This window comes from Phalacrocorax aristotelis, chromosome 4, assembly GCF_949628215.1.
Source record: "Phalacrocorax aristotelis chromosome 4, bGulAri2.1, whole genome shotgun sequence".
In the NCBI taxonomy this organism is placed as follows: domain Eukaryota; kingdom Metazoa; phylum Chordata; class Aves; order Suliformes; family Phalacrocoracidae; genus Phalacrocorax; species Phalacrocorax aristotelis.
The window spans coordinates 71128831-71242507 of NC_134279.1; the positions used below are offsets into that span (position 1 = coordinate 71128831).

At 39.8% G+C, this 113677-nt stretch overlaps 1 protein-coding gene and 1 long non-coding RNA gene across 5 annotated transcripts; one reads left to right on the forward strand and one right to left on the reverse strand.

The window, feature by feature from the left end:
• Nucleotides 1-34607: 34607 nt before the first annotated feature.
• On the reverse strand, nucleotides 34608-39568 carry LOC142056682 (uncharacterized). The gene is made up of 2 exons (XR_012660408.1): nucleotides 39129-39568; nucleotides 34608-35881 (listed from the first exon to the last, which is right to left on the reverse strand). It is a non-coding gene; the product is annotated as an uncharacterized LOC142056682 (long non-coding RNA).
• Nucleotides 39569-39850: 282 nt separating this feature from the next.
• Nucleotides 39851-112263, forward strand: KIAA0232 (KIAA0232 ortholog). Of its 4 annotated transcripts, none has more exons than XM_075091922.1 (10): nucleotides 39851-40111; nucleotides 60551-61054; nucleotides 76169-76306; nucleotides 89552-89618; nucleotides 90991-91072; nucleotides 92606-95903; nucleotides 106437-106518; nucleotides 108623-108720; nucleotides 109622-109766; nucleotides 110668-112263. In XM_075091922.1, the coding sequence occupies exons 2-10, from the start codon at nucleotides 60824-60826 to the stop codon at nucleotides 110706-110708; spliced, it is 4182 nt and encodes a 1393-aa protein (XP_074948023.1). In that variant the 5' UTR covers nucleotides 39851-40111; nucleotides 60551-60823; the 3' UTR covers nucleotides 110709-112263. The 4 variants fall into 4 exon arrangements, with proteins under 4 accessions (XP_074948023.1, XP_074948025.1, XP_074948024.1 ...); XM_075091923.1 differs by lacking the exon at nucleotides 39851-40111 and adding an exon at nucleotides 40611-40724; XM_075091924.1 differs by lacking the exon at nucleotides 110668-112263 and having other exon boundaries at nucleotides 109622-109990.
• Nucleotides 112264-113677: the final 1414 nt, after the last annotated feature.

Consider the following 113677-nt stretch of genomic DNA (forward strand, 5'->3'; position numbering starts at 1 on the left):
TAGGCTCCTTCCTGGTGAAAACAAAAACAAAAAACAAACAAAAAAACCCAAACAAACAACTCCCCCCAACCACCTCCCCAAAGACAACCACATTTTTTTTCAGCATGGAGAATTCTGTGCAATTTTATGTGCTGGTGAACCATCTCATCCAGCTCATATGGCTTTACTTCCTATAACATGATAAGACTTTTGTATCAATATAATATTACTATACCATTGGCAATGTAGGTAGGGTTGCACACTATAACCATTTTATTTAAAATAAATTTAAATACCCTCGAAATAGTAAGCCGTAATATTTTTGTGTGAAGCAAGATAATGACAGCAATTCTTGCTTTTTTACCTGAGAAACTGTGCAGAGAAGTGCAAGAGTTTGCTTTCAGTGGAGCAGGCAACAGACATCAGCTACAACCCTGCCGCTGAAGCAAGATTGAACCAAGTGCTGTTTTGGAGCATTTTGCAGATGAGCATCCCAGTGCAACTGCAAAAATGTCAGGTTTAGTTCCTTTAGCTTCAGAACAGCCCTGTTTGGTGCTGTTCCAATCTTATGCCAAGAGCCAAGTCATTCCCTGTCTTACTGCATGTACAAATGCGCTGTGCAGGTAAAGGCACTTGCCCCCCTCTTCGGCTGCACAACTTCCTTGCACAGTGCTCCAGCTCCGGCTGGGGGCCATGGGAGATGACGCTGCGCAGCAAATGTAGGAGGAAGAGCTCTGTAGCTGCAGAGCACTGCTTTAACTGCAGAAACATTCTCCTCTTCCTGCTGAAGCCTGGTACAATGAGCTAACTGGACAAGTCACATACCTGGAGCTGGACCACGAACTTAGTTCCACTACATTTCCCGAGTCTAAAGTTAAGCCGCGGTTTCAACCCATTCATAATCATGTATACGTATATATATGTTTAAATGTATTCATCTTTTTAAAGATGAGTTTTCATCTTTTGCAGCCTATTAGATTGTTTCAGCCTTTTTAAGCATTGCAGCTGTCCTTTCCTCTAGCTGCCTTTTGTTTCTTGGTTTGGTTGTATTGACTAACTGGACTAGGCATCACTTAAAACTTTATTCCTAATACCAAGGGTGCGGAGTCCCAATGCATTTTAATGGATGTGACTGCCATCTGCTTCGGGAAAGGCTCTGTTCTCCTCTGCCCCAGCACTGTTGGGTCACATCAAGCAATCGTGATCCAGGGGCTGGGCTTCCCTTGGTGAACACGGCTCTGTCCTGACCAGAGCTGTTGACCCAGTAAGGTCTTTAAAGCTCTAATCCCTGTTATTCCTCACGCTCTGATAGACTTCACAGAGTATCTGTGCATGCAAGAGATTTCTCGAGAAAGAAGCAGTATGCGTACGTGTGTCTGCCTGGGTGTGTGAGCATGCCTGTCCCCTGCTGAAATATACAGCAGGAGTTTGTCCCCGTTCCAGCGCTTCTACAGACTGAGCTCTTGCAATTGAGCATTTTGAGCAGGGGTCTGCCTTCTAGTCCCCAAATCCTTGTGGCACACAGTCATGCTGAACAGCACGCAGAGGGCTGCTGAGTTCCTGGATGGCTGGAGATGAATTCCATCATATATATTACACTTGCAGAAATAACGTTACTTGCTTTATTGGCAATGGTAATATTTCTCTGTGGCACCTGAGCAAGAAAACTACTCGTCATGAAAATTTGAAAAATCCTTCCCAATCCAGAGATCCCAAATTAGCCCTTTTTTCAGAGGCTACTCTGTATTACTTCAGTCATTTGAGATACCTTTACAGCGCTAATCCCATATGTCCCTGCCCAACGACTGCCTTGCAGCTCGTCACCTGCAAGGGCTGGCAGATTCCAGCATCACACCCCTCACTATTTTGTCAAGGCTATAAATGAGCAAAGACCTCTCCCTGTTGCAAAGGAAGTTGATTATAAATTACAGAGGTAAATCTCCTATCTCATGTATCTAGCTAGCTAGTGGTATAAATCATCCTCAGGAGAGGAAATTTAGGTGATACCTGTCACCAATTGAATGGTGTGTCATAATTTTTTTCAACGTATTTTTCCTTTTCCAAGTGTAGCATTAGTGCATAAAAGATTTCCTCTGTGTTGCCTTGTAATATCCATCTTCACTGGAATATTTTTTTTACCACTGTGTGGCACTAAATGCAGCCATTTTATTACCCACTGGGCCCAAAATTCCATGTATCGTTATTGAGACAGAATGTAAAGAATACGTGTTAAGAGTTTAAAAATTTCGGAAATGTTCGTAACATCATGGCAATTTTCTCTCTAAACAAACACTGTATGTCCCGTCGAGAGCATTCCACTGATGGCAGTGGAAGCAGCAGGAGCCGAGCGCCACACAGAGGCTCCCTTGCTTGGGCTTTTCATAGGGTTTAGCTGCAGCATCCCAGTTTCACCCTTGTGAAAGGTGTTTGCCTTTGTCTGTAAATTGCAAATCCCTTGTGCAATTTATTGTAGTACCCTTCTACACCCCACTAGGATTGCTTTAATACACATCCTTTAAAGAACATATTGGTGAAAAGCTCTTGTCTTGTCAGCCAAGAGATTCACCTTATCATTCCATTTTCTCTATCAGATTTTTAAACCACACTGTTCAGCAGTGAGAGCTGTATATCAGTGTGAGCAATACTGTAATTTAGCCCCTGTTTCACTCTTATTTCCTAAACTTCCTGCCCCTGGTGTCCAATAACCACACAATTTCACTCACTCTCTAATGCCATTTTGCCCATTTTCCTGATTTTGTGCAGGTTTTATCTTTGCTCGTAGGGCATTTGAAGACTTGGTTTATTTTGCTTATCTGCAGTTCTGCTCACAGCAGCATGAAGCTGCTTTATAACCGCTCCAGCTTTGGTACAGTCCATACCAAAATGGGTACCAACCAACTGTGATGAGCTCAAGCACCCTTGCATCCATGAAGGAGAACCTGAGCTATCTATCTCACTGCCAGCTCAACTGTGCTATGAAAAGAGTGGGATATTATGTTCCTTATTGTTGCGGCAGGCCCCAGTCCTGCAAACGCTTGTGTTTAACTCTCCTTCGGCCCCCTCGTCCCACCAGTACCTGTGGGGACACCCGGAGAGCCTAAGGACAGTGCCCAGGGGCACACAGATGCTGCATGTTGCATTGCTAACCAGAGGGAGCTGTGCAGGTTCAGAGCTGCAGAAAGAGGGGGAAGAAAAGAGGTTTGGGTTTTCTCCCCCCCCCCAGATCTTTCAAAAGCTGTAACTCAGTGATGAATATTCATTTCAATGTAGTACTGAAAGTTCAGTTGATGACACCTCAGAGAGAAAATGATCCAGGAATAAAAGAAATTAATCTATGGTTCCCACCTTATCATAGAACAAAAATGACTTTTCAGAATATATTATTTAACCTAAAAGCATTTCAGCAGAGTCACTTTAATGTCTCTCAATCCACCAATTTTCTTCCCCAGTATTACTACTTTTTGCTATGAACCCACCGTTTATGCAGAATAGACTGTGTATTTCCTTCCCTGGGTAAACTTCTGTCATCTGAGGTTCAAATTGCAGAGGTGCTAGACCTGGTTTTATACCTACCATTTGATCCCAGCTCTTACGCCTAAGTGTATTGCACAGAATGAGAAACTTTAAGAAACAGTATAAGGCAGATGTAAGAGAAAGGAAGAGAAGACAGGACAAGCAGCTCAGCAAATATGAGCTAACAGTTGCAGACAGGACATGTTTGACTTACATCAACAGAAAATAAGACATGGGAAAAGATGTTACTAGCAAATGGCAATATGGGAAATCATCATCTGTGATGAGTTTCAAGTTAGTCAAGGCTTAAAGGCAGAGGGCAGAAAGTCAGCCAAGCAGCAAACCAGCCAATATGTATTTTTGTTCTCTTATACAGAAAAAATATAAATTTGTATTAACAGTAGATACCTTCTATAGATGAAGTTACTGCAGTATTTATAGTTGTCATTTTGAAATTTGGTGGGGTACTGCCAAGACTTCAGTTATTTTAAAATGACATATTAAAATCTTATTTCTGAGTGTATATACAGGAGGAAATAGGTGTAATGTTACCTAACCCTGAAGTTGCTTGTGGTTTTACCTGGGAAGGTTCCTCATTATTTTACCTTCAAGTTCAGTGGGGCTTATGGAAAAAAATAATTCACCAGGTCAAACATAGTGTTTATCTCTCCAGTAAACCCAGTTTGGGGCTGGAAACTGGACATTTCTCTCCCAAGGGCCTCCGAGCATCCCACTCTAGCAACATCTTCAACACTTGACCTACAGTGCCAAGATCAAGCTCTTTACAAAACACATTTTAGCTGCTGGTTTCCTTATAAAAGGTCGGTAGAGGAGGAGGAGATGCTACCTATCTTTTATGTAACAGTCTGACAGTGAAATGCTGCTGTAGGAGCTGGGAAATTGTGTTCAAACCATTCCTCAGCTGAAACCCACACGTGCCAGCTGAGTGCACTAAATAGCAGGAGCCAGGGTGGCAGGAGCCCAGGTACCTGCCACCTGCTCCCTCCACCACATCAGAGGTCAGTGAGGCTGAGGAGGCCCGGAAAGGGTACATGAGAAGCAGCACACCTCTGTAGCCTGGTAGATGGAGTATATAGCAGTAGTGAGGTGTCTGTAGCCCAGATATTCTATAAGTGCAGATTTTGTATTTTAATACAAAATACAAAGTTGGTGTAACTGAAAAGATACTCTTTGCCAGGTGAGTTCCCAAGCCTTCGAATGGTAGAGCTGTGGTCACTCCTCTGGTCCTCTCTCTTGGACCATGTTCCCTGCAACAGGCTGAAAAGGTCTCAGCAGAGGAGGAGAAGGAGCATCTCCTCCTCACCTTCATCCTCTTCCCTGACAGAGTGTCTCCTCCTCCTCCTCCTGCCCTGTAAAATGGCAGGTCATGCTCAGCCCACCACCAGCAGAGTGGAAGTTCTGCTGGCACGTCTGCCCCTCCCTAACCACTCAGCAATGCTCAGCAAAGCTCTTAAATGAAGATAAAAGCTGGCTCCTGCTCAGACACCTGGAAGGAAGGATTGAGATCTCTATTTTGCTAAAGAGAGTTCATGGCTGCAGCCCAGGTGAGGTGTGGAGCTTGCCGGGTGTCCTCTGGGACATCACCTGCTGCCTGTGTGCATGCAGCTCTCCAACAGATGGCCTGACGCTTTGGGGTCCTTTTCTGAGATACCTTTGCCATGTGCTGGGAGCAGAGCTTTGGGGCTTAACACAGGTTTCTGCAGCCTGCTCAGATCCACCCACCTGGAAATTAGTCATTCCAGCAGCTAATTGACTATGCTTTTGTACAGCTTTTTCAGGCCATTTTCTTCCCCAGACTAATTCCTTTCTTTTTCCTTCCTAGTCAATAGGTTTTTTTTTTTACTTGTGTACCAACCTGGGCTACAGCTCCGTTCTAGAAGCTGCTCATTATCTGAAGGGAGAGTAAACTTCATTTTTTAAGGGCACAGCTCTGCTGCTCTCCAGCAGGTGATCAATAGGTGCATACACTGTATTATGCTGCAGGACTAGGCATCAGAATATTCTATAAATAGGTTTGATTTTGCCTAGTAAACCTTTCCATTACATCCAAATAAATGCACTGATCTTTTTTTATCTCGTGATTTTATAGCTTCCTATTTAGATGTAATTGCCAATAACATTTTCTTTTGTTTTCTGACAGGCAGAAGTAGGTCTCTAAAGTATTAGGGAGCTATTGACTGTTGCATTCAGAAAGAACAAAAGGTTCCTAGAAAGAAATGGGTAAGAAAGCTGAGCAGAGATGTGCTGTGAGAGCCAGGAACTTCCTCTCCAGGATGTAAGTACAAGCACAGAGAGACTGAACCAACCTGCAGGTCACTGCCACAGTTTTAGCCTTGCTACCTAAAAAGGTTTCAGTCTGATGAAGTCTTGAAATCCCAGCATTGTGGGTTTGCTTTGGAAGTATTTTAATGTTCAAGTATTTATTTTCCCTTAGTGCCTCTAAATCCTTGTTACAGTAATTATAGCTCCCTTTCTCCTGATTTCCAAACCCTACTCTGTAATTTAAGTCTGTGACGCTTTGGCCAAGCAGTTTCAGATTAAGATATTCTAGAAGCCACTGATATGTCACAAAAGTAAATTTTGTGCTTCTGAATTAACTTCCTCACCTGTGCTAACCTCAGCTAGTTCAGTCTCCCCATACCCTCCATGAGATTTCATATCTGTCAGTCTAAGTGAATAGGTTTAAAAGGCTGAACAGTAAAACCTGCAAAACAAGTAAAAGGCCAAAGACCCTGTGCCCTCTGCTGCTCTTTCTGCAGGTACTAGGAACGCTGTCTGAAATGAATATTCAATCTCCTATGACAAAAATAACCTCTTTTTCTCTAACACTGACTATCCAAATGAAACAGCTGAGAGAAAGAGAAAGCCCAGACCTGCAGCTGTAGGGGAGCTGGAGAGAGTTTAAAGTAATACATCTCAAGTAAATCAGGGATGGTGCTAGGTTTGTCCTCTGAGGGCTCCATAGTCAGAGGCAAAGGCATGTGCCTTGCCGCCTTGCCTGGGGCTAGGGCTGGGAGAAAGGGAAAGCCCAGAGCTGCTGTTTTAGGGTGCTGGAAAGCATCTTCCAGAGCTAACTTGGGGCTGCAGCTTGATTTCGCTACTGCAGAATACATGATCCGAACATGGAGCTGGGTGCCCAGCCACATGCCACCTTACTGAAAGCCACACACCTTAGGCTGGTATCATTCCCAGCCATCATCTCAGAGGCAGAAGAATTTTAGTCTGGTTTTGGCAGGGACAAGTGCAATCCCTGCAAACCCAGCTACTGCCCTACCAGCTTTGCGATAGGAAGACTCGGCCAGCTTTCTCACATCATGAGGCAGCAGGCGACCCTCGCTGACAGCCTGCCCTTGCTAACAGACTCTGCAGGCACATCATCTCATCTCTCTGAGCTGGAGGGGCAGGGAAGATAAAAAAGAGCAGCATAAAGCCAAGATAACACAGCAGGGTGAGCCAGACCTGTGGGAAAGGACACTTTCCCCCAGCTGATTTTGAGGTGTATCCTTGTTTTTCCCTGCTCTCCACATTTTCCTCCTCCTTTTCCTTCCTGGTTTCTTCCTGAATATGAAGGAGCCTTTCAGTGGAAAGCTGCTCTGTGGTTTATTTTGTAAATAACAAATAGAAGCATCTCCCTCTTGCTAAGTCCCCAAAAATCAAGCAAAAGGACTGTCCCTCTCTTGATCGAGGAGGCTGCTATTTTGGCTCACAGATCAGCCAGCACAACATAGTCCGTTCTAGCAAGTCTCACGCTGCTGCATGGCAGCTCTGTCTTTCAGCCCTCTTTGAGCTGAATATAAGCAATGTTTGCTTCCAATTTACTCAGGCTGTTCGCATTTACGTTATTAATGGACTGGTTTGCAGCAGGGTTCAGGTAAACCAACACTGTGCGTTGGCTTTGCAGTGCTCCCAGTTTTAGAGCAAGAGAAACAAAGAAATATTAACTTTCTTTCTGTGTGATTTTGTCTACAGAAGCATGAGCTAAAGATGTCTCTATGGGCAGCCTGTCCGCTGCAGAGCTCAGCACTAATGAAAGCAGAAGGACAAATGATTTTATTTTCCTGATACCTTTGATTAGGAAAGGATCGTTCTTCAGGAGACAGTTTAACAGCTTTAAATACCTGTTTAATAAATCTTTTGGGATAATGAGTGTGGTACTGCCATCCACCAAGCAAGTCCAGGGTCCCTTTGGGTCTTCTCCTGCAGCTCCAGTTTTGGATTAAGTTCTCATCCATAGGAGTGTTTCGTGCACTCAGAAAAGCTGGGGAAAAGCTTCTCAGAGAGGCCCTTCCGGGCTATCAGGAACACGGTTGCTGACAGCAGTGGGTAGGTAGTGATAACTGTGCTTCAGGAAATACTGAGTAGGGCTACTAACCCCTGAATGGGAAGGGGAGACAAGTATCACCCCCGCCATCCACCTCATAGACAAGGCCTTGAGAGTCTGGACAAGGTGACAGGAAGAGGAGATAGCTTTACATAGGTTTCTCCTATTGTAAAGCATAATTTTGGCCATTTTAATACTTTGTTTCTTAGCGATTAAAACATTCAATACATGTACCTGGAAATGTTTTCTGCAGGAGGAAAGGGTGCAGGCTGAGCGATCTCATGCAGAGCAGTACAAGACACGCTGGAAAGCTGTTGTCTTGTGAGAAGATGTCCAGAGCCTGCTCTGAACTGGCCCCATGCCTGGACTGAGACTCAGCAGTGCTGCACTCTGTCCTGTCCACAGACTTCTCTGAAACTTGAGGAGGTCATCTTTAAACCACAGGTTTTAGCAGTAGCTACTCACTTCTGGGCTCTGTAACTGGTGGTATGACCTCTGTCATTATTTTAAATCTACCTGTTCTTTGAAAGAATCATCTTCAAATAAATATAAATCAATTATTAGTATATTTATTGTCCTGTGGTACCTATTACTGTAATTTTTTTACAAGTATTTTTTAAAGACCTGGGCTTTATATGGCATTCTAAAAATAAACCAGAAAATTGGTTTTTGTACTGCCTGGGGAGGGCTAATGTGTCTAGATCTTTTGCAATAAATACCCACCTCCAGTTGAAACACTTATTTTGATCTCTGGAAATGTACATTGTACTGAAGCACAGCTAGACCAGACTATAAGAAGAAATGGAGAATATACAGACCTGGTAAGTGTCACAATTTATAACCACACAATCTCTTCAAATGGCAGCAAATGTTAGCTAAACTGGGAGACCTCCTCCCGTCAGGCTACAGGAACGCTGATATATGGTCATCAAACAAGATGTGGACTTTGGCAGAGACTTGTGGGGATTAAGATTCTTGCTTGGAAAATGCCCTCAAAGCAACTTGGAAAAAGCACTGGGTACCCAATTACAGTTGATAGCAAAGAGTACTAAGTTTCACAACTGGTCAACAATATGGGGTGATAGAAGATGACTCACGATAACACACAAAAGAGCCTTAGATGCTTTGTTATAGGATATCATTTGTTCTCTATTTACATAGTGCCTTTGTTTCAAAGTACAAGTGAAGGATGACAGCAACGAAACCGAAAGCAATACTTGACAATGGGAGTAAACAACCCATCAGCTCTGGATCTCAAGTGAGAACAATAGATCTGAGCTCACAGAGGAAAAGAAAAGATCAAGACAGTGAGAGAGGCAGCATAAAAGGAAGAAAATAGATTCCAATGGCTATATTTAGAGCTGAAATTGTGAATGATAAGGAAGTGCTTTTTTGCTGCATCACCTTGAGGTAAGATGCTGAGACCATGTCCACTTTTCTTTTAGACCATTTCTCATGTCCTCCTTTGTTGGTAATGGTGCCTCAGTCTACCATACCCCATTGCAATGGATGCTGCAAGTTTTACATCATCTACGGAGTAGGTCTACATTGCACCGATGTGCCTGACCTTCTGAGAAGTACTTGAAAAAACACTGCAGTACTTAGAAAAATCATTTTAGCTTTGTTTTTGTCCCTCAAATATCTGAATCGCCCATGCCCTGTGCCCCCCTCCTTCCACAAAGAGATTCTGCCTCACCCTTATCATCATCTACTGTCCACCAGGAGAACCCTTTTCCTCCATCAACACTCTCCTATGTGTTGTCTAGGGCTTATCTGCCTCCACGCCAGGAATGGTCTGAAGCTGGGCTGGGAATCACTGCAGCACCCAGGAAGACAGCAGATTATGTAGAAGGGGAAAAAAAAGGTCTCTTCTAGAGAGCATGGGGATGAGATGGAGCTGGGCAAGCATTAAACCAAGGCAGCAGTTATACTTTCTGTGCAGGAAGGATCAAACCCCTTTATTGCTGTGTAAATAATAATAAAAAAACCCAATTCGTTTTCATAGGCCATAGGCAAAGAAGTGCTATGCACCACCAGTAGCCAAAAGACAGAAGCAGGTGGCCTTGGTGTCATGCAGTCAGCTCTAGCCTGGCGTGCTGGACGGGAGTGGACTCGGTCTTCCCAGTCCACCCTGGAAAATCCCTAAAGCAAACACTTCAGGACATACAGAGTAGGACGGGCCCTGAGATAAGTGGGAGATTCTGCAAAAATAGGCAGTGTTAGCAGATACATCTCTGACTTCGGCCTTCTAAAAGCACAGGAATTAAAATTATAATTAATAGCTGTGCCAATAGATTTTGGTTCCACTTAACAAGACACCTCCAACAAAGTCTTGAGCCTTCGTTTTCTTTTCAGATTGGCTTCTGCAAGATCAAGGACTATCTGCTCCAACAGGCTGGTCACTGACCTACATAGAGCAGCAAAGCTCAATGCAATAAAAGGCAAACCTGAGCTTCCTTTTTAAAAATAATCTAAGTTTAGAAACAATTTAGATGCTGGTGTAGCTGTTTGACTCCAGAAGCTGCAGAGACTAAAGTCAGTGGTTTAATCTGTACCTGGTTCTTGGCAGACCTTGTGCTGCTGCTGATTTTGCATTTAAAAAAATCTCTATTTAAGGTGTTACTAGTTCTGAATGGCAGAAGCATACATGGAAGCACAAAGAAACTGTCTTTCTTAACATGTAACAGTCTCTAAACACTGTATTATGTATTAATTTAATGGGGTCTGCTCTAATTTATGCCTATTGCCCAGCCCAATATTCAAATTCAAAATAGGTTCAAATTCCTGACCTAGGCCTCCAGGAAGTATGGCAAGATAAGTAAAAAATGTTAATAATATCTCTCATTATATGTCTCTAGTTGCTTACATGTCTTTTAACAGTTTTCAGAGCTGGGATTTTTTGAACTGCTCAGTGCTGGTCTAACTCTAACATTCTTGCTTCCAGTGATTGAGGCGTTCATTTGAAATAGATCCCAATATGAATATATAATTTAGGATGCAGATATAGGTTTTTTCTACCCTTATGGAGTAATATTTTGTTTGTTAAATCACATTAACTTGGTCTTACGCCATCCTGAAAAATTTATCCCTGCAGCTCCTATATTCATCTTATTGTGTAGTTGATGTTTGATGACCCGAGCACATAGTCAATCTTATAATTTCCTAATTTGTACCAGGAGATTTTAAAAGTGCAAATTATGTCATATCTAAGCAAAAACCCCTTACATGTGAGAAATAACTGGCCGTCCATTTTGTGATCAAATGCATACAGCAAGATTAGTGATCATCTGTAGCTCAGCTGTTATTTTTACTGGGTTATCAAAGCCCTGGGGAGGATTTTGTAAAGCTATTTAGCCTGAAGGAAGGGATTAAAGAGGTTTCTCCCCATGAAACATCTGTTGCAAATGTACCTTCTAATATTTGGAGCAGAATGTTAAAATTCATCAGAAAGGGGAAGAGTCTCTTCCCTGTTCAGCAGCTGTACTCTCTGCTCAGCCATCCCATGGGCACCTTTGGATGCTGTGCCCCTCAACACCTTGATGGGATACTTGAACTTTTTCCTCACGCTCTCCTCTCTTTTGTCAATTAATGAGAAACTAGGACTTAAAGTGACTGTTATAGCCATCCATGATCTTCTTTTCTTGCCCAAATTCCCATTCTCTACATTCATGCTCTTGTGGTATATGTACTTGCACACACTTTTTGTTTTCCAAAGAGGTACCTGCTGGAATAGTGCATAATCATGCCTACTTTGAGCAACAGCTGATTGTTTTCCCAGATGGAGCCCATTATCTACAATCACCCTATTTGTGTGATTTTAAAAAAAATCTGTCTTGCTAAAAAAAAAAAAAAAAAGAATAGAATATTAAACAAACTTGGGTACTAGCAGTTCTGATACTGACATGGCCCAAGAGCTGTTTTCTGTACCTTTCTCCTCCTATCACAGGACTCTCTCAAGCCCACTTCTCCCAGCCCCAGGATAAAGCTTGTCCTCTAGGGGCAAGGATAACTTTTTTTTTCCAGGAGTAAATAGGACTAGGTTGTGCTATGCTTTTATTGCTTATAGTATTGCTTTCTATAATATGTGGGGGAAAAGGAGATACTCAGTAATAAGCAAGCACATTCACTACAGAGCAATATATACCGTGCAAACTTAAGTGCTAAAAGATGTTGGATAAAAACAAATTCTCAGTTTATTCTCCTGGTTCATGTGTAAGAGATTTTCAGAGAAATTGAGGAGACCAGACTTGTTCCTTATTCTTAGTGCATTTTTAAATATTGAGTTTAAGAAAACAGTCTGATTTCTTTTTTTCAAAGCACAAGGAGAAGTAATTTAATTCTTCCCCTCTATATAAGAGGTGGTAGAATTTTGTACTTACGCCTATAGATGCTGGGCTTAGTAAACTGCAGCTTCAGGACGCTGGGGCAATGGCTTACTGGTAGCATCACAATAGTATCTAATAAGAACCGTAAGTGACACTGATCACACCGCATTTCTGTCCTCACTTCAGCCACAGAGAAGTGGCAGACCCCTTAAAAACACATCATAATTTCTGTTGATGACGATAGCCCGTCAAACACAAGATGGGTAGCAGGCCTATGCTGGCTACTGAGTGCTTAGTAGGACTTACCAGTCCTTGTCACTCTGCGCTCCCAGCTCAGAGGAAGGGGACTGAAGTGTCTCCTGGGCCAAGTTCACCTGCTCCAGGTGAGCTTCTACCAGCAGACATGAGTGCAGAAGCAGCGGTGAGGCAATGATACTACGTATGCATCAAGAAATAACGAAGCAAGGATACTAAGGCGAAAAGCTGGATCCTCGAGGAGCTCCCAGGGGAGCCCAGGACTTACACCCTGTCGTCATCCCAGAATGGAGGAGGTTTCTTCTTGCAGAGCCACGTTGTGGTAACAGAAAGTAGAACAGAAATTTTTAAAAGACTGTTTCAGGCTGATATATAGAAGAGTTGGAGCTACAACTCTAGTGCTGAGTATGAGGTCGAGACCATAAATAAGAGGGCAGACAGTAAAACAACAGCAAATGCTTGCACCTACTGCCATAAATTGCAACTCAAAGATTAACTAGTATAGGTATAGCAGCCAAACTTTTCTACTACAGCATGGCCCTTAAAAAGTCCTTAAGTGCTTCACTTGGATGAGGCCATACCGGCAACCCTGGTGAATACGTCCTGATATCTGAGAGTGGATACAGTGCCCAAATGACCAGGACTTCTTCCCGAGGCAATAAGGACCAGACTTCTCCCATCACTGGGTTGCACAAGCCATGGTAATTTGGGAGTCCACCCTCAGTGCCTTTTCAGACCTTTTGGTTGAGAATAACAAAATAGTGAAACATGTGAGCTCTTGTCTACTAAACTGGAGTAAATCCAGAGTAATGTCACGGGGATCATAAAACAGCCTGTAAATAACCGCTGAAAACCTGGGCTACATTAAAAGTGGTGATATGCAATTAAAACAAGCTATCATTCCCCTCAGCCTCCATGCCCACAGCCAGGTGACATGCTACCCCCTCCATCGCGATGGCTGGGACACAGCAGTTGACTTGGCAACTGCTGCTGTAATAAAATATTTTCCCTCCGAAACAGAAAGTATTAAAAACATACTGACAAAATGCACCCTGCATTTTTCTCATGTAATAAATCTGCTTTTATATTTAAAGACCATACTTCTTCCTCTGGCAGGACATAACTGTGGAATATTTCTTTCCTCAGAAGACACTGTACCAGCCCGATTGCTGGAGGGCCTGTGAAGGGGAGATGAAGAAGCACAAAAGAGGAGCTTTGTTCAGGTTGCTGCTGGTGGAGGCACAGGAGATGTTCAAGAGACACCCACAGGCTCTGCTGAAGATAATGGAGGGAGGAAGACGTTATACGGCTTGCAGCCTCAGCTGGCTAATGCAGGACAGAGGCCTGACAAAGCCTCTGGGAAAAGGACTGTCACTCGGTCATACAAAAAATTTCCTGCATTCCCTGTAGTGCATGGGCTCCCACTCCAACACGCTTCTGAGCACGGCCCAAGGCAGGTGAGAGCATTTACTCATGCTAAAAGACCCCTGCAGAATCTGTACAGGCTCTTGTGACCTGTTCTTAATGCCATTTTGACTTAAACTATCCAGATAATATCTTCTGTTGAGGGGTGGGTGTATGAGAAAGAAGCTAAGACAATTTCTGGATACACCCTGCCTTTGGGTGCTGCTGCCTGACTTTAGAGGACGTGGAGCTGTTCCCTGAAAGGAGTAACCAGAAATAACTGCAGCCTTGCATGACATCTGCAGCCAAGTCTCAAACACAGATGACAAATATCTTGCCTTGAATATAATCTTGGCTATTCTATTTAATAAAGGCATCTATTAACTAATTATCGGCTGGTGATTATACAGCACTCCCAAGCACAGCAGAATCAGGATTCATGGCGTGAATGATAGCAGCCTCTTTTTATCTACTGAAAAGTACATTTTTTGCAAAATAACTCTGGGGAGGCATGCAGAGAAGCAAGCCTCTGAAAACACATTTAATTAGATAAGCTGAATCTGCAATGTAGAATTTGGAAACTGTCCAGGTTTGGAATGGAAAATTTAGTAATCTGGCTGGGTGATAGCAGACTCTGCTGATTTATGTGTGAATCAACTGCTGCTCTTCGGGGTTTCCTTTTCCCCTCTGGTCCAGTAACTCATTTGGCCACCTCTTCTCCTATCTAAAGCTTCTGGGGTTTTTCACATTGCCATCTCTCTGCCCTGAAACACACACATACACTCACTTTTTCAGGACCGATTTTGCAGAAGTAGAGAAACGGAGGTGCACAGTCTAGCGAGACCATGGCACTCAATGGGCCATGGGTGAGCATGACTTCCCAGGTCCCCATACCTATGGGGCTGCTGCCATATATTCTTAACCAAGAATCTCCCTCTTCAAGGGGAGGGAAGGGGTATATATATATATATATATATATATCTCCTGCTGTGGCCCTCACTGATATTTATGTCCCTGAAAGCAGGCTGTAGAAATAAAGAAATCAAAGGCACAGGACTACAACTTGCATAAGGGCTCAGAAGCTTCTTAAAGCAGCTCCAGGGCCAATCACAGTCATTGAGATATTCTGAATTCGCAGCACTGTGTGTGTTTCGAAGGGCACCCTGATGAAGAAACACAGATTATCCTTCATATTGGCAAAGTAATATCTGGGACAAGGTTGCACAATATTATAATCTAGAACTCAAGGTGTCCGTGGCCCTTGGCCAGATAACTGCACCGATACTCTTGACTCCTCACAGGTTAAGGTTAATTCACCATCATTTAACATTGTCTGAAAAGTGCTGGAAGTGTGTCGCATCCCCTGCATGCTCACGTCTGGGGGGCAGAGACAAAACCCAGGCTGGTCCATCGAGCTGAGGGCAGCAGGGAAGGGGCAGAGCACCCAGTGAGCAGAGTGATGGCTTCTGCTGCTGGAGGGAAGAGGGAGATGGGGAGCTGTGGAGGAATCTCTTCAGTGGAGGACAGAAAGTGTCTTTAATTCTCGAAGCTGCACAGCAGATTAAAAAGAGGCGTTGCTGCCTGGCATTTTCTCTCGCAAAGCAAGCTGCTAGCCAGCTGCTGTGGAAGGAAACTCATCAGTTTGCTTACAGTGTCACCTGGAGCTCTAAAATAATTTTTCTGTAGCTAGAAAATATTTGGGTTTAACTGACACTGGTAGTGCTGAGACCCCAGGGAAAAATATGATGAGGGAGGGGGAGACAGGGCTGAAAATGCAGGAGACGTGCTGTGTTTGCACAGCAGGCTGCCGGTCCCTGAGCAGCCTGTAATCACTCATGCCTGCCTCGCAGAGCAGGTACTCAATGTGTGCATACAAAATGTAGCTGAGTAACACGTCTGTGCTCCAGAGGACGCTTCAGCTTCATTGGCCTGTGAGCAAGAATTAAGGCATGTCTTACAAATAAATAATTTCTGAATGACAAAACATGTGAAGGCTGGTTTCAGAGGACTTTGTGTGCTGGGCTGGATTATTATGTGAGTGATAAGCTGCAGGCAGTGACTGAAGCATTTCCTGCAGCTCTCTCCTCCGTCGTGTGAGTTCCCTGGTACTCACTCACGTTTGCTTTCACAGCATAATCTGGTTTACCGCAAGGGGTGCTAATTTTTGTCTGTCCTCCCGCCTAAGTTTTGCAAAGCTGTGAAGGCAGACTATCTTTGAGACATCTGACACTCGAGTCCTTTTGATTTAAAAGTTTGAGTCTTCATTTTGAGAAAACAGTTGCGGTGTAGCTCCATTGCAGGAGGACTTTTTAAAAGCCTGATATCACATGTCTCTTCAGTTAATCATTCTTTCCAAAAAAGTTTATTTAATATGTCAGAGCTAAACAAAAGTGCAAGTAAGTCACAGACATGCAATATGAATTACCCATTTAATTCTAAAATCATTAAAGCCTTATGAAATTCCTTTGCTGGTACCTGGACCTATTAGCTGAGAAAGTTCTGCCCAAACCTAGTCTCTTCAAATCAGAACTGAACCCATTTTTTTGTGACAGAGCAGGGAAGGGAGCCTGTGCTTTATTATTTTTAATAACAGAACAAGAAGTAAAAGCGTTTTCTTTTTCCAAGATTCTCCAGTGAGCATTTTTCACAACCAATATCTTTTCTTCTTTCAAGGTAAATATATTGCTCTCTTGTTGGTTGAAATATGAAGCCAAGGAGTCTATATTAATATCATCATTTTAAACTGAAAAAAACCACCGGTACTCTAAGAAGCTAACAGGAATAGGTAGCTGACCAGCATCAAGGCTTCCACCATGGCTTGACTCTTTGCTGCGTGCCTGCTGTCCAGACAATTCTTTGAATACAAAGGCCGGAGTGAAGTGTTGCCTTTATGCTGTATACGTGCACTTCAGCTGAAGCAAATTTAGCCACAGACACATTCTGACTCTATTCCAACACACATATTACTATTTGTCTCACCAACACACACCAGCATCTTTTCTGCAGAACAGTCACTACTATTGCTTCCCCTGCATGCAATGTGCACATCCACACAACCCCAAAAAAAAAGAAACACCCCAAAGCAAGAAACTGATGAAGCAGTAAGCAAAACCAAATGGCATAAAAACAGGTGCTGTAAGAATACAGTGATACTGGAATAATTGAATTTACAGTTAACAACCCAGTTTTCCACGAGAGCAGGAGGCCATGCTGAACCAAATAACAACTTTTATTCTAACAAGTCTATTGTCACCTGAATTGTACATCAGAGGATCATCCTTGCCACAGATGCAACCCAGATTTAAAGGTCAGCCTACAACCATCATAGTGAAATTCAAGAGACACGGAATTCAGAGAAGTGAAGAACTTAGTTAATATCCAAAAATAATGCAAATTCTATCCTGATACCATGAAGAGAAGGACATTAAGAAGTTCAAAAGTTCTCTATTAAGAAGTACAAAGTTGCCTTAGTCTAAGCAGCCCAAAACTATTATGTGTTAATAGTAGTTGGATGGTTACTATGTGCTTCCACAACAGGATAAAATTATGTTGAAAAGTTTCCAACACTGTGTACTGACGTATTAGGATGTGGTGTAGAAGGAACGATTTATTTTAAAAAGCATGCAATGGAGAGGCAGAGCTGCAAGGCAAGGTGACAGTCAGCCCCCAACTGTGTGACACTTTCTTTGGGTATCCTACCATGATAGCCTTAAGCTTGCAGCCTTTCCTCCCAGCTTAAAGATGGACTGATGGACTGTCAGATTAGTCCTACCCCTGAGCAAATTTGCCTTTCCTTTTTACCTCCCATCTTTCACTGCTTTCTGCCTTTCTCCATCTGATTAGATGAATTATCAAAGCATATTTTTGTGCTGAGCAGAATACCCCATCCCAGTGCAGCATGGATGGGTTTTCAAAAGAACCTAATCTTGGTTTTGATTAGGCTTTTGATGAACAGGGAAGATGAAGCTTGCTAGTCCCTGCAGTGAGTCCACCAGGCACTCCTAGTGGTTAACCAACACGTTCATTGCTCTGAAAGGCCTCCAAAATTTTGCTTTTTAAACCCAGACTCCACTGCTCTCACCTCTCTGTCTGCAGTCCCTCGTCTGCACCCTTCTGTTGCCTCCTCGCCCTGTGCCTCTCCCCAGCATCTGTCAACACTACCTTGCCCCACATCTCTCCTGCTCCTGCCTGGATCTCCTGCAGTCAGGGCTGGAGCCAAGCCAAGCAGCCTTGGCAGAGTTTATTAGCTCAGGATCTGCCAGGAATAGGTCTTGACCCCTACCGGGGCCAGGGTACCTCACCACCAAGGTGTGTCTCTGCTGTCTGTGGCGATGCGGGCAATGAGGAGCCTCAATGTCTCCCAAAGCCAACAGGGACCCGCGGCACCGCTCCCTCCAGCCATGCCATGTCGCGTCAGGAGCCTCTGCACAAATTGCTGCGTCTACATATCACAGCGATCTGCCTGACAAAAATAGTACCTTCAGTCTTGAAGTAGGTATGAAGATGATGCTGCACCCAGATTAATGAGCACACTCACTCTCAGCAGGGGCAATTAGCCAGGGTAGGCTGGTGGGTTAATTCAGTTCCAGAGCTGGCTTGTTTTCTAGTTGTGACCTTGTTTGCCTCTAATTTGGGTATCTTTGCATGCTGTCACACTACATCTTGAGACCTGGCAGCATCTATGCCACTTCTGACATGCCACTTAGTCATTTAGTTCATAAAAGCCTTGCCACACTCAGCAGAGCTATACATAAATATGTTTTAAATATCTAGGCACCAGCACACTTCTCAGGTGGTTTCAGGAATCCAGCCCACACAGCCATTTAATGCCAACCTGAGCGTGTCTGATTGCTGCTTCATGCAAAACCTGGACTGACGCATTGTTTGATATATCTATCACAAAAGTTAATCAAATTGCAGCATAAATTACAAGAATCAATTAAAATACTAGTGATCACCATACTACTGGTTCCCATGAAGAGCGGACAGCTAGAACGCACACCTAGAAGACTGAAAATCCGCTGGAAAATATAAGTTCAGTGACAAGTGCTGAGAACTGCTTACATTTATTTGCAGAATAAAATCCTGTCTGTCTCCTTCATTTTCTCTTGAGGGAGGAAACTAACACTTAAAAGACATATATAAAGTCTTCAAGAAAACAGTTTAAATGAGGTGAATGTCTTCAGATTTACTTTCAGAATAAAATCCTTTACACTGGACTAATAGTCACAAGGCTCAAGGCAATGGCACCAAAAGTTTAGTAGGCCTTTACTGTAAAGACACAACCTTAGCCAAAAAAGAGTTAAAATTTTAACAAGTCAGGAGAAAATTGCTCACTGTACCTGCAGTTATCTGAATTACTGTATCATATCCGTATTTTAGTACTACCTAGTCATCGAGGTTGAAATATCTTGTTTTGCTATAATTCTCCAAGAAGCAATTGTATTCCTACAGACATTATGAAAAAAAATGGAATTTTCCTGATTAGAAGGAACAATGTAGCAGGACCAAAACCAAATGGTTTTATTCAGTGTCTTGGAGGGATAGACAGAACCACATTTCTGAAAAATTGCTTCTTTCATCTCTCAGAAAATTGAGTCTGTAATTATATTCTAGATCTTGGTAGAGACTTAGTTTTTATATCACTGTTATGCACTTGTTCTTATATGTATGTTAATGTGCCTCTTTTAAGTTTTCATAATTTTTATGTATAGATGATTCATTTTGAGCAGCAGTAAAGGAATCTTGAAATTGTTTCATCTTTTTTCCACACATTTTTGCAAATCCAGTCACAGCTTTGTGGAGACATGAGTTTGCAATGCAGTATTTTCAGTCTATATATTTAAAGAAGCAGTTCTGAGTTAATACAAAGTAACCTCAGAAAGCTGCAACAACCTCTGTACTGGAGAAGAACTGCAAGGAGATATTGAAAACAAGATGCTGTTACGAATAACTCCGTTAAATTGCAAATACAGATGTCATGGTTGTGCAGGGCGGGTTTTAGAGGAGGCTTTGGGAAGGCGGGGGGGAAGGCAGGCAGGGTGGGGAGGTGCGATTAGCCGGGGCCCTCGGCAGGGATGGGGTTATCGCTGGCAGGGACTCCTGCCAGGTCACGGGGCAGTGTTTCTCTGAAGCGGACAATCTGCAGGAGTTTAGGCATAATAAAACAGGACAAAGTGTGTTTTCGTAAACACGGAACCACGCAGGCTCACGCAGTGAAAACAGCTGCAAAAACTGTTGGTGTTTCGGAACCTGACTTTCTCAGCTTCAACTTTTAAGATACGTAGTTCTTCATAGAATATTTGCAGAGGAAAGAGTGACTATGAGTAGAAATTTAAGGTCTGAGAGGGAAAAAAAGAGTGTTTTCCAGGGAATATAGTGTTTGGGGTTTTGCTTTTGCAAATCTGGTAAAAACAGAGGGAATTGAGGGGAGAAAAAAAGGTAGTAAACTTTTTTATCAGACATATTTTTCCCACAGAATGATCAGTGAAGCAGAGACGCTCATTTCAATTTGTGCAAAACTCCAGTTTAGGGAAGTATGTGAATATCACAGGGGTAGTTTCAGAATTAAGTGTCTGGATCTCTCAGACCCAGATTCCGCAGAGAGAAACCAAAAGGAAAACCTTGGGCACTGCTGGCACTTCCAACATTACACTAATAACTGCGCCGCTTTACTCACCTTATACTTACTGCAGGGAGGCTATTTTTGTCTGCAGTTGTAACGCCACAGCATAGCGATAACTCACTATGAAAGTCTGTGGGGCTTCACTGTGCAGTTTCATCTGTGCTTGGGCTGATGGCTGAGCCTAAGCCCCACCAGGTGCCTTGGCAGAGCTCTGGGTAGCAATGTGGCACATCCAGTTTCAAAGCTCTGTTTCATACCATGTCAATGCCTTCTTTTTTGCTTATAAAAGGGTTTTCATTTTTAATGTCTTAATTCCTGCTCAAATTTTAGAGATTTGTCAACAGATAAAAATATTGCACATGGGCACCTTAATCCAGCTCTGCATCTACTACTCGATGTCTTAGATGTTACTCATATACTTTAGTACGGATCAGAAAGCTTGCGCCTGCAGATCCCTTGCAGGACCAGGACTGTACTTCACGAGTTAAGAACAGCTCTCCATGCTCAGCCATGTTTGGCTTTGGCATGTTGCATATGACAACTGTACTAGTAGGGGTCTGGATGTCTAATCAACCAGAAAGAGCAAGCAGCTATCTCTGGCGTCCTCCCTCGTCCGCCAGCAGAACACATTTTTCCAGAGCCACTGATATTCTTGCAGCACAGACCTGATTTATGACTAGTGCCTTCACGAGCTACTTCAATGCATGTGCTTAATTTGATAGTAATAGTTACAGTAGCACAAACTGATAACATTTACAGAGGATCTTTCTGTAAATTACTTGTATTTACAGAAATAAATTCCATTAGTATTTCCTATTTTCAAACATTCAAATCTGTGAATACGAATGCTCCTGCATTTGTATAAAAATATCTTCAAGATGCTTATACTAAAACATTATTGAAACATGTACAAATATATATAGGCATATGAGAGAAATACAGAATGAGAATTAAAGAAATACATTAAATATGCTCTATCAGAGAAATACATTAGATAAATACCTGTTTTTAAATTGCCTGTTCAGCCCACATAACAGTCCAACAACTACATTGCTCAGGCGGATGGTCCCCTCTGCTACTTTCAGCTGAAGTACACAAAATTGAACTTGGCAATTAGATGAACAAGTTGAGGTACTTTCTAATTTCCACATGTTCAAGTACATTAAGCAATTAGCAGCACCATTTTGTGGATTAGCTTTTGCAAGCCCTGCTGGGGGGGGCCTCACGTCCTTAGCCTTGCTGGGACTGCACGCTGATGAGCCAATACACAGGTTAAGCCTGCACAGCCCCATGCCATTTGTTGCAAAACATTTTGGACGTGGTCATAGGCTCTCTTCTATTAACTCCAAATATTTTTAACATCTGTAAGTTATTTGTTTCATAGAGGGCAATAAAGAAAGGTGAAAAGGGCTGTCCCTTTGACCCACACTCTATGTAGTGCTCTGCAGCAGCACGCAGTAGCCTCGGGTGGTTTTTATGCCCAGGATTAACAGGGATTGGGATGGTGCAGAAGCAGCATGCTGAATCAAGGGTCGGAAATCGCTTTGTGGGGCAATTTCTCTGGTAAGAATCAAAAACAACAATGATTTCCAAGTACACACAAACACCATAATGCCCTATATTCAGAATGTGTTTATTTAATGTCGATTTTTGTACAGTTAATGGTGCAGCTCAGAGCTTGTTTGGATGAGCTGACAACGCTGCGTTTCGTGGCACAAAAGTTGGGATGCAAGTGACAAAGCTGTCAGAAAATTTGGGAGAAGTGAATGCAAATAAGTTTGCTAAACTTTGACAGCAAACGAGAGAAAAAAGAGAACTTGTTTTCAATCAGAGACACTGTGTCATGCCCTTTCCCCCTTATTAAGGGAGGCAATGAAGCATTTCTCTTTACGCTGAACTTACTCCTGGTAGTTGTGGATACAATTAATTTCAGATACGTATCCTTTTTAAAAATCTTTATCTCCCAACCACGTATTGAACATCAATGAAAAGAAGATTCTCTTGGATCCATTCTCAGTCAGGTGGATTTCTACCTCTGAGTTTATTTTTTGCTTCATCTTCATTTTGGCCTTATGAAGGATTCAGTATGAAGGAAAGTGGAACATTTCCTTTCCTGCAAAGGCCTCTCCTTGTAAAAGCAGCATGCTTCATTTTTCCTCATCCTTGATTCTCCATCCCTTTGGTCCATTTCTTCTCCACAGTCTTCAAGCATCGTAAAAGCTGCAATTCTCTTTTCCATAGGTTTCTAATAATTATCTCTTACTTGTTTCTACAGTCTCTCTCCTATTCCCTTTAAGAAAATTGCCAACACTCTACTAACTGCATCATGAATAATAATGAAGTATTTTATTGCACACTTAGCTGTAAGCACACTCGTGAATTATCTAAGTTTGATGGAGAATGAAGTTTTACACTTTGTGCTTCAGATATATAGGTGCATTAAGAATATCAGCAGTATCTGTGACAAAGAGAAATGTCTCCAAGTTTTCTGTAATAAGTGAGAAAAATCCCATCTTGATTTGCTCTTCAGCAGTCTCAAGAATATGTCTATGGAATAAAAGTTTTTTTTCCTTTTAGCTGAAGGACAGAGCTGCAGAGTTCATCATGCCAGGCTAATGTATTTATGGTCTGAAGACCTCTCCTCACCCCCAGACTTCAGGCTTACAGTGGAATCTAAGGTATGTAATGATGATATGAACACGATATACTTTACTGTAACCTGTGCTTCAGGCAGCTGTTAATGCCAGTCTAGCTTTCTGCAGTCTGCAGCCAAAGGAAAGCTGTCTGCAGCATATGTATAACTTCAGTCCCCAGCATACTTACTGTGAAGTCAATGGCATGCTGAAGTAGATGCCACAGAACCAAAGAGCCATTTCTTCAAATTCAAGTCTCAGATGTTAATATATATTTGGGATCATTTCTCTGCCTAAGAAAGAAATTAATTTCCTCCCTTCTAAATTACTCTTGTGGTAGCGTCTAAAGTCTTGCCCAATGATCCAGAGGCACATTGTACTAAACTTTATGGAAATGCTGGGAAAGATGGTCCGGCTCCAAAGAGAAAAGTCAAAGGTAGCAAAAAGGTCAAAACACATAAAAGAGAAACCAAGAAGTACAGTGGGAAAGGAAACAGAGAGATTCACTGACCTTCCCACAACTGCTGAGCAGAGCAAGAACAGGAGGATCTGAGCTTGGTCTGTTGACTCCAAGTCTAATCTTCTATTACATACTGCTGCTTCTGACAATCTTGATCAGGAGAGAGATGCATTACTGTTTCAATATTGCCACAAATAAACTCTTTTTAAGTTTCTCTTGTTATGCAGACCCTTAAATTTTCAGCCCCAGTTTATGCAAGTTAGATGTTGCTTTGTTAACTGGGAGATTGTTATATTTTTCACCAAGTGTAAATACTTTCAGTGGCATGCAGGTCAATAATATCCTACTCCCTGCTTAGTTTATGAACATGCAACACTTATACACATGATGTATATCCAAAAATGTGCACAGTGAGTTTCTCTGCAGCCTCTCAGCTAGTGGTTCTGGTCCTGAACAGTCAGGGAAGGGAATTAATCAATCTTATTTCTTTTCCTTGGACACTTGCTCTCATTGATCTACAAAAAAAGAACACGAGTAATTTTTAGGTTCAGACCTTCAAAAAGCTAGGTAGTGTGGAAGGAACGCTTGGCTTTATTTACATGCAACACTTCTCCTAAGACATCCCCATAGGATGTTTACTTTTGTGCAGCAGTATGACATTGTCGATTCATATGTGCCTTTTTTCTTCTATAATCTTCACATTTTTTCTACTGACCTGCTGCTAGTAAGCAGTTCCAATTTTTTAATTATTAATCACAGAATCACTTATTAACATTAAATGATGTTTATCAGTACGTAAATGTACCTCAACTATGAAAATACCAATGAAGTATTATCAAAGGCTTCACTAACCTCATCATATATAGTTACAGCTTCTCTTTACACTCTTATTTACATGCATACATTACCGAAATCAATGGCAACATGTATTGATTGTACTGTGGATTACATTTTAATTATTACAGTTTGTAGAACAAAGACGTAATTAAGTTCATGCAATATACTTTAACTTCTTTGCAACATTTTCTAGGAAACCAGTTCTCTACAAAGTGACTGCGTTTTTAATCACACTACTAAAATATAAAACTGTGTTAATTATTCAGATGCTGTACCCCAAGCACATCTTCAGCATGGAAGTCTCAAGATCCTTTTGGACTGTGGGGGCATCAACCATGTTCATAAAGAGGTGGACCTCAGGTATGGGCCCAGCTACCACCTGTATCTGAATTTCTCATCTGCAGAGCCAGCTATCAGGTGCCAGACTGAATTCGCAAGTGCACAGTGACAGGCAAGCTTTGTGGACAAGGGAAGATAAGAAGTAGGTGCAAAATTTGCAGCAGATCAATGTGGACAGCACAGACATGCTATTTATCTTCCCAGAGCTCCTTGGAAAGGGCTCAAGACATCTTCAAGGGCATTTCCTATTACAAGAGAGAAAGTGAGCACCTCCATTGCTAAACTCCTTAGTCATCTATAAAGGATTAAGCATTAGGAGGAAACAAGAAGAGACAAAGTTCTGTAATTGATTTTTGGCAGAGAGGAGGACTCAGAAAGCCCCACAAATTTGGTAGTAGTAGGCAAAACTGATTTCTTGGATCTAGTGCTGCATGGAACTATGAAAAGGGTATAGACAGGAAAAGATGACAGCAAGACCACAGGGCAAAAACAGAGAGTAGGAGCTGCCTGCATGTTAAGAGACGGAGAGGGAAAGAAGGCAAAAAAGATATTAATGTCAATTTTCTTTCAATAAACCCTGCTTTCTGCTCAATTTTTATCCATTTTACCTTAGCCTTTGACATCAGTGAACAGTGACTGTTCTTTCTAGCAATAATAAATCTAATCCACAGCTTCTAGATCCCACTATTTAATGAGATTTGGAACTTTGTCGTTTGATTATTTGCACACTTCTACTGAAGTATTTGCCTGCGTGACATTCTAACCACTGCATCCATCATAAAATACACCTTAGAGTAAGTGTAACAGTGGGTTTTGCTTGCCTGAGTGTTTTTTAAATCGAAATGCAATTCCAAAAGAGGAGCTAAGCTGCATGTATAGAATTATGAGACTCCTTTAGCATCCTGCAAACATGTTTGGAGAGAGCAAAATTAAACTTTTAAGCATGCTGATTAAGGCATCAATTTGGCAAATACTTACTACCAGGCTTAACCCCTTGGAAACCAGGGGGACTATTCATGGTCAGAAAAGCTGTGCTTGTGAGTAAACATTTGCATCCCTCAGCCCTTGAAAACGATTGCAGACAATATTTTTCTTCTAGATGGACAGTGCTCACTTGTCGGCAGTCCACAACTATGAAATAACATATATTGTAATTGTAAAAATTATATAGGACTGCCCCTAATAACAGCCTGTAGTCAGTAATTGGCTCAGTGGTGAGACAAGAAGTGCTTAGTCATTTTGTGAGAGGCACGCAGGAAGTGCCGAGATGAACTGTCATAATTAGACACATATTATTGGTATTTATTAAAACACAACTAGTTACACTGGTTGTGCATATTCTGTAGGCAGACCTTTTGAAAAACTGAGTAATCTAGCCTTAGCCCCACAATATAGACCTTGTTTACAATAGAAAGCTGTGCTGACCTAACTGTATTGCTACAGTTAAAGCTGTACCTCTCCCATCTAGGGGGATTTGCATCAGAATAGCTTATTCTTCATTAGCAGATAGAAAACCAGTGGCAGTGTAAAACACCTTTGTACCAGTATAAGCGTGCATCCATTTAAATAGTACAATTAAATGGGTTGGAAAAATTCTCACAGCTCAGATAACATAGTTAAATTGGTATGTGATGTATGAAGGGACCAGACTCTCTATTATACAAAAAAATGTGAATTAGTGAATCTTACCCCATTTGCATGCGAGAAGGAGAAGAGAGAAGTGAAAACGTCCAGTGTTTAGGATAGAGCCTTTTATGCCTGAGCATCTTGTGACCTAACCAGCATCTGCAACTCAGTGAAATGCAATGTATTCATTTGGCGCCTGGCTGTAAAAGTACTTGAATCAGTCTGAACTGATTCTTTGAATAGGAACGAAGAGGGAATCACTGCAGCCGGAAGGAGAGAAGCTGCTCATTTAAGAAAACAGTAAAAGGTCACAGAGGGATAAATGTTTCTGCCAGCATTAATTTTACTATAATGCTCCGCTTCTCATCTTGAAAATTGAAGGGATTTTTTTCCCTTGCTCTTCCAGTCAGAGAAAGTAAGGCAATATGCATGTATATGAATAAGAAACCCACTGTATTATGATGGAAGCTGGTTTATACTCTTGAAATAAGGGTTTTTTTTTCCAGTGATCACTCTTAGCACCACAGCACTGGTGGACAGATGGCAGGACTAGGCAGCAGAGACTGGGCTTCTGCTTGGGACCCTGCCTCTGGCCTGCTGCAAAGCCTCTGGTATATCACCTACTCTCTCTGAGTCTCAGTTTCTTTCTTTACAAAATGGGAGAAGGTCAATTGGTAAAGCACTTTGAGAAATAACTATGACAAACAAGTGCTATACATTAGTTGGGTGGAACTGTTATGAGCTTGTATACCTTTTTCGTTTCTTGTGCAATAGCCACCGCTAAAGGCAGAAATTTCAGCTTTGATTGTTTATTGGATCATTTACTATTTTTGGATCCAAATCTGAATTCAGATTTCATGTGAAGTTCAAAACGCCAAATTCTTGAATGTGATTTTTCAGTTTGAGGTATTTTTTTAAAATCCATTCTACAGAAAATGCAAATTCTCATGCAGAATACTTCAGTAAAAAACATTTTGTTCCTATTTATTATCTCAGATATCCAAATGGAGACAATCGATCTGCTCAGCAACATTACCTCTTTTTGAAGATTCCCCTCATTATGTACTTATAGAGAAATTGCTACAAGTAATTCCACTACCAATTGCTACCAGTAATTCCATTAGGCTGAATCACTGAGTAATCTTGTTTCTGACACTATAATCAGATCTATCACATGAAGTAGTGAACTGAATGCATCATGCACTGGGTGGACGCTGAGAAGAATATATTGAAAGTTAGGTGATGAGAAAATAGTACACAGATGTGGGATCTAACAAACCGAGCCAGAAATTGGAGCCCATTATTCCTTGCTGTCCCTTACTATTAAATTTACTAAAATTAAACTGAAAAAAAACAAGAATGAAAGTTTTTATTTGCCTAACTACTTGACATGTAGCATATCTTCTATGTAAGGTCTTGAATACAGAAATAAAACTATTCACATGTGAGAAAATTTTCAGGATCGGAACCGATATTGTCAGATCCATATGTAAGTTCCAGGCAGCATGTCCTGTCACTGCAAGATGATATCTGATCTCAGTTTTACTGCTTTAGTTCTGTAAAGGATCAAATTTAAGTAGAGTTAAACTGGAGTAAAGGAAACAGAAGCTAGTCCCAGCTGTTTGTATACTAGGTGTGGGAGAATAGCTACCCTTGCTTAATTCAAATTGTCCCTATTTCTGTTTTACAGTTGTCTCTATTTTGTATATGCTAGCTAAATTTATGCAAATTAATTACACATTTTATATTTGAAATGTTTGTATTTGCTATTTTTGTTGATATAGAAAAGAAAATAATCTAAAGTTCACATTTCAATAATACTATTTGTCAAATTAGTTAATCTATTTCATAATAGATTACACCTTTATTTTTTTTATATTTCCTGTATTCTTGGCATACCCAAGAAATTCTCTTTATAAGGCACTGAATCTTTGAATTATTAATAATAACAAGTTATTTTCTGTAAGGTAGAAACTTCCTAGGTATGAAAATAATTTATCCCACAAGTCCTGGTAAATCATTCCAATATTTAAAGGTATAGCCCTGAGTGACTCAGGCCCCACTGGTTCTATCAATATCAGTTTTCCTGAGCTGTTTGCCAAGATGCATGTCATGAAATACATGAATAGCTTTTGTTTTATTAATTGTCTTTTGGATACCATCCCAGCATCTTCTGGCCATTCCAAATTATGATTGCTGTAGAGATGGGTTTGAGTTAATTCTCCAAATTCAATGACTTCTCAGTTCAAGGAAGGTCAGAGGCAGGCTCTTATGTACTCCCTTCTCTTACAAACTTCCTACCTGTGTCCCTTAGTCTTGTCTCATGCTGCTATCTGAAAATTCCATGCAAATTATGAATGCTTTTTTTAAAAGCTCTAATTTTGCCCAAACTTACATGAAAATTATATTGTGAACGTGTATATATGCATGATGAGAGCAGACTAGGATCTTAACAGCCTGGGTTGCTCCTGTTCAATTAGTTGTATATTGTCTATCTTTCTGGCCCTAACTCAGGAAACCACTTTAACCTGTGATTAAATCCTAGTGAAATCAAGGAGATATCAGCACACATTTAAGGCTTAGCCTATACTTCACTGTTTAAAAAAGCAGCTTAACAACATGCATTCCTGAAGGAATATTTACCATGGTAAATCAGTATTTCCCTGTGACTGGGACATAGTCCCCAGGCAATCCACCGAAAGAGATCTAAGTGATCATGAGATGCTGAAAAATTTATTAAACAACACTAAGGCACTTAAATATGCAAATTCTGTGAGGTCTGACATAAGAAGTTTGGTAGCTCCACCCTTTCCATACTCTGCAGGTGACTCGTGGCATTATCTCAGTGCTCCACAACCCACACTGCCTTATCATTCAGCCTCAAGAATTCAGTCAATCTCTTGAAACACACATGGAAATGATGTACGCTTATGCTGAGAAATGCAGAGACATACCATTCAGCACTCCTATCTGAAAAAACAGCATAATTTATAGACATGAACACATATTAGCATATATACGTACATTTGTGCCTTGCTGCTTTTGCTTTTATGGACCCGCGCAACAAACTTAGCAACACCAGTACTTTCTTTTTCCCAGGGGAGTAAGGGATTTATGTGCATAACCAGGTAAACATAGATTCATCCCTGTATAGTGTCTTCTTTGATATTTTGCTAAACTGTGCTTTCTAGAATTCCACAGCCGAAATGTCGGCATGCTAAAGGTGGGAAACTATTATTTATAATAATTATGTATATATGCTAGACCCTGTCCAAGTGTAGCAGAGCTCGTACGGTCCTTCCCCGGAGCCCCTCCAGGCATTGGGGTTTACAGGGTGTATTCCCTTCTGGAAAACTAAATGTACCCCGTATTTTTTACCTAATGCTTTATCTTCAGAGGTAGGTTTTCCAATACAATATAAATATAAATATAAATTATAAATATAAATATAAATATAAATAATATAAATATAAATATTCTGCTGTGACTTCTTGTGGGCTACCTTATATTGTAGTATACAAATGGCTTTTTCGATTACACAATGTTAAATGGAAAAGGGACCAAAAGTGAAAGAAGCAACCTTTATTCAACACGAAAGGAGTATTCATAGTTGTATGTGTTAAAACTTTCCCAAAGAGATAAATTATGCAGTTTATTTCTTTCATTGTCATTGCATTAATCTCTTACTGAGACATTTAGCCACTGCAAACTGATATTGTCTGCAAATATGATACATTACCGTGGGTGTTGTACAAGCCAAATACAGCCCACAGGACAATTCTTCTCCTACCATCATTGGCATCTTGTACAATCTTGGAGCAGAGATGAAAGGAAATGACTAATTCAGGAGGTGCATGAATCTCAGCAGAAGTTGCGCTTCCACATGAAGGAGTGGTTTGCCATCACTTGGCAAGCAAAGACTGTCCAGCAGCCGCTCCAGGGTTAAAAACTGGAGAATGCAGGTGTGTGAACCTCTGACAGACCTCCTCAGCTCCTTCTGAGAAGGGGTTGCTGCTGCAATAATATTGTCACAAAAGCCTGTCTGTAGAGAGTTCTGCCACTGTTGTGAGTGCAGAAACATGTTGGTACAACCTCTCTACTCAGCCCCAGGAAGGCTGAGAGCCTGGGGAGACCAGTGGGAAGACTGAGCTTCTACTCGACAGAGCAGCTCCATAGTGTCCACTCTGCCTATGACGATGTACTCCTGACGTGATAAATCACGTCAGCCTCCCTAGCTGCCATGTTTCCATTGCAATTATATCTATGTATCTATTTATTGTGATGTTTTGTCTTGTGGGTTTTAAATACGATGTATTAAAACACAGTGCAGTGTAATCCAAATGCAATGAGGCAAGTAACTGTAAAAGCCAAAATTAGGATACAGAGAACAATGTGTTTCAAATTAAGTGGGAACAAGATTACTTGTTAGCAGAAAATAATGAGTACCTTCAATGCCTTATGTGCACGCAAATGATAGGTGTGCCAAAGGAATATAATATCAGCTGACATTACAAAACTTACCACCATGGAAAATAAGAGAAGTGCTCTGGAGAACCTAATCATTACAGGATTAAAAGAAAATCCCCCCAAAATCAACATCACAAGTGAAGAAGTATGCTGACTGAACCCGCCACTGCATAAACTGAAAACCTGGCTGCCTCCACTGAGACATGCCTCAGGTGACCCCTGAAATGGGATGGTGAGCCAGAAAAAGGTGTGCATTGAAAATGTTCTCTGCATCTATAGGCAATAAAAATTTAACAAATCATGGAAATTTGGTATCATCTCATATAACTATAGTAAGCAGAATAGTTGTAGCAAACAATCACACGTTTAAATTTGAGACCAATCACAAAAAAATGTAAGCGCTTGTCACTGACTTGGGATGAGACTACTAACAGCGGTGAAATCAGGCAGTTATTAAATTTCAGCTGAGTTATTGCTAAAGTTTTCTTTGTAAAATAAACGGGGCAGTACTTTTAACATACATTGGAAGTACTTATTTCTACCACTAGCTTGTGTAACAGTTTTCAAAACTCCCTTATCACAAATAATGACAAGTAGTGACTGTCAAGAAAAGTCAGTTAATGAGTTTGCTGGAAAGAAACTGCAGCTGAATGCCTCACTTTCACTGCATGATACATTACCAGACAGTTGGTGGTAAATCTCTGAATAAAGGAACACGAAGACTAGTATCATATATATGGTTAACCTCATTCACAGAAGAAATACTGCACAGAAGCACAGAAAAAGTATCAAGTATCTTAAGGAGCTGAATCCAAACTATGGGAATTTACCCCCTCATTCAAAAGTTGGGTGACTGTAAGCAGGGAAGCTGCCTTCTTTACTTTTCCAAATATGTATGCCTTGAATATGAGAGAGCAAATAACACATTTCCATTATAAAAGCCTATCTCTGCTCATTGGTCTTCCTACCAGCTTTGTAATAGCTCCAGTCTGCATGGTGCCTAAAATCTGAGAGAGCTATTCAGGTCACCTATTATCCATGGAAGAGCTTAAAATTTACTGAAGTTTCCACGTCGGACTGCAAAATTTTCTACAAAGACCCCCACACATACTTAAAAGTATCCCAAACTGAACTCTTAAAGCTGTAATTGAGAAAGAAGTGCCTAAACTCATCCCCAAAGAGCCCATTCCCACACCTAGCATCCACAAATAGCACTGAGTTTAGCTCAAAATCCATTTAGTACTCCCAGCTGACATTAGCACTTTTATCCCGCCTGTGGAGAGAGCTCTTCCAGAAGACTCCTCTAACCAGCAGTCGAGAGAATAGTTTAGGATGAGGTCCACATATTTCCTCCTCTTAACTCTCAGTAACTCACTCATGAGATAGTATTTACATTTTGCATTACAGAGCAGGATAAACTGCATACCTATAAATGGAAATAGAGTTTGAATTCCAGGACTTTTAGACTTTTCATTTCAAAGCAGTATCTTCAGCAACAAGATATAGGGAGTTTGGGTCGGGTTTTATGTTCTTGGTTCTGCCTTTCCTTTCTGAACAACAGCCTAGTTGCAACAAGAGGGATGGAAAGTGGCCTGTATCCTAGGGCATTCTTCCATTTGCTCATTTCTTTAGAAAATCAGAATCAGTGGGTTCAGCTTACTCAAGACTGAAAAGGTCCTAGAGGTATAATTTCTGTCTTCTAGGACAGAGGCACAAATCAACAGATTACTGCACACAAGGCTGCCACAGCTACGTCCTCCACTGGTACCCGCCTGCTCTGAAGACACAAAACAGTGTTTTGAACTCTGAAGTTATGTTTACAGTGGCATAAAAACCAAGACCAGGCTGCGGACTTGAAGAGAGGACCACAAAGTACTTAACCATTAGCACAGCTGGCCAATAGCACCAGCCTAGCATCATTCGGAGATAGGACATGCCAAGAACCATCCCTGATAGGAAGCCTGGATGCAGCCACACCGGTTTCAGGGAGTGAGAGAAGAAAGTGCAGTCATGCAGATGTGAAGCGGGGGCCCTTCACGGTCCCTACTTACTTGTAAAAATGTCTTGGTGTCCAGAGTTATTTCTGACAAAGCCAAACCTACTGACTCTTCAGATGGTTTTCAATAGTGATTTCCACTGATGAGCTCCATGCACTTCTCCATTGCAGCGTACGGGAGCCCTGGATCAGCCAGCAGACCTATGCAGTCAGCACAGAGAAGCCCGTGCCTCATACAGGTGCCTTGAATCCCTTTTTACAGGGGCTTATAGTTTTTCATTGACTGCGGAGGAAATAGTACCTTAATATTTTTTGGCACAGCAATGCTTCAATTCCAGGTATGGAAATCAATTTTATGCACAATAGTGAAGCACAAAGTTTTCAGCTTCTTTCTTAAGGATTTCATTTCCTACCTGAAAAACTTTGCAGTGAAGTCCTGTTCAAAGTCCAGAAGCACATGCATCTGTGAAAGTATGCTCCGAGGAATAAAAATCAGTAAAATCACAATATTGCAACAACCCAGAAAGCAGTGCCCTTGGCCGCCAATTCTTATTCACCACTGTGAATATTGACATTGACATTTAGGAAGAAAATATTTGTTATGGGAAATAAACTATTCTTTTATTTAATGATACTGCATTACCCCTTTAACAAATAAAGCCAAGCGATCCATCTCGCAGGATTATACTCCCATCTGTGATCGGTAGTTGTGGTCCAAACCTGGCATTCAATATTCTCCTCTGATACACCACAACTGCATTAGTTGGGTCTTCGGTGCCTCCTCCTTGAGTTACCTGATCACAGTAGGTTTGTGATTTTGCTCTATCTGAGCCAACAATCAGCCTCAGAGAAAAAAAGTTGTTGCTTTCTTAGGGGAAATGACCTCTGCCTTCCCTACACGTGGAAAAGCTGGCTGGGTCTAGACATTTAACTATTCCTTTATTTTGTGACCTCTTCAGCTGCTGAAATATATGGGGTTTTTTTTCCCATGAAGACAGCAGCTTTCATCCAGCCAGTTAAAGCTATGCCTGCTTTTTTTCTCTTGGGAATTGATATTGAAATAGTGTCAAACTCAAAAGACACACCAATTTCAACATGAAATCCTGATGAAACTAGAAAACAAGTAGTTTTCCTCTCGACAGAGATAGCTTTCTTGATAGAAAACACCTTTATAATACATATACATAAATTGGCCTTGGAAAGTCTGATACTTTTGTCCCCATTAACAAGTCCCAATGAGTAACTCTTCAAATAAGCATCTAAATATCAGGTAGAATTATATGCCAAAATATCATGAAAGACACTTCAGAGAGCGTATCAGTGTAGCTGTAAAGTATTGCTGTAAAGTATTGAAATATTAGCTATTTCTTGACAGAAAAATATCCTTTCCTTCTCTCACGCTGCTCAATTTTTCCTATTTCAGGCCAACAGCCCTGTAGTCAATCACACAAGCTAGAAATCACTCTTCAGTGTAGTTAAAGGTTGGGAAATGCAGGGACTAGATGTCAGCACGTATTTCAAAACAAATTTTTTTGTAAGATGAAAATGGTAATATTTTTTGCTGTGGTTCAACCTTTTTCAAATGCTGTTTTTGTCAAACCTGACTTTTTTTTCTATCCTATATGAACTCTTTGTAATGGCTGCTGGTATTAATTGGCCACTCTTAATGGTTCTTTGTTATCTGTGGAATTACTCATTTTTAGTACCAGCACTTCCCAGGTTATCAGTTCTATCAGAAAGCAGCAATGGCCATTCTCCCTTCCGCTCCCACACAGATAAAATGGTTAGTTCACACACTAAAAAATATACAGAATAAACATAAGTTTATTACAGCCTATAAGTCTTACATACATGATTCACTTACATGCTAAGGTTTCCAAAACATGTTGGGTTTTTTTTTAAGCATCTGAAAACATGCACTCAGATCTTATCTGAGAAAGAAAGCAAGCTTTTTTGATCAGGCAAAACATAACATCAAAGTGCCAGACAATAAGCCATTAATACACAAAGGATCTTTTCTTTTACTAGGGTCTGCAACAGAATATGATGTTAAGAAAATGCTGATGCATTGGATGAAAAGAATAATACCTCCAATGCAATTACTTTAAGAACTCAATACATTTTCATGTGTTTCTTTCACTTTTCACTTCATATAGAACATTAATAAAGATGGAATGACTCTATTGGTATATATTCATTCCAAAATCTGCGGCCAGATCATCAGCGAGTATAATGTGATCCACTGTTTTCAGCATTTTCACTGACTGAGAATATGGCCAATGTCTGAAAAAAAATGTTTGGTGGAATTAGTGTGGAACAATAACTATATTTCTGACGAGTAAGACAAGGATTGGTTGCCGATGCTGCAGGCTACTCAAGGATGGTTAATTGTATTCATGAACTATTTGTAAGACAGCAAGCTGCCAAAACCTCAGACATTTCCAACATGGTAATTCTGGAATGCTGTAGTAAATAGGAAAAAACAGATGCCGTGATGTGTTTCATCTAGTTTAAAACTTAACATGTAATTAACTTAATGGCTCGACAATAGCTGATGTAGCAACAAATATAATGCAATTAAATTAGTTCCTCATTATGACATCAAATTCTTCTACATAGGCATTACCCAAAAAAGAAGATCAGATTTTGAGACATTGGTGTATTTTATGGTGACTGACTGTCCTTAAAATGCAATTGCATGTAATGCTTGCTTTGTATTTCATCACTTGTGGAAATTATTTCATTTTTGTAACACTGTACTTTCATCAGTCTTTTCATTGCGCCACTAGCGAAAAGCTGTTCCTTGGTTTATTGTTTCAAACACTATATGTAGGTACTTGGACTTTTGCATTCGTTATGTAGTATAAAGCTTTTATTTTCTTTATCTTTTGTACTGCTCGGCTGTTTGTCCTAAGTAGTGTAGGCAATTATCGTGGTTCTTTCACATCTCCTCTGAATATTTCTTACAGTAGACTTCAGGTGGTCTGTTTTATGCACACAGCAGCATGTTGAGGCAGAGTCCTCTTCATTTATTATTTTGGACTGCCCAAAGGTTTCTCAAGGCTTCCCAATTGTTAATGCTGCAGGATGAAAAAGGGCAAGAATATACTGAAGCAGAATAACTTTTAAAAAAAGATGTAGAGCCCAAAGATATACCAACACCATGCCCAGTCATTCTTATTACAGAATAGCACTGCCTGACCTGCAATTTCCATGAGTTTCCTATGTGCAGTCTGTGTTCAAAGAAAGCAAAAACACATTCAGAGGTTATAGAGATGCAGTTGTGTTAAACAGACAGTAATTTTACTTTAATTATGTAATTGATTTTTCAAGAGACTCAGATCTTCCAAACTCACCATGCTAGCACACTCCTACTAAAGGTATTGAAACTTGTTAGAGAGAAGTCTACAAGGGGAAAGGTCGAACCGTGGCCTAATGCAGATCTGACCAAAATTTAATGTTACTATCCATTCACTGCGATGGATGAGGTCCTTGATGCTGACAGCATTTTCACTCTGCAGGGATATTATTAGGCAAGAGGGATCAGTAAAAAGGAATCCGAAACCTGATCTAGTGCTGAGGAATGCCTTTTGGATGTGTCATTTGAACCTAGCTATTACTTCTGGGAGGTGTGAACGTTTTGCATGAGTCTTTGCACAAAACCTGAAATGGACCGTGAAAAGTAGTAAAAAAGTTATGCAAGCCCTCATGCAATTAGGCAAAGTAGTTTCAAAGAGATAATTATATACTTCTGAAGCTGTACATCAAGATAACCCAATAAAACTCATCATGTACCTATTGGATGTTCCTTGTCTCACTTTACATTAAGGTCCATACATTTCCTGGATTTTAAAAACGTCTATGAATTTATGTATGTATTTATATTCTGCACGCTTAGGTGATCTCTTTTGTTCTTAAACTACATTTGTTCCCTAATTAATGTTGCTCTATCTCCATTTCTAAAAAGCCAAATGGGCAGATTGCTTCTATCAAGCATTTCATAAGAACAGTTTATGAAGTGTGAACAATAGAGGACTGTCTAATGATTGGTTATCATCACTTTCAAAGTTTACTGATACAGAACCCCTGCTCAGGGAAAACCAGGGTTTTTTTATTGCACCTAGCAGGAAATTTTAGGGAATATTATAAACTGACCAGTTTTAAGGACGTAAGATGGATGGCTAGCAGTAAAATGCTTACAAGCCATGGCTATGTAATACTGAACTCCTGTGCAATTCCATCTTCAGTATGTTCCTTAACAGGAAAAAATATTATATGGTGAAATGGATACATTTTTTTAAGAACTTGATTGGAGACCCTTTCCAGCAGGGGTCAGAATGTAAAAGGGAAATAGTGGTACTTGCTGAGGCTGACAGCTAAAAGCCAGAATCCATCAGTCACTCAGATGTGGTTTAGCATTCTTTTCAACACAGATCATTCAGCCTTGATTTTCCAAACAAGTGCTGTCACCTGCAACACACACCCACCTAGTTGTTCTGGCTGTGTGCAGGTTGTCACACTGGGGCAACAAAACAGAGGTCCCACAGAGACTATCTTTGATAGCAGTTCAGAAAGGAACAGCCTCTGATCAGCGTTAGCATGTTCTGTCCCTACGGCTTTTTGGAGGAAAAGTTCATTAGCTGCTTTGCATGCCAAGGGACCAGCTGTCCTTCAGCACATGGAGCGGCTCTGATTGACCAGGAGGACAAGTGGGAAATAAGCTCACAGCAGTGCCAGCACGGCATATGGTCATGCACCAGCTGTTTCTGAAATGCTTGCCAAACGGAGACCAGAATCTAGTTGGCTGCTAGGAAAATAAAACCCAACAAAAACCAACAAGCAAACAGAAAATTCCAGTATTAGCATTCCTGAGATCTGACCACAAAACCAGAACTGTCAATTTGAAATGTCACACAGCAACTATGTGAATATTCAGAATAATCTGTCATTGGCTTGCATGCTCTGACTTGCTTCATTAGGAGAACATGGATGTTTTGAGCATCTGTCCCTTCTATAGAGCTTTCTGAGAAAAAAAAAATTACAGAAAGGGTGAAGTAAGGTAAGCGGATCCATATTAGTGATATACATTACTAATACATTGAGAATATGTTCAGAAGACTGAATGGAGATTGATTTAAATCGGTACCAATTGTTATTACAGACAAATCCCAGGTGTCTCGCATTTTACTGTATTTTATTTCTACTTTGAAAAGGGGAATTCAGATTCTGAGCTCATGAACAAAAGGAGATTTGATTGCGACTGGCATGAGTCGTGTTACACTGTTGGCGAAATGCTTCTGATAAACCAGTGGAATGACTCAGCAGAAAACAGTCAGCAGGATTTTTTCCCCCAAAGCTTTTCAGTTTCAGCTTTTCCTTAGAAGAAAATAACTTAAACAGTAATTAAATAGTTCAGAGAATGACGCTGTCCTTCTGTCACGGGGTTGAAAGTGCTACTTTCTCTTTAGAGCTTTCCCATAATACTCCTTCAAGGTTTGGAGAAAGCCGAACTGATTAACTCCACGTTCATATGACATCAATTACTGCCTCGGCAGCGTTTAACAGAACGTCGGTAGCTCATGCAGCTATGCAACCCTGCATATTTAACTTTAAAAACTTAGGCTTTTTGGCCAGTCTAATTCAAATTCATGACTAAATAAGGTGCTAAGGATGTTCAGAAAAGGCAAAGCCTAGCTAAAATAAAAATAAACGTAATGCTGCTCCTGCACCAGGAAATAAATACAAAGGCTGTGAGGCAGCGGTTACTCTCTTGGCTTATGTTCATGTTTCTTATGAGACGTATTTTTATATACAGGTTTAACTTGTCAAAAGGCCTATATGGGACTACATTGGGGTGGGGGAATCATCTTTTCAAAGATGACCTCAGTTCTAGTGACTGAAGGTGTTGTTTGCACAAAAGAAACAGTCTTAGCCAACGTAGATGACGTACCACATTTTGGAACTCTAGGAGCCATACATTTAGCAGTGAATAAAAGGAAGAAAACCCTTCGGATTATGCACAGATAGAAGAGTTTGACATCTTACATATTGACTTTCCTTAGACCTGTATATGTTCATGTATTTGAGAAATGTGAGGTGCTAGTGTACACCTGAAAAGGGCATTATTATTTTCCCCATTAAGAAGCTTAATTAGTACTTTGGTGTGTCTTGCATGTCATATTTTCAGTCTTACAGTGGCCCATTTTCACCCATCTACTATGCTAAAAATGTTGCTCTTTCATTAGGCTGGGGTTGTGTAAACAGTTGTGATTAAGCAGGTGTTTAATCAAGTGGAATAAAATTTACCCCGACTCCTGAGCAGCTCACCTACTAAAGCCGACTTTCAACAGCATCAATCTTCTAAAAGACGACTTTCCTCCCAGACGGGCTTTCATTTAGCAGGAAAATAAACTTTACTTTCTAACCTTGCCCTCAGAGTCGTTAAGGGTTTCAAAAGGACCTCACATCACAAACACCGCCACACTCCATCATTATCCCCGATTTCCTCCTTCGCATTCCTGCCCCGGCCCTGGGTGTTGCCCCCTCCGTCGTTACCAGCCAGCCAGCCCTTCCGAGGGGGCGAGCCCGGCTCCGCCGGCGGCGCGCTCAGGCAGGGAGGGAGGGAGGCCAGGCCAGCCCAGGGGCAGCCTCGCCCGGGGCAGGAGGCAGGGCGCTGCTCCCCCGGCCCGCCGCGCCGATCTCTCTCCCCGCCGAGCCGCCCAGTGACTTTCAAACGCCTCGCCCGCCCCTTTTCTCCTCAGGAGCCCGGCGAACGACGCGGCGCTCTCCCGGCAGGCGGGGCCGGGGCTGGGCCGTACAACCAGGGCAAAGGACGCTTCCCCTCCTCCTCCTCCTCCTCCTCCTCCCCCCCCCTCCCCGCGCGGCAGCCATGCGGCCCGCCGGCCGACCCCGAGAGCTGCTGGACGGGAACGGCGGGGCCCAGCCCCACCCCCCCGCCGCCGCAGCCCGACCGCCACCGCGGCAGAGCTCCGGGAGCGCTCCCCACGACCCGGACCGGGCGGCGGCATCAGGGCCGCCCTCTGGGCGGAAGGATACGGGGAGGAGCCTGCGGCACGGTCCGCCGGGGAGCTGAGTCCTGTTGCCTGGTGACGGAGCGGCCGCCCCCCCTCCCCCCCCCCCCCCCCCCGGCGTTGGGAGCCGCCGCCGCCGCCGGTTTACGTAACGCCTCCCAGGGCAGGTCCCGGCTCCGTCCCGCCCGCCTCACTCGGGGACGGCAGCAGCGGGACGGAGTCCGCCGCCTCCTCCGGCTGCCAGAGGCCCCGGGGCCCCGCTCTGCGCCGCCACGGCAGGTAAATACCCGCCGCGGGCCCGGGGAGCGGAGGGAGAGGCAGGGCTGGCGGGAGGGCGGCAGCCGCCCTCCCCGTGGCAACGGGAGGACGGAGCCGGGAGGCTGCGGCGGGTCGTCCCCCCCTCCCCCCTTCCCGCCGCCGCGCTGAGGGACGGGCAGGCTCGGCCCCTGGCTGGGGGGCGCCGGGCCGGCGGCTTGAGGCCCGGCCGAGGAGGCCCGCGCCGGTCCGCTCTCCCCTCCCCTCTCCGCTAAGAGCCCGGGAAGAGGAGGAGTTGCGGGGCCGGGCCGGGCCTGGCCGGCGCCGGGAGGACGGTTTCCCGGGACGGCGCGTCCCGCTTCTCGCCTGCGACTGCCGCAGCGCGGCGAGAGCGTGCCGGGGAGGCTGGGGGGAGAGGGAAGGAAGCGCGCGTACAGGAGGAGAGGGGCCGGGGAGAGGGTGACAGGCAACGCGAGGGGCCGGGCGGGGGGGCTGGCTGCGGGCCGGCGGCGAGGCAGGGCTCGGGGGCGGGGCCGGGGGCCCGACCGGGGGGTGCCCCGGTCCGAGCGCTGCCGGGGAGCCGAGCCTTCCCTGGGCCCCCCTTGGCCCGGCCTGGCCCTTGGGGACCCGGCGTCAGGTCTGCTGCTTGCGCCGGGGGCTGGGAGGGAGCCACTGGCCCGGAGCGGGAGTCGGGGCTCCCGTGCCTTCGGGCCAGGTCACGCCCGGGAGGAGAGGAGAAGGAAGGCGGCACCCAGCACCCACCCGTCACGGGTGCCGGCTTGCGCCGGTGTCACCGGGCGTAGGGGACGGGGAGACAGGAGGGTGCGGAGCTTGGGGTCAGGGTCGGCAGCCCCGTCCCCGGGAGCCCCTTCGCTCCCCGTCGCCGGCAGCCCGCCCGGCGGGGAGGCTGAGGTGGCCGGGCCGGGGCGCGGGCAGGGCTCACGCCGTGACCTTTCATCCTGCGCGCAGTGGTACAAAGCGCGGCGATCGGCCGGCCGGGGTGAGCCGGGAGCGGGTCCGAACGCCCCGGGCCGGGGTGGGTGGAAGCCCCCGCCGGCCCGGCTGCGGGGTCACCCGGGGGCCGATTGGTGGGACTCGCTCCCCGCCTCTCATTTTCCCCTGTCCGACAGCATTGTCCTTTCGGGCCTATGGAAGGCGAGCGGCGGATAGAAAGGCGAGGGCTGCTGCCGTTTCGGGGGGAGGAGCTGGGCTGACGGGAGACTGACGGGGGCCGCATCCTATGGCCGCCCGCAACTGCGCCGCCGGGGCGGGCCCGCCGGGGCCGCAGCCGCTCGTAGGCAGCGGGCGGGGGACGGACACACGGCAAGGTTTGGCGAAGGTTACAGCTGAATGCAGAAGTGACACAAACTGACACTTCATTCCAGCAGGCTCATTTCCATCTTCTCCTCATGTCCTCTCGACTCAAAGTGTACATTTATTAAGTCGTGGTATGGAACTTTGAGAAAAGCAAAAGTGCGGCGCTTTTCTCTGGTTTGTCTTTGTTTTAATTACTCATTGCAGTACCTGATACTGATCTGAAGGGTGCAAATAGTAAGATTTGCTTGTCCTTTCAAAGAGAAGACATTCCTATATTCCAGTGTTTTCCGTATATAAGTAATTTGGGTTGTAGTTTATAGGCCTGGGACCAGAGGACACTGTGGTATGGGCAGTTGATTTTCCTCATGCAAACCCTTTGAATTGCTTAGGTTTCTACTCTTCTGTTACACACTGTGTATGACTTCTGCATTCCTGGGATGAGGTGGGAATTACAGATCGAATTTGGCTTCTTAGTTGTCAAAAGTGAGCTCGTGATGATTCAGTAGATAATTGTGTAAACGAAACTACTTCACTGCAGCGCTTAACCCAAGTATTGCAGGCTTCTAACAATCCATGGGAGTCTGAAATCGACATTTTTCTTCATTGTTTAAATAAAAAATATGCCTTATAAAAGTAAATAACATGGAACTTGATTGTTACTTGACATGTAACTGTACAGATTTTCTTTTGTACTAATTCTCCATCTGCTGTTTCTTGTCAGTAGGGGTATGCTGAAATGGTAGTTTACAACCCCTCCCAATCAATAAAGCTTATATTGGTATCAAAACCTTCTATTTGATCATTGAGATATAAGAGGGGATGTAGGTAACTTGAATGAGTAGTACACTAGACATTGTTCTTCCTTTTCAAAGACTTAGAGTTATAAGGGAAATCCTGATTTGTACACTCCATTGAAAGCATCAGCAGTTTATATCCCCACCATATTCTGCTCAGCAGGTATTCCCACACCTACAGTCCCAGAACCTTATCAATTCATTTGTTTTGTGCACTGTGGGGGTAATGATTGAGACTGCAAATTTTGCAAATTTGTATTGCACATATGACCCTCTAGCTTTTTTCCTCATCAGCAGGGGAATTGGAAGGAAAGGAAGGGGCAGAGAGATTTATATGTGACCCAAGAGGAAAAATTGGAGGCCTCGAACTTCTCTTGTTTTCTTAATACGCTGATTTCATAGCCTGCATTCCCCACTGCTTTTCTTGTTGTTGCTATTCGTTATTCTTCCAAGTAAGAGAAATTCCATAGGGGTAAAATGATGTCAGCATTTTCCTTTGCTCATTTGCTGTGCATTCTAGCAGGAAAAGGGACAGTGGAAGATCTAGATACTGCTCATAACTTCACTATTTGTCCTTCTTGAGAAACTTGTTTCTGGGTGAATAGGAGGAATGAAGGAAGCCAAAAGGTTGGTTTTATACTTAGCATGGGTGAATTTTCTGTGGAATTTTACTGGTTTTTACGGATGGTGCTGTAGAGTCAGAATAGACTTTCTGTCTACTTAGCTAGAATCCTAGCAAAATTATCTATTGGTTTGCTTCTCTGAGATTTGCATAAAGAAGCATACAAAATTTGTAATGGTGGATGTTGAAAGTAGTATGCGTTAAATATTTCCTTTAAAGCCACCTAAATGTTAGTGTGTCCAACATAAGAAATTTGAGCGCTTTTTTTTTTATCTGGGGTTTTCTGTAGTTTATGAGAGTAAAAGACCCTTATTTCTTGTTATCCCATTGCAGCTTGTTTTTCTTCATTCTCTTCTTAAGATATGCATATATAAATGCATATAAAAGCATAGGTTTCATACCTGATGGACTGGTAATATGAAGCCCCTAAAAATATATAATGGTAATAACAACCAATAGCTAATGACTAAAAGTAACAAGTTATTACTGTCATAAGATGAGTGACAATGTCTGGTAAAGTAGAATGTGATGAAGACTTAGAATTCCCACAGGTTAAGAGAGGTAGCAGGAGCTGTTCTAGTTATCTGCACTGCTAGTGGAGCTTGGAATACAAATGATCTTCTAGAAGCTATTTAATATGCTCTGTTTATTAGGATAGTTTCTTCTGTTGTGTGGAACAGAGATTGGAATCCTTCATTTTAGTCCAAGAACAGTGACAGCCTGGTTAGGTAATTTGTAAATGTAATTATAGAAACGAGTTGTTGTGTTGTGTCCATCCCCCAACCCCACCCAAGAATTTTTTCCGAGTAAAGTCAATTTCATCATACAAAATAAAAATCTTCAAATGAATATTTGAATGCTCAGTTGCATTTCAATTTACAGACAAAAAGGAATTTGGGTGATAGGAGGGAAAAGTAAGGTTTCTCGTAATTTGGAAATAGTTTACCAGATTTTTCTAGGCAGAAATACCAGGGAACTGCAGGACTCTCAGCGTTTTTTAGTAGAAAAAAGATCTAGATGAGCTAGTTGCAATATTTTTACTAAAGAGCATATACTTTTCCCAAAAGTTCGTTGGGTACATTTATAATGGGTGCTGAGGGATTTAATGTGTCTTTTATTGGGCCACGGTGGTGGTTGGAGGGGTGGGGGGAAGTGTTGACTGGTTTGAATGTTCACTAGAAAGATTATTCTTTCACAGACTTCTTACTAGGAGTTGTTCCTCTAGCTTTATTGGAAGCTACTGAATACTTTTAATTTTTAATCTGCTATTTCCTTTATAATGTCACATGCAAGTGATTGGATTTACCTGCATAAAACTGTTCACTGAGTATTCCTGCATCGTCTAGATTCTGTTTATTACTTAGCTTCTGTACATCCATATTAGTATCTGTCTTTCCAAGAGTTTTACTTCTAAGGCAATAGTGTGGAAACTTCCATTATAAAGGAATTAAATTAAATGTGCTCTGTTGTGATATTATATATAATAAGTGAATTATATCCTGTTAAGTTTGTGCATAGTCTGTCCTCAGGGTCGCTATGTTTAAATTTCTCTCTCTTACTGTATTGAGGAGGAAATGTCAAATATGCACTCCATGCTAATTTTACCTTTGTCTAACTTTGTAGGCCTTATTCTAGAAAGGATTACATGTGAAAATTTACATTCTGTGCAAAAAACTTGTTAATGAATAAAAATAAATTGTAATTGACTTGGGTTTGTTCAGCCTGGAGAAGAGAAGACTGAGGGGGGATCTCGTCAATGCTTATAAATATCTAAAGGGTGGGTGTCAGGGCAGTGGGGCCAGACTCTTCTTAGTGGTGCCCAACGAGAGGACAAGGGGCAATGGGCACAAGGTGGAGCACAGGAAGTTCCACCTAAACATGAGAAAAAACTTATTTCCTGTGAGGGTGCCAGAGCAGTGGCACAGGCTGCCCAGGGAGGCTGTGGAGTCTCCTTCTCTGGATATGTTCAATACCCACCTGGATGCGTTCCTGTGCCCCCTGCCCTGGGTGTGCCTGCTCAAGCAGCAGGGTTGGCTGAGACGATCGCCAGAGGTCCCTTCCAACCCCTACCATTCTGTGATTCTGTAATAAATAAAAATAAATTTTAACAGAGATGAAATCTGAATAGTTTTGAGATCTTTTTGTAACTTTCAAAAATCTTTCCCTAGTTACTACTACGTTTATATAAGGAACAAGGCCTGCTGGATAGAATGCTGGGCTAGGATTGGAGGGACCTGTGGTTTTCTGTTAGCTCTGTCACTGACTAAATTCAAGCAAATTGTTTCACCTTAATGTGCCTGAGTTTAAGATGCTGCATGGGAAGGATGAGTTGTTATGCCTTTTATATGTTAGTAAATTGTGTGAGTGGGTTTTTTTTGTTGTTTTTACGGTTTGGTTAGATGAAGTAGCTTGGTTATAGAAGTATTCTGAAGGGAGCCACAGTTGCATTGCAGAAGAGGCTTTGCTTATATAGTCTGTGGCAGAAAGTATAGAAAGAGATAAGAGAGTAAGAGACCTAGGGGTAGCTGAAGGACAGAAAAAATAAAGCAAGTTTTAATAAGATTGTATAGTTTTAACATCAGAACAGCAGAGTTGAGTTGCAAGATACACTCTGCAAGGTTACTCCAGGTAGTGTTAGGCTAGTTGGGACTTGGACTGAGATAATCTTCAGTAGTAAAGTGGGAAAACATGCTAAAACATACACAGAGCAATTAAGGAAATTATTTTGGTTATTTAGCATGTATCATATGTGCTTTTTAAGAAAATAAAGTGTTCTATTAGCCTAAAGAAAAAAGGCTGCTCGAAGTATCACTAATGAAGAAATCAGTAATGCGTATTGGTGCCATTGGATGAGTAATTAATTCTCACTAAATCCTTGTGACACTGTAATCTGTTATTACAAACTTGAAACAAATTTGAAGACTTTGGCTGAGTGGGAGTGCAATGTTAAAACACTGCATTGAATTTAGGACACTGGAGTATCTTGAAAGAAATGGAGGCAGCTTCCAGTGACTTGTCTGATTGATAACTTTACTTATGAAACTTAAGGAAAAACTTTTACTGTTTCATAATATTTTAATTTTGCTGGCTGAAGTTTTTCAGCTAATGACTGTTACTAATTAGCTAGAGGTTGCTGTTGAGTGACTTCCTGTTCCCCTGGTTCTGTCTTCTGGGGTAGAAGTTCACTCTGCTGCTTATTTGACGATTGCACTTCACAGTGAAGCAGAATTACCTATAGGAATTCTTGTTTTATTGAAGTTTTTATAGCTGCTTTGCGGGAAGTCATGTGAAATTGTGTGGGGTGACACAAGAGTCTTAAAATATTTCTGTAAGCCCAGATGTTAGTTTAATTTTCATAGTTATATAGATAATTTCTTTACCAGCTTCTCTGAACAGGATGTCTTATCAGCTTGAGAGAAACCTCAGAGTTCCAGTTTTTAGTAACTTTGTTCTTGAGTTGTGAAAGAAATGCCTTGGTTAACAGTACAGTAAATTCCTTGAAGAGAAGTAGTATAATGCTGACCTGCTCTTTTTGTAAGAGGTTTTCGAGCAGTGGTAATTAAATATTATGCATTTTAGTAAAATAAGACTTCCAGCTGCCATTTGAAATAGCAAATAGCAAATTTATTATTTTAAGAGCAATATTAACCTGTCCTACCTCTTCAGTTTGTAAACTTTTTTAAAAATAAGCAATAGCATTTTCAAGCCACGTAATTAATCATAGAAGTGGAGATATGATGTGGCAACAAGTATCACCACTGTTTTCATGGAAAAAGAAGAAGAAAAAGTTGTTTTCCTGACAGTCTTACAACAAAAACTGAACAATGGCTATGCAAATGCACTCAAGTGCTAAAATATATATTATTTCATGTCAATTGTTACTCTGTTCAAAATTGCAATGTCTCCTACTTCTGATCTCAATTTCATAAATATAGAATTTTAATTTACTAATGTTTTGAATTAAAAATTAGAGGTAATAGAAGTGCAGGAGAAAAGCATTTGAAACAATTTTTTTCATAGGTCTGCCATATTTTCTTTGCTGCAAAGTCCGTATGTTCTCTACTAGTTAAGTCATAGAGCTTGCAAATTCAACTTGCCAGAGCTCTGTGATTACTGAGCCTCTTGTGGCTGACACATATTGTATGGTTTTACAGATATTAATGAAAACATTGTCTTAATGTGTCTTCTAACTGAATTTATGATAACTTTTTTTAAATGAAAAGAGCTGTTGAAAAGACTATACAGTTAGGCAATAGTTATATTTGTTTCTAAACCCTTCATGAGGCTATTTTAAGCTTTTCAGAAAGGTAGTAATTAGCTCCTTGAATTGCAGACCAGGTACAGAAAACCTCAATAGTAAGCATTCAGAGAAGACCTTCATACACATTAAAGAAGTTAAAGAAAGTAAGTAAAATGTGTAGCATGGTCATTAACTAGGTAGATGTTTATATACAGCTGGATTGTTAACTTTGGAAGTATAAATAGCTGGAGAAATACCATAGCATTTAAGCATAGCATAAGCATAGCAGTGGTTATTGGATCTTTGGAATTCATAATTCATTCTCCTTTTCTCTCCCCAACTGAAAGATGCAATGTATGCCTAAGAATAAATTGTATATTAATTGAAATAAATCCTATATGGTTGTACTAAAAGTGTGGCCACTGGGCTACTTGGTGCTGCAGTAGTGTTCCAGCTGATTTGAAGAACACTGAGTGTTTTGTCAGGGTGGCCCCCCTGGTGGCCTGGGGGATGATGCTTTCTGGTGGCTGCCTTGAAGGAGGCTGGCAACGCCTGTTGGGGCACACTGGTGTCTGTGTCTATGCATGGATCCGTTATGAAACGGGAGGCAAGTCAGTTGTAATGGATGCATGCATAACCTGGTGCTCAGGCCTCCAAGCTATTAAACCATCCTGCTTATGACGGGACTTCAAACACAGGCAAACAGCTCTTCGTGACAGGTAGTTTGAATTCCTCTAAAGGTTGGGTAAATCAAAGGTGTCAGGAGGGCAGGAAGCAGAGTGCTCAAAATAGCCAAGAGCGTATAACTGATCTTCCTGTTACTTGACTGCAGCCTCCATTGTGTGGTTAATCCCCGCATATATTCTAGGTGATAGAAAGGCTACTAAATATAGTGAGATACAAGTAGTAGAAAGCTTACAGGTTTTACATGCCAAAAGTCCTGCAGGTAAATGTCTCCATGAGCTTAAAATGTGTGCATCCTTTGTGATCTTAGTTATATTTGGGTTTGTTTTTCACTAGCGCAGTTTATGCCTCCTTAAACCTGAGAAAGAGTTACTGAAGTAGGATGATGGTAATCAATGATGTGCAGTCTGTTGTTTGTGTATGTAGTAAAAGACACAGCTTTTGATAAATAGTGTCCCTGTGAAGATTCTCGTGGGACTGAACAAAAAGGGCTAACTGCCTCCTCCTTGAAGTTGCAGCTAGACACGTATTTCTCCCCAGGACCTCTCAGGCCCTGTAGCAGTCCATCCAGGCAATCACTGTGACTAGTAGACTTGAGAAAACTGGAGAGACTGAGATGTTTGTCACTGGCTTTGCTCTGGTATGCTGATAAGATCTGCAATTTTAAATAGAAAGACTTAAATTATACCAATGCCTTCAATAGTAAAAAGAAATGTAACAGAGATTCTGAAACCTGATGTTGGTGATCCTGAAATTACACCAATAGTTGGGGAGTACTGTAAAGTATAAGCTGGGGCAGTGTGCATGTTTTTGAGGTGTGCATATGCTGCCTTCTGCATTAACACTCACTGTTTCTCTTGGGTACCCCATACTTCGATGATCTGTAATATTCTAGGCTAGTTACAGTGCAACACTTGCCTCGCTGTCACCAAATGTGAAGCGACCAGTAAGTTTTTTGTCGTATCCAGGTTACTGTTGTGGTGGGATTGTTTGTTTTGAGGCTGAGTGATATAAGGATGGGGTACAATTGCATGGGTCAGTAGGAAGTTTCTGTAAAAATGTTGGAAGTATGTGTCATATCTGTTGAAGTACCTGGACTGGCTTCCACATTTCATTTTCCAAAGAGTAATGATGGTCTGAAAGACTTATCTGTATTAGCTGAAAGGTAGTTTCTGAACTCAGCCTTCCTAATGTTTTGTTATACGTAAGTGGATCTAACAGTGGGACACTGCTGAAGGGGACAACCCCACTTCCTTTCTTTTTCCAGATGTAGGAATCTTGTGGCAATGGGGTGAGTTGATCACTTATTTGTATATTTTTTTTTAAGATTGGCCCAACAAAAATGAAGTTTTTTTCCATTTAGAACGCTGATCCAGTTAGTCCCTACAACCACACAGTGGATGGGTTAAGTACAAGGACAAAAGGGTGAGAACGCCAGGAAGGGATGGTGAGAGAAACAGTAGAACATCCTCCCGTGGTGGTAATGTTCAGTTGCGGTGCAGTTTGTGTGCTAACTAGCCTTTGAGTCATCAGCCACACAGGTTTCTCTGTCAAGATGCTGCTGCTGGTGTTCTCCTGAAAGTTAGTTACCGTCTGTATAAAAACCATCACTTTGGTCTTTACAAACTGGGACTTGTGTTGACAATAGTAGTAATTACTTCACATTTTGTCAGTTCCATGTGGCATTGTTTTAAGTTCATTTTTAATGTGAAAAATGTTTACTCAAATTCCTTTTCGTTAGATGCCAATTTGTATTTTTAAACTTATAAAAAGTTACTGTATTTTTAAGATATGCGATATGTGTACATTTTTCTTTTTTTCAGGTAGGATTTGGAAAAAATGTAGTCTCATTTAAACAAAGGCGTAAATTTTAGTTCGAACACCAGTTTTGAGCAAGCTTGAAATTTAGTTCAAAATCCGGTCTGGACAGTAACAAACCAAACTTGGAAAAAAAATTTCTTACGGCAGTCTATGTTCATAGTTTGGACAAATTCTCACTAAAACAATGTAAATGTTGCCATTGTTAATGACAGCTGGGCATTTGAAATGAGTGAAGCAGTATTTCACTCCCAGATTCAGACAGTCTATAAGTATCTTTCAATTTATTAAATCTGATTAATGTTTGAAGATGTTCAACAGTTGCAAGGTCTTCTTAAAATTAATACTGAAATTTTTGGAGATGTAATACTTTGGGTTGTGGGGGTGCAGGTTACAGTAGCTGGTACAACTGCACAGCAAACTCTGGTACCAGAATTTATTTGTCAGGTTTTATTCTGTCAGAAATGCTCTGGGCTCCCTTATGTTTATTGAAATGGAAGTGGTGGCTGTGTGCTGCATAATGAAGTGCTTGCTTTGTTTTGTTTTTTAATACATCTTTACTATTGAGTCTTGACCTGAAACAGTTTCCTGAGTGATGCCGTGAAATAACAATACTTCGGTCTTGAAGGTAAAATTTGCTTGCTAAATTATCAAGACACCTATTGAACCATGATCTGAAATTAGGGCTTATTAATTAAATTTTTAAGTCATATTGCATGTAGTGAGTCTGTTCATGAAACCACTTCAGACCTTACAAATCTGTAAAGTGATGAAGGTTTGGTACGTGGTGGGCATAGTATGCTGTGACTGTTCTTCACAGTGTTTGTAGATTTTGCTGCTAGGTCATGCTTTTTCCTCTTTCCATCTTGCCTTTTCTTTACTAACTTACAAATTGTACATTTTCTAGCTTATATTACACATATGTTTTGAGGAAAAGAATATTCAGATCACTGAGAATTTGGGGTCTTGGATGTGCAGCTGAACCCCTAGTGCAGGTGCTTCACCTGCTAATTCTGCAGTCCCTTGACAGTTGTCTCCCATAGCTCAGTGTTTGCTCTCTGGCAGGATTGATGTTCTGACATCTTGTAACAAAAGTTCATATGTGTTAATAATGTGCAGCCCTGTGAGTGGATCAGCTAATTGAACTCATCCAGCTACTGTTTTCTGAAGTGTTGTTCTTGTATTATGGTGAACATGAATGTTTTATAAGAACAGCTGTACTGGTTCAGACAAAGGCTATGTTAAATCCAGTACTTGTCTGCAACAGCATCTGTAAGTGAACTGTTACGAGTGAAAAAGAACAGTGAGAGTGTATGTGATACCTCCCTTGAATACTCCCCCAGCCTCACACTATTTCCAGTCTAGGGGTTTTCCTGAGCCTGACGTGGTTTGTCTAGTTGGAAACTCAAGGCATCTCTCTTACTCAATTTCTTTCAAAGCCCATTTAATTATTTTTTTCAGTCCTCAGTATCTTTTGGTGAGGAACTCCTAGTACCCGTTGTGTGAAGCTTTCTAGAAAGCCTGTACTAACTTGTTGGTACTTTCTATTAAAAAAATGCATTGAACAGTCAATATCTGTGGAGAGGCACGTCTTTGATATTACAGGACCATGGTTGCATTAATTCAGTGACACAAAGATGACTTTAATTCTGTAATTTGCTCTTTTGGCTGCTGCTGCGTTTGAGCTTATAGTTTCATGAAATACCTAAATTACTACTTAGGAAATAGATCCTGGGATTAATAGTCACCTCAAAACTCATTGTTCTGTGTAGTAATAACATGAGGTTATTCCTCCCCTGTCTCATTTCAAGTTTATCTATGCTGAATTTTGCTTACCTTTTTACTGCCCAGTCCAGTTTCATAAGGTCCTTCTGCATTTTTTCAGTTATTTTATATTTGCTGTCCCTGACAACTTACTGCCATTCATTAGCTTGTTAACTGTGTCGCCCAACCCATCTTCCAGGTCACTTAGGAATTTGTGAAGCAGTGCAGGTCCCAGTGCAGAATCCTACAGAACTGTGCTGGTGGCTCCCCTGCCGTCATCTCAGTTACAGCTCTGTTCTTTTTCTTTCCTAACTTAAGTAAATAAGGCTTGTATGGTAGCTCTTGAATCCTTTGAGTAATTCCGTTAAGCTTTTGTACAGGATTTGCAGCTTCAGATTTTCATTTGGATAAGTGTTATGAAAATAAGCTTGCAGATTTACAAGAAAAAAAACCCTGCAGTAACGCCCACAGACTGGTTTCTGTCCCCTCTATGGGTTCTATTGACTTGACTGCATTACGCTAGAACCATAGCATAAGCCCAGCCTTGTTAGACATCAGTCAGCTGTAAAACATACATCCATTACAAATGAGATTGTATCACTCTTGGACTTCCTGGTAATATTTCTTAATATTCTGATAATATTTCTTTAAAAGCTCTGTAAGTTAATTCACAGAGCTGCTTTTATGCTTTACCACCTTTAGTGTTCCTTGCTTTGATTCCAAGCAGGTGTTTTAATCTGTGTTTCTCATGGCACAGCAATGCTTCTGAAGCTTTGTGGCAGAAATTGTCTGAACTGGGGCAGAGGGAGAGGTGTGTTTATAGCATAGGCATTATCAGGTTTGTTTTGTTTTATGGTAGCATTTCAGTGTCTTGGTCATGGATCAAGTCCCTGCTCTGCTGTTTGTACAATACAATCAGACATCACAAACACATAAAAAAGCTGTCCTTGCTCTGAAGACTATACAGCCAAATTTCTGAGATTACTGAGGAATGTGATTTAAAATACGTAACTTCTACTTCTGAATTCATGTATTTTAAATGCCATGTGAAATTCATTAAGGACACAGATTCCATTGTTCACTAGATTTTTAAATAGGCTTTGTTTCTGGGCTTTGACAGGGCCCTCCCCAGTGGGTGGCCATTTGGTCTGTATGTTAGGATTTGTTTAGATTTTTCACTGACAGAAGCAAAAGAAATTATGGTAAAATTGCTGATTCCTCCATAATACGTAAGAACAATTTTTGACTTCTGTTCCCATCATATGATGTGACTGTGCTTTTGATTATCAGTCTTCTAGAGGGGACTGAAATTTGCTGAAGTGAATATGTGATTTTAGTATGTTATTGACCAAATGATAAAATTTTCACTTTGATTTATACTAATTAGGATTTGGATATTTTTGCTGTATGTAGTTGTCAGGGAGACGAAGGATTGTTTGCTTTTAATGCAAACATTCTGGGAAAAAATACAACTTCTAAAAGACTTTGTCCTGGTTAAAAAACGTGGGCATTCGTATCCACATAAAAAAGTTATATAATTTTTTTTCCTCCTTGCATTGAAAAATTGTCATACATTGTCAAAGGCCATAGTGGGGAAAAAAACTTCTGCAAATGAGAGCTGTTAATCATAAACTATCTAATGTACTGGCGTTATTTCGCAGAATAGTAGAGGAAACACTGTATAAAACAGCAGTTACAACTTAACTGTTGTGTGAGAATGTGTTTGGTCTAATTGTTAACATATAGCAGTAGGCAGAACGGAGCACTGGAAACACAAATGTTTTCCCTTTTGGGAATGGAAGGAAGGAAAAAGGTAGCATCTGTAGCTCTGTTTAAGTGATCAATCTCCGTGTAGTAGACATCAAAATATGTAAAGAGTAACTTTGAGTCTTGAGAGACTTTATTGCAGATTATAGAAATAAATTCATTTTCAACTTCCTTTAATACATAGTTCCGGTAGTTTTTTTTCCATTCAGAGTGTAGACCCCAGTGTAGCAAATTTAAGCCTGCAGACAATTTTCTTCTTTTTTAGGTTACCTCTTTATGACCTCCAATAAATAGTCTGTGGACCTTTAGGACAGTGGTAAGGGGTATGGTTTTACTCTCCTACTCCAATGTTTTCAGTTATTGTAAGACTTGATAGGAGGTATATCTTTAAGAAGGTATGAAAGCTTGTTAAAGCATTACATCTACTTTTTTTTTTTTCTTTAATTTACAAAAAAAAATGTTCAGAATCTTGCTGCATGGATGCATAATTTTTAGGGACCTCTTGGTGCTAATAAAATACAGATGAGGTTACCTTAGATTAATTCAGTGAGTTTTGTGGTTTGGCTTTGGTCACTGTTTTCCAAGATTAGAAACAATTGGTGAAAAAGGCCTTGCTTTTAAGTTCCTTAAAAGAACATTTTTTTTTTGTATGAAAAGGAATTATGGAGAAAAAAAGCTGTTGAGGACATTGACATGTCTTGCCTGGCATGAGCTTTTAGCCAATCCATTCTTTCTATTGGTAGCCTGATAAGAACAGTTACATACAACTAGCACTTCCTTGGTGGGCTTGTATCAAGCTTCATTGAAGAGTGATTTAATTATACCTGTCTGTTACTGCACTCTTTGGTAATCTTAGTGTAATTTTATGCTGCATTGTTGTAGACACAACTGTCACAGGAAGGTGTTTGTGTGACTGTCATATAAAGAGTGTCTTGGTAATACAGTAATATTTTAAAAATTCTTTTTTTTAAATTATTTTATGTATTTATGATTACAATACTCATATTCCATTTCACTTATGGGGAAGACTAGGATTATTTAGTCTTCGAAAAAGATTATTTACCATGCAAGAACAACACTGTTGTAGGGAATGGACCTGGAGTGTTCCAGCTGCAATTTCTCTACCACTGATCCTCCTTCCTGTTTCTTGCTATAGATTAAAGTCGTTGCTTTTTCATAACTAGATTTCAGGAGACTGAAACTCAGTTATTGTCTTCTGCTGTCTATTTTTTGTCAAAAGAATGTTTAGTGACTATCACACTGAGTAGAATTTTGAGAAAGAATATCTATTCTAAGGTAGTCTAAGGTGTAAAATCTGAGTGTTTACACAATATTGTATTCTCATTCCTTTACAAGACATTTCACAAATTGGCTTTTGTGCCTTGGCAGTTTTTAAGCTGTTGACAGCTTATCTAACAGTGACCTTGTTAAGGTCATTGATCAGTATCACAAAAACTGAAGGTTACTGAAAAGGAAAAATTTGACTAGGAAGCGGAGTAAAAAATTGTTTTGAAAGAATTTCATCATATATTTTTGACTTCAGGATTTGTAAGTAAGCAGTAATTTTCACAAACTCTTGATAGAGATGTGTAAATTTTATTTGGTAATTCTTATTATAAGGCATGTCCCCCTATCATATTTTAGAGCTGGAAATGGAGAATTCTTTCCAACTTGGTAGTTAGAATAACTAGGCTTGCACTAATTACTTAGGCTGTATTGCCATCTCCCTGTTCAGATTAGCTGTGGTCATTGTGCAGATGGAGAAAGTTATTTTTAGCAAGATAGTGTGAAAAAGGTTAAAAAGGAGTGATACCTTATTTGTCAGAAAATATTATCTCTGAAATTGAGCTTCATATCTATTAGCAGAAATGCTTGCTCTTTGAATGACTTGTATTAATTTGATATGGAAAGCCTCTCTCTAGTATTGGGATGGGCAAGTACTCAGTTTCCATGAAATTTTGTTAATTCTAAAACATAATGGAAATGTGTTTTAAGACTTCCTGTAAAACAAAGTACATGACAGTTGTAAAATGAGAACTCTCAAATATTATTTCAGAATTTTGTTCATATTTCCAGTTTTTCTGTCATGTATATGTTTTGAAACTTAAAATAATGTTAAAATAGGTAATTGAATATGATATTCCAAAAAGCTGGACTATAATATTTGAACATCATATAAATTTTGTTGTTGTCTCATTTCTTAATTCCTGCAATAACTAGTCTCTCTTTTGTTGTCTCTCCCCTCTCTTCCCCATCTAAAAAAAGGCAAGACGTGCTTTAACTGGTCAGCCAGAGTAAATCAGATTTTGTCGGCCTAGATCTCAAGAATTGAATTCCTCAAATGCCTCATGAAAGTAAGTGTTAAGATGGAAAAGAGAGGCCACATTCTCACCTCATTCAGGGAAGAGCTGAAGCATAATATCAGTCCTTACTAGGTGCTAAGGATCTAAACCATGTGTCTAAGTAAGCTTTGATTGAAATGACTGAGTATCCAGAAGCCCTTTGCTTTGCTGTATCATAAGATAATAGAAAGGTTTGGTCTGGAAGGAACCTTTAAAGATCCTCTAGTCCACCCCACCCATACTGTGGGTAGGGACATCTTTCAGTAGATCAGGTTGCTCAAAGCTCTGTCCAGCCTGACCTTAAACAGTTCAAACAGGACATCCACAGCTTCTCTGGACAAGCTATTCCAGTGTCTCACCACCCTCATTGTAAAAAATGTCTTTCTTATGTCCAATCTAAATCTATCCTCTTTCAGTTTAAAACCATTGCTCCTTGTCCTGTCACTACAGGTCCTCGTAAAATGTCCTTCTCCAGCTTTCGTATATGCCCCCTTTAAGTATTGAAAGGCTGCAATGAACTATCCCTGGAGCCTGTTCTTCTCCAGGCTGAACAACCCCAACTTTCTCAACTTTTCCTCATAGGAGAGGCGTAGCATCCCTCTGATGATTTCTGTGGCCCTTCTCTGGATCTGCTCTGACAGATCCATGTCTTTCTTGTACTGGGGACCCTAGAGCTGGATGCGGTACTCCAGGTAGGATTTCATGAGAGTGGAGTAGAGGGGAAGAATTTCTTCCCTCAACTTGCTGGCCACACTTCTTTTCATGCAGCCCAGGATACAGTTGGCCTTCTGGGCTGTAAGCTCTGGCTCATGTTCAGTTTTTCTCTACTAGTATCCCCAAGTCCTTCTCTGCTTGGCTGCTCTCAATCCCTTCATACCCCAATCTGAATTGATACTGGGGATTGCCGTGGCCCAAGTGCAGGACCTTACACTTGGCCTTGTTGAATTTAATGAGGTTTACATGGGCCAACTCCTCAAGCCTGTCAAAGTCCCTCTGGATGGCATCCCTTCCCTCAAGCAAATCAATTGCACCGCTCAGCTTGGTGTCACCTGCGAACTTGCTGAGGGTGCACTCAGTCCCACTGTCTATGTCACTGATGAAGATATTAAATAGTATTGGTCCCAATATGCACCTTAGAGGGACGCCACTCATTACTGGTTTCCACCTGGACACTGAGCCATTGACTGTTACTCTTTGGACATGGCCATCCAGCCAATTCTTTATCCGTCTAATAGTGCATCTATCAAATCCATTTCTCCCCAATTTAGCAGCAAGGATGTTGTGTGGGACCTTGTAAAAGACCTTACAGAACTCTAGATAGGTGACATCTATAGCTCTTCCATTGTCCACTGATGCAGTCACTTTTGATTGAAGTAACTTAATTTCCAGAAGCCCATTGCTTTGCTATATTGGATACCCAAAAACTTCAACGAAAAAATCACAGAATCATAGCTTGGAAGGGACCTCAGGGATCATCTAGTCCAACCTTTCTAGGAAGAGCACAGGCTAGACAAGATGGCCCAGCACCCGGTCCAGGCAAGACTTAAAGGTGTCCAACGTGGCTGAGTCAACCACTTCCCTGGGGAAATTTTTCCAATGGTTGACCCTTCTCACTGTGAAAAATTTCCCTCTGGTGTCCAATCAGAACCTCCCCAAGAGCAACTTGTGTCCGTTCCCCCTTGTCCTCTCCATGGGATTCCTTGTAAAAAGGGAGTCTCCATCTTCTTTGTAGCTACCCCTTAAGTACTGGTATATGGTGATGAGATCCCCTCTGAGCCTCCTTTTCTCAAGGCTGAACAAACCCAGCTCTCCCAGCCTATCCTCGTATGGCAGCTTCCCAGTCCTTTGATCATCTTGGTGGCCCTTCTCTGGGCCCCTTCCAGCCTGTCCACATCCTTTTTGTAGAGCGGGGACCAGAACTGTACACAGTACTCCAGGTGTGGCCTGACAAGCGCTGAGTAGAGTGGGATGATGACTTCTTTCTCTCTGCTGGCGATGCCCTTTTTGATGCAACCCAGCATCCTGTTGGCCTTCTTGGCCGCAGCAGCACACTCTTTGCTCATGTTGAGCTTCCTGTCCACCAGGACCCCCAGGTCCCTTTCCACAGAGCTGCTCTCCAGCCAGGTGGATCCCAGTCTGTCCTGCATCAATGAAAAATGCGATCATTTTAACCAAGCCGTGTCCACCCCACCTCTCTTGACTGCTTTTGATGGTATCTTTGCAAACCAAAGAGTACTTGGAATGTGTGTTTTACTTTGTAAAAGGAAAGACTATGGGTAGATGGGAGACCTGCTGAATTAGAATAAATTGGTTTCTTGTTTGGGCACTTTCTCACTTTTTTCCTGATCTTTCCTCCCCATCCACCCCGTTCGAGTGGAACTTTCTGTCAATTCTGTCAAAAATTGACAGAAATTGATCTGGATGATGGAACAGAGCATAACTGCAGCAAGTTTGCAGGAGGAGTGGCTGATGCACCAGAAGGCTGTGCTGCTATTCAGTGACACCTGGAGAGCTGGGCTCAGGGGAACCTCATGAAATTCAACACAAACAAGTGTAGGGTCCTGCACCAGGGGAGGAACAACCCCATGCACCAGTACAGGCTGGGGGCTGAACTACTGGAAAGTGGCTCTGCTGAGAAGGACCTGGGAGTGCTGGTGGGCAGCAAGCTGACCCTGAGCCAGCACCGTGCCCTTGTGGCCAAGGCGGCCAATGGTATTCTGGGTGCATTAAAAGGAGCGTGGCCAGCAGATTGAGAGAGGTTATCCTCCCCTTCCACTCTGCCCTAGTGAGACCACATTTGGAGTCCTGTGTCCAGTCTTGGGCCCCCCAGTTTAAGGAGTATGTGGAACTGCTTGAGCAAGTCCAGCAAAGAACTACCAAGATGATCAGGGGACTGGATCATCTCTCTTATGAGGAAAGGCTGAGAGACCTGGGTTTGTTCACCCTGGAGAAGAGAAGACTGAGAGGGGATCTCATCAAATATCTAAAGGGTGGGTGTCAGGACGATGGGAGTAGGCTCTTTTCATTAGTGCCCAATGACAGGCCAAGGGGCAATGGGCACAAGTTGGAACACAAGAAGTTCCACCTCAATATGAGAAAAAACTCCTTTCCTGTGCGGCTGCCAGAGCAGGGGCACAGGCTGCCCGGGGAGGTTGTGGAGTCTCCTTCCCTGGAGACGTTGAAACCCTGCCTGGATGCATTACTGTGCTCCCTGCTCTGGGTGTGCCTGCTCAAGCAGGGGGGTTGGACAAGATGATCTCCAGAGGTCCCTTCCAACCTTTACCATTCTGTGAAAAGTTGTTGATTTCCTGAAAGTTTGGGGAGTTCTGCTCCATGTCTCAAGAAAGACAAATCGAGTGTCAGTTTGCCCAGATCTTTGAAACCTGGGGTTTGGGGGAGCTGACTGGGATTGTGGCATTGGTTTAGGAGAGGAGTGTTCATCACATGCTGTGATGTGGAGTACTAACAGGAGAAGGATGAAATAGATCTTTGAGTGGAATGTTGTTCTTAAACACTTAAGAGAATATGGACTGCGTCAGAGTTGGGACTGGTGGCTCTTGATTTGGAGTATCTTGGTCACAATATTAGACTTTTCTCATACTTACTGTTCTCTAATTACATGATGAAGCAGTAACCTCGAGGCCCTTTGTAGGATGTTTCTACCTACTGTTATTTGTGCTTATGAGATTCTGACTAATACAAACATGTTACTGACAAAAATTGAATACTCTTGCATTACCTACTTTCTCAAAATGAACATTGACATCAGAGAAGTAATGTGGCTTCAGCATAGCATAGGGTTTTTTCAACTTTGTAGCAACTGATTATAATGGGTTTCTTTTTTGATGATGTTGCAACTGACTCAGTAAAAGACCTGGAATATACAGTTGTACCTGGGTGGTGATGCAAAGAAAGCTCCTAAAAACTAAGATCGTTTGTTGTGTGGACATAGGTATCAACTGAAAGGTCACCTTTCTATTTCATTTGGCTGCAAAACACATGCTGCCCACATGAAATGCTGCCCACAGTATAATGTTCAGATAGTTACATAAGGTGATGTCTGTTTTGAGTGTGTTGGTTATCTTGCATTGGGGTTGAAACAAAACAGTAGATTTTGCGTAGATCCTTTAGTCTCTGTTTTCTTTCAGTGGAGGGGTATATTTTGTGCTAGGATTTGAGCATTGTTTTCTCTTGCTGGGAAGCTGGAGAAGAGAGAGAAGGCCTACACAAATTCCAGATTGGCGTGTGGTTGATTGGCAGACTAGACTTTTCTGGGTTAGAGGGCAGAATGCCTACGTGTGTGGTGCTTGCACCTTCTGCCCCTTACTTAGAGAGTTTGATTTGGGTTTGTGGGTGATACAAGTCTTAGGATGGTTTGTTTCATTTTAGAATGTGGCTTGCAATGTAAGCTCTCAGGTGAGACTGGTATATGTTTTCTGTAAAGAGGGTTAAATGTTAATTCTGGCACTGATAAATTGTGTTCTGCTCAAATTTTTTAAGTTATTCCAGAGATATTTGAAGATAACAACTATTTAATGGTGGGATTTATGAAACTCCTGGCCAGATGAATTTTCTTAATTCAGTGTTTTATAAGCAAGCCTTTTTTTCTGCTCCAGAAATTGAAATCGCTGCAAAACAGTAGGATTATATTGTCTTCTAGTGATGCAAAATATACAGTCAGCCTTTATGCATACCAGCATAGATTCAGGGGTGGTTTTGGGTGGTTGGTGGTTTTTTGTTTGTTTGTTTGTTTGTTTGTTTTTTTGTTTGTTTGTTTTTTTTATCAAAGTGGATTTTTTAGCTGATAATGAAAGTAATACAATCTGAACTTTCCCATAAAGCTAGGTCAAACATATCTCAATCAACAGATTAGTTGTGAAGTATTTGATGATAGAGTCTCTTTTCCTGTACTAAAAAGTACCTTTTCTAAAAGTCAGCTTTAAAGTTGGAATAATTCCTGTTATTCTTCAAAATGACACTGAATAGGTGTACTATATATGTGGATTAAGCAGCATGTAAATGACTGCTTTCTACATTGATTGTGTTTTGCACTGTTTAATATTATTCATGTATGGATACATATTATCACAACTTATCATTTTTTCCTCTTTATAGGTCCTGCTGGGGACTTGCGTCTGGCCTCAATGTGAAATTAAGGTAGAAAAACACATCTACATATGTGTTTGCTATTACGATTTAGTTTATTCACTGGTCATGCCTGAAGAGTGATGTTCGTCTCTAGACGGCTAACTGCCAGGAAATATAAATGATTGTCCTAGAAGTCAAGCCTCTCTCCTATTTACTGGAGTGAAAATCACCTCCAGATATCGACGGAATATCAACTACAGAAAATGCTTCACGTTATAAGGATGCCAACCACCTAGATTCATGCGCCCTATCTGTACAGTTGTTGTGGATGGTTTGCCATCTGAAAGCTCCTCAAGCTCTTATCCAGGCCCTGTATCTGTTTCTGAAATGTCTCTGCTACATGCTTTGGGTCCAGTGCAGACCTGGCTGGGACAAGAGCTAGAGAAGTGTGGCATTGATGCCATGATTTATACTCGGTATGTCCTCAGTCTTCTGCTGCATGATAGCTATGACTACGACCTGCAGGAACAGGTATTTACATATTTTAGATGTTGTCCAGTGCAAGTGAGTTTTTGTATCAGTTGTGTTTTGTGTCTTATACATGGATATGGCTCAGATGGCGGGTGGTTCTCTTTCAGTGTGTGGGTGGAAGGAGGGTATAAACCACACGGGGATCCAATTTGGTGGCTGAACGGAGATTAATGTAGTTTGATGTATGAGCAATTACAGTAAACAAAATTTTCACATTGCTACAATTAATATCATAATTATTAACACCAGAATGTTCTGTATCATAAATGCAGACCTTCAGTACTCGTGATTATAAGGTTAATTTAATATTGGAATGTTAGTAAACTAATGTAATTCTTATAAACTGTGTGTCAAATTGGCCTCTTCACAGTAGTTTGTAGACTCCCCATCACTCTCCTCATAGATTTAATCTTGTGCTATTTTCAGTAAAGAATAAAAAACACTTTTTTTTAGTATTCAAGTATTTAAAATTTGTTATTGCATATTCATTATTCATCTCTTAAAAGAATGTTAGTGCTGAATCCTGATAAAAGATGCAAAAGAGTTGTGGAACACTGAGTCACTATACATGGCTGTAATTCGAAAAGGGCAGGGGAAGAAGGTAAAGCTGTGTATCAGGCACAGCTCTGTTACTGTTTCCTTGTGCCTTTATTGCTATGGATTTTACGTGTCCCTAGAACATACTTTTCAGTCAAGATTTCACCTTTTTTTTTCTTTTTTTTCTTTTTTTCTTTTTTAATTTTAATTTCTCTGCGTCATCAACATGTATCAAAAGACTTTTATTAGTGGAATTTTCTCAATATAGGACTCAGGAAAGTTCTGAAAGTCTTCAAGAAGGGATGAGGATGCTGTTGATCATAGACTTCATCTTACAAGGTGGCTATGATTACAGTGGAAAGGAAGGAAAGCAAGTACCTTTTACTTCGTGGCTTAATTATTACTTTTTTGTTGCTGCTGTTTTGGTTATACTTCACACATTGTTACCTAACTGCTTCAGAACTTTCTTTTTTTTTTCTAGTTTACTGTTTTAAAATCCAGCAAGAGCAGGGTAGGGTATTGTGGAATAGATGTAAATGTACCTGAAGCAGAAAAAAAGTTAATGTCAGATGCTGCCAGTTTCTGAACTCTTAGCAACCATTACTGTGCATAAAAGCCTTCACACTTCCATTGTGAGAAACAGAAAACTTTATGTGCAAAAGTAATTTTTATTCAAAAGTCTATCTGGCAGCAGTGGAAGTCACCAGGAACAACCTCATGATTAATAATAATTTAAACTCCCCCCACCGTAAGCACTCTTTAGAATGTACCTTAACAGTGAACTTACTTAGGTCATGGTCAGACATGAGTAGCTGTTTTTTAGAAGGGGACAGAATAAAGTTTGAAAACCTGTTTGAAATGAGGGTGTGGGGCGAGGACAGAAAAAAGAAGCCAGGTGAAACTACATCAGAATTGGAGGAGCTTTATAGATAGCCCTGTGGCCTTGGGGAAAAATGAAGACTTGTTTCTTTTCAGTCCGTTTCAGAGCTTTGCTGTGAGGTTGCTACTGTGATAATTTGAAACGACTGAAGTGACAAAATCAGTTTTCTTTTTATCAGGCTTTGCAAGAAGCTGGGTGACTATATTATGAAAACCTCATTTGGTTTATTTCTCGTTTTGATACCTTAACTGGGTGCTTTGTGGGTTGATAGCTGAGCTTTAAGGAATGTGTCTGTTCTTTTTCCAAGTTGATTATTTGAACCTAATGAGCCAAAGAGGGAAGAATACCACACACTGACAGGGTAGCCAAACCTGTGTTGCTGAGTGGGTGCTGTAGTGCAAACGTACAGGATGTCTTCTGAACAACATCGAGATTTGAAGAAGCTGGAAGTTTCTTTTCCGACTCCTCCAATTTGATCCTGCTTATATATAATTATATATATAATTATATTAGAGATATAATATATGCTTTTATTGCATCTGTTCCCTCTACTTCAAATAACCACTTTGCAAGCTTTGAGTCCTAATATCAATTTAGTTTTGGGATGATATTCTGTAAGAATGTTTGAATGTATATGTTGTGAAGCATACTGTTACCTAATTGCTTTCTCAAATAGCTTAGTCTTTAAAGACTGCAGATATAAATTTCTTATCTGGAGAATTGAAAAAAATCTTAAAATGCATGTGCTTGTTCTTTTTTTAAAATTATTTTTAGTTTACTTATTGTCTCCTCGTTATTTGTATGACCTGGCATTTTAAAATTAATTTTTGTTTAGTTAAGTCAATCAGAAGGAAGAAAATCTGTACTCTAAAGCATATGCTTGCATCTAAGCAGTTTCAGTCCAATTTTGATGATGGGTACAACATTAAGACAAAGGGAAAAAACCAAATACTGGTGTTGTTTACAAATAGAAATCAGAGAAGAGTGCAGCAATCAAACATCTAAATGAGAAATCATTTAGGAGTAAAATACTGAGAGCTGCTGAGCTCCTTTAATTCAGATTAATTCCTATGGAAGAGTTGGTTCTTGGCATCGCAGGAATTTTTTCTCCTGTACGATTCCTTTGATTCTTGAGAAAGATGACAGAATTTCCAGGGAAAGAACTGTTCTCAATAGTGGGTTTATTGCAATGAATTCTTCCCAACTTAAAGGACAGCTACAAAGAGGACGGAGATGCTCTCTTCAGAAGGAGCCGCCTGGAGAAGACAAGGGACAACGGGTACAAGTTGCACTGGGTGAAGTTTCATCTCAATAGGAGAAAGAAATCCATCCCCGCTCCCCCCCAAGAGCAAACATTCACTGGAACAGCTTCCTCAGGAATGTGATAAGAGTCCCCATTGCTGGAGGTTTTCACGATGCAGTAGGACAGGGTGCTAGACAATTTTACCTAGGCTCCCTTTCCCTTGGAAGGGTGGACCAGATGATCTTTTGAGGTTCCTTCCAACCTGGGCCTATGATTGTGTGATTCTGTGATTCTTTGCTTCTAGAACTCTGTTTCTGTGGGGGGTGATTAACCATTACTTCTTCCCAAAAACACTGCAATAGCTTCTGTTTTGAACAGGTGAAAAGAAATGTGTGATGTCTGAATACCCAGAACGGGATTACACACATGAACAATCCATTCCAACGTGCCTTTTTTGGGAGTGGGGGTGGTGAAGAGGACAAATTTAGGCAGTCTTAATCTTACGGATACTGTATAAATCATCTTCATTAGAAATGTTTCAAACTGAAGTTAAGGTGGTCGTTAGGGTCTTTCTACCTCAGAATGTTGATGACATCAGTAGCACTGTTTCAGTCCTTCAGGGAGCCTCCTCCCGTGCTTGCTTTGTAGTGTTCTGGTGTGATCAACTGTAGCAGGGAAATGGAACTCTGAAGTCCTGGACTGAGGTTCTGTAAGGTAAGTGCAGAAAGATTTAAAACAAAAAATGAATGAAAAACCATATTCAACCTTACTAGGCGTAGCTGGCTAAGTAAGATATCAGTGTTCTTGTGTTATCAGTCCCTTCAGTTTACATTTAGAACTATTTCAAAAGAATATAGGAGTCTTGATTGGCTAGGTCTTCAGGGTTATTTTTGGGAATAAGCAGGGTGTTCCCTTCTGGTTTCTTAGTGATACATATTATGTGGTTTCTGGTCTTGATTCTGATGCAGACCTCTGTGGCTTTGGTCACTTGGCCTCTCTTCCTCCAGTATTATCTGTCTGTACAGTGAGGTAGTTTGATACGTGGATAGAAGATAAAATGTGTTTAAGGGGTTGGTGTGTGGGCTTGGTTGTTTTTTCTTCCTTTGTTTTTGTTTGTTTTGGGATTTTTGTGTGTGACTCTATTGAGTCTTTTTTGTTTGGGTGGGTGTTTTTTTTATTTTATTATTACTGTTAATTCCATGTCTTGCCCAATTAGAGTGGTCTGTGTTGCGTATCATTATATGGATGCAGGCTCAATATCGCAAAATGATAAATCAATAAATCATGACTTTTAAGAGTTGATAGGAGCTTTTTGCAAGTACTTGCGTGGGGGGCTATGAAGGGAGGCGCAGTACAGAAAACATTGGTGAAAGTAAAACCCTAATACATTGCAACCAAATTTTACTGGAATGTTTGCAGTTCTTATTCTGACTCATTGGCTTGAACTGAAATATCTATAAAAATACTGGGAAAATTGATAAACAAGAATGTTTTGCCCAGCTGTGTTTCAAAGTACTAGAACTTTCAAGAAAGGAATCTTGTTTATGGTAAATTGTACTGTGGTACCAAGATCTTCCAGTACTGCTATGGGTATACATATGTTATACATACTTATCAAGAATTACTGTAACACCTCCTTAATATACACATTTTAACCTCAGTACTTGAGTATTTTTTAAAATAAAAAACCACTTAATTATCATTGACGTTAATAGCACAATTCTTATTCAAGCCATACTTGAGTCTAAAAGCTTAAGATGTAAAAAAGTTCATAAGCAGTCCTTCATTCTTACTGTGTGTGCTTTTTTCTTTCCTTTTCCCACCCTCCCCCGCCCAGTAATGGTATTGCTGGTGAGGGGGTTTAAGAGGACGGAAGGGAAGAGGCTTTTGGGGATTTTTCCCCAGCGTTGACTGATGGAGGAGAGCATACAAAGACAGTATGAATTGTACATTTTCCTTGATCACTGTGACACAGCAGGATGTTCACAGAAAGAGTTTGGGTTTTTTGTGGCTAGTTAGTTTAGGTCTGTCATATCAGAAGACAAGTAAGGGCTTCAGTGGTAGATTTGCCTTTTTTATAGAAACAAAGATGTTTCTTGCTTACAGACTTTCTGGAGAACGTGATTCTCAAATTGATTTACATGTAAATTTGATGTCTGTGTGGTTAAAATTACTAAAGGAATCTGTTGAGTGATGTTATATAGCATTATATTAATTATTTAGATGTGTTAGGGGTTTTCTTTGTTTTAGGTTTTTTTTTTTTTTAAGATTTAAGGCCTATCAATGGTCTGATGACCAAAAGGTAGATGACCTTTTGGATGCTTTTGGTCTGTTAAGGAAAACCTCATAAAATTGGTATAGTTTTAATGACTGTGATGGTAACTAAAGTGCAGAATCTTTCTGTTAGGTATATATGCTTTCGTAATTTGCATTTTATTACTGATTTTTCTTATTTTGGAACAAAGGATAAATTAAGGGGAAACCCTGAGAAATTAGTGACAAATCTTTAACTCTGGGGACCCAGAGAATTGCTGTTGGGGGAGATCTGAACATTGTGAGACAGGCTTTTGACTTCAGCCTAGATTGGTTTTTAATCAGAATGCCTTACTCCTAGTTTCCTAATGTTAAACCAGCTAGGTGCTTTAAAGGTTTCTGACTGTTATTTAGACGCTACTTAAAAGTATATTTGTGGATACACGTGTTCTCAAAAAAGTTTGTGATACAGTAAATATTGCATTAAGATAGCGTAATCTGCATGAAGTGAAAGGTATTGCCTTAAAATATATTTTGTGTGAAACATTATTTCATTGATCTTTATTTGTACAGTATTAAAATGTATTCTCTGTTGTATCTTTTATGTACTATTTGTAAGCGTAGCTGTTTCCAAATATAACAAGTTCACGTTTTTTTTTTGCCTGCAGACTGTTCTCCCTTTTGAAGGCATGGAGCCTTTATTAAAAAAACCTAAAAAACAAACCCAACAGCTAGACAGCCTGTGAGATAAAGGCTTTGTTTGTAAGCCTTTGGTCATGCAGCATGAAGGTCTAAATGCATTTGTTATGCATACTTTACATATCAAATGTCTTCTGTTGCTTTTGATCTACTTCTTTCAACTCATTTTTGGAAGTTGACTCTTTTTCTGACCCTCAAAAGTGAAAATCCCCCCAAAATTGTTTTTAAAATGTATTTTCCTAACTCTCAGAATGAAGTACCTGTTGTACTGCAAACTGGGTTCTTCTGTGACCAGCATGAGATTTTTCCTTTTGATTTTTCAGTTTAGAAGAGGGAGGGTTTCATTCTGGAAGACTAATCATTTGTAGATTGATTTGAAGTAGTTCCATTCAGGTAATCTTTTACACGGAGGTATACAAAAAGTCTTCAGAACTATAGCTATGCTTCTCCTGACTCTTTGATCATAGTTTTTATTCTTGCATTTTCATCATTAGCAAATACCTATTTAAAGTCCAAAAGGTAGTTTTCTTTTTCATATTAAGAGAAGAAAGAGACCTCAGCCCACATATGATAAATTTTAGGTCTTTACTCTGTGGTTTTAACTCTGTAAATGCTTTTGGCCTATCACTCTGAACTGGGTGGGGATATCATTGCCTGCTCTTATGCATTTGGCTAGCGTGCGCTGGTGACACGGGATGCTTTTTGTTGACAGCACTTGTGATGCAGCTGCTAGGTTCCAGGATCCCGTCGAACGTGGGGCATTTGTTCTCCCTGCCATCCCATGTTAACCCAGTAGAGGGACCTGATGTCTAGATTTATATTCTAAAATATACTTAAGAAAAACTAGGAGCAAGAGGATATGTATTGTTGTGTTTGTTTTGAAGTGAAAATCTCATCCATAACCTAAAGATAGGAGGAGAAATGAGGATTTGGTCCTCTGTACCACACTAAACCTGTATTATATGTTAGTCTGGCTGCTATGCCGATTTAACAAAAGATGACAATGCAGGTTCTAGTATAATTGCAACTGCTTTTTAATGGTTCCTAAGAAATAATTGTGCGTCATTCAAACCCAATTTTTTTAGTGCATTAAAATATTCATAGTATAGTTCAGTTATAGTAGGGTAATGCTGTGTGACTGCTGCATCAAGTGTTATTAAGCTTTAGAGTTTACCAACCACACGTAGAAGTAAATTTCTTGAATGCAAAACATTCTAGTTTAGTTTGTGTTTGTGTTACCGCTTATTAAGCTGTGCAGCATTCCTGTAGGAACAATTTTTAAAATTTTCTGACTTGAGTTTTTTAATCATTACCCAAACTAAGTATGTAAAATTCAAGTAGTGGAAATTTTTGTATGAAGAAAAGACTAGTTAGGTAGCAAAGAGAACTGTGCAATCAAGACTTCCACCTGTACTTTTTTTTATATGATTAATTTGAAATCTTTTAAGTATTCAGATGTGTACATGTTTGCAGGGTTGGGAATAAAAACCCTCTTTTTCTGATAAATAAACATGTAAACTGAAGAAGAGCAGATTTATCATGTTTAGAAAACTACTATATCCTCACATTAATATGCCCATAAACATTATTTATTAATAGAAAATAGTTTAACTTTTGTAAAAGCTCAGATAACTAACTTGAAAATTTTATAGAGGAAAATTTAGCTGTGCTCCTCCCACCCTCCCCCTACAATTCAGGAGTGACTGGGTGAAGACTATATGACTCACACTGTCATATTTAAACTTTGGGAAAAAAATCTTTTGTATGCAATATTAACTTGGTGAGAAAAATCAGGAGGATGTAGATTGCTCTTTGATTAAGCAGTGGGAGATGACTGAAATGACTTTACTGTGAAGGCAAGTGCCTCAGAAAACTCCCAGATACCCTCTCTGAAGCGCTGTGTGTGCAGCAGGGTAGGTAGGGCCTCTTGTTTTCAGTCTTAGAACAGATGTGATTCCCCAGTGCAATGGGCTTCGTCCTGTGAAAGCATCTGTAGATCAGCTTGGGAAGAACAGCTGCACCTGTAGTTGTTTTGCAGGTGCTGAAGTTGCTTCAGTTGGATTACTTTGCAGGTGCTGTCAGTACAGAGCTTCCAGCTAAAGCTCATGTAACAGTTCTGACCAATGCAACTCAAATTTGTACTGGTGCAGTGTCTCTGTGGGACTTACTATTTTCTTCTCTTTTTTTTTTTAAAATGTATTAATTTTTCATTGGCATTTTGCTTGTTATAACAACTGCTCTGTTCTGTATTTCTGTCTTAGTGTTAGATGTCGGGTAGATTCAGAGTATCATAGACCAGGCATTTGTATTCTTTATTCTGTTTTAGGGATAGGAATTGTGGTGGCAGGGATTGGAGCTCAGCATTAAGCTCTCAGGGTCATTGTATTTGAGCAAACTGTACAGGTTTCAGGGTAGTCAGCTTCAGCTCTACCAAGATGATCAGGGGGCTAGAGCGTCTCCCTTACAAGGAAAGGCTGGGAGACTTGGACAAGAGAAGACTGTGGGGAGATTTCATCAATACCTATAAATATCTAAAAGGAGGGTGTCAGAACGATGGGTCTAGACTCTCTTCAGTGGTGCCCAATGACAGGACAAGGGGCAGTGGGCACAAGGTGGAACACAAGAAGTTCCACTTAAACATGAGAAGAAACTTCTTTACTGTGAGGGTGACAGGTACTGTGAGCAGTGGAACAGGCTGCCCAGAGAGATTGTGGAGTCTCCTTCCCTGGAGACATTCAAACCCCGCCTGGACGCGTTCCTGTGCCCCCTGCTCTGGGTGTGCCTGCTCAAGCAGCAGGGTTGGACGAGATGATCTCCAGAGATCCCTGCCAACCCCTACCATTCTGTGATTAGTGCAAAAGAAAAGTACTTGTTCTCAAGGACAATGGTTATCTGCGAAATTTTTGTTTTTCAAACTGTATTCTGCCTTCCTACTGGTGTGAGTGATCACGTTGAAATGCTCTGTGGTGCCTAGCTTAGGTACTATCCTAGTGAAGTAGGCACATGCGTGTAATATAGTTAAAACGTTATCGTTAGGTTCTGCTCTGAGTAATCAAAGCTATCTCTTAAAGCAGTACTGTATTACCTTTCTGTGGCTTTCTAACTAGCATCTAATGCTTAGTTATGGTGAATCTCTCACAGTCATGCAAAAAGAATAGCAATCGCTTTTTTATTGTTATGACTGCTAAAGTATTCTGACAAAAGCTTATATAATGCAATGCAGAGATAGAAGCTCAAGTGCCAGGCTGGTCAGTCCTCCTAACAGTCAGGACTTATTTGCATCCATCTCTGTGCTGATGTAATTGTACTGTTTCAGATTCTGGGGCTGAGATACAAAGCGCACTAAGAAGGTACAGCAGACCATTGCGTGACGGTACAGTCACTATGTGTTTCCAAGCATAGCTGTGCACTGCCTGTATTCACACAGAATCGCATGATTGCAGTGATCTGTGATGCTTGCAACACAACTGTATTCCTAAGTCCAAGAGAGCAACCATAAATGCTGTGAATTAACTTCTCTAGTCATAGCATGTCCCTTTCAGATATCTGGACTCTGTAGTGGCAGTTTCTGTTGAGGTCTTGGCTTTGTTTTCTGTCATATAGGTAGGATGATGTCTTTATAGCTGTAGCTATAGCCTTGCTAAATTTTCTTCTTTTCTGCTTTTACTTTAATGGGAAAACTCTAAAGGCACCCTGCTCAACAAGTATAAGATTTCAACAGATGTAGCATTTGCACGTTCTCTCTCTTGGGAGTGGGTGTGATCAAATTTCTTCTGCTTGGTTTCAGCCTGGAGTAACTTCCAATTGGTGAACAACACATAGACTGCCCTTTGAAGTTGGTAGGATTATAAGCAATATTTATAATTGACAGAAACTTGGTTTACAGGATTTTATACTCATTGATTAGTTTCATTAGGTAAATTTCTTACCTGCCTGCAAATAGTGGAATCATCAGTCCTGAATGCCTTGAGGACCTTGAAGTCATAGCAGTGTGTGGTGTGGTCTGATATATTATCAGCTGTTCTGTTACAGTCCAACTGCATAGGATTGCAGTGTTCTGGTTACAGCAACCAGGAAAGAGGCAGCTGTAGCAGCCAGAGGGTTTTCTGACTTTTCACAAAAAGTCTAAGATGAATTCTTTCCCTGGTGATACCTGGATTTGGAGTAATTATCTAACATTAGTATTTTCGAGTCCTCTCCATTCTTCAGTAGCATGTCTTTTGACACAGAGAAAACTTGTGCTGCTCTCCGAAAGTGTACTTACCTGCTGTTTGTCTGCTGGACCTCTTGTTGCAAGGCTTTTGGAGAATAGAAGCTGAGCTTGTGCCACTGTTCTCATGTTTTCTTCTGAAATGTCTTCCATATGTATTATCTCACTATCTTTGTCTCAGTCTGAGGCAGCCTGTGAGGAATGTCTGAGATGATCCTGGCTCATTAGACCTTTCTCATTAATTATAATGAGATGCAATACATCTTCAAATTTTTGCAAAAGCAATTATGAAGAAGTATATCCTGGTGGCTCTAAGTAATCCATGAGAGTTTTTCCTGAATCTTGGCATAGGGGAAGTATTTTTTTCAGGGAAAATCAGTCAAGGTATTTATACAGTCTGCTTCTCGTGTATTTTACCTTTAAAATAATGTGTGTAATCTGTTGCACTTTCCCCCAATTCTCCATTACAAGATCCTGCTAGAGGTAGTGAGGACCTGTTCCATTTGGGATATAATTTATGGCTTCTTCCATTCCTTGCCTATCCAAACATGTCAAGAGTTTATTTTTGGAGTTCTTTGAATAACTTTTTGGAAAAGCTTTCTTGCAGTGTACAATGGTTTGTACCTGTCTATGCGAACATTGGATTTAGTTAAACACTAATGCAGTAAAAACTGTTGCTGCCAGAAGATATCAGGACTGCTGGACTACCTAGGTTTTCATTATGTCAGGTTATATAGTTTTTGTATTCATTTATTCACTATAAACCTTGATACTTAATATATACCGATAATTAAATTTAGAAGGGAAATTTTGTGGACTGCGTGTTGATCTTCAGGAATTATTTTGGGTGTGTTAGGCAAAAGATAATGTGCATGCCTTTGGAGGACGCTGCTGGATTGAGTTGAGACTCTTCTGTTTCACAGGCAGAGTAAAAATCTGCAAATTCTGTAGTTCTGTCAAAACATTTTGGGATTTGTGGTGTCTTGTACAATCCATGACCTCAGTATAGCACTTGTTCTAGGTGATCTGTCTTTCACTGTTTTTGGGCTTCTTCCTAAGGAACGCTGGAATATGCATTCACTGTTCACTCTCTCCATATGAGCATTTGTTTTATTTTTCCCTTTGGCCTGTCCAGTAATTTGATGATCTATTTTAATGGCATTTGAGCATATTGTAAAAAGTTTTGTAAGAAAGGTTTCTCCTGCAGCTTAGTAGAGGAGTCTGCAGACTAATGCCCCAGTTTGGAACAAGCAGACAAAACTTAATCTTTGTGCTGCACAGGACAGGCACTGGCCTTCCATTCGGTAGATGTACAATTCCAAACTCTTCATGGCCAAAATACTGATCAACTGTTCTGCTGAGTCTTTGGCAAACATTTGCCCCTTTTTAAAAAAAAGTGGGTAATTTTTTTCTCCTTCCTTGGAGATACCTCTTAATCTAATAACTGAGAATAGTAAGAAGGAGAAATTGTTCACATATGTTACTCAGTCTTGTAGGACTCTGCTTGCATACCTTAACAATTCTGGGAATTCTTTTTCAGGTTAGATGATCTTGTCTGGATGTTTGGGTTACTTATTTTGATGGTAATCTTTGAGTTGGATTCTTAAAGGAAGAGACACACTCTGTGTGATTATTTTGTATTTGAGAAATGATGACATTGAATGCTTCTTGTTTTTCATATGAACTTGTTACTGGAACTTGCTTGTTGAAGCAGCACGTTTTGGCTGGCCAGCAGTAACTTTTACTAGAGTAAGAAGTGCCCAGCTGGTAATATGCTTAAATAGCAACTGGTTTGTGCTGAAATTAAAATGCTCAAAAAAGAGGAGTTCTTCAAAATTCTCGAATTCCAAATTCTTTTTAACTCAGCATTTTCTTCTTTAAGAGAATGGAAATCCTTGCTCTAAAGTCTCTCGTATATAACTTGAAATAGAAATGTTGACCATATAGATAATTATGGCTGTTCAAGAGATTATCTGAAAACTCGATATACATTATATTTGTTTATCTTAGTGTGCATCTAATTCAATCTGTAGTGCATTTATGCAGGGAGAATCTTAGGGAATCTGTTTCCCTGAACTTACCTCTTACAAAAAAAAAATCTGATCTTTAAAAAACATTTTTCTGCTGATTTGATTTCCCTATTTAAGGAGTTTGTTGGTCAGGTTATTAAATCTGATTCCATTCCTGTGTGTTCTGCTGATAAGTAAACAGGCTGAAATTTTGCCTTACCTGAATAGAAACTAGGTCCTTGAGTCATCTAGTGTTTCTGCACCAGTGAACTTGACTCCAGCTTTTATGAAATGTGGGTAGTTCCTGCAGGATTCCTGAAGTATGTTTTAAGTATGTTTAATTTTTCTTTTATGTAGACTAAGCTTCAAAACAATTTTCTTCCAGTCTTATCACAAGGTGTCATGTTTGTTCCCTTACTGATAGTAGGTTTTTCTCTATTAACTTTATAACATATGAAAGTAAGAAGAATCACCACCAAACTTGCTTTTCTTTTGCTCCTCCAATTTCTTGATAGGGTGGAGGGAAGTGGTAGAATTGCTGCTTTTGTGTAGCTGAGCAGGAGAAATAATTTAGAAGTCTCTAAAATTTGCACCTATATATTAATTCAGGATTGAATTAAGCACTCCAAATATTGGTTTTCTTGAGGCAGCATTAGCATAAAGAATACAGATACTTTAGCAACATTCCTTAAATCACATATATGGTTCTTAAGTAATTATTGTCTTGAAACTTTGCACTTTTGGTGTCATGACAATTTAAAACCTCTACTATGAAATTAGCTAGTTATGTAGTAGGTAAGTACAGTAGGACTCTGAAGAAGAGATGTTTAATAGCAGTTTAGGTATTCAAACTTGAATTTTTTCAATATCCAGATGGCCTTGGCTTCCTGTTGATACCTTTTTAGTATTGTGTGGTCGTCCCTTAAAAATTTAAGTTTGGTAGTCTGTTTTCAGTGCTAGAATTTTGTAAGCCAAATTTCAGTTTTTCTTCTGTGCGTTTGCACACTTTTTAAACCTGTAGGTTTGGGGTGGCATCACTTCAATGAAACTTTCAGTGACCACTGACAGAATTGTGAAAATTCAAAGTTATGGTACAGCTCTTGCATTAAAATGTGCATTATCATATGATCTCTAGTTCTGTTAGGAAACAAAGGTAAATGAAGGCCTCCAGTAGCTGAAGAGAATGGAAGCCTTAGTGATTCTTTCCATGTGAAGTAACTAGTTTGCTTGCCTTTATGCATGCAGAAGATTTTGTTGAATGGCTTGCTTTCCTGTTTGTCATGGACTTAATATTTTCCAGTTTAAGGAGTAAACCTACTAATGGTCTCCTGACCCTGGAGACAAAGAAAAAAAAATGGGGGGAAAAAGCAAGAGATTAATTTAAGCCATTTGAAATGACTGGATTATCTTTTTTTTTTCCCATTTTAATCAATTTAGTCATCATAAAAGCAGAATTCCACTCAGTTTCTGTGTAACACCTCAAGTTCTACAAACTCACTCTTCAGGGAATATGACATTTTCTTGTTTCCTAGCCGTTCTACAGTAATGTGCTTTTTTTTTTTTTTTTTTGGTAACTGATTCTGGTTTGTAAGTAGTTCTCATAGACTTTAACACTAGAGTTACCTGTAAGGAGTATTTTCTTCACTGGTCTATAGTGTTTTATGGGTGTGGTGTTTGGTTTGCATGCAGAAAATGCAAGGTCCGCAAATTTAGACTGTATCAAATACATGTAGAATGATGATAAATATTGTAGTTCACATGAGGATTTTAAACTTTAAAATTTTATGTGGAATAGCTGTAATGCACAGTGTTTGCTAATCCTGTAAAATCTGAGGCTAAAAATCATTGAGTTTGTGCAGAAAAAAATATTCAAAACCTCAAGTTTTAAACAGCTTCCCTCCCTCACGTCCCCACCCCATAAAACTCCAAATGGTGGTGTGAAGCACTGGCAGCCAGGTGTGACTGACAGCCATATAGTCAGAAGCAACTCTTCTGTTTATTGTCTAAAGAGGTAGAAAGGAGGAGAGGATTCTACCAAAGCTCTGTCCTCAGTCGTTGCGTCATACAGGATGAGACGTGTTGTTCCCAGAGTGCACGAACAATGTGCATATTCTGGAAGGAGGGATAAGACCATGATCCACACAGCTCTGTGGTGGGTGCCTGAGAGAGAATTCCATTTAGCCTCACTTCTCCCATTTAAGAAACTGGGTACTTGTTGCAGGGATTAAATTTTTTAAAACTGAAGTGTATCAAAGTTTGTAGACAAGTGCCAGATATCTTTCAAATTACGTGTTTGGAGAACTGAAGGAAATGCTTTATAAATTTCTGTAAGCATGAAGGTTCATGCTGTTCTGCTGACAGACTGCTGGCATATATGGCCAATAAAGCTGCTCTTGCAGAGGTTAGCTTTAATGTACAAGTACAAAGTAAAGCTTTGTTGGCGTAGATAAAACAAAGTGCTGTAATATATATGTTTTCTTAGTGTAGATGTTGCCTTAATCAACTTTTCACCTAAAAGCAGAATAAGTTAAGTTAACCCAGTGCACATTTGTGGGTATGCCTGGATCTTCATTTTAAGTAACGAATTGCAAGTGGGTACGTATTTTTTTATTCATAATTGTGCCCGTTTGGATGAGCAGGACAGGCTTCAGATGATTACATATAATACAATAGCATTCTTTGATTTTTATTGTTCTTAGCTAAATGTTCTTATGTGTATGGGAATGCAACCCCCACCCCCCAGTGCCCAGTTTTCTTCTGAAATTAGTTCACATTCATTTTAAGATAGGCACTGCTATCTGAGTCATAATGATGTTCATCGTGAGACTGAATTGAAGGCTTTGGGATCTAACGTTGCGTTTTCTTCTTTTGGCTTGTTTAGCTTTCTCTTAAGTTTTATCCTAACTCTGAACTGCTTGCTGTTCTTCCTTATTATTTCAGAGATCAGTGAAACTCTCTAACATATTTTGTGTAAATTACAGTAATATATTCAACCATAAGCTAGCCATAAAATTATCTTTATGGATATGCTTTGCAATTGGAAAATATTTCAGTGAAGTGTGAGCAGCCTCTGTGTCCTGTGAAAAGTAGGCGTGCTTTTCTGAATAGTAAGTGCAAGTTTTCTGTAATCAAACTAATCTTTAATCTGGTAAAAAAGTAGATTTTAGTAGACAGGATGAGGTTGTTTTTATTTTGAACAGTATGTTATTTGTAGTCACGTTCTGCTATAGTATTGAGATACTCATGTATTTTAAATAATGTAATTTCTTTATTTTGATTTTAGGAGAATGACATCTTCCTGGGCTGGGAAAAGGGAGCTTACAAGAAATGGGGAAAGAGTAAGAAAAAGTGCTCTGATCTAACACTAGAGGAAATGAAAAAACAGGCTGCTGTCCAGTGTCTTCGCTCTGCTTCTGATGAGGTAAGTTTGGACTATTTAATAGATTCTTAAGACTTCATGCCCCTCTTTGTGTTAGGTATATTTAGCCTGTGATGCTTATCTTTTACTTTGTGGCTTCTTAAAATGCAGGTTCCAGAAGAGTTCTCTGAGAGTTTTTCAAATTTTTCTTTAGGAAATTACAAAATCTGTGTATGGCAGCAGGATTTCACAAAAGATTCTGTACTACGTAGTGTCATGCTTTTTCTGTAAGCCCTCACCTATTCTTGTCAGAGTCAGTTGCAATGTCCCACGTTGCGTTGAAATTACCACAACACTTTGTATAAAGGTATTTCTTAAAACTCTAAATTTACTTTGTGTTGTGTGTGAGCAGCAAGGAATGGAATATTTGGGCAGAAAGCCATCTTGCTTTGTGCATGCTGTATGTGTAATCCAGAATTGCTAAATAAAACACAACGCAATGTATAGTAGCAAATGTTCACTTTCCAGATTACATCCGTGAGTGGAAGTGGAGTTGAAGTGTACTGATTGGAGAGGGTGAGGAGAGGTGAAGGCAACAGGCTGAAGGAAGGTATCACAGGCAGCAGATACCATGTAGCTCAATGGAAAAGCGGAGAAAGGAAGAGACTGCCAAAGGAAATGTTTAAAAGGAAGAAACAATCTGTAGCACAGGTCAATGGAAGCTCTTCAAGGAGACTTTTCAGACAGCAGAAATTAGAAAGACTATCTCTTAGATTACAGATCTACAAATACTCTGACGTGTCACTATTGCAAGAAGAAACTCTACCCCACTTATGCAGTCTGGTTGTGTTATTGCTCCACGTGGCTTCCTAGTCACAGTTTGTGCTTGCGCAAGCATTTGTGTGGTTGTGGGGAGAACTGGATTGAGAAAGTGAATCAGTTTCCTGAGATTAACCTGGTTGGGGTGGAAGGAGTGTTAACTCAGAGAGGTTTCCTGGTCAGATATGTAGCACAGAGACACTTGTGCCAGTAGGAGTGGATGAAGATATGTGGCCAAGAGTAATGAAGGAAGTGGGTTGATCTGTGTGGTTATTCCCATCACCACCAGCTTCAGTAGCATTGCCATCATAGAGAGGCTTGCTCTTTGTGAGGCTGCTTGGGCATTTGTTCAGTTGCTAATGTGGTAATTGATTAATTGGGATTTTTCTGGACTCCCATTTTCCCATTACTTAGTATCCTAACAAAGTGATGCAAAATATAATTTTGTTGGTAATTTGCTTTGCTTTTGTAGTTACAGAATATTGAGGTCAGAACTCTGACTACTGTAAAAGTTAATTCAAATATAAAGAAATCATAGCAAGAAGTAATGTTTTTCTTGAGGATATGACTATCTTTGTATACTCATTTTATGAACGAAAAAAAGTAGTAGTCTTAGACCACAGAAGTACTGATGGTTGATTTTTAACTTTAGATATTACTTCCTTGATGTATCTTTGCGTAGCTGAAAACCAGGGAGCATCACTCAGAGCTAAATTTATATCATACAGAGAAATCCAGTTGAAAAGAAAAAGGAAGGAGGTAAATTTATTAATAATCCTTAGTCTGCCTCCCCTTGAAAGTTCATAAAACAGAAGAAGGGAAGAAACCCTTCAACTAGAGTTTTGAAAGAATAAAAAGATGTGTGATATGAAACATTGAACGAGTAACTTCCTCCTTTGACTCCTGCCATTTTGTCAGATTTTTATTGTTCAACATTAACCTATAATCTACAACCTGTAGATTTGTGTTATTTTAGGGCTATTTTGACTTCTCTTGCATGCCTAGACAATTCAGCTTGCACATTTGTTGTCTTTAATGAAATTGTAGGTTATAATTTTTTTTTAATGCATTTTCAAACACAGGGTCAAACCTTTAAACCTTTACCAAAAAAAAAAAAAGTTGTTACTTAAAGCTGTTCTGTAATTAGTTTAGCAAAAGAGAAAAATATAGATTTTTTTTTTTTTTTTTTTCCCACTGAAGTCTGGGAGAAGAGTGATACTCCTTTGATTCTAGTGGTATTTGCAAGTACCTTGTAAGGTATCCTTTCTGCTTTTCAAACACATTTCCTGTGTTGGCTGGTTTCTGTACCTATGTTTGTGTGCTAATCTGATAGGAATAATCAGTAGTTTTTGGACCGCGAAACATAATGTTACAATACTCTTTCTCCTGAGGCATTCAAGCTGTCCCATGCAATGTTCATGATTTCATTTCTACAAAAAGAAAAAAATACTGTTAACTGTAGCCAAAATTGATGATCAGTGGTGTGTGTGTGAAGCATTTATAAAAATCATTGAGATACAAATAAATACGTCTTCCCAATGCCACTTGAATTTATTTGCTTTCTGAATCATCTGAAAACGTTTACCTGTGTGTGTTTTCTGTTTGTGTGTGTTTTCTGTTTGTGTGTGTTTTCTGTTTGTGTGTGTTGTCAAATAGATAGAAGTTGGATGTGTTCATGAGGATCTTCATAAGTATGTCAAGTAGCAGTGGTGTTCTCACAGGCTTCTTGCAAGGGGTCTGGCAATAGTCCACATGGGCAGTTCTGGAGCTTGCTTATAGTATTGCTGTTCTTCTGTGATCCTTTTCTTCAAAGTAGCTGGAGACGGAAATACCAATATCCTCACATGGAAATGAAACACTTGCTCTTGAAGCCTAACCTCCTCTTCCAACCTTAACATTGGAGCAAAGCAAGCAAGGTTGAGGTAGCTCCATTACTGGGAGTAATCGAAAGAAGTCTTTGTGTATTTAAACTTAAGTATACTTAAATAAAATTGTATTTAAGTGAAATGGTTAGAATGTTTACCCTGTATGTGTCCATAGAGAGAGTATATACACACACATGTGTGTGTACACACACAAGCAAACAAACAAAATAACAAAATAGGGAGACAATTAATGAAGATTTTAGGACTCTGCAGCCTGATCTATTTTAGGGGGAAAAATGTGCAGAGGATGTAAGGGTATTGACAGTTAAGAATAACTCTTCTCTCACAGGAAATGACAGAGATCCAGGTACCATAATTTTGATGTTTATATTTAATTACTTAAACCAGTAATATGTTGAGAAATTGCAGACAGTCTCTCTCCTCCCTGCTACCAGTAATCAGAGGCCCTAAAGTTGGGTGGTCACTTCAGAACTGCTTGATGGGGAGAGGAAGTCATAGAATACGTTAGATGAAAATTGTCTTGATAACAGTAAACACTGTTCTGTCAGTCTTTCATTTAATGGTTGAAAGAAATATTTTGAAATATTGTTTGTTGTGGATTTTCGTTTACATAGTATTCATTCTTAGGGAGTACTTTATTTGGTAGCTTAGTTTTGTCTGAATGCAGATTTTTCTCTTTTTAATAAGAGTAATGCTGTAAAACACTAGTCTGAGACAGAAATCCAAGACGCTAGTTACAGTTTTATGGTGCAGAAAACAATAATTTGACTTCAAATAGCCTACAGTTTGGTGTTTATTTCTAAAACATTTCCTAAGTTACGAAGTATGACAAGTCAGGGAAGCTGCAGTCTATTGGCTGCTCTGCATCACTGTGTTTTGCAGTGGCAAAGCATGTTGTGGACTAAGTGCTGTTGTGAGAGGAGGCCTGACTTTCATAGGTACTGTCTGGTAAGAATGCAAATTGTTAATGTGTATATGTTCTGAGGACAGTATTTTTTGTGTGACAAGTTGTCTATATTTGTATGGGTCTTTGCCTGCAGGTGCTCTTGATGAAGTTAGAAGCAGAGAAAATATAAGTCCAATGCAACTTGCCAGCAAATGAAGAGAGAATAATGTCAAGAACTTTTAAAACAAGTACTTTAATGTAGTAATCAGTTGCTATTCTTACTGGAGTTCTAAAGTTTATTTTTTCCAAAACACTTGAATGAAGTATAAATAACAGTTCAAAGATGTGCTGAAGAATTGTTCAAATTTTAAAAAGGTTGTTAATATTGACCTTGAATAGAGACCTTATCTTAATTCTTATACTGCTGAACTGTAGAAGAGATTTTAAAGTGTTGGTTTGCAATTAACTAGCAAAGGAAGGGTATCCATTCTAATGAAACTGCGTAAAATCTCCAACTGTTTAGGACTGGGGAGTATTTATGTAAAACTGAAAGAAAATAAGAAATTTTATCCTGAAATTACTGCCTCAAATTTTAAGTCAAAGCAGTGTTTCTGTCAGCATTAAATGACTTTTTTCAGTGTTTTTTTGTTTGTTGATGTTGTTGTTGTTTTAATTCCTGTCTGGTACACCTAAAACTAAGAAGGTCACTTTGTTCATGTATAGCTCCTGAGAAGCACGCTTTCTTCTTTCTTTTTTTTTTTTTTTAAGTGGCCCAATTCTGAAAGCCTGTAAATTATTTTGCATTTGAATTATGAAACTTGTCAGTAACAAGACAGAAAGGAGTATCTTTGAGACTCAGAAGTTTAGTAAAAAAAGTAAGAGTTTGGAAAATCACCTGTGTTATATTTTTGCAAGGTGGATACTGTGTGAGCAAGATTGCAATTGGAGGTTACTTGTGCAGACCTGATAGAGGATGAGAGGAAACCTCCCGGGGTTGTGCTGGGGCAGGGTTAGGTTGGGTAGTAGGAAAGATTTCTTCACTGAAAGGATTATCAAGCACTGGAACAGGCTGCCCAGGGAAGTGGTTGAGTCACCATCTCTGGAGGTATTTAAAAGATGTGTAGATGTGGTGCTTAGGGACAGGGTTTGGTGGTGGACATGGCAGTGCTAGGTTTATGGTTAGACTCAATGATCTTAAAGGTCTTTTCCAACCTAAATGATTCTGTGATTCTATGAAAGACTTTTCAGTAGGTATATTTCCTACTAATAATGTTTGAAGTTACTCATGTTGCTTGTCTGTTGGTCATAAATCCAAGCTTAAATATCTTTTAACTGACTAGTTTTCTGCTAAAGGTTGCATTGCTCACTAGAGCAAGCAGGTTTTCAGCTGTGTTACTGCAGTTCCTATGCAATATAGGTCATTCACTGAACACCTGTAGTATTACACGTAAAATTCCACCCCAAGATGGTGCTAGAGTTTCAGTTAAAGCAATTGGTGTATCTTTATTCTGCTGAAATGTAGGACGTTGCAGAATGAGCAAAGGAGACTACTTCATATGTATCTTACTTTCTGCACTGATGAAACCAGATGTCCCAGATCCTTTCCTCCTCTGCCTAAAGGTGGCCATTGCAGCTAAACTGTTCCACAGCACATACTGAGACATTGCTAGTGTCCACTGCTCTGCTGCTGCTGTCTCAAGGCATGTCCTAATGGGGTTCAGGCAACATGGTCCACTTCTGAACTAACCAGGCTCTCAAAATCTGCTAACTGCCCATGAGGCAGTGTACATCATGTTAAAGTAAGAATTAGTCTTGGTTGGTAGATTCCACGATGAATTTTGAATGAGTACTGCTCTAATATATTAAGCAAACAGTGCTTTCCATCCCACTGTTCTAAGAGGTTACTGCTTGGAGGTGACACTGAAACATAACTGGTGAAACTTCATAAAAGTAATTTCTTTGAAATGTAGTCAGGTGTGGGCATGCTGTTGTTTGGAGCACTGGCTTTGCTTGCTTTGAATTATGACGGGGGGAATATGGCCCTTCTGATATCTGTATTATTGTATGGGAACACTTAGAGGAACACACTTGGCTCTAGTGAACAATGTTGTTAAAAATTTGAAATGGTAATCTTCTATTCTCAAATGTACCTTGCTTTCAGCACAAATTTGAGATGTGTCTAAAATAAGATTCTGTTGAAGATTTCTTAGCGGTTTGTCATCTTTCTTGCTCTAAGTGCAGAACTGTCAAACATTCCATGCAGTTACTACAGTCTTGCATATAAACTTTATTTGAAGAAATAAGCTCCTAATCAGGCCAAATTAATCAATTGGTTATGATTCCATGTCTGAAGCATATTTTTATTGATGAGTTACTTTGGCCAACTATTGTAGTTTCCAGAGATTATGGTATCTGCGTGCCAGTTAGACCAAGGCAGTACTGCGTAATCTTGCGCTTGGCAATAGTGATGTGTAAGAACTGAGGCAAAAGGGCTTGTGAAGCCCTTAGCACAGGGACTGTGTTCTTTTCGTCTTATGTAGGATGCCAGATTAATGAGGTTATTTCAAATTCATTTTAATAACTGATTTATTTCTGCTGTTCTCTGCTTCTCTGTCGTAAACCAATACTAATTAGGTAATACACCCTGACCACTAGGCTGAGGTACCAAGGAATCAGGTAGTAAACATTGGATGGTTTGTTAAGTGACGTAACTTGCGCATCCTCATATGACTAGAAGTGACGTGAACAAGAGAAGTGTAAAAAAAAAAAAAAAAAGTACACAATATTCTTTTGACATTTTTAAAAATAAGTGAAAAATGTTAGTCAAAAAGCCCTGTAAGGAGGGTAGCAAAGTGCTAGGATAAACATTGTTAATGTAAAGGTGTAAAGGACAGCACAAGAATGAAGCAAGTTGTGTAAAAGCCATCTTAACAAATCATAAAGATGAAGTGCTGAAGTTGTTGAAAAGTCTGAATTTATTAAAGCAAAAAATAATCAAGTTAAAGTTCCAAAAGAACTGTAACGTTTCTTGAAGCATATAACCTGTCTAGCTCAGAACTAAGCATTTCTGTGTGTCTGAGGATGATTGTTCAGAATTATTTCAGGGAAATGCCAAAACACTTCACAAAACCAGTGAATATTACCTTTCTTCTGGGTTCTATCCAGTTGGCTTTCTGGAAGGGGATATACTAGCTGTTTCTAGAACACACAGCATTGTTTAGGAAAGGATTTAAAAAATTTTCAGGAGCTAGGAAGAGTTTTGGGCAAGATGAATGTTTTAAAAACTAAAATCAAGTTAGGACTGATGTCACTCTGCTTCTTCTGTGAGAAGGCATCGAAGGGTTTTATTTTGAACCAGTTTTTTTTAATGGTAATTTAATTTGTATTGGTTTAAGAGAATTTGTATTGGCTCTGTATTATTAAATCCATTGGCTTAAAGAGTTTTCCTTCTTTCTCCATTCATATACTAAGTAAGCTATGTGGTATTGAATTTGTCAAACTGTATTAGCCTGTGTTTTATAACTTCATATACCATATAGAAAATGGAAGTGAATTTGTCTTGCCAAGGTAACTGTCACAGAATAAAATAATTACAATAAATCAATACTTTTTCCCTTATGAATTTGGCATTTAAATAGATATTCATAGTACCAGATGTCTGATTTGTCAGATTACTGAAGCTGCTGCCCTGAGTATGATATTAGTTTTAATGGAAGTTGACAAAAGTTTTAATTATTCCAATTTTTGTATGAGTTTTCTTGATACAGAAAGAGTAAGCATTGAACTGAAGAAGTCCTTTGTGGAGCTTAGTTTGCACAGAAGTTGCTTCATAACATTTTTTTTGCATTTGTTTCTCAGTTCACATCAAGCCAGCAAAAGTAAATTAATGCTTATCTTGCATTTCTTGTATTTAAGTATCTCCCATGGTGTAGATCATTTTGTCTTGGAGGCTGAAAGGTGTTTGGTGTGACGGAAAATTATTTCACCTTGTATGTACTCCCAGTGATAATGGAAGCAAAAGCAGGGAAGGCACTTCTCTTGCCAGCGGCTTCTGTCACAAGTCTGGGACAGAAAGGTTTGCATATGCACATCTTGGAGGGAGAAGGTGGCGCAATCTTTCAGATACACAGCCATGGCCATGAAAATGCGAGGGAAGAGGGTTCCAGAGCTCTCCTGAATAATGCCTTGTGTTTCATCACAGAACAATGTTTTTAGAATGATAATTTTCTTCAATGCAGAACAATTGTTTTCACCCAAAATTTTAATTGGGGGCCTATTATGAATTCTTACACGCACAAGCATGCTTCAATGAATATGGCAGAGTACCTACTGAGGAAATTTCAAGCATCCTTTCTGCATTTCACTTGATGCGGAAAATAACTTCTGTGTCATTGGTAGGAACACACTTTAAAAAGTTTCTCCCATTTCATTGATAATATAGATAAGAACATTTCAGTGTCCACAAGCTGAAGTACTGTGATTAAGTGAAATCTCACAGTGGCACTGCTTACAAGGATAGGAAGACTTTCCTGGCTTTGAAGTCAGCATGTTTGTTTATAAGCGATGAATAATAATCAAGAACAGTTTCTAGGGAGGAATTATCCTTTCTTGGGATCTTAATCTCAATGTAGCCTGCTTCAGGAGGGAGCTACAAGAATTAAGTTTTAAATAACAGAAGTTAGATTAACTGTTCTAGTAACCTACATATAGGGATACCGTGTTAATTTGAAGTGAGTTTGAGCTGGTAGTTGCCCTCTTTTATCTAGCATTAGTAAATAACATGCTATTATCTCTCCCTTAGAATGTGCGGTGTGAAGCAGTGAATTACAGCTCTGAAATCTGAGCCTCATCCTAGATCTGTGATTTACATTTCCTAATGCAGTTTTAGTACAGAAAACAGGACTGAAAGAGTTGCAAGAAAGTATTTGTATCTCCTTGTTGGAGAGCTATTGCTCTTGTATTCCTTGAGATCAGATTTTTGTGATATTAGGTCCATTTGTCTGCTTGGAAATTGATATTCTAAGGTGACGCATCTATCAAAGACTATTTGGATCAAGTATTCATGAGCCTCAAAAGAGAAGTTAATAAATAGAATTTGTTATTCTGACTGGTCCAATGTCTTTGTTGTAAATCACTATGTATTCAAGTGAAAAAGTAAAGATTTAATTATGTTCTTGCTACTGAAGGGTCAGAAAGATGTTGTACAAATACATACTCTGTTTCTTAGTGTCATCCACCTTATTGTACTGGAGGAAAATCCCATAATGCAAACTGGAACCTTGGTTTATTCCTTTGAACTCTACCGGGACTGAACACCCCAGGGACGCTGCTGTTTTGGTGGATTTGTTTAATTGTTTGTTTGTTTGTTTATTTAGCAATGATCTTAAGGTTAAGGATTTTTTTAGTCTTTTTTTGGTCTTTCTATCTCTCGAGCACCTCTTTTGAGACTACTTGTAATCAGATGAATTATACTGTATCAGAATGTTACAAAATTAAAACCTAGACTTTCATCTAGCTCTCATAATCCTACAAAATATAGAAATAGATGTGTGGTTGCAATGAATCACGTTTTGTGCCTTAGTTCACGTGGCTTAACGGCTGGTTCATATAGAACAGCTACTTAATCCTGCTCTTGGTGACAGGCTACATGCCAAGAAAACAGTCCGGGTACACTACAGTCAGAGTTCCATCTCTGTCTCGAGAGTCCTATGACCTGTTAAAAGAATGATTTGATATCATGAATATATTGATATACTTTAATTTCTAGATTGTTTGAACTTGTATTCTGTGAAAGGAGCGCCTGTATTCTGCTGTAGCTCATGCTGCTTCAGCAGGGCTTTGGACTAGATGATCTCCAGAGGTTCTTTCCAACCTAAACAATTCTGTGCATCTGGCAAAGTGAAATGAGGATTTGTTTTAAAAGTGTAAGCTAGAAAGCTCTCAAAAGCAAATGAGTGATTATTTTAATTGTTAAAATAAAATGAAGTATATTGCTTTTGTCTTCTCAAAAAGCTTAAAGAGGAACTAGGAACTCTCCTCATACCCTATGGCCCTGAAGTAACAAGCCGTATTTAGTAAATATTTACAGAACACAGTACAGACCTTCAGGAGGAAAGCTATTAACTTATGTTAGGCTAGAAGCATAAAAAAAAGAAACCCCCAGAAACCCAAACCAAAACAAACGAACCCTATGCAAAACAATTTTTCACTTTGAGTTGTATAATCTGATGGAATTTTTCAGTTACTGTGTATATATTTATATATATATTTATACGCTGACTAAATACTGGTTATCACAACTTTGTTCTTTGGGTGGTTTTTTTTTTTTTTGTGCAGAATTTGTCCAGAATGTCCACAAAAGCAATTGTGTTGCTTTAAGCTGATGAGTTAGTACTTGCCATTTCTGACTGTTCTACTTCCAAAGTAGAGCATGTTAAAAAGATCTTTGATTTAAGATTTGACATTACATTTATGTGTGTGCGTGTGTGTAAAGAAAAAAAAATTGTATATATATAAAAATGTGTGAGAGTTTTTCTGTTTCCTTTTTAATTGATCTCATTCCTCATTATGCAGAACTACATTAATTTGGCTCTGAATAGTCATGTTGGTCAGTAAGCAGGACACCGGCTACTGGAGTACTATAACTCCAGCAGTCAAATTGACTGTTCTTGTTGATGCTGGCTGAGTTCAGAAGCTTAATTTATCTGTTAGCACGGTCACTCCATTGCCAGTAACATAACACCTATCATTTATGTAATCCTTCGCTTGCTTCAGCCATCTGATAAAAAGCCAAAAAACAAGTTTTGATGGAACTGGGTGTAAGGTAAAGCAGGGGGAGGAAATGGAAATATATTGGAAACAGTAGAACAGAATAAAATGTGGTTTTGTTGTGAAGGAAGTTCTGTTAAGCAAAACGAAAAATATGAATTGAAAAATGATGTGCTGCCCTTTTGCAGTTTGAATGAGAGAAAAGGGTTAGTAGAAATCTGGGTCAGTTGTTTAAATAACTTCACAGAAAATTATGAGATTTAAGCCTTTCATGTTGGAATTACAAAAGCAATCATAATTAGGCACTTCTATGGTGAAAAATGTTTCTAAGGTACTCCAGTATTTGTACTGTTGACGGGGGGGACTATCTTTAAATTTGAACATAAGCAAAGCAGTTCAGGCAGATCACCTCATTTTGTTAACTGATTGTGTCCTATTGAACCAAGCCAGTGCCTGAAATATCTTACTTTCTGGCAAAGGGGTTGCTGCAACTACAACGCATTAAATTAAACAATGAAAAAAAATATGGTAACTAAATCTCATATACAGAGAACAACACTGTCATATACAAAATAATTGCTGAGGTATTCATTATGTTAAGCCTGCAGCTTGTTTTTATATACTGCAGTAAAAGGTTGAGCAAGTGGTCTCTAGAGGCTTAGCATTCTGCATAGTGGCTTTCCTCCCCCCCCACTATTTTTTTTTTTTAAGCTAGCGCTAGCTACATCAGTGTGCTATGCAGGACAGCATGCAGCGTGTCAGCTGACTCAAGTATTAGTTTCATGGTACAGGAGGAAATGAAGCGTTTGATTCCAAAAGTTTTCACTTCTTCGGTGTAATGGTGAGCATATTGTTGCTGGTTTGGGGGATTTTTTTTGACATGATGTTTTAATTAAGTTAAGGAAGTGAATCTGTATTCCTTAGATTTTGAGTATTTGCTACAGGTGTCCATTCGAATAAGCAGCTCAGAGAGCTAAGCAAAAACAAGGCCGGCTCCTCCTCTGTTGCCCTTTTGGAGGGAGAAGGGGGGAGTGAGTCAGGAGTGGTGTAGGCATAAAGTGACGATTATTAAAACTACATAGGTTTGTCCATATTACTGTGCTGCTTGGTTCTTTCTAAACAATTTAATTTATGTTGGTAAATCTACTGATACAGAAGGTGCCTTCTAAAGTTTAATATTGCTAAGTCATCCTCAGTTAAGTATGTGGTATAAAGGTTTATATTTAGCACTTCAGTGCAGCAGTGCAGTTAGGAAAGGAAAATTGGTATCTCACTTGACTGCAAATAATTAAAATTCAGAAGTCAGCATGTAAGTCATTGCTTCAGTGTATAATTTTTCAAGTATGTGTTTCTGACAGAATTAAACAAGCTAGTTTCATTAATTAGTATTCCCTTTTCGGTAATATTTTCTTGTGCTTTAGCTACATATATTCACATTAATCAGCAATTTCTAGCTGGTAATCAGGAGACAGGAGAGGCTCTTAGATCTTGGAAAAATGAAAGCTTCATACCACTGTGGTGACACAGCAAATCAAACTCTTTTTTTATGCGTTTCTGTAACTTGATATTTGATCTGCATTAAGTTTGAGAGAATGCATAGGCTGTGACTACGTGCACACAAGATTTTGTCAAATTCGGAAGGTGAGGAGGTTTGTGTAAGTCTCGGAATCGCTAAGTATGATGGGGACAAGATGCTGGAGCCGTTATTGAGGAAACCGCATAGAATAGAAGTTGCTGCACAGTTCTCCCTTGTTACCATCCCCAGCTGTGTGGTAACGTGCAGGGGGCTTCTCGCATCCACACTTCTTTCAGATTGCTGCATTTAGCTGATTCCAGCCTTCTGTTTGCCGTTATGGAAAGTGCAAAGTGTAATCTCCAAGCATGATCCCTGAGCATCCAAATACTAAGAATGTGAACATCTACACAGTACCCACTTCACCTAGTTTTCCTTCCAACAGGAATGGTCATTTCAGGCTGTAGGCTGGTATTTAGTATTTCGCTGACTGGAATTCAACTTTCATTCCACTAGAATAGAATGGAGTTTTCTCCTATGGGACGGTTGGCAATATATTGTACCATTTTGTGTGTGTGTGTGTGTGTTTATTTTTCAGTGTTTTGCTGTTCTGGTGCTGTTGCTTTTTCTAGAACTGCTTGCAAGTCTAGGCAGATAGTAAAAGCAGAAGCATGTGAAAATACACTGAAATGGGATTTAAAAGGAAGCTTGAGTGTATGGAGGGTTTATGTGGAGGAATAAAGGAGGAAAATAAAGACTTAGAGGGAAGATGAATAAGGTATTTATTTTTCCCTCTGCTCTCCTGAGCAAACAACCTGATGTTTAAAAAGAAAAAAACTGGGCATTGCAAACTGGCAAAACTGGGATAAGTTTTGTGTGAAGATACCTTGGAAGTGTTTCCTCTCCCTCTCTGCCACCAACACGTGTATGTCTTCATACCATTCTCCTTTTCACCTTCACTCCTGATTTTCTATATCCTTTTAACAGTCCCTTTGTCACAGGTGTAGGTTGTGCAACGACAAGGGTCAGGCATAGCTTTTTAAAATGCATCTGAGTGATCAGTTGATTCTTGAACTTTTATTCTGAGACTCTTGGCTAAATCCTAAGTGATATAGTGCAGTAAATGTGGCAGTGCAGAGCTTGCAAAACCTTGGATATACAATAATGCAACAGTGACTTGTAATTTGAAACATCTGTGTGAATGTATCAGTGTTCTGTGGAATCATTTTGACCTCTAATTAATATATTTATAGGAATGGATCTATACCTATTAGTAATTTTTGTTGCTTTTTAATGCAAAGAGAAAAATACGTATCCTAAGATATGTTTACTGTATTGATGTCTTTCTATAAAATGAGTATTCTTTTTTTAGTAAGTTATGTTTTCTTTTTGTTTTCTTGTCCCCCCCCGCCCTCCGTGGTTTTGTTGTTGTGCAGAGCTCTGGGATTGAAACGTTAGTGGAGGAGCTTTGCTCCAGACTGAAAGACCTTCAGAGTAAGCAAGGTGAGAAATAAATCTTTAAATTTCTGAGGCCATATATTGCATTTATCAACTGTAACATTCTGAGACGTGGGGGTGGGGAAGCAGGCTGTTAATTCAGTAGCTTTTAATACAGGCCATACAGTTTTAAAATACATTTGAATAATTCATCCAAATAGTTTAAGCAATTCTGTACTAGTATGCTTTGTTTACCCAAGAAATAGTCATTCATTAATAGATCTTTCCTCATGAAAAGCTATAGCTGTTCAAATCCAGCTATGCCTGCTTTTTTAGTAAATATTCCATATTCAGCATCTTCCTGCCCCACCAAAAGAAATCAAAATAAAATAGGTTTGATTCTGTTTCTTTTGTGTATTGATATTTGCAAAGAGTAAATTGGCCTCAATTGTTATATACTAGCTATTCCTGTGAAAAGCATCCAAGTAGCCATCACAGACAGGTATGCTTAAAATTCCCAGGCTTTAGGGGAATGATAATGGGGATTTTATGCTGCTAAGCTTAGGACACGGAGCAAAATATAAAATTGTGGTGTCGCCAATGAAAGTTCATTGCACATAAATGTTTATTCAGGTGCATAGCAGCAGCCTTTGACACTCATAGTAAAGGCAATATGCTTATTGTGTACTGTAAATAGCAATAAGGCATGAATATTTACCTGCTTAAAGCATGATTTTAGCTGTTTCCATTTCTTTTCTCTTTTTAAACGGTAATTACTAGTCAGCTCTTAGTAGTTTGTAGTGTTATATTGTGACATTTTCTTACTGAGCCAAGGTGATGTTGACCATTTATTTTGGGAAAAAAAATTGTGTGTCTCACGGCATTTTTTTGGTATTTTACGGAATGCAATATAAAGAATTTGAAATGTTTAGAGTCACCTCTCACATAGGAAATATGCCTTTACATCCACCCAATGCACAGCAACTACTGCAGGGATACTTTCTTTTAGTGAAATACATGAGAAGTTTGATGCAAACGTTTGTAAAAATATTTAGTTAAATAGTTGATAGTTTTTTATATATAGCAATGCAAGAAGGATATAAGCATCTGGATATGAAAAAACTAAAAATTCAATAGGAATTCTCCTAACAGGGGCATTGCTAACCATGAAGTTGTAGGTAGCAGCTCGCCAGTCATGTTTGGTGAAATTTGCAGGGCTCAAGAAGATGGCTGTGGCAAACTTGAATCTTGGGTGGTAACTTGTGATTTCTTTATGTATAATAACCAGCTTATACATTGTTCTGTTATTTACAGTCTTTTATGGAAATTTACTACTATTATGGGTATACATCATGGTGCTTTTTGTTAAATACTATTATAAAATATACTGGCTTTTTTAATTTTTCTGTTAAGCATTTGGAATTTTCTTCCAAAACAGAGGAGAAGATTCACAAAAAGTTAGAAGGCTCTTTGTCTCCTGAGACTGATTTATCTCCCACAGCAAAGGATCAAGTAGAAATGTATGCATTTTTTATTATTATTATCTGAGATGCTTTTCTCTTTTCTCCTTCTACTCCCGTATTTTAACACAGTGAGGTTAACTTAGTGTGGAATCTGGAGTTTTGCGCATATTAAGAAATACTTTTTTTCCCCTCTGCCTTTTTCTTTTGTTCATCTTTTATATTTATAAATTTTATATTTATATAAACTTTATATATTTGTATATAAAAATATAAGCATTTGGTACCATGGGCTAGTTTAATTTCTGGCAAAGTCCTGACTGCTTTCTTTTGAATATATGCAGAACTCAAACCATACTGTATTTTAGTTTCCTTAAGACTAAGTCAACTAGAAACATCAAAAGCCTTTAAGACAGTATTAATTGACACATTAGACTTGAAGGGAGAGAATCACTTTCCTGGGTTCGTAGAATCATAGACTAGTTTGGGTTGGAAGGGACCGTAAAGGTCATCCAGTCCAACCCCCCTGCAGTGAGCAGGGACATCTTCAACTAGATCAGGTTGCTCAGAGCCCTGTCCTGCCTGACCTTGAATGTTTCCAGGGATGGGGCATCTACCACCTCTCTGGGCAGCCTGTGCCTGTGTTTCACCACCCCCACTGTAAAAAATTCCTTCCTTATATCTAGTCTAAATCTACCCTCTTTTAGTGTAAAACCATTACCTCTTGTCCTGTCTTGTTCAGAACTTGTCTTCTGTTGCAGAAATGGGAAACTGAAACTCTTTTATAACATTTAAACTCATTATAACCGAAGTGCCTGAGCCCAGTATTACTGAAGTACCCAGGAGTTTTATCATTGACTTCTCTTGGAGATATGACTGCTTCTGTATCTCTTAATAATAACCATTGGTAGCAACAGTCTAGTGCAAGTGTTGCTAAAAAGATGATACTTCTTCAGGGAACTGACTTCTGAATGTTTTTTAATAGGTTTTCACTGAAATACGTGTGATTCATAATACTTAAATGTTGCTGAAAACAGGATTTTAATTTTTCCCTGTTGCACAAAGCTGTTAAGCATCTTAAAACACTCAAGAACTATTATTTTTCACAATAGTGTTTTCTTAATAACTGGCCGATCAAACTATGTAGACCTTAACAGATAGCGTCTCATTTCACAATGGAGAAATTAAAAAACTGAAATTCAGGACTTCCTCATTTATACTCTAAATCAAACATGTTTGAGAAGACTGTAGTGAATTGCTACATTATGTACTAAATCTGGAGTCAGGCCTTCATTGTTTTAAGCATCCACAATTTCTGTCTACAGTGAAGTTTAGTGCTCCCTAAAAATGGGATTGTTTTACTTGGCAGTATTTTATAAACTTATATAAGCACTTCTAAAGGTTATCTTAGTCTCCCCTTTGTTATCACTGAAATAAACAGTGCAGTGAGTGGCATGTGCATATGTAGAACAAACTTGATTTTTTTGGCAGTTAGATTGGTAGTGTTTTGATGTGATTTTATTAATCCTTTTTAACGTTAATGCCTGTCTGAAGTGCTACGATCTGAATGTCACCTTTTTGTTTTGCTTTTAGGTACTATGAAGCATTTCCTCCTCTTTCTGAAAAGCCAGTTTGCCTGCAGGAAATTATGACTGTATGGAATAAATCCAAAGTATGCTCTTACTCTAGCTCCTCATCGTCATCCACTGCTCCACCAACTAGCACAGATACATCTTCTCCAAAGGACTGCAATAGTGAAAGTGAAGTAACTAAAGACAGAAGTAATAAAGTATCTGCCACTGTACAGGAAAGAACCCAGCAGAAGAAAAGTAAAAATGAGAAAGAAAACAAGTTTAGTAACAACACTGTCGAAGAGAAGCCTGTTTTGTACAAAAAGCAAGTCCGACATAAGTCTGAGGGAAAGATGCGTCCTCGTTCCTGGTCATCTGGATCCAGTGAGGCTGGCTCAAGTTCTAGTGGTAATCAAGGTGAATACAAGGCATCAGTGAAATGTATTAAAGTAAGACACAAAACAAGAGAGGTTCGAAATAAAAAAGGGCGTAATGGGCAAAGCAGGCTTCCAGTGAAATCTGGGGAAAAGGCTGATAGAAAAGTCCACAGCGGAAGCAGTAGCAGCAGTAGCAGCGGGTCCATCAAACAGCTGTGCAAAAGAGGTAAAAGGCCATTAAAAGAAATCGGAAGAAAAGAAGCTGGCGGTAGTGATGGAAAAGAATTGTATTTAGACAGCAGAAATGAAAAGGAATATAAAGAAGAACCCTTGTGGTATACTGAGCCGATTACAGAGTACTTTGTTCCTCTTAGCAGAAAAAGCAAGCTGGAGACTACGTACCGCAACAGAGAAGATATATGTGGCGTAACATCAGAGGCTGTAGAAGAGTTGTCTGAATCAGTGCATGGTCTTTGTATTAGCAACAATAATATTCATAAAACATACCTCGCAGCAGGTACATTCATCGATGGTCACTTTGTAGAAATGCCTGCAGTTCTAAATGAGGATATTGACCTCGCTGGGACCTCAATATGTTCTCAACCAGAGGACGACAAATATTTAGATGATGTTCATCTGTCAGAACTAACACACTTCTATGAAGTGGATATTGATCAATCCATGTTGGATCCTGGTGCCTCAGATACGATGCAAGGGGAGAGTCGGATTTTAAATATGATTCGACAAAAGAGTAAAGAAAAAACTGATTTTGAGGCAGAATGTTGCATAGTGTTAGATGGAATGGAGTTGCAAGGGGAAAGTGCAATATGGACAGATTCGACCAGCTCTGTTGGTGCTGAAGGGTGGTTCTTGCAAGACCTTAGTAATTTAGCTCAATTTTGGGAGTGCTGTTCATCTTCTAGTTCTGGTGATGCAGATGGGGAAAGTTTTGGAGGAGATTCTCCAATCAGATTCTCCCCCATCTTAGACAGCACAATGCTTAATTCACACATGCTTGCTGGCAATCAAGAGCTCTTTTCAGATATTAATGAAGGGTCTGGTATAAACTCTTGTTTTTCAGTGTTTGAAGTGCAATGCAGTAACTCTGTTTTACCATTTTCTTTTGAAACACTCGACTTGGGAAATGAAAATGCAGATTCTAGTAGCACTGCTAATATTCTTGGGAAAACACAGTCTAGATTGCTAATATGGACCAAAAATAGTGCCTTTGATGAAAATGAACACTGTTCCAATCTTTCAACAAGAACTTGTAGTCCATGGTCACACTCGGAAGAAACACGTTCAGACAACGAGACTTTAAATATTCCGTATGAAGAATCCACGCAATTTAATGCAGAAGATATTAATTATGTAGTTCCTAGAGTGTCTTCGGGTTATGTAGATGAAGAAATTCTAGATTTTTTGCCAGAAGAAACCTGCCAGCAACAAGCTAGAACTTTAGGAGAAATGCCCACCTTGATTTTCAAAAAAAAATCTAAGCTAGAATCTGTCTGTGGTATTCAGCTAGAACAAAAAGCAGAAAGTAAAGACTATGAAACTACACAAGGGTGTAGTGAAAGCAGTCCGTGTGGAGATGGCTACAGCTCAGGGGTTATTAAAGATATTTGGACAAAAATGACAGACAGAAATTCTGCAGCGATGGCAGAAATAGAAGGAATAGAAGACGAATTGTTTTCAACTGATGTAAATAACTATTGCTGCTGTTTGGATACAGAAGCAAAAGTTGAAACCCTCCAGGAGCCCAATAAAGCAGTGCAGAGATCAGAGTATCATCTCTGGGAAGGTCAAAAGGAGAATTTAGAGAAGAGAGCCTTTGTCTCAAATGATTTATCACAAGTAGATGGTGGTGACTATACTACACCATCAAAACCTTGGGATGTTAACCAGGATAAAGAAAACTCATTTATACTTGGTGGTGTGTATGGGGAGCTCAAAACATTTAACAGTGATGGAGAATGGGCAGTGGTGCCACCTAGTCACTCAAAAGGGAGCTTATTACAATGTGCTGCTTCTGATGTAGTGACAATAGCTGGTACAGATGTTTTTATGACTCCGGGTAATAGCTTTGCCCCTGGTCATAGGCAATTATGGAGGCCATTTGTATCATTTGAACAGAATGAGCAATCAAAGAGTGGAGATAATGGATTAAATAAGGGTTTTTCTTTTATCTTCCATGAAGACTTACTGGGAGCTTGTGGTAACTTTCAAGTTGAAGAACCAGGGCTTGAATACTCATTCTCTTCCTTTGACCTGAACAATCCATTTTCACAAGTTCTTCATGTAGAGTGTTCATTTGAGCCAGAAGGAATTGCATCTTTCAGCCCTAGTTTTAAACCTAAGTCAATTCTGTGCTCTGATTCAGACAGTGAGGTTTTACACCCCAGGATATGTGGTGTTGATCGAACGCAGTACAGGGCTATACGGATTTCTCCAAGGACTCACTTTCGCCCAATTTCTGCATCTGAACTTTCTCCAGGTGGTGGAAGTGAGTCAGAATTTGAGTCAGAAAAAGATGAGGGAGGTATTGCTGTCCCTTCTCAAGTAGATGTATTTGAGGATCCACAAGCAGACCTCAAACCTCTGGAAGAAGATGCAGAAAAAGAAGGGCATTATTATGGAAAATCAGAGCTTGAATCTGGAAAATTCCTTCCCAGATTAAAAAAGTCTGGAATGGAGAAGAGTGCACAAACATCATTGGATTCCCAGGAAGAGTCGGCTGGGATGTTGCCAGTAGGAAACCAAGATCCCTGTTTAGAATGCAGTATGAAAGAATCTCTAGATGGGAGGGCAATGGAGAGCTCTAAAGTAAACTGCAGAATAGTGGAGCCGCGTGAGGAGACTAGCAGGTTTTGCAGTTGTAAAGCAGGGTGCCATTTCCCCACGTATGAGGATAATCCTGTTTCTTCAGGAGAGCTTGAAGAGGTATGTGGATATAGAAGGTTCTGGAATGTGCAGCTGTCAGCCAATAACCAGCAGTTTGTCATGTGACAGTTCAATTTAAATGTTTGTAATTATATAGTTCTCTAGAAAAACAGTTTTGTAGAAACGCTGGAGGTGCCATCCATAAGGAAAAACGTTTTTATTCTAAGGGTGACCTAGCGCTGGCACAGGTTTCCCAGGAAGGTTGTAGTCTCCATCCTTGGAGATATTCAAAAGACACCTGGACGTGATCCTGGGCAGCCTGCTCTAGGTGGCCCAGCTTGAGCAGGGGGAGTTGGACATGATGACCTCCAGAGTTCCCTCTGAACCTCAATTGTTCTGTGATTCTGTGAAATATTAACCATCTGCAGGCATTACCGTGTCATCTTGCACACCTTTAGAAATATATGCCTGTGTACCTTTGTGTGACTTCAAAATCTTTTTGCCTTAAGGTTTTTAGCTTATCTGATGTACATACAGTATGTTAAAATGTGCATAGTTTGAGTAATGAGATATTATTGATTTTGATTCAAACCTATTTTAAAATTTTGAAGAGGAAGCTCTGAAGTCAGTCTTTGCAATATGAATTGTAGTTACTTCCAAGCAGAAGAATTTGGAGTAGAGTTATTGGATGTGAACTTTAGGAAAGAAGAGTTTGTAGAAAGACTTAATTGTCTGGAAATCAACATGTTCTCTCACCAGTGTAGACATAAAAAGAAGTAAAATATGGATGCAAAATATCTATCACTACCACAGTACTGTAAGGAGGCCTAACTATAGCTACGGGTTAAGCTCAGAATTTTCTTTCAGGCCATTGTAGTCATAGAATAAATAATAATCAGGAGCAAAAAGGCCTTCCAGCCAAAAATATCCAAGTTGTTCTTGCTGTGAGCTCCCCCTGCATTTGAGAAGAAATATTTCATCAGGAAAATGAAGGCCCTTGAATGTCTCCAGAGGAGGGCAACAAAGCTGGTGAAAGGGCTGGAAGGCATGGTCCAGTGAGGAGCAGCCAAGGACTTTGGGCTTGTCTAGTTTGGAGAAAAGGAGGCTGAAGGGCAACCCCATTGCTCTCTACAGCTTCCTGAGGAGGGGAAGTGGAGAGGGAGGTGCTGAGCTCTTCTCCCTGGGATCCAGAGACAGGACATGTGGGAATGGCTCAAAGCTGCGTGAGGGGAGGTTTAGAGTGAACATTAGGAAGCATTTCTTTACTGAGAGGGTGGTCAAACACTGGAACAGGCTTCCTAGAGAGGTGGTCGATGCCCCAAGCCTGTCAGTGTTTAAGAGGTATTTGGACAATGCCCTTAATAACATGCTTTAACTTTTGGTTAGCCCTGAAGCGGTCAAGGAGTTGGACGAGATGATTGGTGTAGGTCCCTTCCAACGGAAATAGTCTGTTCTATTCTAGTCTAAAATAATTTAGTTGTGTGGCCAGCCCAGAGATGTTGTCTGGATAGTTGTAAGTTGCATCTTACATCACTTTTTTCCTCTTCAGCCTCCTCTCCCACATACTCAGCCGTTGTAGTATCTGCAGTAGGAGGGAATTTGTTTCATTTTCAGCTGAAGAGTTGCACCCGGCTTGTGTCGTGCAATTGTATGCTCCTCAATTCCAAGTTTGAAACACTACTTCATGTATGGGAAAGCTAACTGTTTTCTTGCTAAACTAAAGCTATCCTTCTTGTTGAACAAAATCAGAGTTCCTTATTTTCCTTTTTCCCCATTTGTTTCTCCTCTCATCCTCCTTTAAAATGCTATCGCAGCTTCTTTTTCCAGTGTCAATAAGTTGATATCTGCTGCTTGCACAAGAGAATCAAATTTGTGACTTTTCTACATCCTTTCTAGACATCTTGGTTCCTACTGCTCTGTTAAGTTAATGGTGATGAAGTGGCTCCAGATCCTTTCTGGAGTCTGGGAAGTTTCTGGGTTTGTGCCAGGCCTTGCAAAAAGAGTCACCAAAAAAAAATTAATAAACTTAGACTTTATGTTAGAACAGATTCTGGAATTACCTTTTACCAGGAGTAAGCAGATTCTAACTTCATCATGCAGTAGGACATGATGAATGAACAAATGGTATAATACAGTTATTGGTAACAGCAAGAGTCTAAAGTTCCTTCCAGCCCTCTTCAGATCTCCTTTCTGGATGCTTAGTGCTCCATGAGGATGTCTACTCTCATCTTTGCTTCAACCACTTATCCATTCAAGAAAGTAGTGTCTGGTATAAAATAAGTTTACAGGGGTTCCATAGTTTATGGTGGCTATGAGGCTTGGAAAAAACTTTGGTGCTAAATAGTGCACCGGTATTTTATTTTCTTTAAGTTCCTTAAAGCAAGAGGAAACTAACTGCTTCCCTTGCTCAGCTCGCATGCTTTTGTAGTCATTTTGATAGCTTCAAAATTTTAGGCCGCTAAGAAGTACAAAGGGCCAACAGCCATCTCAGCAGTCTAGACTCCAATTTGGTTTGCTGTTAAGCTCTTCCTTGGGGGCTTGAGGGACCTGACTACAACCTAAACTCAGAAAGACTGGGTTAACTAGCTCTCCCATATCTAGCATGTCTCAAGAGGATGTGTGTACATGATGGGCTTTTCTAAGAGCCATTAATGTGCATCTGAAGACAGCAGGCTTTTTGTCTTGAGAACATTTATCTAAATTTATTATTGTAGTTAAGCCTGTGAAATGAGTTTTTTTTAAGCTTTATAACAATTTTAATATGTTATGAAGTAAACTTCAGTCAGTAAAGATGATTACTATATCGTGTGCAGGAAGGGCACAAAAGTCATGCAAGTATGTCTTCTGTGTGAAAACTTTTTTCTCTTTAAGAGTGATATTATTTTAATGAGCATTAAGCAAAATCAATATAAAACACCTAGATTTAGAACAGTTTGAGAAGCATTCTTCCTGGACAACCCACACATACATGCATGGGAAAAAGAATTTTAACTTGAGCAGATGGTATGGAATTGACTGATTAGTATAGATCAATATTTGTAAAGGATTTTTTAAAATGAAACTTCTATGCTTCCCTTTACAGGCTTATGATAAAAAAATTAAAGTTATTGTTAGCTGTGGAGTCATGGGTCACAATCTGATCCAGTTAATGGTCTCTGAATATAAAAATGCTGAATCTCTTACCAACAAATTTTATATGGGCTCTTAATCTGGTAGGTGTGCCCTAAGAATGCTTATACTATTGAGTCCTTGACATGGATAAAGGAACTTGTGGGTTTTGTTGGGATTGGTACCAAACTTTTTAGTTCTGAAGATGCCTAGGACAATGCATTTGGCAATGAGGATATTTTACTGGCAAAACCAAGAAATGTTTATGGATCTTGTGACTTATTTGGCCTATTAGACCTGGCGAGGTACTTTTCTTGACTGCAGTAATGCAATGTAAGCGTGTAACTCCTTTAGGAAGGGCTGTCAAGAGAGGAAGGGAAGGGGGGTGACTTACATACATTGGTTCTGAGGTCAGTAGTGTAGGAGATCATCTGCCATAAACCTAGGTAGTGTGAAGAGGGAGATAAAATTCAGAGGGGTCAGCTATATGCCTTAAAATCAGGAGAATCAAGTGGGAAAAACACATTCAACAGCACATAGTCAGCCACATACAAAGCAAAGGATGTCATTGTAAAAGAGGGAGGAACTTTGGGACAATCTGAAAAAGGATTGGTCCAGGTGGCTCTTGATATGTGCTGATCATGGCAGATGATGAAAACACCTACAAAGACTATTACCACTAACTTTCTAATGAATAAGACATTAATTTGCTGAGATTTTGAAGGGTGAAAGTATCTTGTATGAAAGAGACCTTAAAAAGATGGAGTTCACAATGACAGTATAAAAATCATGAGGAGAAAAACAAAGGTATAAAGTAAACCAATAAAATTAAGACTTGGTATACCTGGAAGTCCTAGAAGTAAATCAGAAACAGGAAAAATGACTGCAGGATATTTCTGAGAGACAGAACTAACAAGCTTGGAAAGGAAGAAATGAAAAGATAAATGTCAAAAAGATACTGTTTAGTAATGGGATTTGTCATTGTTTGAGTTGTTGGTGAAAAGACAGTTAAAGGAAAAATACAGATAAATTTACACTGCTTCAGCTAGTCATAGGGATATTCAGCTAAATATCATGAGGAGCAGCGACTCATTTGAAAAAAGCCTAGTAGAATACTTGTTTGAGAACACAAAGTAGATAGAAAATATATAAAAGGCAAACACATTCCTATCTTTTTAAAGAGAAAAATGGAACCTGGGGTATTACTAATGAGTCTCTTAAATTTCCTCAATAAATGTTTTAACCAGTAAATGGCATGGATGCACAAGAAAGTGAGAAAGATTCTAAGTACTGGTTTGGCAAAAAGATTGCACGCTCAAAATAGCAGTCAGTGGCTTACTAGAGGAAAAGGGGGATGATGCATTCTTCTGATGTGGGGAGTAAAATACACATTTATGAAAATCCCTGATGATACCAAACTGGGAAAGTCCACAGCTACACTGGAAGACAGGATTAGAATCAAAAGGTTGTTAAATTGGAGAAATGGTCTGAAAAATAAAATGGAATGCAGCAGGGACAAGTAGAAACTTCTAAAGAAAATAATAATCCTCTTCAAAAGCACAATGTGAGGACTGACAGGCAAGGAAATGATGTGAAACAGAAAAGCATCTTCAAGTAGATCACAAGCTGAGCATAAATAAGCAATGACACACTGCAAAAGACAGCACTGTGATATATAAATAGGAAAGGCCTTCTGTAAGGGGAAGTAATTGCTCCTCTGGAGCTGGAGAGCCGCCTGCTGGAGTACCGGGCTCAGCTCCCATTTTCTTGTATCAAGAAAGATGTCCTGAGGAAAGCAACACAAAGATCACTACTTTTGAGAACAGAGTGATGGAACTGGGGTTATTTTATCACATGTACAAAAAAAAAAAAAAAAAGGGGTGGGGTGGGGGAAACTTGAAGAAGAACCCAGCAGTTTTGCAGAAGCCATGTTTGTAGTTACAGGACATAAGGAAGAAGCTGTGCTTGTCCTGTAGGCTCTGGTGAACATGTGATGACCTTAAAACATGGGAAGAGAAACTGGAGAAAAGAATTCTAACCAGAAAATGAGCTTATTATAAGGCTCAATTGTTTTCAGGGAAGCAGAGGAAATTCTGTTTTGGAGAGATTTAGAGTGTAGGAATAGTGCGTTGTGGTTGATTCCAGCTTTCTGCGAGAGTAAAGATGAGATGATCTCATAGGGTCCATTACACATATATCTGCAGTGAAATTTGACAATTAGGTGACTTGCAAGTAGGTTTTAAGAATATAAAGCCTAGACTCAGCTCCCTTTGTTTATTTGTGACTAGCTTCTTGAGCCAGATGTGTATTCCCTGGGTAGGTGATGAACTGAAATTAGGATCTGATCTTTTGGAAAGGGATCTCAATGGGTTCACTGCTGCTTTGAATTCTAAATTATTCATGCGTTTCTTGTATTCTTTCTGAGAGTAAGGAGTTGCAGAGCAGGTTCAAGGAAATTTGTACTTAGAGATTAATATGACTTTTACTTTTTCTGTGGTTCAGTATGAAACTGTCAAGTCATAACACTTCAGATAATATTCAGATAACAATGAGGCTTTAGTGTTTATTCTGTTCAGATTCTGCAAAACTCTTGTCACTGCCTTGATCCTTGTCAGCATACAAAGAAGATGGAGACTCCCTTTTTACACGGAGTCCCATGGAGAGGACAAGGGGGAATGGACACAAGTTGCTCTCGGGGAGATTCCGATTGGACATCAGAGGGAAATTTTTCACAGTGAGGACAGTCACCCATTGGAATAATCTCCCCAGGGAAGTGGTTGACTCGGCCACGTTGGACACCTTCAAGAGTCGTCTGGACAGGGTGCTGGGCCATCTTGTCTAGCCTGTGCTCTTCCTAGAAAGGTTGGACTAGTTGATCCCTGAGGTCCCTTCCAGCCTGGGATTCTGTGAAATATTCAATGCTCATGTTTTCAAATTAGTAGCTAAATCCCAAACAGTCTATACTGAAAGAAATATTAATTTAGATTGAAAGTAATAGCTGTTTAGATGGGTAGCTGGAAAATTTAATAAAACTTTTTGCAAAATACTGGAAGTGCCCTTTTTTAAGGACCTTCAGACAGATAGATTGCCCTTAAAACTGTGACTCAAGCTCTGAGAAGGTGCTTTGCATGAATTTTGATTGAAGAATAAAGTTCTGGCCAATGTAACTTTTCTAAGGAGCAAATGAGTAATCTGTCATATGAAATTGTTGTTGACTTCTGTCTGTAACTGTAGGGAAAAACTTGTGATGGAAACAAGGAAATCAACAAAAATGCTGCCTCATACAAAATTATTAGTTAAGGAACAGCAAAAAAAGCATACTAATATTTTCCCTTACACAGATTGTTGATAAAATAAGATTCAAATTGTTAAGCAAGTCCTATACCAGTTCCTGGTGAAGGAGAAAATGTGTTGCATATTCATAAATGCTCTCTAAGAAATTTATTTGAGGTTGCAAAGTAAAACTGTTGTTTTCTGCCATGAAGAAAGAATAAATAAATTTCTTAATGAGCTACTTGTACGAGCAATCAAGCTCTACCTGAGGAGAAATATTTCTATATATATAACAAACTATAGATAAAACAAATATTTGGAGGTTTGTGTTTTTATTTATTTATTTATTTATCAACATGAACTTTCTTTTTAGTATATCTGTATACATAAGGAAGGGGGGAAGGAACCCCACCCCCTTATCCTTTCTGAATCCTATGTTTTGTTTCTTGGCTTTTCCATTTGTGCATTTATCATTCGGGTAATTAAAACCTCATCTTGCAGATGTGACAGTACCAGGTTTATCATTCATCATAGGGGTGAGTCTTTTTTCTTGAATGTCTGCTTTCATACTTCTAGACCTGGCCTTTCCCCACCTTGGTAGTAGCTCTTTCCTTACCTGCCTCAATGCCCCTGTCAAAGATATTCCTAAAAGTTGGTTTAGTATCCTGTCATACAGAAACTACAGTTAAGTTTTATCTTAGGTCAGCAAACCAACAGCATCACTTACATGTGCTGTTCATCAGGCTGCCTGCTGGTCACAGTCGAAAACCATGGTGTTGGATATGTCCCTTGCTGTAGGGACACGAGCAAAAGAGTAAAATGCTTCTCTTGGGTATTTGTTCTGGTAGGCCCAGCTCTGGAGTTTGAAGTGTGTTCCCCAAAGCAGCTTGCCCCTTTCCCTAGATCAATATAACTTGATATTCTGCTGCATTCTCGCAACGCAGCTTCATCAGCTAATGAATTACTGCTGTCCATAGCAGTCCTGTGAAGAAAGCAGCAACACAATAAAACCGTGTAGAACAGTAATCTATCTGCCTTGGCTGCTTTATTTCAAATAGGCGTGTGAGTGGAAGAGGTGAGGAAAAATCTCATTAGCTGTAGGAAAGGGCATTCATGGTGCAGGAAACAATCTTTCACTTCTCTGCTTTGTTAACAAAACACCGAATTGCTATTCCATAGTGATGCTGGAGATCAAATATGCTTAAATATGTTTAATATGTTTAAAATGGTCATTACCCACTTAAGCTGACAAAATCTCTGCTTCATGTTAGCTACTTTACTCCAGCCAGACTACAGAGTCGTTCCACTGTAATTTGATCTTTGAAGCAGCACTAGAAGTTTTCGTTGAAAAAACATAATACTTGCTTTTATTCCTTTAGAAAGTATTTGTACTGACGTTTGCAAAGAGTGGTTGTTCTTTTGTATACCGGAGGTTTCGGTTGAGTTTTTGGATGAAAGACCTAAGTGGACAGCCCTGCCGTGGCATGAAGTTCTTAGGAAGGCTCACTGGAGAAAACAGACATAAAGTCATGTTGGAAGGAACAGATGTGAGCTAGATGCCAGTGAAAAACATAAATGCTATTTAAAGTTTTGAAACTATTTTACTCTTTCAAACTCTTTTACAAACAATAGCAAACATTAAAATGAATTTTTTTCTGCTGTTGGCTTAATTCTCAGTAGGCGACAGATGAGAAGGGGACAGAAGCAGAACTGAAGTTTTAGTTTTTGCACCTAACTGCACAATTCTGACGTGAATCTACTGAAAATTCAGAGACAGTTGAGACTGAAATCTGCCAGGATTTGGGGGGAAGAGAATATTTTGTAACTATAACATTACTGTGGTGTTTGTGCTAGCGAACGCTGAAGTCCTCAAATGATTTTACATATTCTCCAGAAGCTCTAAGAGAAGCCTCAGTTACCACGTGTCTAGCTGTAAAGCAGGAAAGGAAACCCATCAGCAAGACTGCGAGTTCAACAGCATTGCAGTTGGTTTTGCCTTGTTGTCTTTAAGCTATACTTAAGAATAAAGTAAAATAAATATGAATGGTTTCAGAAAGACTTGCAATTTCTAATATTAGTACAATTGAGAATAATAGCTATTTAGATCAGTAGCTTGGAAAATTATTAAAGCTTTTCATAGAATATGGAAGTACATGTGAGTATGTGTGAGAGGAGGAGGTGGCATAAAGTGAAAACAATTTTAAAAAGGAAAGAAAAGGAAGGTAGGATCATGGGACTATTCAGGAGTTGGTATTTCTTATTTGCTAATTAAGGGTACTACTTTAATTTTCAGAACTTTTCATGATGACAGACTACAATTCTAGCAAACATCTAAGGAGAAAATGGTTTTCTTCAGTGAACGTACAAAATGGGTATCAGCTCATGTCCCCCATCCCCTCCCACACAAAACCCCCAAATGGCTTTAGTATGGGTAGGGTGCCTTTACGTCCACCATTTTGCTTTATGCATCTGACCTTAATGCTGATTTAGAAGTAACACACGTGATTCTACGAGGGTCAGTGTGGGGGCAAGAGGGCCAGGCCTGAGCTCAGGCTGAAGCCCTGCGGGGCTGCTGCCGCATGCTGCCAGAAGATGTGTCTGGCTCTGATTCATCTGATACCGAGGCAGGGATGGAAGGACACGGGAGCAAAGGCAGCCTGCAGCCAGCATCAGTGCAGCCGCCGAGCCATCCTGAAGCCGGTACGCAGGCTCTGATGGTGCCTGCGCCCAGGAAGCAAGACTTGTGCAGCTTGTTCTGCCCTGCCAGACTCAAGCTGGCTTTGCTTGTAACCCGCTGTGGTTCATCCCGCTTATCACATGCGCAGGCATGAGTGCAGGTGCAACACCAGCGCTGAAGTTAATAAAGCATTATGTCTGTGGAGTTTAGATGCCTCTATCTGTAGTCAGCAGCAGAGTGAGGCTTCCATGATTGAATTTATTTGTAAATGCATATATTTCTTATGAAGTCCTGCTTCAAATACCCTTGAGCTTGCCTTTTTTCTTTTTCCCTTTTTTTCTTAAACTGTGGTTTAACTTTCTAAGAACTCCCTTTTCTGGAGTTGGGGTTAGAGCTTTTGGAGAGTGGTTCCAAAAGGACTATGCCTCAGTGTTACGAGAGGAAACCAGCACAGATAATGTCAATATCTGTTATAGCAGAATTTTGTGGGGAAAAAAGTTTAATCTGGCAGACGCTTCTGAATACAGCACACACTGACTGCTTGTTTGGTTTGAGGGGGACTTCTCTTTATTAAGTAAAACGTATTTGTAGGTTAGGTTCTATAGGTTTGTAGTTCTACAAAAGAAGGAACAAAAGGAGGCTCATTCATTTTCTATGCATAAATGTTTTCCGGTTTACAGAGGAGGAGGCTGGATAGAAACTCAGTGTTGGTGCTCATTTGTTAATGTTTTTTAGTAGCTAGTTGCATTATAGTTCGGTTTTGAATCATTCTAATACCTACAGGGGATGTTAAAAGCTGGCATTATCTTCTGCAGGTTAATGGGATTACCACAGATGCAGTCATAAAACCAGGGACGTGTCTGTTGTGACAAGCTTTTGGTATTTTAGCCATGTCCATTAATTTTACAAGGAAAGAGTTCTGATAAATTTAAATTAGCGTTAAAATATGGAGGCAGGGAGGAATATTTCGGCATTTTTAGCATAAAGACAAATTATTAATCATCCTCATAACCAGTTTTTCCTCATGTTGACACATTGATTTTCTAGTTTAGTTTTATATTATCCCGTTGATGGTAACGGTACTGCTAATTCACCCTTCCAGAGTTTAAACATTAAATTTTGCTGCTTTTTGTGCTTTCTTTTCTGTTCTGTTTTACAGTGAACTATTCGGCATGTTGACTAATGTTTTGTTTTATTTTCATCTCTTGGGTAGCTATCTGCTCTCTCTTGTTTTTTACTTAGTTTACACAGTGTAAGGCTGGTATTCATCTTTTTGTTCTGGATTTGTACAACTCTGTATCGGCAAAGTATGAGCCTCTGCGTGGAGTTCGTACTGAGTAGAACAGTTCAGATAATGGACATTCTGTTGTGGTTTGACAGTCCTTAGTATTAGAAATTGAACAGTGTGACCTCTAAGACCTAGGAAATTGGTTGTAATACCAGCATTTCCTCCTTTACATGTAAGTATATTATATATGGCCTAATGATTGTTATTATGGTCTAAACACTTTCTTATATTGAATGCTAATCTGCAGAGAATGAGTGGCAGCCAGGAAAAGCAGTGCTGGTGGGAAAAGGCGCTCTATTCTCCCCTTTTTCCTGCATCACAGTGTGAAGGTAAGAAGCTATGGCTGTTTGAACCACCTTGCTGTTGCACCTGCATTAGAATCAAATGCTCTTTCTTAGAGATTTGAATTATTGCAGATGAATTGGAACTATTTTTAAAAAAACTGCAGTAAACTTCCACAATAAATTCTTTTATCTGAGAGAGAACTGGGTTGCTTCAGTTACATTTGTACTAGATCTCTAGCATGCTTCTAAATAGTTTTAAATGAAAGTGCTTTTAAAATAGTCTTAACATTTATGCAAATTGACTTAATTCCAGAGCTTGGAATTAAGTAAATAAAATATTAATCTCTGACACTGAAAATACTTTTATTACACTTTTTTAATATGTTTCAACCTGAATAATACTTATTAGGTAGCTAATTTTATAAGAATGTGAAAACCCGATAATTACCTTTTATGGGTTCGCATAAATAACATGCCAGTTACTCAGTGAACGTGTGGAATTTCTCTCAAGCTGGGAAGGAAGGGGATTTGCCTCTTGGCCACTCCTTTCACAGTGACAATCCTGGGAATTTTTCTGTCCCACACAGAGAGTAAGTCCAGGCTGGGTAGGCAGGCTGCTCACAAGCGGAAGCAGGTGTGTTTCCAGCGCTCTTGCTTGCCTCCCAAGAATTTCTTGCATCTGACAGCTGGCCCAAGCCCAGGTTTTCAGTGGACAGTCAAGAATCCAGACAGCTTTTTTTGGCCTACATGCCGATTTACCTTTTCTAGGGAGAAGGCAAGAAGCTAAATAAGAACATTATGTATTCTGAATTTACAGGTTATCTGATGCTTTCTGTTGGTAGAGGCTCAGTGCAAGAAATTTTTGATCAGAGACCTGGTTCCTTAATCTGGAAGTAGATTAGCCAGTAGTTATTACTGAACTATTTTTGGAGTGCACCTTAAAAGGCAACCAACTAAACGGTGTTCTTGGTGCTTAAAATGACCTGCTTTGGTGTTTAGCACAGTTAGGGTTGCCTTCAAGAACATCTTAACTCACTTCACTCCCAACTATAGAAATGTGTTTGCACAGTGAAAGAGAATAGATTGATGCCCCCAGGACTTTGATTTGCCCCCTGGACTGCTCACAGAACCTCCCGCATTAGAAAAAAACCTCAGTGTTTACAAAGGAGAGATATTTAGTGTCCTTTTGTAAAGTTCCTCACCCCCTGTGATAACTGCAAAAGTATTATTGGTGTGCTAGCAGATGTAGTGACTCGCACACTTGAGTATATATTTTACACAGAGTAATCTTAGAACTCCTGTGAGTGAACTGGGTTGTCTTTTTGCTGACGCCTGCTGGTGAACCTGCCTAACTGTCTCAGTGCTTCACCACCTTCCTTCTGCAGAGGAAGACAGAAAATACAGTGCAAAATACTGTGGAGTCCAGAGCCTGCCTGTTGCAGTGGCAGAATTTATGTGAAGTAGAAGAGTTCCAGGATTTCCTCTGTCAGACTAAGTTTAACAAAATTAGAGCTTTATCTCCAGAGCTAATGTTATTCTCTCACAAATCTTTAGCTGTATCCAGTTTTCTGTATGGGCATTTTGTATATATGGATATTGATGCATATGATCTATATATATCCATATATATATCCATATCCACACATATTGGTATATGATTACTCTGGTAAGTAGAAGCCACAGCCGTTCACATCAACTTTTTTTTTTTTTTTGAGCATCAGTCAGGATCAGGCTGCTCTCGCAGTGTGTTTTGTATGGCTATAGAAATAGGGATGATCTAGAACACCGTGCAGTATCAGAATTGAAAAATGTACTGCGCCATTTATAATAAAAAAGTTGTTCTTGCTCTTTGTACTTTCCTATTTTAAATGTTTTCATTAACTAACGAGATTATTACTATTACTACTACTACTACTTGGTTATCCAGGTAAGATTTGATGAAACTTCTATAAGGTATTATGCTTTTCTCTTTAAGATTGTCAAACTATAAAATCCACCCCATAGGCACAGAGTTTACATGCCTTAGATTGTGAATTTCAAGAATACTTCTGTAGATGGTTTCGGTTTGGCTAAATGTCAGTAATGGTGTTCCTCAATTCTGTTTTTTCTTCCTTTTTCCTCTGAAACGCCCCCACAAACGCAATGTAAGAGTGTTATACAAATGCCAAGGGAGAGAATGGTGTAGGAGAATTTGCAGATGTAAAGGAAATATCCAATGATGATGAACATCTTTTAGATTTTAATATGGTAAGTGTGTCATTGGTCTGGGGGAAGAGTTTTTTTGTTTATTTTGTAAGGGTGTGCCACCATGTCTTTCCTTTCATCACAGTTTTCAGTCTGGCCTCCAACAAAATTCCTGTTAAAACCTTCAGAAGCTTTTCTTTCCTTACTTTGTGTTTTAATCTCTTCTGTGTCATGAGCATTCTTCTGAGAACTCCTCAGTGCTGTACTTCAGGGAGTACAACCCTTCGTATCAAGGGCTGTGCTGCTAGTAGTTCAGCAAACTCTGTTTCCTTTGGGAACACATGGCTTTTGCTTGTTGGGTGTGTTAAACCTGAGTCTTTTTTTACTCAACGTCTAATTTCAGTAAGCGTAGAGTGGGCTGATGTGATGTGTGCTGTGAAGGCAAAAAGGACCCAGAACTAAAGGCGTAAATGGAATGTGTGCTGAATTCTGTCCTGCTTATGAACAAAGCTTGATTTTTTGCTGTAGGGGAAACCTTTGTGTACATGTACACTTACCAAGATACCTTTAAACTTTTTAGTGATGATAGCACTTATATTTACACTGTGACATGCTTGCTATAGCTTTAGTGATTCAGCTGAGAATATATTGGTTTTGCCTGAAGTTCAGTCAGATCTGTGCTGTGTTTTCTTGATATTTAATACTTACTACCAAATTTTGGAGATAACTGTTATGTGGAAATCGTAAGATGAAGGAATAGCAGAAAATACTAAAGGCCCCACCTTTTTTCCCTGCTGTTCTGCAGTCCTTTCTCCATAGTGGACTAAGTCGGGAAGTGTAGGATTTGCTCTGTAATCGTGACATCTCTCTTGAACAACTATGAAAAGATATAACCTCCTGGCTCAGAAAAAAGCAAGCATGTTTTTTATTGTTCCCCATCAACACTGTCAGTTTAAATCCTTAGGTTTCTTCTGTTTATGAAGCAAGATGTGCGGATGATATAAATGCTGAGGCAAAACCAAATGGCTTCAGGAAGAAGATCTACTCCAGTGACAGCTCCAGCTCTGAAGACACAGCTTCGGAAGGTGGAAGTGAATGGGCTGATCCGTGTGAGGAGGAGCTTTTTTCTCGAACTCAACTCTAAAAACTGCAGAGTAGAACAGATGATTTAAAAGTAACATGAGATGGAAAACTATCCTTCTTGAGGGTCTGTAGCTCTAAAACAACAACTTGAGTTTCCTCTTCAGTTAATGGATTCAGATGTGTATTTATCTTTCTCTTCTTGCTTATTTTATAGATGAGGACACAGCTGTCCCGTTGAAGATTTTTTTTTCCCAAAAAAACTGTTAAATTCTTGGCTATTTGAACTAGACTAGATTGTGTTGTCAAATCAAGAATGGATGTGCATGTGCTTGTCTTAGTAGGACCACTGCTTTTTTGCATCTTAATTGCAGTTATTTTCATTCGTAACTGTAGCCCTACCACTATTACTATCTTCTTAGCATCGCAGTGTCTACAACTACTTCTGCTATTCAGAGACTTCAGCTTTCTGCACATTAGGCTTTGTTCTTTAAGAACTGGGAGATAAATACTTAACACTGTAATCTATCAGTGCCTTTCTGAATGCAGGAGAAAAGCATGAATGACTTGTCCAGTCTTCATTCGGTAAATCTCATAACTTTGAAGTAGGAACAACAGGGTTGTGCTTTAGAGACTTACAGAAACTGTGTTTTCTATCCTATGAATCCCCCTTCCCACAAACCAACACTGCGGATACCATGGTTTGTATTTTTGCTAACTGGAGAAGCCAAGGATTTTTTTTTTTGTAGGGATGGAGGCAATGTGGGGCTTTTTTTTCTCTTTTTTTTTTTTTTTTTTTTGTCCTTTTTAGCAACTTGCCAATGTGGGGCAGATATTTAAAAAGTAACACCAAAAATGATAAACCACTGGGGTGACGTGTGGATTGTTGTGAATTTTGTAACGAGTAATGAGAGTGTTGTCTTGTTGCAGATGATGGCATTCATGTAACCTGCAAAAGCATCTGGTACTGAACTTGATCCTGAATGACTGAAACTATCTAAAATTCTCAGAGTGTTCAATGTTTTAAACGCAAAGGGTCGGTGCTTCACTTGAAAGAAATCCTGTGGCTGCTGCAGTTAGCTGCTGTTGTGGCTGTAACTTAGTAAATCTCGTAGTTCATTTCGTGTTCCTGAGAGAATGTGTGGGGCAAGTTCTGTGTGTGGTGGGTGGGGGTAGGGGAAGCGATGACTTATACATGTGTGATTGCAGTAGTGATTGTTGCTTTATGTGACTTGCTTTTAATTTTATTTTGTTAACTTAGAAGTCAATACATTGTCAAGTTGCATCTGTACAAGACTATCAACTCCTTGTGCTTTTAACACATTATGCAAGGTGTATAAGCCAGGAGGAGCAATATTTGCAAAACTGAACATTCTAAGTTTTTACCGACTCATAGTTTAAAAAACAACAACAACTAACTAGTCTATACGATAGCAGCATGTCTATAACATCAGGAAGTGCAGAAAGTCTAATACTGACTTGAAAAGCTTAACCATTAATTTTGACAGGCAATAAACCTCATGAGAACTATAGCTGTTTGGAATGTGAGCTGAACTGCCTTTGAAATATGTTCTGTGCTAGAAAGGGTTTCTCAGTAACTGGGTTTTGTTGCCTTTATTCAATTGATAACGTAACAACTGAAATATGTGGCTGGGAAACTGTGCCATTCATTGCACAACACTTTTATTGAGATCCTTACTTAAAATTGGCTTGGTTTGTCCTTACCCAGGGAGTTTTTGGTCCTCCTCTTAGGCTATATTTTAGGGTTTGTATTCTACAACAAATCTTTTGACACTTTACAGTTTCTTTTCTTAATTTATTTGCAGACTTTGGATAGATTTTTATATATTTTACTTTCTTCTGGAGCTTCCTTGAGAGGTTGTTTAGCACCTGCACTGAGAACTAGTTAACTGTAACATGAAAGTAAAAAAGAACTTTACACACAAATTCTTCAAATCACTACAGTGAAGAATGGAATAGAGCTTCATTTGAGATCAAGGAATGACCAAATGGACATATTTCAAACACAAACTTCAGCTCAGTTAATTTTGGCTAGAGCTGCTTCTTTGGTAAGAAAGGGCTCAAAACCAACAAAGGTGTTGCTTATAGTTACATTGTGGCATGTAATAATTCCAGCACCTTTGGGGAAAATAAAATCATATATTGAGCTTGGGCAATAACAAATTGTCTTTACTTGTTTTCATAGTTTAATGGCTAAAGCTCTAAAGCTTTCAGTGAGAGTTGAAGTGTGGTTTTTAGTTTTTCTGTATGGATAGAAACACACACAACAACAGTAACGACAACAAAAGCATTAAAGGTTGGCATACGCTGAACCGCACTGTGGTATGAAGCGCATTGCATATCCATAGCACTGAAGTATCAGTTTTCCATTCCTGGGCTGAAATTTGTTTCTACTTTTTGCTTCAAGTGGTTGTATTGTTCTGATTTCACGTACACCAGAGTAACTGATTTTGTTTTCTTGTGGAGTTACTTAACACCGAATAAAAATATAAAAGGACAATTGGATGGCGCGTGTGTCTGTGTTCATTTTCTTTGGCTAACCTATATAACTTAGATACAACAGAGCAGTTAAGAATTAAACATTCTGGAAAGAGAGCATGAGGTATAGAATAGAATCATAGAATCAAAAAGGTTGGAAATGCCTCTAAGATCATCAAGTCCAACTGTCAACCCAACACTACCATGCCCACTAAACCATGCCCTGAAGTGCCACGACTACATGTTTTTTTGAACACCTCCAGGGATGGCAACTCCACCACCTCTCTGGGCAGCCTGTTCCAGTGCCTGACCACTCTTTCAGTGAAGGCATTTTTCCTAAGTAAAAAATTTTTCCTAAAATCTAGTATCTAGTACCGGAGTCCTTTCTGTTGCTATAATTTTTTAATCTATTTTTTATTCTTTTTCAATACAATGCTGGAAAATTAAACACACTGCATGTGTTTTTTTTTTTTAAAAAAAAAGACAAGCAAGCAAAAGAAGCTTAGTCCCCACTTTAATTATTTCTGTAGAAAATGTCATAACCTCCTTCAAAAAATGCATTTTTAATGGCAACACCATGTTTAGAGAACATGACACCTCTTTCAAAAAAAACCTCAAAACAAACAAAAAAAAGCAAACCCAGACCCTCTCTCACATATCAGTAAAAGAATTTTTATATAGTATGGGATCTAAAACAGCAGACTTCATTTCTGCTTTCAACTTGTGCTCAGCTGTCAAGATAGTATCTCACTTCTGCTTTTAGAAAAACTGCAGCTGACAAGAAAATGCATATGCCTAACCCCATGGCCAGACCTCCTCTTATAAAATGGAAAAAAAACAGACCCTGTTTTGAACAGCTTGTGTGCAGCTTGGTGGAGACGCGTGCATTAATTATGTTGCTGTAAGTTTACAGCCACAATGACTTGGGATTCCGCATAGAACAACTGCAGCTCCACTGAATTAGGAGTGCAGTGAAAACAACACATAAATACACACTTGGGAAATAATGGAAAGTAGTTGCTCAGTAAGGTCCGTGGGTGAATGCTTCTGTTCATTAGTATCTAGCATGCTTTCAACTTCATAGTTAAAACTTTCAAAGGCATAAATTATTTTTAATTATTTCTTAAATATAGCAGGAGTGTCTTTTCACTGTGTTTATAGAAGCAGCTTGATAGAGGAATTAAACTTTCAGTTGTTGTGTCTGAGTTACTAACTCCATAGATCCTAAAGAATTAGCTTCCAATGTCAGCAATGCTTCTGTCATGCAAACCCCACTGCATAGCCCTTGGCAGCAATTGCATCTGGCATCGGTGGGGCAGGCTTTAAATGCATGTCAAACTGTACTGTCCGTACTGCGGCTCCTGGAAAGCCAGTCTTCCCAGGATGCCTTGACAGTAACTCATTCTTTTCCTGCTGGGACCAGCGTATTTAAGTATTATCC

What these genes read in the sequence shown, in the direction of transcription:
- KIAA0232 (XM_075091922.1), top strand. Translation starts at nt 60,824, where the DNA reads ATGCGCCCTATCTGTACAGTTGTTGTGGATGGTTTGCCATCTGAAAGC. An exon ending in TTCGCTCTGCTTCTGATGAG is followed by an intron (nt 76,307 to 89,551) that starts GTAAGTTTGGAC and finishes GTTGTTGTGCAG; the next exon opens with AGCTCTGGGATTGAAACGTT. An exon ending in GCAAAGGATCAAGTAGAAAT is followed by an intron (nt 91,073 to 92,605) that starts GTATGCATTTTT and finishes TTTTGCTTTTAG; the next exon opens with GTACTATGAAGCATTTCCTC.